We start from the raw sequence: 124,494 nt of genomic DNA, 5'->3' as shown, positions 1-124,494 counted from the left end.
CTGCAGTCAGACATCCGTTCTCGCCTTTTTTTTAACTCTTTATATATCTGAAAAAACTTTTATATTATTGGCTATCTTACCTCCATACTTCATCTTTTCTCTCTTTATTGCATTTTTGTTGCCTTCTTTTGGTTTTTAAAAGCTTCCCAATCCTCAAACTTCCCACTTTTTTCCCTAAATTATGTGCTCTTTCTTCAACTTTTATGTTATCTTTGATTGTCAGCCATGATTGCCTCATCTTCCCTTTAGAATTCTTCTTCTTCTTTGGGATGTATCTATCCCATACCTTCTAAATAGTTCCCCAAAACTCCAGCTGATGCTGTTCTGTTGGCATCCCTGCTAGTGCCCCTTTGCAATCAGCCTTGACCAGCTTCCCTCTCATGCTTCTTTAATTGCCTTTATTCCGCTGTAATACACCTAATTTTGGCTTCTCTCAAACTGCAGGGTGAATTCTATCATAATATGGCCACTGGCTTCTGAGGGCTCCTTTATTTTAAGCTCTCTAATCATATCTTTTTCATTTCACATCACCCAATCCAGATTTGCCATTCCCCTAGTCTCAGGGGGCAGAAGCGAGTGTAGTTGCTATTACCAATGAGAAGGTGCTTGGAAAACTGAAAGGGCTGAGGGTAGATAAGTCACCTGGACCAGATGGACTACACCCCAGGGTTCTGAAAGAGGTGGCTGAAGAGACTGTGTCGTTGTCCTTCAAGAATCACTAGATCCTGGAATGGATCTGGACGACTGGAAAACTACAAATGTCACTCCACTCTTTAAGAAGGGAGGGAGGAAGAAAGACTGGAAATTATAGGCCAGTTAGCCTGACTTCAACAGTTGGAAATATGTTGGAGTTATTTATTAAGGATGAGTTTTGTGTTTACAGGCAGGATAGACAAAGAAGAGTCGGTGGATGCTATTTATTTGGATTTTATGAAGACCACACATGAGGCTACTAAACAAGATAAGAGCCCATGCTATTACAGGAAAAATACTAACATGGATAGAAGATAGGCTGATTGGCAGGAGGTAAAGAGCAGAATAAATGGGGCCTTTTCTGGACGGCTGCCAGTGGCTCATGGTGTTGGGACCGCTTCTTTTCACATTATACGTCAGTGATTTGGATGATGGAATTGATGGCTTTGTGGCCATGTTTGCAAACAATACAAAGCTAGGTGAAGGGGCAAGTAGTGCTGAGGCAGCAGGGAGTCTGCAGAAGGGCTTAGACGGATTGGGAGAATAGGCGAAGAGGTGGCCGATGGAATATAGTGTAGGGAAGTATGTAGTTACGGTCTTTGGTAGAAGGAATAAAGGCATACACTATTTTCTATGTGGGGAGAAAATTCAGACTTCAGAGGTGCATAGGGATTTGGGAAACCTCATGCAAGGTGAACTTGTAGGTTGAGTCGGTGGTAAGGAAGGCAAATGCAATGTCAGCATTAATTTCCAGAGGACTAGAATTTTAAAGCAAGAATGTAAGGCCGAAGCTTTATAAGGCATTGCTCAGATCGTACTTGGAGCATTGTGAACAGTTTTAGACCCCTCATCTAAGACAGGTTGTGCATGCTTTGGAGAAGGTCCCAAGGCGGTTCATGAAAAAGATCATGGGAATAAAAGGGTTAACATATGAAAAACATTTGATGGCTGTGGGCCTGTACTCACTGGAGATTAGAACAATGAGGGAGGATCTCATTGAAACCTATCAAATATTGAAAGACCTAGATAGAATGGACATGGAGAGGATGTTTCCCATTGTGGGGGAGTCAAGGACCAAAAGGCACAGCCTCAGAATACAAGGTCATCCCTTTAGAGTAAAGACGTGGAAGGAATTTCTTTAGCCAGAGCGTGGTGAATCTGTGGAATTCATTGTTACAAACGGCTCTGGTGGCCAAATCATTGGGTATATTTATAGCAGAGGTGTATAGTTTCTTGATTAGTAAGGACAGCAAAGGTTACAGGGAGAAGGCAGGAGAATAGGTTGAGAGGAATAATATATCAGCCAGGATGGAATGTTGGAGCAGACTCGATGGGCTGAATTCCCTAACTCTGCTCCTATGTCTGATGGTCTTTAATTACTGTCTTTCTCACACACCTGGAGATATAATAATTTCTTACTCTTTGTAAAATATCTGTGAAGCTTCTAATGTTATTGCTGCACCCTTGGCCATAACTTACACCAAACACCATTCATACAACTTCAGGACATGTCTTCCTATGCTTTATCAGCATCTTTGAGAATGTTGTCTTCATCAAAATATTCCTGGATTAGTGATTAATCATTGTCTCCATCAGAAGCCTTGAGGAACTGGTCAAAAGCTCACAGTTAACAGAATGGATAGTAAACACAAAATACACTGCAGATGCTGTGGTCAAATCAACACGTACAAACAAGCTGTATGAACTCAGCAGGTCGGGCAGCATCCGTTGAAATGAATGTTGGAAATGTTGACTGCTTGTTTCAACGGATACTGCCCGACCTGCGGTGTTAACAGAATGGATTGAAGGTGGTGATGAGATCTTGGATGGCCAAAGGTTGCAAAACAATCAAACATCCACACTATCACTTATATCATCACTGTTGGGGAGGTTTTCAGCTTTGAAGGTTATAAGAACAATGTTCATGTTGTAATTCTCTTTAACACAATCCTTGCCATGTTGAAGCAGCTTACATTGTCAGCTTTTGGCTAAAGATGGCAACCATTCTTTATTTTCTTATCATCCTGAGAAGTCAATGGAAGATATCCCTTGTAATAATCTTTGGAGCCACAGAAGTCCACTGGCCTGAAGATCAAGAGAAATTTCAACTTTAAGTTAGTAGTAAAATTGGCCCAAAGCAGCCAAGTTAATTGGTTGTTCATTGTTTTAAATCCAGGTACTGACTTCCCCTCCTGAGAAATGCAAGTCTTTTTTGGCATTTGTTTGCAAAAGAATCCAGCTTCATCCACTTTGGAAAAAATGCATTAGTGCATTTTCAATAATTTTAGGAGTTTTCTAAGCAGAATATTCTGAGTAATCAGTGAACTCACTGGGATAGCTCATTGGAGCTTTGACCAGCGGCCAGTCCAGATGTCGGAAGTTTGGAGAAGAGGGGACTTCAACCAGGTTCACTGCCCGAGGATAAAAGACAGGAGCAGGTCGTGGCAGCATAATAGAGCTTCGACCAGCAGCCAAACTGTGTTTGGGATTGATTAGTAAGAGCAAACTAAAGGAAGACAGGGTCAAGTGCAGCAGTCATTGTCTGAGTGGACGTAGTCTGAGTGGCTCCGCAAAAAGAGGCTTCACTCAGAGAAAGCAAAGAAAAACTCAAGTTTTTTCATTCCCTTCTTTATATCTGCTCAGCTAGGAGAGTAGGGATGACAGGCAGGACAGTGGAGTGCCCCTCTTGTGGGAAGTGAGAAGGCAGGGAGACCTCCAGTGTCCCTGTCAGCTACAATTGTGAGGAGTGCATCCAGCTGCAGCTTCTAAAAAACCGCGTTAAGGAGTTGGGCCTCGAACTGGATGAACTCCAGATCAATCAGGAGGCTGAAGGGGTGGTAGGTAGAATATACAAAACTGTAGTTACATCCAAGGTGCAGGACACAGGAAACTGGGTGACAGTCAGGAAGCGGAAAGGGGTTAAGGAGCCAGTGCAGAGTACCCCTGTGACCATTCCTCTCAACAACTTTGGAAACTGTCAGGGGCTGGGGAGGGGTGGGGGTAACGTCACAGTGGTCGGGTCTCTGGCACTGAGTCTGCCTCTGTCACTCAGAAGGGAAGGGGGTAGAAGAGACACACTGTGAAGATAGGGGGTTCGTTAGTTGGGGGAATGGACAGAAGCTCCTGTGGACAAGAACGAGATTCCCGGATGGTATGTTGCCTCCCAGATGCCAGGTCCAGGACGTCTCAGACCAAGTCCTCGGCTTTCTTAAGTTGGAGGTTGAACAGCCAGTTGTCGTGGTACATATGGGTACCAATGACATGGGTAGGACGAGTGACAAGGTTCTGCATAGGGGGTTCAGGGAGTTAGGTGTTAAATTAAAGAGCAGGACCTCTAGGGTTGTGATCTTGGGATTGCTACCCATGCCACGTGCTAATGAGACCAGAACTAGAAAGGTAATACAGTTTAACACGGGGTTAAGGAGTAGGAGGGAGGGTAGATAGGATTTTTGGATCATTGGGCTCTCTTCCAAGGAAGGTGGGACCTGTACAGAAGGGACAGTTTACACCTGAACTGGAGGGGAAATATCCTAACAGGAAAGTTTGTTAATGCTGCACAGTGGGCTTTAAACTATAATTCCAGAGGGATGGGAACCAGAGTGCCAGAACAGTTAGTGGAGAGGTTGTGGAGGCAGATATTGGTAAGACCTCAGACAAAGTTAGAAATCAAAAGGTTGAGCATGGTGTGACTAGTGTCCTGAGCTGCCGATATATAAATGCAGAACAATGGATCATAGTGCTGAAGATGACGTAGCTGGTTTACAAACAGAGGCAATGTGTGGTGAGGAGAGGCTGTTGAAAGGGGAAATTTGTAGCCAACAGGATGAGTTGCAATGTAAAAGGTGGCAAAATCAAAATCAAAATCAAAAAAATCAAAGTACAGGACAGAAGGTGTTGTATCTGAAAGTGCACTGTATACAGAATAAGGTGGATGAACTTGCAGCACTATTGCAGATTGGGAAGTATGATGTAACATCACTGAATCATGGCTGAAAGATTATAGCTGGGATAAACATTGTATCGAAAGGACAGGCAGGAAGGCAGAGGGGGTCGCCATTGCTCCGTTGGTAAAAAAATGAAATCAAATTATTGGAAAGAGGTGACATAAGGTCAGAAGGTGTTGAATCATTGTTGATAGAGATAAGAAACTGCAAGGGTAAAACGACCCTGCTGGGAGTTGAATACAGACCCCCAAACAGTAGTAAGGATGTGGCCTACAAATTACAACGGGAGATAGAAAATGCATGCCAAAAGGGCAATGTTACAATTGTCATGGTGGACTTCAATATGCAGGTAGATCGGGAAATTGGAGTTGGTGTTGGATTCCAGGAGGGTGAATTTCTAGAGTGCCTAGAGTTGGCTCTTTAGAGCATCCTGTGGTTGAGCCCACTAAAGGATCAGCTATTCTCAACTGGGTGCTGTGCAATGAACAACCTATATCTTATGGTCTTATAGTTTGCTGAGTTTCAACACCAATTTTTCAGTTTGCTGCGTTAACATACTTCTGATTCTACAACATTTGATAGCACTGGAAGGGGCCTCACTATTAGCACTGGCTATCAACTTTTCAGCTTGACCATCAATAGATCACAAATTGAGCTCCACTGCAGTATCCATGATGTATGTACCATGTGGAATCAACATGAAATTTCTAATTTTGTGGACCTGTGTCCTTTCAATGCTGCTTAGCTCCAGGCACAGTCATACCACTTGGGGAGCATTTGGAAGACATCTTAATGGAGTAGCCCAAATTAATACAATTAAAATATTTAGCCAAATGTTACAAAATTTGGCTGAATATTTACATTGATTACTTGCATTACAGCACCTTGTAAGACCAAGCTATGTAAGCAACAACATAGTAACAAATCTAGGCAATGATAAATCAACCTTGATTCACTAATAGTTCAGAATAAGCAACAATGAATAAAAAGGCATTAAGTGAAGACATAAAGCGCGAGGTTGTCTCAGTTACGTATATTGACCTTACTGCTGCAAAGCACAAATAAGAATAAAACTCAGCATCAATCAAAGCACCAAACTCAGGTGTGGACTAGATGTCCTTACAAAGCAAAAACAGAAAACCAGCATTTCAGGAAGCAGCAATGAAAAAAGAGAGTCAATGATTCAGGCCAGAGACCCTTCATCAGAAGTGGCCTTTTTGTCCTCTTCAGAACTTATTTTCCTGCATATCATTCTATTATCGACAAACCTGTCTGTAACACTCAGGCTCTGCATCTGGAGATTTAACATAGGTTGTAAATAGCTCTGAACCCAGCATTGATCTCCTGGCAATCAGCTAAAGACTTACCAACCGAATAACATCCCCTTTATTGTGAATCTTCCTTTCCTGTTAGTCAGTCCTCAATCCACAGTGATAAATAAACCTAGTGCCTTGTGAAGTTAGCTTTTATGTGACATCTTATCAACTGTCTTCTGAAACCCTAAATACACTTCATTTAGTAGCTGCCTTTATCCACCCTGGTCTCTATATCTACCAAAATCTATTAAATTTATCAACCACAATTCTCTTTGGTAAAACCATGTTAATCTGTTTGACTGTACTGATTTTACTTGTGTCCTGCAATTATTTCCTTAAGAAAGGATTCTACAGTTTCCCTCATATGGCAGGCTAACTGGCCTAAATGTCTCTGTCTCCTTCCTTTCTTAATGATGAGTGCTATTTTTACCATAGGTGGTCTCCACCAAAGGAGGAGTAAAGCACTTTTCCTTCCACTAGCCTGCAGGTTATCCGCGGGCAATGTGCAACTGTTTAGCCTCCCGATCAAGGTCATGTGAAGACATGGAAGCAGGCGGTGGATGGTCATATGAGCAGCTGGTACGTATCAAAAGTCCTGGTTATGTGATCACTGTCACCAGGCAGACAAACTCTGAAGAGTATTGATAATAGCTGGGGTCACCCATCTTGTAAAGGCATTGCCAGAAGGAGGTAATGGCAAACCACTTCTGTAGAAAAATATGCCAAGAACAGTCATGATCAAAGACCCTGATCACCCACGTCATACAACATGGCACATAATAATGATCAAACATGAGGAAATCTGCAGATGCTGGAAATTCAAACAACAACACACACAAAATGCTGGTAGAACACAGCAGGCTAGGCAGCATCTATAGGGAGAAGCGCTGTCGACGTTTTGGGACGAGACCCTTCGTCAGGACTGATATAATGATGATGATTACTTTTACTATTTGGTAATCTGCTTAAACTTCAACAGAGTGTTCAAGATCACAAACAATGCTTTCAGTATCTCTGCAGCCATATCTAGGACACAGTCCATCTGTAACTTTTAGTTTCATTAGTTTCCCGGAACCTTCCCATAAGGCATACAGGAGCTGGTTGAGAGATGTCACAACAACAACCTTGCACTCATTGTCAACAAGACCAAGGAAATGATTGTGGAGTTCAGGAAGGGGAAGTTATGAGACCCACACAAACCATCATTGAGGGGTCAGCAGCAGAAAGGATAAGGTCATTGTGATCTTTGAACATTCTACATCATTAGATGAGATTTGGTTATATTATATTTAGAGATACAATGCAGGATAGGCCCTGCTGGAACTTAAAGCCACATCACCAAGCAACCTCCGACAACCCGGGTGGGTTACTGGCATCTCAAAACCAGTCGCTTTGGACAGATGGTCGGCAACTTATTTAGAAGGAAAACTCTGATCTTCAACCTCCTCTGCATGTGGCTATACCTACTCACAAGGAAGACTTTGGGAGTAAACCACGAGGAAAAATCCAGACTTGGAGTCCCTGAGGCAATCTTACTGTACATTGAGTTCAACACTGACTGGCAACTCCTGTGACGCCACTGATGCCAAACTGTATTGGTCTCTACTATTCACTTAGACTCATCATCTGTGGACATAGGACGAGCCTGCTCTCCATACCATACTGCCCCAGCTAGTGTACCAACTTCAACAGCTCGGATGCAACACCCATGGTCGACAACCTGACCAACGGAGGGCCTCCCAAAAGCTGTACTTGAGCCTAGCAATGTGTGCTTTCAGGCTGTTTTATCTTCTGCCGGATGGAAGAGAGAAGAAGACAGAATGCCCAGGGTGGATGGCAGTTTTGATTATGTTGGCTGCTTTATTGAGGAAGCAAGTATAGACAGAATCGATAAAGGGGAGGCTGGTTTTTGTGATGTTCTAAGCTGTGTCCACAACTCCCTGCTGTTTCTTCTGGTCACAGGCAGAGATTACCTTACGAAGCTATTATTCATAAAGAGTGTGCTTTCTAGAATCAGAATCAGGTTTATTATCACCGGCATGTGTTGTAAAATTTGTTAACTTGCAAATAATTGTACTCTATTATGCATAGATAAAAATTAGTAAAAGTCGATGGGTACCTGCCAAATGGCTTTAGCCTCCTGAGGAAGTGGAGGCATTGGTGAACTTTCTTGGATGTGGTCAAATCACAAACAAGAGAAAAGCTGTAGATGCTGTAAATCCAAGCAACACACACTAAATGCTGGTGGAACTCAGCAAGTCAGGCAGCATCTGTGGAAAAAAGAACAGTCGACGTTTCGAGCCAAAACCCTTCCTCGGGACTGGAGGAAAAAAAGCTGAGGAGTACATTTGGAAGGTGAGGGAGGGGAGAGAGAAACACAAGTTGATAGGTGAAACTGGGAAGGGAAGAGATGAAGTAAACAGCTGGGACGTTGATTGGTGAAAGAGATACAAGGCTGGAGAAGGGGGAGTTGGATAGGAGAGAACAGAAGGCCATGGAAGAAAGAAGGGGGAGTGGTAGGAGCACCGGAGGGAGGTGATGGACAGGCAAGGAGGTAAGGTGAGAGAGGGAAAAGGGATTGAGAATGGTGAAAGTGGGGGGCTTACTGGAAGTTTGAGAAATCGATGTTCATGCCATCAGGTTGGAAGCTACCCAGACGGAATATAAGGTGTTGTTCTTCCAACATGAGTGTGGCCTCATCGCAACAGTAGAAGAGGCCATGGATTGATAAATTGGAATGGGACCATTCAGGGCCTCAAAGTTCTTCTAGGTAAGGCAACACTTCACCTCTGAGTCTGCTGGGGTCATATACTGTGTTCAGTGCTCCCGATGCGGCCTCCTATATGTCAGTGAGACCTGGCGTAGATTGGGAGACCAGTTTGTCAAGCACCTATGCTCCATCCACCAGAAGGGGAACTCCCAGTGGCCACTCATTTTAATTCCACTTCTCATTCCCATTCTGATATGTCAAACCTGGGTCTCCTCTACTGTCGCAATGAGGCCACAGTCAGGTTGGAGGAATAACACCTTATATTCTGTCTGGGTAACCTCCAACCTGATGGCATGAACATCAATTTCTTGAACTTCTGGTAATGCCTCCTCCCCACCAACATTCCCCATCCCCTTTTCCCTGTCTCACCTTATTCTTCCCTGCCCATCGCCTCCCTCTGATGCTCCTCCCCCTTTCTTTCTTCCATGGCTTTCTATTCTCTATCAGACTCCCCCTTCTCCAGCCCTGTATCTTTCACCAATGAACTTGCCAGCTCTTTACTTTATCTCTCCCTCTCCTGGTTTCACCTGTCACCTTGCATTTCTCTCTCTCCCCTCTCCCTACCTTTAAAATCTACCCATCTTTTTTTCTCTAGTTCTGCTGAAGGGTCTCGGCCTGAAACATGGATTGTACTTTGCTGCCTGGTGAGTTCCTGCAGCGTTTTGTGTGTGTTTTTTGGCTGTGGACATGGTTGGATCAAAAAAGGCTATTGCTGATGTTCATTCCTCGGAACATGAAGCTCTTAACCTCAGCACCTGATGAAGAAACAAGCATGTGCACTGCCCTGTGCACCTTTCTGAAGTCAATGACCAGCTCTTTTGTTTTACTGACATTGAGGGAACGGTTGCTGTCATGGTTGTTACTAAGTCTCTATCTCCTTTCACTACTCCAACTCATCATACTTGAGATATGGTGCTATCATCTGCAAATGTGTAGATGGAGTGTTAGAGAATCTGGCCACGCAGTCATGCTCCATCACAAGCACAACCTTCCCACCACTAACAACATCTTCAAGAGACAGCACCTTAAGAAGGCAGCATCCATCATTAAGGACCCTCACCAATGGGGGCATGCCCTCTTCTTGTTACTACCATCAGGAAGGAGGTATAGGAGCATCAGAAAGCTTATTCCCGTCTTCAGATTTCTGAATGGTCTGTGAATCTATTAACAGTAACTCATGATGGTCCATTCCTTCTAAAGCACAATTGCTCATGTTTGCCCAACACTCTAAGCCCCACCGCTACATGTACCTATCCAAATACCTCTTCAATGTAATTATTCTCACCTTGGCCACGTCCTCTGGCAGCTCATTCCTAGTACTCACCATCCTCTGGGTAAATAAGTTACCCCTCATGTCTCTTTTAAACCTCTGCCCTCTCACTTTGGACTCCCCAACCCTGGGAAAAGACCACTTTATCTAATTCTAAATATATCTTAACTATTCACTTTTTATAGAAAGCCTATAAAAAGTATTCACCCCCCCCCCCCCACCGGGAAGAGTTCATGTTTTATTGTTTTAAAACATTGAATCACAGTGGATTTAATTTGGCTTTTTAACACCAATCAACAGAAAAAGACTCTTTCATGTCAAAGTGAAAGCAGATCCCTACAAAGTGATCTAAATTAATTATTTAATTACAAATATAAAACATAAAATAATTGATTGCGTCAGTATTCTGTCCATTAATATGACACACCAAATCATCAGTGGTGCAGCCAGTTGATTGTAGAAGTCACATAATTAGATGAATGTGAAATGGGGACACATCTTTTTCCCTTATTAGGGAGAGAGAGAGAGCCTGTGGTGTGTCGAATTGCTGGATGAACGAGTCTTTGGGGTACTGCAGATCTGTGTCTTTATTGATGCTTTACTGCATGCTCGAGTGCTTGATGGGTGGGGAGTCATTGCTTTCCTGCTGCTTATGCGTGGGAGGGGGAGCTCGGGGGGGGGGCTTTGGGGTTCTAACATTTAACTGTTGTTCTTTCTTTGGGGCACTCCTCTGTCTTCATGGATGTTTGCGAAGAAAAGGAATTTCAGGATGTATATTGTATACATTTCTCTGATATTAAATATACCTTTTGAAACCTACTAAATGGAGATGTTTTTGGAGACCTGTGTGCAGTCAAGGTGTTTCAATTGATTATAGTAAAAATACACCTGTATCTGGAAGGTCCAACTGCTGGTGAGTCAGTATCCTGGTAAAAACTACACCATGAAGACAAAAGAACACTGCAAGCAACTCTGCGAAAAGGTTATCAAAAAGCACAAGTCAGGAGATGGATACAAGAAAATTTCCAGGTCACTGAATATCCCTTGGAGCAAGTCAGTCATCAAGAAATGGAAAGAATATGGCACAGCTGTAAATCTGCCTAGAGTAGGCGTTCCTCAAAAACTGAGTGACCATGCAAGCAGACCTATGACAATTCTGGAGGAGTTACAAGCTTCAGTGGCTGAGATAGGAGAGACTGCGCATACAAAAGTTGTTGCCCAGGTGCTTCGCCAGTCATAGCTTTATTGGGAGAGTGGCAAAGAGAAAGCCACTTGAAAAAAACTCACATGAAATCTTGGCTAGAGTTTGCCAGAAGGCATGTAAGAGACTCTGAAGTCAGCTGGAAGAAGGTTCTATGGTCTGATGAAACTAAAATTGAGCTTTTTGGCCATCAGGCTAAATGGTATGTTTGGCATAAGCCAAACACTGCACATAATCAAAAATACAGCATCCCTACCATGATGCACGGTGGTGGCTGCATCATGCTGTGGGGATGCTTCACTGCTGCAGGCCCTGGAAGGCTTGTAAAGGTAGAGGATAAAATGAATGCAGCAAAATACAAGGAAATCCTGAAGCAGTCTGCAAAAGAACTGCGATTTGGGAGATTTGTTTTCCAGCAAGACAATGACCCCAAGCTACACAGGAATGGCTTAAAAAGAACAAAGTTAATGCATTGGAGTGGCCAAGTCAGAGTCCAGAACTCAATGTAATTAAGCATTTGTGGATGAACTTGAAAATAACTGCTCATTCAGAATCACCACACAATCTGACATATCTTGAGCAGTTTTGTATAAAAGAAAAGGGAAAAATTGCAGTGTCCAGATGTGCAAAGCTGGAAGAGACCTATCCACACAGACTCAAGGCCGTAATTGATACCAAAAGTGCATCTACTGAATACCGACTTGAAGGGAGTGAATCCTTATGTAATCATTTTATATTTGTAATTAATTTAGATCACTTTGTAAAGATCTGTTTTCACATTCACACGAAAGTCTTTTCTGTGAATCAGCTTCAAAAAAGCTGAATTAAATCCACTGTGATTCAATGTTGTAAAACAATAAAACATGAAAACTTGCAAGGGGGGGTTAATATTTTTTATAGGGACTGTATAAACCTTTTACTGTCTTTATATTTGCTGCTGGGGTTAATCAATAATGTGCTCCAGCTATGCAGCCTAACTTTACAGCAGGATCTCCCCAAGAATGACCCAGGAAAAACAAGTATCCCTATGTCCTTGCCTACCATTTCCATTTCCCTCCTGTGTTTAAAGAGCCCCTTGTTCTGCTACATTTCTCATCCCCTTATTAGTTCTGATAGAGATTATCTTTCCCAACTGTCCTCATTTTTAATTGTAATGTCTTGTTGAATAACTCATGAGTCAGTTATTCAGCCTATCAACTCCTATCCTACATATTAATGTCCATTCCTTGTGGGCTATCCAGGTTGGACAATTTTAAAAGCAATTGCAAGCTAGATGATCAAGTTTCCTAATTTTATTGGATGTGTGAGCGCGACTTGCAGTCAAATTGGACGCATCGTAGAGTGCTGGACTTTCCAGTACTTCAGCCCACTGTATAAAATGTCCTTTTGTTGTACAGTTAGCTGCAGATGTATCTCAGCTGTAGGTTGTTCCTCTACATATGCTGTTCTTCAAAAGAAAAAGACGGCACGGTATCAGGAATCTACATTTTAATACATTGGAGTGTATTTTTGTCACTAAAATATACAGAGTAACAAGCTACAAAAGAAAACACGCAACAATTTTATTTTTTTAATTTCACAGTAAACGCACAAGCACAATACAAAGTCACTGACAAATTGCTTGTCCTTAAACCGGTACAACTAAAAAAAATATTTTTTTACCATTTTAAAAAAGAAAGCAGAAAATTGTCCCAAGTGAAGAAAGATTGAAATTCTACATGGAATGCTTTAGTTGTGCATTCCCTTCCTCCCCACAAGTGCTGGCACCAACCACAGTAGCACCAGGCCAGCAGGTGCTAACCCAGCTGCAAGTCCCACTTCTCCATGGTATTCTCAATTCCAACTCTCCAAGATGCAAAGCACTAAACAAGCTAAATCAACAACTCAATGAAGGTTGAGCCTAATTCAAAGCCTGAAAGAAAAACCTTCCACACAAAACTTGCTGGCAAATTTCAGAAATTCTCACCATTATTTTGTTGCCAGTGCAACACATCATCAAGGTGGACATTGAAATGATATCACTTGATTAGTTGCTAGGTTTTCAGTGATGATTAGTTAGTCTCAGTTGTCCTTTACAAATCTTTCATGGTCTATGCTATATTAGTCCTCATGCAGAAATTTCAAAAGTAGCACCAATAAGAGCAACTTGCGGACCATTTAAAATTACCATCACTAACCTTCATCATGACATTATTAAAAACATTATTCCATAATATGGTGTTCATTTCTTTGACCTACTTAGAATTACTGAAAATTATGTCACTTTAAATCTGGGTATGTGCGGACAACAGCTGTTCATACGGACATCAATTATTGGTCTTGGAATCAAAAAATCCACCTTGAACCAAATTGCTGAGGCTTCATTCTTACCACTAGATTGCCACCAATCTGCTCTATCGTACATATGAGTATAGCACAATCTTGGCATATGATCCTTTTTCCAGAGGAGGGAGGACATGACAAAGACTACAAGGATCCATAAGGGCTTTAATAACATCAAGTCATTTAGTTATAAAATTCACAAGAAAGCAAAACTAAAATCCTTTGTTCAGTCCCAGCCCCATAATCAGTCATTTATAGGGTAGATATATGAATATGAATTGATTGTGAACAAGTGACGTTTTAATTCAAGATGATTGAGAGACACTGAAATGTTATTTCGAGGGTTCACCACGAACATACAGTGGCAAGGACCAAATGATTTTGGTGGCACCATATTAACCCTTTAACATTTTACATCAACCTATTGTTGCAGAATTGTAGCTGATGTTGTTGTAATTTACATGCAGGTCATAAAAGCTGAAGAAATTCAATGTCTGATTTTCTAGGAAGGGGAAGATTTATCTTACTGCATCATCATCATCTGACACCAAAAATATTGTCAACACTTTCCCAGTAATTCTTAAACCTTTAAGTTAATTCAATTTATAATTGTAGGAATGGCTTCTTGCTTTATTACCTGTTTAAAAAAAAGTATTTCAGCAAAATTTTCTCTCTTTAAAGTAACGGTAATATGAAGCAACACCAGGTTTAGCTACGAGGCTGTGAGGATTTCGAAGAACTAAGCTTGTCACATTAGGGAAACCTACTCACTCAGAGAGACTAAAAGAGGATACTTACATTATTTTGACAATTTGTGATACTTAGCTTCAAAGAAAAAGGAAATTCTGCAGGTGATAAATCGTAAAGGCTTCTCTCCTTAATGGTTTTCTAAAAAATTCTGCATTATCTTGTAAAAGAAACTAAAAAAAAACTTCATTTATTTTAAATATTCTTGCAACTCTACTATCACAAAGAAAGATGAATCCCGTTGGCTGGACATAATCCACATTGGCATCACAATGCACATGGGACAGTCTGGATGATAAGAGTACAGTATTTAATTATATAATTAATAAAATAGGGTCTTCACTAGTTCTTGGCACACAGGTGCGAAAGATTCGTTGTCATGCACCCTAACCTATATAAATATAAAAGAACTTTAAGTAGTAGTTCTTTGACAGAACACTGAGAGTCACTATTCACCTACACATTTGCAATATGGAAAGTGTTACAATTCACATTAGGAACATTTCCTTTTGATCGCTATTGCCAATGAAATCATGAGTGATCAGAGGACTTGTACTAATACTAGCCATACAAAACAAATAGATAACATAAGTTGTTGAGGTTTATCCAAGATGATGACATTTCACCCCTAAATATTTTACCAGTGACTCTCAGCAGAATTTAGGTTCAATGCGGTCAGCAATGAAAAGATTTGGCAGAAATCAAAATGCAGCCTCTTTTTGAAGATGCCCTCTTAGAAAAAATATCTGATCAGCCAGCATCCCTTAAAGAAACAGAATGTATAAAATGTTTAATGTAATTGTTGAAACGTACGTTCCAGAAATCCATTCCCATCCGAATTTGAGAAATTCTTGAAGTTGCAACCGTGTGTGTACTAACACTTCACTTTCCACAGGTCTTGGTGCACACACTTCTCCCAAGAATTCAGCTCCTTTCTTCACTCGTTTCAAAATGTCTTCCTGACTTTTAAATTTTTTTCTCCTGATCCAGGATCTGTACAAAGATGAAAACTCTCCTCTGCAGAGTGAAGGAGAGGAAGAGAGAGAATATGAGCTATTAAATCAAATAGGTGAGAAATTTTGGTGTAAGGCTAGAGTACTTACTGATACTGTATTTACCCTCCAAATAGTTACACTGATCTTCCCTTCCCTTCACTCTTCCACTCCTCTGAAGCCACTGGCTTGCTGAATATTTAAACTGATATTCATATAACTGCCACCTTATTTAGTCTTTCTGCTTAGGATTATGAATATATCATATGGGAGAGGGTGTCAGAAGGTGTGGAGATGGAGCCCAATTCTACATTCACATCCAAATGTTTGTTCCTTCAAGCAAGGTAAGTAAATTCTGAATAAGAGAATAAAACTAGTTAATTTTTTTTACTAACATGAGAAAATCTGCAAATGCTGGAAATCCAAACAAAACACGCACAAAACACTGGAGGAACTCAGCAGGGGTTTCCTGGTGACCACCCATTTCAATTCTACTTCCCTTTCCCATTTGTCAGTCCGTGGCTTCCTCTACCGCCATGATGAGGCCACACTCAGGTTGGAGGAGAAACACTTTATATTCCGTCTGGCTAGTCTCCAACCTGATGGCATGAACATTGATTTCTTGAACTTTCAGTAACTGTTCTCCCCCTCCCTCTCCTGCACCATTCTCCATTCTGGTTTCCTCTCTCATTTTATCTCCTTACCTGCCCGTTACCTCCCTCTGGAGCTCCTCCCCCTTCCCTTTCTTCCATGGTCTTCTGTCCTCTCTTATGCGATACCCCCTTCTCCAGCCCATTATTTCTTCCACCAATCAACTTCCCAGCTCTTTACTTCACTCCCTCCCTCCCCGTCTCCTGGTTTCACCTATCACCTGGTACCTTGTCCTTCTTCCTCCCACCTACCCCCACTCTCTTAGTCTGACTCCTTCCCCCTTCCTTTCCAGTCCTGATGAAGAGTCTTGGCCTGAAACGTCGACTGTTTACTCTTTTTCAGAGACGCTGCCTGGCCTGCTGAGTTCCTCCAGCTTTTTGTGTGTGTTGTCTTAATTTCTTACTTCTAGTTTGAAGCTTACAGGTGTGTCATCCGTATGAATAAAATTTAAAGCAGAATGGATGAAAATTTGCAATTTCGAGGTATGTTGAAGTCTACATTTTCTTTGAAGGCTAACATTTCACTTTCATCAACATGGCCACCTCACCACTCATTTTGGGAATCTGATGGGCAAGGCAGCCTGTTTAACTTTCCTGCATAATAAGAACTCCCCTCCCCCATCACATTGTAAGTAATTGGGTGCAGATTTATAATATAACAACGAAGTAATTTTAGCTATTAAAATGATGTTATATTGTAAGCGTACCTTAACGGTGCCTATATTCCCTTTCCCGATCTCTTTCTTTGTCACGGTCTCGATCTCTATGTCGGTCGCGTTCCCTGCTTCTCTCACGATAATAGTCTTCATGTCGATCTTCACTGTGAGAGCGCTCTCTGTGCCTGCGGCTTCTATCGTGAGAGCGGCTGTACTCTCGGTCTCGCGATCGATCTCTTTTTCTACAAAACAATATTTTCAGCAGCATATCTTAATTACATTTTGGAAGAATAATTAATTACATAATATGGTGAATATTAGCAGCCCTCTCAGTATTTATCAAGGAGATTAACAAAGTGGGCAAACTATCAAATGAGGTTAAAAGAAATTCAGACATGTATGATAGAGTTAAGATAAACTGCTAAAGTTACATTATTATAGATATGTGATGTAAATCGATTAGAAAAGAGAAAAATTTCAAGAGGGCCAGCAGAAATTTTTAAATGATTCTTATATACAAAAAGGGGGATTAAAAACGGGTAATAATAAAGTTAGTTGAAGGTAGGAAAGTTAATGAAATTTTTCTCAGAAATGCAATTTTAAAAAGTTAGAAACTACAAATACAGCTTAGTTAGCATAATTCAAATTGGAAGGCCATATCTGAAGTTACTAAACTCTTTGGAAAAATTATACAAAGTATTGATTGAAGTAATAAAATGGATATAATGTATTCTGAAATCCAAATTACTTTTAATGGAAGTCCTTTCTGGAAGAAATGCATAGTAAACATAATTGTGGTTACAGTATGTGCAAACATGAAATTAGAAATAGATTGGACAGCAAGCTGGCTAGATGGCAAAAGAGAAAAAGGAACAGGTAAAAATGGTTCCTCAAAATCTGCAAAGTGGTGCCCCAAAAGGTTGAGTGCTGAGATCACTGTTATTTACCATTCACATAAATGATTTTACATATTTATATAGTTTTATGTTCCAAACCTTCTGCAGTAAAGGTTAGCATTTCAGTAACTTTAATTAGTTGCTGCATCTAAATGCTAATCTTTTGTGTTTCATGTACCAGGACTCCCAGATGCTTTCATACTGCACCATTTTAAGATGCACTTATTTTAGAATAATAAATTGTTTTGTTCATTCTTCCCCTATTGTGCTAAGGGCCTCAATGGGGTGGAATTTGTTAAGTTGGTCCAATAATTTCTCTCAAGCAAAATGCAGATGGATCTACTAGAGAGGGTGTAACACTAGGCCTCCTCCTGGGAAACAAGGGAGCACAAGTGACTGAAATTAGAGTGGGTGAGAATTGTAAGACCAGTGACCATTAATTCCATTAATTTTAAAATTGATATTGAAAAAAATAGGACTGGTCTGTGAACTTATCTTAAATTGTGACAATGCTAATTAAGATTGCATTAGGCAAGAATTTGCAAAGGTTGATTGGGTGAGGTTGTATGCAGGCAAATGGTCGCCTGGCAAGAGGGAGGGTTTTAAAAGTGAGATACGAAAGTTCAAAACCACGTTCTAGTTAGGCTGGCACGATTAGAGAACCCTGATCCATGAGGGATATTAAGTTTCTGGTCAGGAAAAAATGAAGGCAAATGTCACATACAACTAGTTTGGATCCAATGAATAGAATATAGAAATACATGACAGGTAAATCAAGTGGGCTAAAAGAGGACATGAGACAGCTTTTTCGAGTAGGATAAAGGAGAATCCTAAGAGTTCTGTAAATATATTAAGAGTAAAAGGGTTATTGAGAACAGAATAAGGTCTTCATAAGAAATAATGTAGTTGTCTATGTGTGAAGGCACATAAGGTGGGGTCTTAAATGAAATATTTCATGTCTGTATTTACCACGGAGAATGTCATAGAAAATGGGAAATTCAGAAAGAGTATGGTGTTGTCTTGAAACATATCCACATTACAAAAAAGAGGTGCTGAAAGCACACAGAATTGGATAAACCTCCAGGGCCTGACCAAGTATATTCCCAGACATTGTTGTAAGTTATGGAAGAATTCGCTGAAGCCTTGGCAGAGATATTTGTATCATCATTATCCACTGGTGATTCAGAGTGAAGTACCAGAAGACTGGATGATGACTAATGTCATAGCTTTATTTAAGAAGAACTGGAAAGGACCAGCCAGGGAACTGGAGGTGATTATGAGACAGGATCTACCTGCAGTTTGAAAGGCAAGGAATAATTAGCTTCACTTGAATTGATTAATTTTTCGGAAGAGATAATTAAGAGGATTGGTGAGGTCAGGGCAGTAGACATTGTCTACATGGACTTTAACAAGGACTTCCATGGTAGGCTGATCTGGAAGTTCTGATTACACAGTGAGGTCATTAATTGACAACAATATTGGCTTGGTGGTGGAAGTCAGAGGATGATAGTGGAGGGATGTTTGTCAAATTGAGGGCCGTGAGCAGTGGTGTGCCAGAGGGATTGTGCTGGGTCCACTGTTGTTCATCAATCCACTAACAATCTGGATGACACTAAAATTGGTGGTATAGTGGACAGTGAAAGAGATTATCTGAGACTACAACAATATTTAGACCGACTGGGAAAGTAGGTCAAAGAATAGCAGATGGAATTTAACTAGGATAAATGCAACGATTTTCATTTCAGTAAGCTTACCCAAGGTCAGAACTTGCACAGTTAATGGCAGCACCTGGAGAGTAAAGCAGAACAAAGACCAAGAAGTCCCTGAAAGTGATGACACAAGTAGAGAGGATGCAGAAGGTGGTGTTTGATATGTTTGTCTCGGTTGGTCAAGGGATTAAGTATAAGGCTTGGGACGTCATGTTGCTACTCTACATGACGTTGGTGAGATCACAGAGTATTGTGTGCAGTTCTGGTCGTCCAGCTATGGGAAGGATGTCATTAAACTGGAGAGGATGTGAAAAAGATCCAAAATGATGTTAGCAGGACTGGAGGGCTTGAGTTATAAGGAGAGGCTGACTAGGCTGGGGCTTTTTTTCTCCCTGGAGTGCAGGAAGCTGAGATGTCAGCGTATAGATATATCAAACAATTAGGGGCATAGATAAATTAAAGGAATCTAAAACTAGAGGATATAGGCTTATGGAAATAAATTTAATGGGGAGCTAGGAGGCAACTTCCTTTACATATTCAAAGTAAATATATGTCACCATATACAGCACTACCCAGAGATTCATTTTCTTGTGGGCCTTCACAGTCATTTACAGATGCTGGGGGGGGGGGGGGGGGGGGAAACAATCTGATAGAAGAATTGAAAGTGGCACATAAATGGTAGATAATCTTGTACTTCCTGTACATAATAAAGTGGCCACTGAGCGTACGTTCATAGGCTTCTACTGCTGTAGCCCATTCACTTCAAGGTTCAATGTGTTGTGTCTTCAGAGATGCTCTTCTGCACACTACTGTTGTAATGCCTGGTTATTTGAGTTACCGTCACCTTTCTGTCAGCTTTAAACAGTCTGGCTATTCTCCTCAGACCTCTCTCATTAACAAGGCTTTTTTTTTTGCCTACAGAACTGCCAGTCACTAGATGTTTTTTGTTTATTACTCCATTCTCTGTAAACTCTATATTGATTCTGAGCGTGAAAATCCCAAATTTCTGAGATACTCAAACCACCCCATCTGGCATCAACAATCATTCCACAATCAAAGTCACTTAGATCACATTACTTCCCCATTCTGATGTTTGGTCTGAACAACTGAACCTCTTGACGATGGGCAAATGTTAGCAATATGTCAGTAAGTGTAGAGAAAAATAAGGTTGTTTGAAGTGACTTAAAGATCTTAGAAAGTGAGGTCCTGCTTCAGCTGAAAACACTGAAAATTAATAAATCTACAGCGCCAGACAACATATATACATGGGTACTTAAAGAAGTCTGTGAATATATATACACAAACCCCTAACATGTGTACTTCAAAAGTCATTGAAATCTGGTGAAATCCCTAAGGATTAGAGATGAGCTAACATTGACCCAGTATACAAGAAGATTGACCACACTGACCCTGTTAGCTATAGACCAGTAAAGCACAACATATATCGCCAGCAAGATAATAGAAACAATAATAAAGAATGAGATAGAAAAGCAAATGATAAGAATCAGCATGTTCAGAAAGCCAACATGGTTTCAGAAAGGAGAAATCATGTTTAACTAATATGCTGGAGTTCTATGAAGAGGCAACTGAAATTTATGGTAACAATATAATTTGATATCATTTACTTGAACTTTCAGAAGGCTTTTGACAAGGTACCCCACGAGAGGTTAGTAATCAAATTACAGGAGGTAGGGATTCAGGGTAAGGTGTGTGAATGGGTACAGAATTTGCTCAAAAACAGAAAACGAGTTATGGTGAGAGGATCATTTTCACACCTAGATGTTAAAAGTGTGTTCCTCAGGGAAGACCACAATCTGTGCGGATTGGTGATAACATATCCTCCTCACTGATGATCAACACTGGCACACCTCAGGGGTGTGTGCTTAGCCCACTGCTCTACTCTCTTTCCACATGACTGTGTGGCTAGGCATAGCTTAAATACCATCTATAAATTTGCTGATGATATAACCATTGTTGGTAGAATCTCAAGTGGTGACGAGAGGGCATATAGGAGTGAGGTATGCCAACTAGTGGAATGGTGCTGCAGCAACAACCTGGCACTCAACATCAGTAAGAGGAAAGAGCTGATTGTGGACTTCCAGAAGGGTAAGACAAAGGAACACATACCAATCCTCATAGAGGGATCAGACATTCAGAGAATGAGCAGTTTCAAGTTCCTGGGTGTCAAGATCTCTGAGGACCTAACCTGGTTCCAACATATCGATGCAGTTATAAAGAAGGCAAGACAGCGGCTATACTTCATTAGGAGTCTGAAGATATTTGGTATGTCAACAAATACACTCAACAAGTTCTATAGATATACCGTGGAGTGCATTTTGACAGGCTGCATCACTGTCTGGTATGGTGGGGGAGGGGGGCTACTGCACAGGACCGAAGGAGGCTGTAGAGGGTTGTAAATTTAGTCGGCTCTATCTTGGGTACTAGCCTACAAAGTACCCAGAACATCTTCAAGGAGCGGTGTCTCAGAAAAAAGTGTCCATTAATTTACATTAATGATTTGGATAAGCACATAACAAATAAACTGTAAAGTTCGCCCATGACACAAAATTAGGGGGATGGACTGATAACATTCAGGCAGCGGAATCAATACAAATAGATCTAAGTAAAATCCAGATGTAGACAGATAAATGGCAGATAAATTTTTTATGTAAGCAAATGTAAAGTATTACATATAGGAGGTAGAAATATTAGATATAAATATACAATGAGGGAGCCTTGAGTTAGAAAGTTCACTGTATGAGAAGGATTTGGGTGCCCTGGTAAACTCATCACTATTAACATCTAGACAATGCACAGAAGCGATAAGAAGGCGAACAGAATGTTGGCCTATGTAATGCACTCAGTGGATTTTGAGTCAAGAGACATTCTCCTTAAGTTCTATAATGTGCTTGTGAGGCCACATCTTGAACACTGTGTATGATTTTGGTCTCCATATTGTGTGAGGGATGTGAAGGCACTGCAGAGTCCAGAGAAGCGTGACTAGACTCATTCCAGGTCTGCAGGGTATGAGCTCTGAAGGAAGATTGAAAGAATAAAATCTTTTAAGCTAAGTAGACGTAGAATGAGAGAAGACATGATACAAGTGTTCAAAATCATTAAGGCTATAAGAAAGTGGATGCCAGCTGTTACTTCAAAATTGATCCAACATGAAGGACACAGGACCATAGGTGGAGAAGATTTAAGGGAAGATTTCAGAATAACTACCTAGTTAAATAGTTGAGAGTAGCTTTGTTGGCCCAAATGTCCTGTTCTTGTCAAAAACTTTTTGATGCTCTGATGTCTGCATGTTTTATGCATTGAGCCGCTGACACATATTGTCTGATTAGATGTTTGCATTAACAAGCAGGTGTACAGGTGGCCACATGGTCAGCTCAACTTGGTCTGAGAAAATGTGATTGCCAAAGACAAGTAATGTCTTACTAAATTGTTGAACAATGACACCTGTGTAACATCATACAAGAATAATCCTCCCACTTTGATAAGCAGTATTAGTTTCAACCAAAGCAACCGAGGTGATGCTTAGTGTCTGCATACCTGGATCCTGACCCGTATGATTTGGACTCAATTCCATGGAGGCAGTCCTGCAGGGAACTGATCAGAACCTTACAGCGGTCATCCGGTGCAACTTTTGACTGTCTGATCAAGGCAATGGCAGTAAGCAATGTCTCGATGGCATTTCCATAGTCCCCTGCATAACAGAAAAATTGAAAAACTGAGCCAATTTCTGGACTTTAAACCAGTTCACACATTGCTAAATGTAAAGTCATAGCCTGGTCCTATATGTTGTTTGGCACATTTTCAAAAATATTTAAACATTGTGGCTCTGGAATTTTCAAAGGTTCGCACTTCTGATGCATGATTATTAAATTGCAATTGGAACAAAATCTGATAGTATAGTGAAATACAGTACATGCTAATCTGAACACAAAGCATCCTCTCCAGAGCTTGAAGAACTGATTTTATTTTGTTCTCCTTTTACTTATCTGTTATAGTATCCTGATCATTGTGTTCTCTCCCTTTGGGGGCAAGCACTATTACACAGTGGACAGCTTTGATCAATATTATTCCTGGAAAATTTCATCCTTTATCCTTTTTCCTGTCTCTATATACCTCACCTCGAACAAAATGCACCTCTTTATTGCAATTGAGACATATTATCATCTGAAAAAGTAACCCTGCATGGATCACCATAATAAGATGAGCAGGTTAAGAGGTAAGGGTGTGACGAGCTAATAATGTGCTGAGGGAATGGGTGTAAAGGCCCATAAAATCACTAACCTGTACTGGCCCCGGAGACAGCTTTGGAGATGGCACTACTAGAGATTGCACGATTCTTGTTCATTATCTCTTCAAAATCTGCTTCACTCAAAGGGGGACTACTGGCGTCGGGATCTCTACAAGGCAAGGACAAGGCATTTCATTATTAACAAAGATATAAATATAGTCAATCACCTCAGACATAAATTATAATTAGGTTCATCTCACTAATATACAGATAGAATATGCATATTAAGTTATCACAGGCCTATCTCTTTTCTAGAAATGAAAATGATTGTCTTGTTTTTCTGCGTGTCTGAAGGCCTCCCTTCTTAGCAACAAAATACACTGGACACTGGAAAATTTAAATAAGAATGGAAAATGTAGGATACACTCAGCAGGCCAGGCAGCATATATGGAGAGAGGGAAAATAGTTAACATTTCAGGTCAAACACCTTTATAAGAATTGGAAAAGCAAGAAATGAAACTGGTATTAAGGGGAAGTCTGTGACACTGCGGAGAATGGGCAAAACTGAGTAGTGTCAACATTGCAACAATACTGACGCCCTTGATTCTCCCCTTAACAAATTCTGAATCACTGGTCCCAAACAGCTTATTTTCACCAAAGTTGACCAATCTCTCTGTATCTTCACCTCACACCAGGATAATCTAGAAGCCCTTTGCTTTTCCTTGTTCAGAGGCTCAACCAAGTTCCCAATCATTGCTCTCCTTCAGCAGGTTTAACTTGTTCTCACATTGAAGAACTTAAACTCCTTTCATTTCTTTTACATTAACAGTGTCAATGTGAGAACCCATGAATCCAAGCTATACCTGTCTTTTTGTAGGATACACAGTACATTCCTTTTATCAGCTTTCATCATGATCTCTCTCTTGCTTCTTTTACTGGTGCATCAAAGACTGTAGTGTTGCTGCTTCCTTGAAAGCTTCATCACCTATGCTGCCAATTTCATTCCTGCTTTCACTTCCACCTGGTCAGTCTCTGACTCTAGCCTTCCCATCCTTGAATTTTACTTCTGCATTTCTGGAAATTGTTTAGTAACTACTTTCCACTATGATTACAGATGCCTGAAGCTAACTTAGCAACAATGCTTCCATTCCGGCTTGATGCAAGATCTAACTCTTTTCTCCCATTTCCTGTCTCCATTGCATCTGCTTGTTTGATCAAAGCTTCCAAATTAGTGTTTTCAATACTCCTTTCCTTTTCCCTGAACAATAGATGCCTCTCCACCATAACATGTGGTTCAAGTTCAAGTGCATTGTCATCTGACCGTACAAAGGGTGATTGATATGTTCATGGCTTAAGGTAGAAGGAGTCAATTTTAGAAAACCTAGCACATTTATTTTTCAACATAGTCCCCTCCTGCATTTACACACTTAGTCCAGCGGTCGTGGAGCATACGGATCTTGGACCTCCAGGAAGTGTCCACAGCAGGGGTGATTGATAAGTTCATGGCCTAAGGTAGAAGGAGATGAGTTATTAACTTCAAAATTTCTGCATAATCACTCAAAGAGTTGACCTGCAAGTGCATGTAACGAGAGCTATATAACTCATCTCCTTCTACCTTAGGCCACAAACTTATCAGTCACTCATCTGTGGACACTTTCTGGAGATCCAAGATCTGTATGCTCCATGACTGCTGGACTAAGTGCGTAAATGTAGGAGGGGTCTATGTTGAAAAATAAATGTCAAGTCAAGTCAACTTTTATTGTCATTTCGACCATAACTGCTGGTACAGTGCATAGTAAAAATGAGACAACGTTTTTCAGGACCATGGTGTTACATGACACAGTACAAAAAACTAGACCGAACTACGTAATAAAAAAACACAGAAAAAGCTACACTAGACTACAGACCTACACTGGATTGCATAAAGTGCACAAAAACAGTGCAGGCATTACAATAAATAATAAACAGGACAGTAGGGCAAGGTGTCAGTCCAGGCTTCGAGTATTGAGGAGTCTGATAGCTTGGGGGAAGGAACTGTTACATAGTCTGGTCGTGAGAGCTCGAATGCTTTGGTGCCTTTTCCCAGACAGCAGGAGGGAGAAGAGATTGTATGAGGGGTGCATGGGGTCCTTCATAATGCTGTTTCCTTTGTGGATGCAGCGTGTAGTGTAATTGTCCGTGATGGCAGGAAGAGAGACCCCGATGATCTTCTCAGCTGACCTCACTATCCGCTGCAGGGACTTGCGATCTGAGATGGTGCAATTTCTGAACCAGGCAGTGATGCAGTTGCTCAGGATGCTCTCAATACAACCCCTGTAGAATGTGATGAGGATGGGGGGTAGGAGATGGATATTCCTCAGCCTTCGCAAAAAGTAAAGACGCTGCTGGGCTTTCTTTGCTATGGAGCTGGTGTTGAGGGACCAGGTGAGATTCTCCGTCAGGTGAACACCAAGAAATTTGGTGCTGTTTACAATCTGTACCAAGGAGCCGTCGATGTTCAGCGGGGAGTGGTCGCTCTGTGCCCTCCTGAAGTCAACAACCATCTCTTTTGTTTTGTCCACATTAAGAGACAGGTTGTTGGCTCTGCACCAGTCCGTTAGCCACTGCACCTCCTCTCTATAAGCTGACTCGTCATTCTTGCTGATGAGACCCACCACGGTCATGTCATTGGCGAACTTGATGATATGGTTCGAGCTGTGTGTTGCAGCACAGTCGTGGGTCAGCAGAGTGAACAGCAGTGGACTGAGCACACAGCCCTGGGGGGCCCCCGTGCTCAGTGTGATGGTGTTGGAGATGCTGCTCCCGATCCGGACTGACTGAGGTCTCCCAGTCAGGAAGTCTAGGATCCAGTTGCAGAGGAAGGTGTTCAGGCCCAGTAGGCTCAGCTTTCCAATCAGTTTCTGAGGGATGATGGTGTTGAATGCTAAACTAAAGTCTATGAACAGCATCTGAACGTATGTGTCTTTTTTGTCCAGGTGGGTTAGGGCCAGGTGGAGGGTGGTGGCAATGGCGTCATCTGTTGAGTGGTTGGGACGGTACGCAAACTGCAGGGGGTCCAGTGAGGGGGGCAGCAGGGTATTGATATGCCTCATGACGAGCCTCTTGAAACACTTCATGATGATGAATGTAAGTGCAACGGGACGGTAGTCATTTAGGCAGGACACTGAAGACTTCTTCAGCACGGTAATGATGGTGGTGGCCTTGAAGCACGTTGGAACGGTGGCGCTGCTCAGGGAGATGCTGAAGATGTCAGGGAGAACATCTGCTAGCTGGTTTGCACATCCTCTGAGCACTCTACCAGGGATGTTGTCTGGTCCAGCAGCCTTCCATGGGTTGACCCTGCACAGGGTTCTTCTCACTATGTGCTAGGTTTTCTAAAATTGACTCCTTCTACCTTAGGCCACAAACTTATCAATCACCCCCGTACATATATTCAACCAAATGAAACAACACTCGTCTAAAGTGCATTTAGTGGGCAGCACAGGTAAACAGTTCAGTGTCAGTGATGAGACCTTGGTGTTGGCAGGGTATTCAGCCTCACAGCCTGAGGGAAGAAACTGTTACCCAGTCTGGCAATCTTGAATCCTGATGCTCCTGTACCTTCTTCCTGAGGGTAGTGGATCAAGGAGATTGTAAGATAGGTGGTAGGGATCCTCAACAATGCTTCAGGCCCTTTGCACACAGCCAGTAAATGTAACAAATAGCAGGGACGGAAACTCCAATGATCCACTATCAGTTTCTGCATTTCCATTCCGTCAGATCAAGGATAGGGTTTCTATTGTTTTCACTTCCTACCTCACTGACCTTCACATTCAACAGATCAAACTCTGCAATTTCAGACACCTCCAGCATGCCAACGCCAGATGCCATGCCCTCTCTCAATCAACACCACTTGTATCTATATTACATTGTATTTAGATTTACTTATGTCACAGGAGTCCATCATGTCTATGGCTCTCAGAGCAAATACATTCCCCAACTAGTTTACTTTGTGACCTAGTCTCTTCATTGAGAAATATGGATATATAAGTAGAACAAGGGTATCCGACATTTTTTATGCCATTGAGCCTTAGCATTAACCACGGGGTCCATGGACCCCAGGTTGGGAACCCCTGAAGTAGAGTATATTTCTCTCTATATAGAATTAGTTCTGCTACTAATAAATGGCAGAGCAGACTCAAGGTGGCTGCCCCTGATATATACAGCCATAGAGTCTTACAGCACAAAAAATGGGCCCTTTAGCTCACAACATGCATGCCAACCTTTTTGTTCAAAGTCAAAGGTCAAAGTAAATTTATTGTCAAATTACGTATTTTACCATATACTACCTTGAGATTCATTTTCTTGCAAGTATTTACAGGAAAATAAAGAAATACGATAGAATTTCTGAAAAACTGATCATAAACAAAGATTGATAACCAACCAATGTGCAAAAGATGACAAATTGTGCAAACAGAAAATAAATAATGCTGAGAACATGAGTTATCGAGCCCTTGAAAGTGAGTCTCTAGGGTGGGAGATCAATTCAGAGTTGTGGTGAGTGAAGTTATCTGTGCTGGTTCAGGAGCCGAATTCAAGATGACTCCGTCCCATGGTGATGTTCTGCAGGCTATGTACAATACTTCTAAATATACTTCATTTGAATTACTCTCACCGCAATCTGCAGCATATAATTTCTCTTCAAGCAATGTACAGATTTCACGCAAGCAGATAGGTCACCTTTAAGTGGACGCAGGTTCATCGCCATGGCTGGAAGCAAGGCAGGAGGTGGAGACTCCAAGCCAGGCTGAAACACAGAGGAACGAGTCTTCCTCTATTTAGTATCTTGTTAGCTAATGTGCAATTGCTGGAGAACAAAATTGAGGACCTGAGGTAAAGATTGCTGTATCGAAGGGAAACGAGAGATTGTTGTGTTCCATTTTTAACTGAAACATGGTTTACTCCCAGCATGCCAGATATGGTGATCGGACCCAAAAAAACGCTGCTTAATTCGCAGGATGGATCGAACTGCTGATCCGAAAAAGGCAAACAGTGGAGATGTGTGTTTCATGATAAACTTGGTGGTGCTTCAACATGCTGGCTTTGTTGAACTCATGTTTTCCCAACCTTGAACACCTAACAATCAAATGCCATCCATTCTATTTACGTAGGGAGTTCTCATCCATGATCCTCTCTACAGTTTACAGCAGTCGATGATGATCAAGCTCTTGAGATTCTGCATAATGCCCTCAACAAACAAAAGATAGTCCGTCCTGATGCATTTCAAACCATAGTTGGGAGCCAACCAGTCTTGTTTAAAGAAATTACCATCAGCATATAACCTGTAGCACCAGAGGTTAACACACTGTAACACACTGGACCACTGTTAAACTAAGATGAGGAATGCTCAGTCTGTCTTTTGGGGAATCTGATCACTTGGCTGTCCTTGTCCTATCTGCATATACTTTGTAGGTAGAGGCCATACAGCAGAACTCCAGAGATTAAGACAGCGAAGAGGTGATCACAGGAGGCAGAGAAGCAGCTATGGGATTGCCCCGAGTCAGTGGACTGGACTGCGTTCAAGGTCACATCCGTGGATCTGAATGAAAAAGACCATGGTTGTCATGTACTTTATAAAAATAGTTGTAGACGAGTTTGTCCCCACAAAATCATTCAGAGTTTTTGCTGGTCGACTGGCTGCGGTGTTCACTGAGTTCTTTAACCTCTTACTTTGGCATTCTGAGGCACCTGCTTCATTTATACTGGTGTCTAAGAAAAATATAATAGGCTACCTCAATGACTATCATCCAGTAGCACTCACATCCACAGTGATGAAGAGTTTTGAGAGGCTGGTGACGAAACATTTCAACTCTTGCCTGAAAAGTGACTTGGATCTGCACCAATTTGCCTACCAGGGCAACAGGTCCACAACAGATGGCATCTCACTGGCCCTGGAATATTTGGATAGCAAAGCTGCATACATCAGGATGCTCTTTATCGACTACAGATCGGCATTCAATACTATCATCCATTCAAAGCTAATCAATAAGCTTCAAGACCTTGGCTTCAATACCTCCTTGAGCAACGGGATCCTCAATTTCCTCATATGCAGACTCCAGTTAGTTCAGATTGTCGACAACATCTCCAACATGATCTCCATCAGCACAGGAGCACCACAGGGCTGTGTGCTTAGCCCCCCCACCCCCCGCTCTACTCGCATTATACATGACTGCGTGGCTCAGCATAGCTCCAGTGTTGTAGTTGAGTTTGTTGATGACACCACTGTCATAGGCTGAATCAAGGGAGACTGAAAACATAGCTGAGTGTGGCCACAACAACAACCTCTTCCTCAATGTCAGCAAGACCAAGGAACTGATTACTGACTTCAGGAGAAGGAAACCAGAGGCCCATGAGCCAATCCTCATAGGAGGATCAGAGGTGGAGAGTTTAAATTCCTCAGTTTTAACAATGTAGTGGACCTGCCCTGGGCCCAGCATGTAAGTGCAATTATGAAGGATGCACGACAGTGCCTCTACATACTTCCTTAGGAGTTTACGAAGATTTGATATGACATCTAAAACTTTGTCAAATGTCTATAGATGTGTGGTGGAGATATATTGACTGGCTGCACCACAACCTTGCATAGAAAACCAATGCTCTTGAATTAAAAAATCCTACAAAAAGTAATCGATATAGCCCAGTCCATCATGGGTAGAGCCCTCCCCATCAGTGAGCACATCTACACAGAGCATTGTCACAGGAAAATACCACCTATTATCAAGGACCCCCACCTCCCAGGTTATGCTCTCTTTTCACTGCTGACATCAGGAAGAAGGGACAGCAACCTCAGGATGTAAAAACACGCTGGAGGAACTCAGCAGTCGGGCAGCATCTGTGGAAACGAGCAGTCAACATTTCGGGCCGAGACCCTTCATTAGGACTCGTCAGAACAGCCTCAGGACTCTCACCACCAGATTCAGGAAGTTATTATCCCTCAACCCCTCTGGCACCAAAGGGGATAACGTCATTCAATTTTGCTTGCCCCATTATTGAAATGTTCCCACGAACTATGGACTCACTTTCAAGGACTCTTTGTCTCACGTTCTCCATATTTATTGCTTATTTATTTATTATTATTATTTATAGCTTTTTGGATTTGCACAGTTTGTTGTCTTTTTCACACTGGTTGAAAAAAGACAAATGGTATTTCATTGATCCTATTACGGTTATTATTCTATTATGGACTTACTGAGTCTTACACAAGAAAAAGAATCTCAGTGTGTTGCATAATGTGACATATATTTACTTTGAAAATAAATTTACTTTGAACTTTAAACTTTGGTAGCATCGTGCTTAGCACAATGCTTTACAGTGCCAGCAACAAGGGTTCGACTTCTGCTGCTCATCGTCTGTAGGGAGCTAGTACGTTCTTCCTGTGACCACATGGTTTTCCTCCCACAGTCCAAAGATGAACTAGTTGGTAGGTTATTTGATCACTGTAAATTGTCCCATGGTTAGGGTAGGGTTAAGTCAAGAGCTACTGGGCGACGCAGCTCGAAGGGCCGAAAGGGCCTACTTCATGCTGTATCTTAATCAATCAATAAATAAATAGACAAACAAACCTAATATTCTTTCTTTCTTTTTATATGTGCACAGTTTGTTGTCTTTTGCACACTGGTTGAAAGCCCAGTTGGTGTGGTCTTTCATTTATGTTATTATGGTTATTATTCAATAATGGATTTATTGAGTATGCTCACAAGGAAATGTATCTCAGGGTTGTATATGGTGACGTTTATGCACTTTGATGATAAATTTACTTTGAACTGATGGTTGTAGGGTACTAACTGTTTCTGAACCTGGTAATATGTGATCTAAGGCTCGAATGCCTCATGATGATGGTAGTAGTGAGAGGAGAGCATGGCCTGGATGGTGGGGTCCTTGATGATGATGATTCCCTACAGTACTGTCATGCTTTCTTTGTAACAGCACTTTGTAATGAAGCCAGGACAAATATTTTAATATGATACCAAGGAACTGAAAGTTACTGACCATTTCCACCTCTGATCTCCAAATGAGGACTGGCTCATAGACCTCTGGCTTTTTCCTCCTGTGGTCAATAATCAGCTCTTTATTTTTGCTGATCATCTTGATTTGCTGTTTTTTGCTCTTCTACATTAATCCCATTTGCCCCATTGGGCCCATGTCCTTCCATGGCTCTTAAGTGCAGTGATTGTGCCTAATTCCACCTACCTCTCCTGCTGTGTGTTGCAGTTAACAACCATTCTGTGTTAAAAACTTTCCTCTCAAATTCTTTTTAAAACCCCTTCTTCTCACCTTGAACCCATACCCTCTTGTTTTTAATACGCCTCCCATGAAAATATCCTTCTTTCAGGTCACCCTTTAGTCTTCTTCGCTCAAGGGAAAACAATTCCAGCCTATCCAATCTCTCCCCGCTAACAAATTCCTTTAATCCAGACAGCATCCTAATGAATCTCCTCTACACTTCCTCCAGCACAACAACATTATTCCTATAATATGGCAACCAGAACTGCACGGGACTAAAACAGTTAATGCGTTTTTACCAGAATAAGGATAGGTGACTTTGTAAGGTTAAGCCAATCACTGAAGGTTTAATATTCTTATCAATGACAGAAGGGAATCACAAGAAAATCAGAACAAAAGTAGGCTATCAAGCCCTTCAAGCCTGCCCCACCATATAATATGACCATGGCTGATCTACACTGGCCTTAACTCCTCTTTTTGTGCAATTTATCCATACCTTGCTATTCCTTGACCTATCAACTACATTTATACCACTAGCTTTCACCACCAGCTGAGGCAGAGAATTCCAGAGATTCACAACCCTCTGCAAGATTAAATTTCTATGTTCCTCACTGTGAGAGGCCGGACCTCTATCTTGTAATTATGTCCCCTTGTTTGAGACTTTCTCAGTAGTGAAAACATCTCAACATTCATCCTTTCAAGCTCCCTTGGGATCATACATGTTTGATCAGGATCTCCCTTCATTCTTCTAATCTCAATCCCAAACTATTAAGTCTCTGTTGGTCAGGAATCTCTTTCATGCCAGGAATTAGCCTGATGAATCTTCTTTATACTGTGTCTCCAATGTTAGGTAAAGGGACCAAAACTGTATGCAGTGTTCCAGGTGCAATGTTTTCAACACCCTGTATAATTGCAACAAAACCTCCCTATTTTTAAACTATAACCCCTTCAAAATGAAGGTCAAAATGCCATTTGCCTTCTTAATTACTTGTTGGATTTCCCTGTCAGCTTTTTGTGATTCATGTTGTTACGCCTGTGCCCCCTCCTTTTTGAGAATCGCAAGATCGCTATTAAGTCAGGTCAGGAGACCCAGGAAATGAGAGAGAGACGTTTGGAATGTCCTGGCCCCTCAGCGATACAAAGCCAAGGGAAACGGCCATTGTCTCTTGGAGACGGAATTGTGTATTGAGTACTGTGCTATTTATTTGAAGCCCTCAGGGAATGACCAAAACTGGGCTGGTTGAGGGGTGGCATTCTTCCAACCTGATTGACATCTGAGACCCTGTGAGTAAGGATAAAAGAGGGTCTGGGGAACAGCCCCTTTAGACGCACCAGGAGAAGTGCTAGAAATCCTGTAACAGCGTAATAGCGAAAGCCGGTGGAAAGCCCACGTGCGTCCTTTTCCATTTGCCTCGGAATTGGTGGGCCTTACCACGGAAGAACGGCTTTAGCTAAAACAAAGGAGAAATCAGCCCCAACGACTTTCAAAGGATTGACATCATAAAAGGAATGGGCAAGTTTTAAACTCTCTCTCTTCAGTCCAACCAAAGGCTGCAGCCTGCAGCTTGAATGAACTTGAGTGACTTTTATATTTCCATCGGACAATACATTATCCCCTAGACAACGATAGAGTTATTTCTTATTGATTATTATTATACCCGTGCTTTTAGATTTAGCATTGACGACGTATATTATCTGTATGGTTGTATTGATATTATTTTTGTGTATTTTTATCAATAAATACTGTTAAAAATAGTACCATCAGATTTCAACGGACCTCTCTAGCTTTGCTGGTAAGTGACCCAGTTACGGGGTACGTAACAATTGGGGTTCTCGTCTCGAGATTTGACACCAAATTGGGAGGCCAGTGAATCGGGCTTGTAAGTCCAATCTTGGATCTGGTTACGCGGGTAGCCAGACGGGAAACCAGCAAAGATGGACGTGGATGAATTTATAGAAAACCTGACTCTAGAGGCGCTAGAGGCGGCCACCAAATCAGACTTGATAAATATGGTGAAGGGACTAAACCTCGCAGAGGTGAGGTTGTCAATGAAAAAGCGGGAGGTGCGAAGGGCAATGACTCAGTATTATATTGGGAAGAATGTGTTTGCAGCTGAGGTATTGGAAAATATCCCTGAAAAGGTACCAGCTAGTGGGACGGCTCAGTTAGAGTTGAAGAAATTAAGGTTGGAACATGCAATTAAGTTAAAGCAGCTGGAAGCAGCTGAGAAGGAGAAAGAAAGAGCCGAGAGACAGAAAGAGAAAGAGAAAGAAAGGGCTGAGAGACAAAGGGAACATGAGCTCCAGCTAAAAGAGTTAGCAGTGAAAAGGGAGCATGAGCTCCAGCTAAAGGAGTTGGAGGTGAAAAGGGAGCAGGACAGGGCTGAGAAACAAAGGGAGCATGAAATTCAGTTAAAACAGCTGGAAGCAGCTGAAAAGGAGAGGGAGGCAGAGAAACAGAGGAAACATGACTTGGAGATGGAGAAGTTAAGGCAAGAGCGAAGAGATCAAGGGTCAGACCGAGAGGAGCGGTTTAATGTTAGTCGGGAGTTGAGGTTAGTACCTCCGTTCGAGGAGACGGATGTTGAAAGTTATTTCTTGCTTTTTGAAAAGGTGGCAGTGAATCAGAAGTGGCCCAAAGAGCAGTGGGTGGCGTTGTTACAAAGTGTGTTAAAAGGGAAGGCACAACGGGCAAATGCGGCATTGTCCATGGAGGAGGAAGAGGCGGAGAGTTATGTCAAAGTAAAAGCGGCCATTCTCCGGACTTATGAATTGGTACCTGAAGCGTATAGACAAAAGTTCAGAAATTTAAAGAAAGGGTGGAATCAGACGTATACCGAGTTTGCCTATGAGAAGGGTGTGCTCTTGGACCGTTGGTGTACAGCAGAAATAGTGGGAGAGGATTTTTGGCATCTCAGGGAGTTAATTCTGATTGAGGAATTTAAAAGTGGTGTTTCGGAGGATATCCGGATGTATTTGAATGAGAAGCCGAATAAGTCCATCTCCGAATTTGCTAGGTTCGCAGATGAATATGCCCTAACCCACAAGACAAAATTTTCCTCGAATAAAAGTTCCCAGAGAGACCGTGGGAACAATAGAGAAAGCCCGCCGGCTGAGGCAGAGGTCCTGCCGGGAGCTAGTGGTAAGGTTGGGGAGGAGAGGCAAGACGGCCAGAGATTTCTGGGCTTGACCTGTTTTAATTGTGGGAAGGGGGGACATATTGCATCTAGGTGCTTTGCTCCGAGGAAGGAGACAGGAAAAGGGAAAGCAGCCGTCCCTATTGGATGTGCCGTGATAATCAGTAAATCGACAAGAGAGCCCCGGGTAGACAGAGTACGAGAAGGGTCTGAGACTTGTATGTCAAACGGAACCGTGTCTGTGAGAGAGGGAGACCCACCAGTTCCCGTGCGAATCTGGAGAGACACGGGGGCTGAACTGTCATTGATTAGCAGTAAGGTACTGGATTTTGGTCGCAAGACGGGAATGGTAGCTGTGAAAGGAATAGGAAAAGGGACGGAAACGGTGCCCTTGCATAAGATCATTATGAATTGTGAGCTAGTCTCTGGACCAGTTGAAATGAGAGTGCGATCAGAATTCCCGAGAACTGACGCGGACGTCCTTCTGGGTAATGATTTAGCCGGTGGTAAGGTTTGGTCAGCAATGAAGCTGACAAGACAGCCGGTGGAGACCCCGCCCCTAGATTCCAAGATCTATCCCGCATGCGCGATCACTCGCAGCATGTCGAGAAAGGCAGCTGAGAAAGAGAGCAGTTTAAATCCGGCCAGTATCGATTTGGCCGAGATGTTTTTACCGACCCTGTACCACGAGGGTTTAGAGGGTGGTAAAACTAAGAGTAGTAAAGTGAAAGAGAGTAAGGGAGAGGAGGTAGACCTGCCCTTAGCGAGGAGAAAAGTTCTAGAGGCACGAAATAAAGATGAGAAACAGATAAAGCTGTTAAAAGGTCCAGGGTTGGACATGGATGATCTGTCTGGTTTGGCAGAACTGTTTGAAGAAGTGGAAAATTCTAAAGGTGTTCCCGATAATGAAATGAGGGCAGTCCTAGATGAAAAGGGTGCCCTTACCTTGAAGAAGTCTTCTGGGTTGGCAGATGAGATTGTTTCAGCCCGCGGGGTTGAGTTTACTCCGGAAGGGAGTTGCCCAGAGAGTAGCTGGGAGGATCAGGGGAATTTAGAATTTGGACCGGGTACAGGTATTGAAAGCCTGGAAGAGGCAAATGTCCCGTTTTAGTGTGTCCAAGATGTGGATGCACGTGATACTGAACCTAGTAATGGAGCTCAGAAAAAGTCTGAGGTATTTGATTCAGTTGAAAAAGAATGCAATCCTTGTGGGTCAGATGGACTTGGTTCAGTGAAAAAAGGGTTAACCTTGGTACTAGTGGGAAGTGAGAGTTCCCAGGTGTTTGTGCTCGAAGGTGTGGTAAAAGTCAGTGAGGAGATCAAAGGTGGTGGGGTGAATATTATTATTGAAGGAAAAGGGAACTGTGTAGTTCCCAAATTGAATGAAGAAAATTTAAAGGCTGGACTGATATCAGAAGCAGCAACCAGGCTACAGAGACAATGGCTCGATACCACAAAGCCTGTGATTAATTACAGGTTGAGTTGGAAGGTAAAGGGGCCCCACACGCTATTGTTATTCCAGAGTGTGGTGTAAAAAGGCAGAATTTGAAATGCTGTTTGAACAAAGAGTTTAAACTGAAAACTAATAGCCTCAAGGGTCCTGAAGAGAAAACTAGCAACTTGCGTAAAATTAAAGAATTGGGTGGAAATTCGGGAAATGGTCTAAGTCTGGAACACATTGTTGATAAAATAACTCCTATGAAAGGAGCAGACGAAAGCCTATTTCGCCAGGGTGCACAAGCTCCCCACGTGGGAATTAACCGGAAAAGAGGAGAGGGTTAATGGGGACACCATTTTTAAATAGTGTTTAAGGAACACTATTTAAAGGAAGCCGGTTTTAAGGAATTTCGACAAAGCATGTGAATAATAAAGACAACCCCCATGGAAGCTTGCCTGTTAAGTTTGAAAGTAACATAAAGATTAGTATTTGCATGAACTTTTGTAGTATACACGTAAGCTAAGATCACAACTCTTTAGTTTTTGTTTGCTAAAGAAAATAAGAAATAAAAATAGGTGGTTATAAAATTGGAGTCTGATGCTACAAGACTTTAGTAAGGTACAAGATGTTGAGATATTAAAGGAAGTGACAATGTAATCGGTAACTGTTTAGATGCTGAATTGAATGTATAACTGTATTACTCTGTAGAGAAAAAAAACTTTTGTATTGTGTTAGATTCTAAAATCCTGTAAGACTTTGTATTACTTCGTTTTTCCGATGGTAAAAAACACGTTGAAGAGAGGGGGTGTTACGCCTGTGCCCCCTCCTTTTTGAGAATCGCAAGATCGCTATTAAGTCAGGTCAGGAGACCCAGGAAATGAGAGAGAGACGTTTGGAATGTCCTGGCCCCTCAGCGATACAAAGCCACGGGAAACGGCTATTGTCTCTTGGAGACGGAATTGTGTATTGAGTACTGTGCTATTTATTTGAAGCCTTCAGGGAATGACCAGAGTGGGCTGGTTGAGGGGTGGCATCCTTCCAACCTGATTGACATCTGAGACCCTGTGAGTCAGGATAAAAGAGGGTCTGGGGAACAGCTCCTTTAGACGCACCAGAAGAAACGCTAGAAATCCTGTAACAACGTAATAGCGAAAGCCGGTGGAAAGCCCACGTGCGTCCTTTTCCATTTGCCTCGGAATTGGTGGGCCTTACCACGGAAGAACGGCTTTAGCTAAAACAAAGGAGAAATCAGCCCCAACGACTTTCAAAGGATTGACATCATAAAAGGAATGGGCAAGTTTTAAACTCTCTCTCTTGAGTCCAACCAAAGGCTGCAGCCTGCAGCTTGAATGAACTTGTGACTTTTATATTTCCATCGGACAATACATTATCCCCTAGACAACGATAGAGTTATTTCTTATTGATTATTATTATACCCGTGCTTTTAGATTTAGCATTGACGATGTATATTATCTGTATGGTTGTATTGATATTATTTTTGTGTATTTTTATCAATAAATACTGTTAAAAATAGTACCATCAGATTTCAACGGACCTCTCCATCTTTGCTGGTAAGTGACCTAGTTACGGGGTACGTAACAATGTCAAACTCCCTCTGTACTTCACATCCTTGCAGGCTTCCTCCATTTAGATATCATTCTGCCTTTTGATTTCTCTTTACAAAGTGCTGACCTCACACTTCTCCACATTAAACTCCATTAGCCAGTTGAATCACCCACAATTTTCTGCATTTTGCTGGATAATAAAATCATGAATTTATAGGAGGTAACCTAATTTTCACAACATGCAGTAAATGCATTTCATGTCATCAAAAATAGCTCAAGGCATGTGTTGCCACTCAGCTCCATATCTCTTTACCTCTCAACTTTGAAATAAAGGGCACAGCTTCATTATCTGGAGAGGTTTATTCTATTAGACTTAGCTCCACAATCATTGAGTAATATTGTTTACATGTTTCTAGTAAACTTGACCCAATAATAAGCTTCCACAAATTCAAACTGAGCTATAATCAGTCTGCTACAAAAATGAATTTTTGTGCAAAATATTTTATATATAAAAATTATTTGCTCCTGAATATATTTTCATACTGAAATGACAGCACTATATAGTGTCCTTCATGATTCTTCAATGTGATGTTCGATGAAATACCTTTGAAGTGTACTCACTAATGGCAGACGTAGCCATGGCAAACAGATTGCTGCATACACTAATCAACAGACATCAATGTAATGTACCCAGTTTGGAGTCTAAGTAATCCCCGGAGCTTTTGTCCTTTTGGTCTATAATATGTAAACTGTAAACTGGAACCTTGAAAGAGGGAATTGTCCCAGCCAAACCCTTGTCTATACCTATCTGACATCCAAACAATCCAACAGCTGTCACTGGATAGGTATCAGAAGTAGAAGTAGAAGCAGGAGCTTCAGGATTAAGATGGCACTGGTGAAGCACAGCGATGACTTGCTGGAAGCAAACAACAGTGCTAATTACCTTATTAATCACACTCTTTCTCTGAAAAGATCAATAGAATCAGCGGACTGTAACTTCCCTTTCAGAGTTGAGCCTTTGAACCACCTGTGCAACCTGGCTTTTTTGGCTAGAAGTAGCAGGATGGTTGCAGTGTGAACGGGTCAAATTGAGGTGGAGCGCGCGGGCCCGAGAGCAGGAGTGAGCCAATGTTTGACCGCCGATTGGACTTGGAGGCGATTCAAAGTGGCAGAGCCAAGGGGAGGCGAAGTCTCCAAGGGGAGGGCCTGGGGCTGAGAGCGAAAAACCACGACAATGTTTGACTGATTTAAGTACTGGGCCAGAATGGAAAGGTCAGTATGGGCCGAATCGAGACGGTGGGTCCTGGGCCCACGAGCGTATCGAAGTGGCACAGCCTGGGTCTGAGAGTGAGGAACAACCCCTGTCTGGCTGAATAAATACTGGGCCACATTAAAAAGGTCAGGGTGTCTGAGCCAGAAGCAAGGGGCGGGCCGGTGTTCAGCTCGCTGCTCTGCGAGGTTTACTTGTCTCTGCGTTGAACTAAAGCTGTGAACTCACTTCCATCAACTTCAGTTCTGAATGCTATTTGTTTACTTTTATTGTTTGCACGATTCATTTCTTTTTCTGCATGGGGTTTGACAGTCTTTTCTAAATGGATTCTATGGGGTTTCGGTTTCGTGACTGTAAGGAGACGTATCTCAAGACTGTATATAGTATACATACTTTGATAATAAATGTACTTTGAACTTTAGAAGCAGCAATTGGGTTATACTACTAAAATACATTTACTCATAAAGCTAGAAAGTTAAATTGAAAGGAAAACAGAAGATCATGAAGCTCAAGTAGAGATGCATTAAAATTGCTCAGTTCTTACCTTCCACGCTTGAATTCATCTCTATTGAACTGAGTCATTGGTGGTCTTCCAAAGGTATCCGATGGCAGTGGTGGGAGTCCTCTATTGTCAATTGATGGAGGCAAGCCGGCATTTGGTGGTATAAAGAACGCTGGGTTGATGTGAGGGGCAGGTGGAACAGCACCTGGAGGTGGCACTACTAGATGGGGTGGGAGTCCAGGTGGCAATGGAGGTACAATAGAACCTGGGTGACCATGTCGAGCTAAGAATGAGCCTGGTGGGGGCAGGGGCCCGGGGTGCATATGAAGTGGTGGTCTGTATCCAGAGTTGAGGGGAAGTGGCATGTGAGGGTGAAGGAGGCCTGGCGGTGGAATTCCATGTGGAATTTCACCATATGGATTCCGTCCAGACATTTGGAAGGAATGTGGCAACTTATCCCTCCTGGGAGGAGCAATTGCATTTTCAGCTGGTGATGGCCCTCTCCGGGGCAATGGGGAATCACGGTGGTCTGGAGAATTTACTGAGTCATATGACTGGCTTCTCTGAGGATTCTGTCCTGCAAAAACACAAAGTCAGCATTCAATTTTGGTAAACATACTCCAAAATGCGAGACCCTTTCCATGTCAGCAAAGAAGAATATTTAACTTATGGCACAATGCCTAATATTAAGCAGCAATTCAGATCTTCTACTTCCAGAGCAGTACCACTCTTACCTAGCACTTGGTGCTAGATTGGGACTAACCATTGAACATAGTTGCACAATTACCTCTTGAGGTTTAGTTATAATGTTGCTCAAAACACAAGGTCTTCTCAGAAAATGCTACCTCCAGTCACAGGGAGAAAATAAAGCATACATTTCTGACCCCACTTTTCCACAAGGATATTTAGGACTGTCTTCAGGTGAAATGGGAAGCTCTGTATGGAATCATCTGCTTATAAAGTCAATTGAAACTAACATTATTCTCCAATTTCATTAGTATTTCATAGGTTGAAAAAGCAGAAAGAACATCTTTACGAAGTACGACAAAATAGTAAGATTAGTAACAGATGTGGAGAAGAGGTTCTAATTGTTTCTAGAATTCCCAATTCCAGAAATAACCAGCATCAGGATTGGAAGAAGCCCTACTGGAAATTAAAAATACTACCTTTTGGTAACTGAAATTTCTTTATTTTCACTGCCTTGGTTTACTCTCTGTTCTACAAGGAAAAGTGCAAATATTCTATGCCCTATCCTACCTCACAGCCATTTCTGTGCGATGCTAATATGGCTGCTGTGTGGTAGCAGGACCTTGAATCAGCTGTCAAGGTTAACTTTAAAAAATTGCAGCAGTTTAAAATCCTTCAAACTATACTTGGAAGAGGAGTGTGGTAAGTGACAGAATAAATATTTGTTGCTAGGATATGTTCCTCATTCCAGAAGTATCTACTTCCTTCAGATGCAAATTTTCACAATTCTCTTTCCTGTCTCCTAAAAACACTGAATTCTTAGCAACTACTGTTCCATATATTCCAAGCATTCTCGTATCTTGTTAAAGGAGCCACATATTCACCTAAAGAGTAGACACACTAATTACTCAATACAAGAAATTCAAACCAACCCTTTAACATACATATGCAGAGATCTAATGTGAATTCTGGAGTCGCCAGAGATACTTTCTCTTACTGACACGCAAGCCAACAGCAGCACCTTTACCATGCTAAATTCAGCAAGATCAAAAGAGACTAAATGTTTCTTGGTCTCCGTTTATTAACTTCTCACCAGAATCAATTATCCAAAAGATATACTATCTACCTCTTCTTTGGCAAGTGGAATTCTGTTATGTCCACTAAATTCATAAATTGTTCTAAAAACAGAAAATTCTAAAAATTTTCAGGAGGTCCAGGAATATTTGCAGAGAAACAGAAGTAATGTTTCAGGTGGACAATAACTCTATTTCTCACTTCCAAAAATGCAGCCTTCCCAGTATTTTCCCCTTTATTTCAAATTCCCAGCATCTGTACTCTTTTGTCATCTTCCACTGCTTCCTTCAAGCCTGCTTTCCATTTGCCTTACTATTTGATCAGCAAACCTGTTGGTTTATGGTTTTAAGAAGACATTTTTTTTTAAAAACTGTAGAATACACTTAACAGAATGCTGGCAAAAAACCAAGCATGATGCTTTCATAAGCTGTTATTCCCGAGGACCATCAATTCACAGTAATAACTTGTTACTTCAACAGTTAATTCTGATTATCCAGGTAGTTGTGCTTCCTTTAGTTCAGCATTCACTTGGATTTGTATTAACAAACCAATAAGAAACACATGAAAAAGTACCAGGGAGTGTCTGTAGATATAGTGTTTTTTGAGCTTTTTGAAGACATTCAATATGGCTTCACGTAAGAACCTGTTGGCAAAAATAAAGCTCATGGCAAATTATTGACCTTATTAGATAGAAATCGGGTTGATTGAGAATGTACTTAATTGATGTCCTCTAGGATTTGTACTGCAACTTCATATGTTCCTAATATAATTTAATAACTTGCATTGAATAACATAAAACAGATATATAAGAGCCAATTGTGTAAAGATAGGTAGCTAGAAAGTACTGCAGACAGGAGCATGAAATTACAGATACATTAATAGACTAACTTAAAGGACAAATTATGGCAGTTGGATACAGAGTCGTAGAGTACTACAATATAGAATTAGGCCCTTCGGCCCATCTCCAAACTTCTCTTAAATGTTGCAGTTGAACCTGCACCTACCACTTCCGCTGGCACGTATCTATGGAGTCCAAAAAAGATCTGAATACCTTTTAAATAGTGAAATCAAGGAAGTTAAATACCCAGTGAATTAGTTCATACATAGAGTATAAAATGAATAAGAAGCTTTACTGCAGCTAAACAGAGTCCTTGGTTAGTTCACACTTGCAATACTGTGACACTGTGCAGAGTTCCAGCCCTTCACTGGATAAAAGTTAAATTGGCTATGGAACAGATTCATCAGTATGTTACTAAACTAAAACCGTATTCCCAGGACTACAGATTTTTTAAAGGAGTGATTGATTGAAGCTGTCAGGATTTTGAAAGGTGGATGAGAGAAGTAACTTCTGCAGAAGGGAAGTTGAGGACAAGGTGATGCAACAAAACCAGGAAGCAGGCCTTTACAAATTCTACACACAAACATGACTTGAAAAAGTTTGGAACCTTCACCACAAAGAATGGCTGCTGCTAACTCAATTGGTAATTTTAACAGCCAAAGATCTGAAGCGAGGGTAGGTAAATAGAGTTAATATTACAGATCATCAATGATCTCAGTGAATGGTAGAATTGACTCAAGGAGCTGAATGTACATGTTTCATTCTTTGTTCTAAAGATTATTTTGAAAGTAAAGTGGTTTTTAATTTACCTGCTGACTGTCAATACAACACTTATTTTGGATATTTTTAGCTTTTAGCTCAGTACATCAATATCAAAGAGTTCTGAAGAATGTGAGCTAAATCAGGAAGCAGATACATGTGTCATGGAGAGCCAGCCTGGGCACAGCCCTCTTTCTTCAACAATCATCAGGCTTGTTCAGGACAATGCATATTATATACAGCTTCAAGAAAGAAATTTGTGAATCCTTAGCAATTACCTAGTTTTCTACTTTAATTACTCCCAGAATGTGGTCTAATCTTCATCTATGTCACAATAATGGACAAACACAATCTGCCTGAACATACTTTTCATGTCTTTATTGAACACATTGTTTTATCATTCACAGTCCAGGCTGGAAGAAGAATGTGAAATCTTGTATTTAATAACTGGTAGAACCTCATTTAGCAGCAATAATCTCCACCAAACATTTCCTGTAAGTTCTGGTCAGACTTGCACAATAGTGAGGAAGAATTATAGACCATTCCTCCACAGAAAACTGTTTCAGTTCATCAATATTTCTGGAATACCTTGCAGGAACAACCCTCTTTAGGTCATGCCACAACATCTCATTTGGGTTAAGGTCTGGACTCTGACTTGGCCATTCAAGAGCACAAAATTTTCTTCTTTTTAAACCATTCTGTTGTTGATTTACTCTTGTCTTTTGGATCACTGTCTTGTTGCATCATCCAACTTCTATTAAGCTTCATGTGACAGACCACTACCCTGATATTCTTCTGTAAAATATCTTAATACAATTCTGAATTCATTGTTCTCTCAACGATTGCAAGCTGACCAGGCCCTGAGGCAACAAAGCAGCCCCAAACCATGATGCTTCTTCCACCGTGCTTCACCGTTGGGATGAGGTTTTGGTGTTGGTGTGCAGTGCCCTTTTTCCTCCAAACATAATGGTGTAAATTTCTGCCAAAAAGTTCAGCTTTTGTGTCATCTGTCCACAGAACATTGTCCCAGAAGTGTTATGGAACATCCAGGTAGTCTTTTACAAATTTGAGACATGTAGTGATCTTTTTTTGAGAGCGGTGGCTTCCTCCGTGGTGTCCTTCCATAAGCACCATTCTTGTTCAGTGTTTTTTCTGATAGTGGACATATAAACAGACATTTTCGCAAGTTCTAAAGATTTCTGCAGGTCATTTGCTGTTACCCTTGGGATCTTTTTCACCTCCTTCAGCATTGCACATTGTGCTCTTGGTGTGATCTTTGCAGGACACCCACTCCTGGACTGAAGAATGCTCAGGTCTTTAGAGATGCTTTTGCAACATTTTCCAGCCTCATGTATCTTTACAATTCTTCTTCTGAAGTCCTCTGAAAGTTGTTTTGATCAAGGCATGGTGCACATAAACAGATCTTTCTTGAGAAGAACAAGCTTTGTCAGTAACTTGACTTTGTGTGTCTTTTTTATAGGGCAGGGCACCTCTACAACCCACACCTCCAATCTCATCTCATTGATGGGAACACCTGACTCCAAATAGCTTTCATAGAAGGCAATACACCACAGGTTCACATACTTTTTTTTAACCTACTGTGATTGTTTAAATGGTGTACTCAGCACTGACGAGAGGAAATACAGTTGTTTGCGTGTTACCAGTTTAGGCAGATTGCGTTTGTCTATTGCAACACACATGCACAATGTTGGAGGAACTCAGTAAACAGTCAACGTTTTTTCTTTTCCATTGATGTTGCCTGGCCCACTGAGTTCCTCCAGTATTTTGTGTGTGTTGCTCGGATTTCCAGAGTTTGCAGATGTTCTCTTGTTTGTGTTTGTCTACTATTGTGACTTAGATGAAGATCAAACCACATTTTATGAGTAATTAATGCAGAAAATCAGGTGATTGCAAATGGTTCACAATTTTTTTCTTGCCACTGTACACTTACTATGTTATTTCAACCCCAAAAGTGATCAAATTTAAATTTCTTCATATGCCTCTTCAAAAAGTAGCAAGCGATGCCAAGTTGCCAAACCTGAAAATCTATGTCAACATTAAGGAAAGGCCGAGGCTTTGATACTGGTCACTTTACAATGACTCTTGATCTTGAGATAGTGAAAATGCTGTGTATGCTTACTTTGTTTGGTCCTGAAGTACTAACATCAGTTACAACAGACACCAAATTCAGCATATGGCGGACATGATAGTAGATCTGATAATGGCAGCATTGGCAATGAAGTACCACAGATGAACCCATCACCACAGCTGATGTCACCTGAAGAAATTAACCTGCAATTTTCCTCCTATTCATCTACACTGCTGGAAATCAGTTCTAATAAATAAAAGCAATGAGGTTCCTTCAAAAGGAAACTGGTTCAGCACGAGGAAAGCTATGGGGTAAGAACAAAGAAATGAGATTGTCTGGATTGTTCCACAATGAGCAGGCAGAGATGCTGTAGGATGAACAGCCTTCTCCTGTGCAATTAAAACTATAGCAGATCAATATGATAGGATTAAATTTTGAAGACACTGAGCTTAATAAGCGAAATTCTTTTCTCACTCCAGACTTCTCTGCTAGTTCATTATTACAAAAGTACAAAGTCAAATACAACAATTTCTTTTTAGAAATTAAAAAAAAATCACAAATAATTCAGGGACTTCCTATAAAATACCAGAACAAAAGCTGAATCACTATTTGCTTCTTACTGCTGAAGACAAGGTGTTAATGAATATCAGAAGTTAAATTCACACAAACTGGACTTGTCATAGTGTTGAACACAGTGCAAGTTTCTCAAAAGTACAATGTTGAAACTCTTGACAAAAAGAGTTTCTAAAATTAACTCTGTCTTCCAGATGACTCCCATACCTTTGCTAAGGATATTTAGATTTATAGAGAATAACGCAGTACTCTGCTGTTGGATATACTACAAGATCAAGAGGAAGAATAAGGAGTAAGCTAATACTTCGCAGCAAGCTGCATCACTTCATTACACAAAGTCTTTTAAATTAGATCGTCAATAATCATAGGTTCTATTTTCCCTAAAAATCATTTTGAAGCACATCGAAATTTCTACACAGAATCTGAAAGTTTGGGAAGAGACAGCAGAACACAATACAAAGGCTACTGAAAGGTGAGGAAAGATCAACAGATAACTTTATCTTTTCCTAAAAAAGCATGATTTTAAAGCAGCAAAAACAAAGAGGGAGATGTATTTAAGTATTCTCTTGTGCTCTCATGTTTATTCCCCCCTTCCCCCTCCCCACATGGATTATATCTGAGATAGACTCAATGCTTTGATAAGAAAGGCTGTTTTATAAAACACAGAAAGGGTTCTAAAAGAATACATGGCAAAACAGCCTTGTCACCAATTATGATGCACACAGTGCTTGGAGAAATGAGACAAGGAAATATTAATAGACATCAGCAATGCCATGCAATCAAAATAAGGACTTTGGAATCAGATTTATTATCAGACTCCTCTTATAACATTTTTTGTACTCAAAGGTAATCAGAACACATGCTCAAGAAGGACTTAAAAGTCATGATGCATCATAAGGGAAAAATGTATGTGCATTGTAAAATAACAATGAGATAACTCATTACTATTCCTCACATCAGTTTTTGAGCATCCCCTCCCACTTCACACAAAAAGGGTTTAATTATAGAGATGATAAAAGTTTTGTTTAATTAAATCTATTGTAAAACCCTCAGTGAAATACTTAGAAGTATCAATTACTTAAAGAATTTGTTGTAATTTCAAGACCTGTTGTACTTGTGAAGTATAATTCTTTATAAACCATCCATTTAACTTGAAAATTATTGCAAACTATTTTGAAAACAGCATTAAATTTTGTTTAAGTTCAGCCATTTCCTACAGCTGAAACAAATTTCTCATGTGGAAGTAAAGGGAGGAACCGCATTCCATAATTGTAGGGAGACTCTCTACTAGATGTGGTAGTAGATCACTGATATTCTAACCAAATGAACTGAGGCAATAACAACTCACTGTAAACTTAAGTTTCCCCATAAGGGAAGGTTCTAAAACCATGTTTCAAACATTTCTTCCTATCATTCTTATTTCTCCAAATGTATTTTTTTGTAGTCAACTGTTTGGAAATGTATAACTATCCCGCTGCAACAGAGTTAATTCCATTTGCTTGTGTATGGTTATCCAAGTGGCAATATGAATGAAGACACCATTCAAAGGCAGCGTGGACAAAAAAAGTCCCCAGAATGATTCCTTGTCTCTATTGAGTTATTAAAGCATACCCCGGTTATGAAATACAACAGCAAAATACGTTGTGTCATTAAATAAGAAGGTAGAGGCGGGACTGAGGAATGCTGCAATTAGCCAGGACTTCCATAAATGACCCTATTTAAAGAGCGATTAGCTGTGTTCATCTCTGCAAGATCACCAATTGAAAACTGAATTGGCCCAGCTGTGAAAAACTACAGTTTAAAAGGCCCATGATACTCACCAGGAGGACTTGTACATAAAAAGAACAAAAAGTACCATTTTAATGAAGGGTAGGGAAAGCTGACACTTCAAAACACTTTTGCTGCAGGGATAGCTGGGAGCTTATGAAGATTTTAAAAAAGTTTTCATTAAAACTTTCTATAAACAGGAAGAATTTTAGAATTGAGTATTGTAAAAGTTCAACAAATCTTAATACATCAAAGATAGAAGGAAGTTATAATAATTTGAACTTTTCTATTTTCTTTGCAAATGACAAGTGTGCCAATCTTAATTATGAATTTCTTTTCCTGGGATTTTAGTGCTGAAATTAAAATATAATCGTACTTGGTCCTCTCTAGAAACTTAAAACTTTTAATTTCAAATAGGTTTTTAAAATCCAAGTTTAGCAACACTTCATTTAGATTTTGACTAAACACTGGGAATGTATGCAGAAGAAATTGTAATTGAATAATTGTTTTTGAGAAGTGATTAGAAAAAGAAAGATGTTAAGGAACTACTGAAGATGGCCAGAGATGCATCTTTGTTAATTGCCAAGTGTAAAGGCTGTGCTAAAGTTCATGAAGAAGACAGGATGCAGAAACCCACACAATAGCAAAATTGAAAACCACAAGGAGTGAGATCATGCAAATCTGAAGGCAGGAATTAGGGGAAGGATTTATAAATGTAAAGGATTTCAAATCAATTTGTTAGGGATGGCATGCCAGTGGACAAAAGTGACTAAATCATTCAATCCAATTATGCCGTGTTTAAAGAGTCGAGCTCATGAACCAGATAAGTTGTCATATGAAATAAAAATAAGGAGGTAACCATGAGAAAGATCAAATCAGGAATTGACAAAGGCATTATTTGAAGGTTTTTACAATATTATAAAATGCATTCTGGCTAGGAGCCACTGAATATTGGTGCTGGATCAGATGTGAAAGTTTGAAATCTGACTCAAAATTAAATCAAAGTAAATTTATCATCAACATATGTATATGCCACCATATGCTAGCTTGAGATTCTTGCAGGCATTTACAGGAAAGTAAAGAAATACAATAGAAGTCATATAAACTATAATAAACAAAGACTGATAACCAACCAATGCAAAAGAAGACAAATTGTGTAAATAAAAAATAAATACTGAGAACATGAGTTATAGACTCACTGAAAGTGAGTCAGTAGGTTGTAGAAACAGTTCAGAGTTGAGGCAAGTGAAATTATTCATGCTGGTTCAGGAGTCTGATGATTGTAGGGTAATAATTTCCTGAAGCTAGGATATAAGGCTCACACCATGGTAACATAGCAGTTACTACAATGCTATTACAGCTCAGGGCGTTGGGAGCTGAAATCCAATGTAAAGGAGTTCGTACATTGTCCCTGTGGAATGTGCGGGTTTTCTCCTACAGTCCAAAGACGTACTGATCAGTAGGATCTGGTCACTGCAAATTGGCCTGTGATTAGGTAAAGGTTAAATCTGGGCAGTGCACCTCGAGAGGCTGGAATGGCCTGTTCTGCACTGTATCGCAATGAATGAATAAATAAATGCATAACTAAATCCATCTCTTGCCTGATGGTAGTAATGAGAAGAGTGCATGGCCTGGATGATAGGGGTCCTTGACGATGGATGCAGATTTTCTGTGTTAGTGGTGCTTGTAAATTTGCTCAGTGGTGGGGATGGATTTGCCTGTCACTGGATCTAGATTCCTATTTAACATAAGAAGACATGGGGAAGTGAATGGGGTGTTTCTGACGGGAGTAGAAGAAAGGCCATCTATTTGATGTCAGACAGCACAGCAACAATAATAGTGCAGGTGGTGAAGCTGGACAACTTTATTCTACATATTAAATTTGATTGCTTTCGAAGTATACAACTAAGAGAAGTTGGAATCTTTGTAGAACACTCTGTTTATAACAATAATGCGATGCTTTCATGACTAAATGTAGGGCTTACAGTTCCTGGAAAAAGTACCCAGCCCCCAATCCTTTGTCCACCTAAATGAGAATTAATACCAGGGATTTTGATCAATTTCACTGAGAATTTTTATTAGTGAATCACATTTTCCTTTTTCACGGTAGAGCCCAAAAACCAAAATTGTAAAGCATGAAAAAACTAAAATACCAGCAGTTCAAAAGTATTCATCCCCCTTTACTCAGTAGTTAGTTCAACCACCTCTCGTAGCTATTACAGCCAGTAGTTTTTTTGAATAAGCCTCTATTAATTTTGCACGTGATGGAGCAAGATTTGCTCATTCCTCCTTGCGAAATTGCTCAAGCTGCGCCAGGTTATTTGGGGAGTGGCGGTGAGCAGCAATCTTGAGGTCTTGCCAGAAATGTTCAATTGGTTTGAGGTCAGGAATCTGACTGGGCCACTCAAGGACATCAATTTTCTTCATTTGAAGCCACTCCATGGTTGCTCTGGCAGTGTGCTTTGGGTTGTTGTCCAACTGGAAGAACATCTTCCCCAGTTCAAGCTTTCTGGCAGAGGACAAATCTTGCTCCATTCATGTTGTGCGAAGCTAGTAGAGAGTTAACCAAACAGACTACTGGCTGAAATAGCTGTGAGAGGTGGTTCAACTAAGTAATCAACAAAGGGGAATGAATACATTTGAACTGCTGACATTTTCATTTTTGAATTTTTAATTTTTCATGTTTACAATCTTCCCTGTTTTTTGGGCTCTGCTGTGAAAAAGCAACATATGATTCACAAATAAAAAAATCTCAGATTTATCAAAATCCCTGGTTGTAATTCTCATTTGTGTGAAGCAAAAAGGAAAATACTTTTTCAAGCCACTATATATATTATACATGCGATCTTGATCTAACAGCAAAATCTGCCAGTGTTAATGTTGAAAATTTTAGCCATGCTAACAGTAAAAAAAATGGTCAAACTGCAAGGCCAAATTCCAGCAAAACTCTATTCAGTAAACACTACAAAAGAAATTTCCTGGCACAACAGAAACAAAAATAGAGACTTCTTGATCTATATGTTGACTATTATGCTTGAAAATGTGAGATGAGAGAATGTCTGCAGAAAATTTAGGATATACAGAATGCTAAATAAAGAGCCTAATTAGTTTTTTTTATGGAGATACAACATGGTAATGGTGCTTTCGGCACAATAAGCCTGTGCTGCCCAATCACAGCTATGTGAACAATTAACCTACTAACCCATACACTTTTGGACAATGGGAGGCAACCAGAGAACTGAGAGAAAACCCAGTCACAGGGAGAGCGTACAAATGCTTTACAATGGTGGAATTAAACCTGGCTCATTGACATTCCAATAGCATTATGCTAATCGCTGTGCTCCTCCAAGAGAACCACAAACTTGTCATGATTTGGAGGCTTGCGTGCCTCAATGACCCGGAGAGCTATGTTGGCTGGAGTCAGGGTTTATGCTCTGGCTCTTGGTAGGGTCACCCACATCGAATGAGTCAAAGCGTAGAGGACAAACTAAAAGTTGTCCACCAGTCTTCCAGGTTCGGGGGTTCAGCTCAGAGCTAACAACCCTGACTGGAAAAACTAAACCATTACGGAAACCTCAATGAAAAATCCTTCTACATCTGAGTGTGATGGTATTCCTGAGTCTCCACCCATGACTTGCATGACTGAGTAGTGAAAACAGAGAAGCTACTGACATGATGAAAGAAGCCCTGAACACCACCACAGATGGAGGATCTTCACTGCTGCCCTAAATGGCAGCAGCATAACAGGCAAATACAATCTCTATGCTACTGTGCTGCCCCAAATCTATTTCTCTGAAGCTATTGGTGAGGCACCCATTTATCTAACTGACAAGTTCTTGCCCTTGTAAGTCAGAGTCTTTAGTTCACTTTCTTAATTTAATTTAATTCTTCCACCATGGTGTTGAACTATTGAAGAAAATAAAGGATAGATCTGACTGGCAAGGAACTTAATAACCGTTATTTATGGCTTTTTCAGATGCAAAACATCTTGTGCCCAGATATGCAAGATTTGTTAGATATAAAGGATATCCTCAACAAATTTAAGGTAAGTTTCTCAATAGCTGAGGAGTGGAGCATAGCATAGAGTGAAAGAGAACAGCTCCATGTTGAATTCAAAATTGTGGCTCAGTTGGAAGCAGTTTGGGTACCACTGCATGCACGTTAGCAGAGATGATCAGGAGTGCAATCACTGGGCTCCACAGGAGGATTCCATCAACATTTCTCATCAGTCTGTATGTATTTATCATCAGCATTTTCTGCAATTACTGATGTGTTATCTGTCTAACCCATTAGTCAATATTACAAGAACAGATTTCCTTTTGGGCATCTGTCACTGTTTTTAGAAAAAAGTAGGATATAGATTCCTAAATACTTACTTGTAGAAGACTCCCTGATACAGAAAATGACAACTTGTGGTCTCATCTCTAATGCGAAGAAGGGCCACTGGAAATAAATTGCAGAACGGGTGCTAATGTACATGGAAATGAATGATATGATGAATCAGTTCATTTATAATAGCAGGAGAACAACGAGCACTAAAATTGGCAAAATGCCTTTCTCTGCAACAGTTCCTCAGAGAATGAGTAAAACTGGTAGGCTTTTGAATGACAACATTTTTCAGACTGAAGTAATCCATTATATTTGTGGTCCAGAGCATTGAACTACAGGGTATTTTCCATTTGCTTTAACTTAGCAAATTATTTCTTCCACTCCACCAATTCAACTGTATTCACACATCATTCAACAAACTATTTCTGGAATGAATGGGGGTTGGACAGTTCAAGATTTCAGGTCAGATATTACTTTCCTTGTTATACTAGGTTATAAAGGCTTGAAAAGTCCCAGGTTAAAAATTTTTATTAGTTAACCAACCTAAGGTGAGGAGAAAGGCAGGTGGGTGGGGGAGAGGGCGGAAGAACAAAGAAGCTGGGACAGGGTAGGTGGAAGAGGTAGAAGTTTCTCCGCAAATTCTACCATCTTCAACAGGATCCTACCACCAAACACATCTTTAGCTCCCTCCTAATGCTCTGCTTTCTGCAGGGATTACTCTCTCCATGATTCCCTTATCCATTTGTCCCTCCCCACTAATCTCCCTCCTGGCACTTACCTCTAAAAGTCGAAGTGCTACACCTGCTCACTCACCTCCTCCCTCATCTCCATTCAGTGCTCCAATCAGTCCTTCCAGGTGAGATAACATTTCACCTGCAAGTCTGTTGGGGTCACCTATTGTATCCCATGCTCCCGATGTGGCCTCCTCTAACTCAATGAGGCCACTCTCAGGTTGAAGGAGCAACACCTCATGTTCTTTCTAGGTAGTCTCCACCTGATGGACATTGATTTCTCTAACTTATGGTAATTTCCCCCCTCCCTCCTCTCTCTTCCTCCATTCCCACTCTGGCCCCCCTCTTCTCCTCATCTGCCTACTTCTTTCCTCTGATACCCTTTCTCCTTCCCTTTCTTGCATGGTCTACTATACTTTCCTATTAGATTCTTTGTTCTTCAGTCCTTTATCTCTTCCACTCATCTCCTCCCAGCTTCTCACTTCATCACTCTCCCCCACTCACCCACCTCCCCCCCCCCCCAACTTGGCTTCTCTTATCACCTTCCAGCTTGTACTCCTTCCATCTCTTTATTCTGGTTTCCTCCCCCTTCCTTTCCATAGGTGCTGCTCAGTTCCTCCAGCATTTTGTATGAGTTACTCTAGATTTCCAGCATCTGCAGAATCTCTTGCGTTAATGATTTTTTTTTTAAAAACCTAAGAAAGGGATATATTCTCTGGACTTAAATGAAGAATTAATAAGGTGTTAGGGTACTTCGAAGAATTGAACCCAGGACATAGCAGAAAATTCACAAGAGGCAACAAAAAAGTTATGTAGACTAAGACGGACACTGGAAGTCTACCAAGGGTTTGGCAAGAAATGTTATAAATGGGGGCAATGTAAGATGTGCATGAGGGAACAGAAAATTTTGGAGGGAAAGTATGGGAAGCGAGGCATGTGGGTGGGGAGGCAGCAAGACATGAGGCATGCTGGTGAAGACAGAGGAGGAGGATAAGGAAAGAGGGCACACAGAACAGATAAAAGAGTCAATGAGAGAAGAGAGGAGATAAGCAAGTATTAAGAGTGACATGGAACAGTGGAGAAAAGATGATGAGAGTGGAAAAGAGGTTGGGTGGAAGACAAAGGTCAGAGTGGGCTGCTCTGGGAAAGAAGTTGTAAAGGATGACTGAGAATTGAGAGTGGCTGGAAAAATGGAAATAGGGTAGGAGAGAAAAGTTGCTAGAAGAAGGAAGGAAGGAAGGTTTTGGGGAGGTGCGGAAGCATCTAAGAAGAAGGAAGAGTCAGGGATAAAGAGAGGCAGCAAAAGAATGAGAAAAGCAGGAGATAAATGAGAAAGAAATACAGGGAGAAAGAATAGCTAGAGGAATCAAAAAAGGTGGAAAGAGTTAAAAGACCATGGAGTCGAGGAATTGATAGTAAACGTCCAATGGGGAAGTTCCATTCTTCAATTTTCTACAAAGAGCAACATTCAAGAATAGAGCAGTAACAAGTTCCCAACACAAAAATAGTCCTTATTTTCAGGAGAAAAAGGGACCAAATGTGTATTCAATACCATAGGAATACTAGGAATAAGAAGAACAGGTATCTGCTTCGTAGCACAATTAAAGAAGTCGCAGGCATCTCACAATGCCAGGACATGTTGGGATAAGGTCAAACTCTCAGCAACAAAAATAACACTGGCAGTTTATTAGTTGGTCAACACTTGTCCGTACCTTTTCTAATGTCAGGATTTTTAAAGTTTATGATACAAATTTTTACAAGGTCAATCTCTACTGATTATTTTATGCTGTGTTGTCAACTTACCAGAATTTCCAGAACTACAGACAGAATATTGCAAAGTGAAATCAAAAAGAATATTTTTATGATATTGTGTATCATTAAGCCTCATAATAGATTTGTGTGATCAACGTGTTTTATTTTAAAGATACAACAGTTATCACACCCGGGTACAAACACAGTCTAAAAGGCAAGCTTGTTATTGGTGCTAGGGGTAAATATACTAACTTTTGCTCTGTACTCCAAAACTGACAGAGACTGAGCCTGACAGTGTGAGGGAGCTGAATTAGCACAATGACAAATATTGTCAGGAGGTTCACCTTAAGTAACTTTGTATAAGGTGACTGGGCATGAATCTGACACGCATTCATTCACAGCACAAAAGCCCATATTACAAAACAACCAAGGATGAAAAATATAGGAAACAAGTAAAAGCAAAGTCAGACCTGGAATGTAAAAACCTGCAGCCTTTATGTAGAAAGAGAAACTAAAGGAAATAAGCCATTCTGCATTTCTGAAGTATTGGAAAAGGACAAGTTAGAATCTGAGATCACCATGCAGTGCGCTTGGATTTACACACAATTAAGATGCAGTGAGAGAGAATATGTAGACTGGGGCATAGTAGCTTAGAGGAGCAAAAAGGAAGTCCAGAGAAGCAGATTATGGTTTCATTGATAAACTAGATGAAACTAAATTAAGTGCATGCTAATTAAGTCTCCTCACACCATTGGGCTCAGTAACTCTTCCTGGCTGATTCCTGTTGGCAACAACACTGGTAATTTAAATATGTACAGAAACTATAAATAGAAAAGTAATGCAATTTATAAATAAGTGGGAGATCAGTTTTGATCTTGACCCTTTAAGAAATTATATTCACAAAGTAGTATCTTTCAAAGTGTGTTTGAAAGACTAAACTAATCCTTCTCCAAGTATATGAAACATAGGAAACATTGAAATGGAGTACACCAATAAAACCATTTGGACTGAGTAGTTCTGAAGCCTGTGGTTGTGCAAAGAATTTCAAATTCAGCATGTTTTATAGTGGTGCAAAAGGTATTTCCAGCATTTGGGGATGGAGATATTCCCAACCCTTAAAGGGTAAAAGGAAATAATGCACAACATGCAAGACATCACTTGTTCATCAGTTTGAAGTCTCAACAGTTGCCATAATGAAGAGTTTTGTCTCTCTTCCCCCCTCAAATGCACAGCACAGATAGACCTCAGTGCAGTGAATTGCATAAACACAAGATTTTATTGCAACATCAACATGCAGGAGATCATGGACTCTGGGAACACTGACGGTAAAGGCCAACAAGGGCACAACACAACAAGAAATCTTTTGAACGAATATAAGATATTTTGCTTTCCTTCCATCCATCATAATTTTAAAAAGATTCATTTAAAATCACTTTACAGTTCACAAATATGAAAAGAGAAACATTTGTCATATTAAACTGTTGGACAGGTGTCAGTGCAAACAATACCAAGTCCAAGATTGATTCTCCCAACAGTCACCCAATCCTAAATTTAACAATCCAATAATGAAGGGTATTCCACAAATGAAGATTTTCTCTTATTTTACAGAGCAGCATTCATATCTTCCGTATGGTGCTTATTAGTAGAAACAAAGTACCTCAAAAGAATTTGGGCTTTGCTTTCCATTATGCACATTATGTGCTTCAAAACAACATGATTTTCCTGTCCTTGTTAATATGACAAAGCCATAGAACTGAATTTAGTATCCATTAAACTAGTTCAGTTCATTACCTATTGACAATACTTGCAGTTAATATTTTGTGTGCTAAATTAATCAAATGGAAACAAATGCTACTGCATAAAGACAGTGATAGAATCAAACATATTGGTAAGTGACCAGAGTAATGCCTGAAATATCTGGATGAGAAAGAGTCATTCACAGTTCCACTACAGCAGGTATTACTCTGTGTCACAAAAATACAGGGTTGTAAAGAGGTTAATGAAGATCTAATGTAGTGTAGAATTTCCAAAGATTTACTTTTCTTGGATTGAGCTTCAAACTGGTTGAGATTCTGTTTGTTGCAAGGCATGACCTCTGGTCTTTGTCCATGAAGTTCTCTTTGTGGAAGTAACTCCATGAGTCGCCGGACAGAACTTTCAGATCCCAGATACACTTCAGCAAACCTGCACAGAAAATAGAGTAGACAAAAAGGAAAAAAATCTATTATTCATCACAAAACAGTATTTCTACAGATTTTTTTCCAAAATTGGAAGGGACTGATTCTTGCTAATTAGTGTGCTGCATGCCTTCCAGTAGCTTCATATTTCCTTTGTCTAAAATCCATTTTCATACAAAGGCCAGAAAGAACATCAGTACACGTGTAAAACAATCAAATTCTATCCAATCTTCACGAACCATCTACCTATATATATCTCTTTTTCAGCAGATGATGCTGGTTCAAACGGTAACTCCTGCTAATTTTGCCTTTGCCAAATAGATGTTTTAAATGTACTAACTGAAATTGCAAGATGGCATTGGGCAGTTTAGCAGAAAAAGCATTTACTGGTGTGCATACCTGCCAATCAGTTCATCTGTGACATGTTCAGTTTTTACCCATTAAACAACTTTCAACAGATAATAATCCCAAATTCTTTGCTCTGACTGCTATCCTGGAAATTAATGGTAGAAAGTGCACAAAAACATCACAAACTTACTGTGGCATACAAACAGCCTGTTAACATTCACAATCCAAACTCTTACTTGGAAATGAACACTTAGACAATGCTTGAATTGTGTGAGAAAAGCTGAAGGAAAGAATGTGTATGCGTGTCTGTGATAATCAGGGAATGTGGGCAGCAGTGTGTGGGGTACAAGAACAGAAGTCTCTAGTTCATTTTTATGGTATTTTGTATATTCCTATTGTTGTAATCCAAGAAGGTGTGCCCCACTCCAATTTATATTCTGATCTGATAAAATTCAGTTCTTTTCATAATCTCTGCAAAAGTTGCCAATAACTAAAAGACAAAATAGACTGTATACAAGTATACAGTAGCAGTCTTCATTTTAATCTCAATTAGAGGTAAATTAACTACTCCCTCCTACTTTATTCCTCCTCTTTCTTTGCTGATATTACCGGTACTCACTGCTAACAATTTCTGTTATAGTTCTGCAAGTGCCAGACAATTGCTACCGCCTTAACAAGATTATTTAACTGTGAGGGCAATGTAGCCAAATCCAGTTTTGTCCTTAGGACAGAACTTATGTTAATGTCCTAGAGAAGACTGACCAGATCGCTCAAGAGCTTATGTTAGTCTTAGGTCTTCTTGATCTGCATGGCTTTATACCAAGACATACACTGTTATTCATTTGGTCACTGTTGGCCTTACTTCTTATTCCTCAATTGAAATGTCAACCCTTCTTCTACCTTCTCATGTGCATCAATGATATTTTACTTTTAAAAAACATCTGTTTAATCACCAGTTAAAAACATTTAAAACATTAATATATTTATCACTCTAAATTCTCAATAAAAAAGTATGCCTCACGTATTCACATTCACTGATGTCTATGCACAGGTTAACTCCAGTGTTGGAAGAGCAATTATTTTTCCCAAGCAAAGAAGTTCTGATTTTCAATATTCACTTTGGAATGAATAAACATTTTGTCACTTCAATAACTGGGCTAATTGCATCAATTCCTGAATCAGATACAAACTAAAAATGCACAATTGCAGAGCTAGTCCTTAAACATCCAGGAGAAGATGTTGCCCAATAGCACGCACACAAGCCAATTAATATTGCTATCACGATAATGCAAGTGAAATATACACCATGGAAATGGCTGAGCAAACAAACAACCTTAAGATAAATAATCATGAAACAGAATTTCAAAGGGCTAATCCCTAGACAATCCCTTTGGAAACATAGCTGTGGCACAGCAACTTGATTCCTTCTAAGTAGGTACCAACCTGTTTTTCCACATTAATGACACCAAGCAAGTTATAAATTTCCAGCCACCAAATGAATATCACTACATCAATGACTCCAGTTCAGGAACATAAGTGGTAAGCCAATATTTTTTTAAAATGATAACTCATACTTTGATGTGTGAGGAAGTGGATGTGATTTCCTGGCTTTTGATAAATTATCACATTGTTATTCCATTGAGTTATCACAAGACTGGTGTTCCATTATGACACATTAACGTGATCTGTATTAATTGCATTCAGTACCAATGATCACCTGAATCAGATATTATCCTCCTGACAAGGGAGATTATTACTGTGTACAAAGCACTAGTAATGCAAGAACAGGCTCTCTTGTGCAATCACCAGCAATAAAATTATGCTCTAGCTCTCAGCATTTTATTTCTGCATAAATTTGTGGCATTCATCCTAATTTTAAAAACAAGCTAGTTTAGTATGAGAGTTAAATGTAAAGGGACAAGATATCTAACTGCAGAATTTAATTTTACCAGTAAGTGGTCAAATTATTCCTCAAACACTGGCAATGCATTCAAGCTCAGTTAATGTTGCTACCATGTTAATGAAATTGAAATGTGTATCATGGAGACAGCAGAGGCTCTGAATGCACTCACAGGCCCTAATCTTAAACAGCAGTACAGCAGAGTTTCAAAAATCCTATCCACAACTACACCACTGTTGGGAAACCTAACAGTAGTAAAGCAACATTATTCTTTTCCAGAAGCTGATGAGGTAGACCTCTTAAAGTTATTTTTGTAAGGCTCTGATGCCACCATTTTCGCTGGTGGCCCATCTCCAAAGTACAAAGTCCCTTCGGTCACTGGAAACAGCCAGTAGCTCAAGGAAAAATCTGTTCCAAATCACTGAGGTGGTTTTCTTTGAAAACTATAACTTTGAGCTCTCAATAGTTTAAAAAAAATCACATCCTTGTGTAGAGTGGGATAAGCCCCCAGAACTGCATCAAGTTGAGAAGCTGGAGACTAGCTGGACCAGAGTGTTCAGATTCCCTGTTGTTAAACAGAACAAATTATGCTGCTGCCACTATATTTTAGTAACCAGACTGAAAAATCCAAATAATTTTAGGAGGAAAGAATATCCTGGCTCATTAAAATGGATGTGCTTTATCTGACAAATAGCAAACATAAATATGCTGGACGAGTTTGAAATAAGTGGCCTCTTTCTAACATAAAACTAAGTGACAGTAACAGGAACCTGAATTTAAAAGAGTGGATTCCAATTTTCCTTTGTAGTGTAATGCCACATATCATAGCAGCCTTCTGTAACATAACCAGAGGACAATTCACAATCTATAGCTCACATAGACAAATGTATTACTGCATTGTGACTAGGTGTTCAAATACAACAGACATCACAATGAAACTTGATCACAGCCTTATTCAATGCCAATATCATGCTCAGTAGTTAATAAGCAATGCAACTGATTCTTCCTTTCATCAGCTTAAAGAATATGAACATAGTAAACGCAAGGTCTTTGTTGTGTGGGTGATCAAACTGACCATGATAAAAGTTAATGTTCCACAAACTTAAAACATTGCCTATTAATGGGAATGGAATGGTTGAATTAGTAATTTGGAAGCCTGGGCGCATAATCCAGAATCAGGGTTCAAACTCTGGAGTGCTACTTTATTATCACCAGATGTAAATTCATTACTGTTCACTGATTTTCTTTGTCAAGAATATACTTGGCAATTTGATTTCAGTTAACAAAATAATCTGGATTTCCCTTTCTTTTTAGAAGAGGCCATTATACACTGTAGTTTGTTGAAAAATTTTCTTTGGTCAAGATGGCACTGGTGGACCACAGCGATGTTCTGCAGGCTATGTACAATACTTCTAGATATACCTCTTATGAATTATCTCACTGCAATCTGCGGCATGTAATTTCCCTTTAAGAAATGTACTTTTGAACCAACTTAATGAACTACAGATTTCAAGATCTTCTGAAGGACTCAGTGGACTTAACTCTCAAGCAAGCAGGTTTAAGCGGATGAAGATAGATTGACTTGGCCAGAGCGAGGCAGGAGGGGGTGGAGACTCTATCAGCCTGAAAGGCAGAAGAATGAGATCCCTTCTATCCCCTCTATGCTCACCTTGATCCTCAAAACATGGAAGATCCATCATGAACTCCCACAGCACCCGATGATCCTGTGATTTCAGTCTCTGAGGCCGACATACGAGCATCCTTCAGCAGGGTGAACCTATGAAAGCATTCAGCTCACATGGACTACCTGGCCAAGTATTAAAGACCTGTGCGGATCAACTGGCTGGAGTATTCATTCAACACACACTAAATGCTGGAGGAATTCAGAAGGCCAGGCAGCATCTATGGAAAAGAGCACAGTCGACAATTTGGCCCAAAACCTTTCGGCAGGACTGGAGAAAAAAAGCTGAGAAGTAGATTTAAAAGGTGGGGGGAGGGGAGAGAAACACAAGGTGATAGGTGTAATGTGAAGGGGGATGGATAAAGTAAAGAGCCGGGAAGTTGATTGGTGAAAGAGATACAGCGCTGGAAAAGGGGGAGTCTGATAGAAGAGGACAGAGGCCATGAAAGAAGGAAAAGAGGGGAGGAGCATCAGAGGGAGGTAATGGGCAGGCAAGGAGATAAGATGAGAGAGAGAAAAGGGGATGGGGAATGGTGAAGGAGAGGTGGGTAGGGAGCATTACCAGAAGTTCAAGAAATCGATGTTCATGCCATCAGGTTGGAGGCTACCCAGATGGAATATAAGGTGTTGTTCCACCAACCTAACTGTAGCCTCATCACAACGGTGGAGGAGGCCATTGATAGACATGCCGGAATGGGAATGGGAAGTGGAATTAAAATGGTGGCCACTGGAAGATCCTGCTCTTTCTGCTGGATGGAGCGTAGGTGCTCTGCGAAGCGGTCTCGCGATCTACGTTGGATTTCGCTGATATACAGGAGGTCACATTGAGTTCTTCGACTGAGTATTCCCTGAGATCTTCCGCAGTCACTTGCTTCAAACAGGCTTCAATTATACAGGTTTCTAAGAGGAAGGTGGTTAACCTGTCTCAATGTTTATTGTTCAGTAGCACTTACATCCACAGTCATAAAGTACTTTGAGAGGTTGGTGAAGAACCCTCTCAACTCCTGCCTGAAAAGCAACTTGGATCTGCTCCAATTTGCCTACTGGAGCAACAGGGGCACAACAGATGGCATCTCATTGGCTCTTCACTCAACCCTGGAACATCAGCATAGCAAAGATGCATACATCAGGATGCTCTTCATCAATTCCAGTTCGGCATTCAATACTAACTGACCAAGTCAGTTCAGATTGGCAAAATCATCTTCTCCACAATCTCCATCAGCACATATGCACAAGGCTGTGTGCTCAGACCCCGGATCTATTTGCTTTACACTTGTGACTGTGTGGCTAAGCACAGCTCCAATGTCATAGTCAAGTTTGCTGACATCACTGTGGTACGCTGAATCAAAGGTGGTGATGAATCAGCATATAGCAGGGAGATTGAAAATCTGAGTGAATGTTGCCACAACAACAACCTCTTACTCAATGTCAGCAAGACCAAGGAACCGAATATTAACTTCAGCAGGTGGGAACCAGAGGTTCAACTGCCAGTCCTCATCGGAGGATTAAAAAGTGAAGAAGGTCAGCAACTTTAAATTCCTCAGTGTTATCATTTCAGATGACTTGTCCTGGGCCCAGCACATAAGAGCAATTATGAAGAATGTACGGCAGTGCATCTATTTTCTTCAGTTTGCGAAGATTCAGCATGACATCTAAAACTCTGACAAACTTCTGTAGATGTGTGTTGGAGAGTATATTGACTGGTTGGATCACAGCCTGGTAAAGAAACACCGATGTCCTTGAATGAAAATTCCTAAAAGAAAGTACTGGATAAAGCCCTGTCCATCATGGGTAAAGTCCTCTCTACCACTGAGCACATCTACACAGAGCGATGTTGCAAGCAAGCAGCATCCATTATCAAGGACCCCCACCACTCAGGTTTTGCTCTCTTCTCACCATTAGGAAAGTAGTACAGGAGCTTCACCAATTACATCACCAGTTTCAGGAACAGTTATTACTCCTCAACCATAAGGCTCTTGAAACAAAGGGGATAACTTCACTTTAGATCACTGAAATATTCCCACAACCTACCAACTCACTTTCTCATGTTCATCTCATAGGTTTTCAATATTTATTGCTTATTTATTATACTTCTTCCTTTCTTTTTATATTTGCATACTGGTTGAATGCCTGTTGGTGTGGTCTTTCATTGATTCTATTATGGTTATTATTCTATTATGAAATGATCGACCAAGCCCGTAAGAAAATGAATCTCAGGGTTGTATATGATGGCATATACATACTTCAAAAATAAATTTACTTTGAACTTTTGAAGTAACTGCTAGAAGGGAGGGAAACCTGTCATCCCTACTCAGTGTGGCCTATAAGTAACCCAGACCCACATCAATGTAGCTGAATCTAAATGGTCTTCTTACAGGGCTTAGCAGTACATTAATTTGTATCAAAACCACTATGTAATACCCTACAATATGATACCTAAACTCTGCCATGGGCAGTCCCAAGTCTGGCTGCGAAAGGTGGAGGGTTGAGCATGAGGCTTGCAATCCCATCCAATAAAAACCCAGAGCTACAGAAACACCAGCAGAAGCTCCAAATACTTCATTCCTGGGAGAGGAAGCTTTGAAGATGGGCTACACCTGGGGACAACTGAGGACTCTGGTGAGTTGTTGTTGGAGGCCTATGCTTCAGCAGGGGTGATAGGCTGACAGACACGCCACCTTCACTAGAAGGAATGTACCAGTTCAAGGCAGGGATTCACCACTACCAAGTCAATTAAGAAAGTACAGCAAATTCTAGCGTGATCAGTGATGCTTACATCCAATAAGTGAATAATACACAAAAACAAAGTCTTCCAAATTAACTTTCTTGTTCAGAAACCAAGCCCCTTCTAATTACAAACAAATATCATAGGCTCTACTTGTAAACATGAATCAATAGTAATTAAGAACTAAGTAGTCAACAAGTAATTATAAATCTATACCAGAGGCAGGGCATTTTTCAGAAAACAATGGTATCTCTGTAAACAGAATCAAAATTTATTAATGACAACACAGAAATATTAAAATAAGACTACTATTTCTTCATTATTGTCTGATTGTGTTTTTATTAATATTTGGCCAATAATTATAAAAGTTCCTTGGGGAAGCCAGTTATACAGAGAAAGAATGATCCCATGATCAAAAAGAAAGTCCAATGTGATATAGAAAAATACACTCTGTATTTAACCAGGTTATTTCACCTACCAATACCTAAAGTTCAGCAGGAATATAAATTTTTTGGGGGGTGGGCATCATTTATCTATCTCACTTCCCAACTGATTGTTTTAAACAGAACAATAGACATTTTTGCAATTGACTATTCTTTATGTATAAATAAAACCTTAAGTTGCTATTGAAAACTTATTCTGAAGAAGTATTTTCCAATTTTTCCAGATTTTCTTTGATTCATGTTGTTACACTTGGAATATCATGCTGCCAGAACTTTTTACTTGAGATTTCTCTGTGTCTGTTAGGATTCTAAAAGCCTCTATGAAAACCACTTTAAGCACTGGTTGAATTGCTATTACAAAATACAGGAAGCAGGAAAATCTCAGCAGGTCAAGTAGCATTTGAGGAGGCAAAACATTTTATTAGATTTTTCAAGACCTTGCAACAGGACTGAGAGGAAAGGTTACCAATTTATAGCAGTATATGAGTGAGCATGGTTATGCTGTAGGGTTATCAATGGGAATCATATGGGAAGGGGATGATGGGCAGATGGAACCAGGTAGAGCAAAGGGGTGGAGACAGTGACCAAAAGGATAAGAAAATTAGGTGGACAGACAAGTGTGTGCCTGCAGAAAGACAACGCTAAGGTTGTGGGAAAACAGAGACACCTCCTTCTCCCTTAAAAGGGAGAGAGAGCCTGTGGTATGTCATATACTGGGTGAAATGCCAAGTCTTTGGGGTAACTACATGTCTGTGTCTTTGCTATTGCTTTGCTCATGCTTGAGTGTTTGGTGGTGGGTGCCAATGCTTTTTTTGCTGGTGGAGGGAGGGGGGGGATTGTTGCTTGCTGCCTCTTACACGCAGGAGGGAGGAGAGCTGGGTAGGATTTTGGGGTTCTAACATTTAACTGTCATTCATTCTTTGGGGCACTCCTCTGTTTTCGTGGATGGTTGCGAAGAAAAAGCATTTCAGGATGTATATTGTATACATTTCTCTGACATTAAATTGGACCTTTGAATTACCCAAAGTTGGAAAGTTCAATGCTCATACCACTGAGTTGTAAGATACCCAAGCAGAATACAAAGTGATGGGTTTCCAATTTGCATTTGGCCTCACTGTAACAATGGCAAGTGCCAAGTTCAGACAGAGCAGTGGAGTGGGAAGAGGAGTTAAAATGACATGCAACTAGAAGCTCGAGCTGCCTGTTAACAGAGCAAACTGATCACCTGGTCTGTGCCTGATTCACCATGTGGAGTTCACTGGAAAATGTTGACAAGGTAACCATTTTTTGGAGTACCCATACCCAGTCCACAACAGACATCAAGCTTTTCGCTGCATGTCATTTTCATTCCTAGTGCCATCCCATACTGACCTGTCTGTCCTTGACTTTCTCCTTGGGGTGGCATAGTAGAGTAGTGGTTAGCACAATGCTTTACAGTACCAGCGGCCCAAGTTCAATTACCACCGCTGCCTGTAAGGAGCTTGTATGTTCTTTCCGTGATATGTGGGCTTTGCTCCTGTTTCCTCCCACAGTCCAAAGACGTCACTGTTGTTAAGTTAATTGGTCATTGTAAGTTGTTCCTTGGTGGGCTAGGATTAAATTGGGGGTTATTGGGTGGCACAAAGGGCTGGAAGGACCTATTCTGCACTATATCTCAATACATAAATAAATCAATGAGTAAATGAACGAACAAATAAATAAATAAATAGATCTCTCCATTACTACAGAGAGGTCAAACACATGTAACCCTTTCACTAGGCTTGCACGCAAACTTAGCTCGATAGCTATCTCGGCTAACAGCCGTAGGACTCAGTGGTGAGAAGGCCACCTTTATAAACAACGTACTTCTAGGGTTGGTATGATTTGGGGTTCAACTAAAAAGCTGGGATGTTCCAATTAACAGAACCCCAATTTGAGTGAATCCTGTGTAAATACTGCCTATGCACAATTATTGATCGGCAAGAAATAATAGATCGTACACTGCACGAAATTATAAAGAAAGTGTATTTGCCAATTTCAGCTTTATCAAACAGTTAAAAGGAAAAAGAAAAGAAAATGGCCCATTACAGTTAAACTAGTCCAATGTGCACATAACCACAGGAGCTCATACTGGAGTATTCAGGGGTGTGTCCCTTACTTACACATTGGACCAACTGCATTAACCTGATTGCATTCTGACTAATTTAAGACTGTTCAAGTTCAAGTTTAATTGTCATTCAACATTACACATGTAGCAGCTAAACGAAACATTGTTCCTCCAGCGCCAAAGTGCAAAAGATAGTACACACAGTCACGTAAATAATATTAGCACAAGTCTCCGAGTGGCATGGCCTGAAGATAATTGATGCATGTGATGTAGTCCTGGAGCCACACCTCTGCAAGAGCAAGCATACAGCAGTTCCTCATCTCACTCTGGCTCAGCTACAGGTGAATGTAATCCAAATTTTCTTCCAGGGAGTGAACACTGGAGAGAGCAGCACTGACAGGAGAAATGGCCTGCAGGGGCCAGCCCACAACCCAGCACAAATTTCAATATATCCGTTTTGCCTGTTCTCTCTCACACCATCTCCAGTGCCTCTTCCCCGGGTGGTTGTAACAGGCGACACCAGAGCATGAGGGGCAAGATTGCACAATAACCGAGGCCAAGCAGCACCCCCCCAACACTGCCAATCTCACCAATTAATTGTACTTGCATTATGTAGGATTATCAATGTCCAACAGGGTCTTGCATCACAAGGAAAACATTTACGACACAGATTGGCACCATTTTTTGGAACCGGAGAGGCTGCTGCGACAAAGCGCACTGCCATCTTATTAGAATTAATTTGCACGCATACTAAACTCAACACGAAGAAAATTAAAATAAAAATGAGTAATATTGAAGTTAATATTACAGACATTTTTACAGTATGTAAATCTGTAATTCCTTTCTTTGTTTAGGTACAGTCGGCCCTCCTTATCCGCGGGGAATTTGTTCCGGGACCCCGCGGATACCAAAAAATGCAGATGCTCAAGTCCCTTATTTAGCCTGACCAGTGTGGTGGTCTTTATGGCCCAGCGGAACCCTGAACCTTATTTAACCTGTCTCAGTGCGGTGGACTTTAAGAACAGGCGCAGCTCTAAATCCGCAGTGTTTCTGTTCACGAAAATAATCATGATCACAATTGAAAATAAAGTGGAAGTAATAAAGCGATCGGAAAGAGGTGAAACGTCATCGGTCATTGGAAAAGCATTAGGATACAGTTGGTCAACAATCGGAACAATTTTAATGGAGCATGTGAATTATTACTAAGCAACACAATGGTTTAATTATTGAAATACATATGTTTCTTCAGTGTTTTATATGCAGTAGAAAGGTAAAATGTATACTATATACTAAGACAAATGTTTGACTAACTGATGCTAAATAATACCGGATAAATAATGAGGGCCAACTGTAATTCAAAGACTGTTACACAAGGATGATTTGGCTTGCAATAAATTAATACATAGGTTAAATTACTTTGGCATTTACAAGCATTTTTGCATGATCTGGTTTACAGATCTGCAATTTCAGCAGATAAATAACAGCCAGTCAAGCTGCATTTAACACTAATTGTTAAAATTAAAAGTTGGAAAAAAAAGTTGAATTTCCCCATGGGGATGAATAAAGTATCTATCTATCTATCTATCTAATTCAATAAATATGCCTTGATTCCATTGAATGCTGTACCCAGAACTACTGGACCTTAACATACCTGCACTCCTTTTCTGTATCACAATAGACACCTTGAGTCAAATATGGTTCACTGCACTTGAAACACTGAGATAGTTCTGAGACTTGTTCATAAGCAACATACATGAAAGGCTCTCTAATTTTTAACACCTTATTACAAACATGACCTGAGGGTTAATTATCAGTTAAACTTTCACATGAACTTACCCTTTTGATTGCCCATTGGCACGGTTTTCAGAGAACCTGATTTCCAATAGATCCTGCACACCAACCGAGTGGACAGCATCTGCCACATCCTGATCAGTTGTCCACTGAATGAAATAAAACAAAGAGTTAGAAAGACACTAACAAAGAATAATAAAACGATAAGAATTTTTAGTATTTTCTCAATCATTTCAAAAGCCTGTCTAATCTCATTATCCATTACAGTGATTAATCACTGTTTATTAATTAAATGTTATTTACAACCTCTGTTTCAAAGTTATACAGTAGATACCAGCTTGGATCCAAGCTATGTCCAACTTTGTGAGATTCATGAACATTCCTTGTAATAATTACTCCATTTTCCTCTTCGAACATATGTTGTTGCCTAATTTGCTGAGTATACCTTTTCCCTGTTTTCATTCATTCCATTCTATTTGCATCTCTTCCAGACAGATCAAATAAGATTAATAAGCCTCCTCCTCCCTCTCTCCAATCTCTCTTTATCTCCACCCCATAGCTTTGTTATCCACGGATTCCCCTTCTCTGCAACTTAAAGCATCTTTGATTTCATTTTGTTAAGCTGGAAGATTATCGTTGTGAAACATTACTCTGTTTCTCTCACTCACTGGTGTTGCCCAACTTGCTCAGTATTGCCAGTATGTTTCGGTTTTATTGCTGAAAGGCAGGCTGCAAGAACCCTGTGCTCTGTTTATTCTCATTTATTAAAAATAAGTACTTTTTTCCAAACACCGATTTGTAATGACCAGAAATAACGCCATGATTTATGTCAGAACAAACACTACATGCAAACTCAGTCACAAATACCAATTAAAGATGCATTCTTTTGACAAGACATTTCAAGATCCTACACCCTTGTACACATCTTGAATAAAAGTACCATTTAGTTCAGAGACACTATTTATTATTCCTTATATGTAACAATTTTGCAACTGCCTACATCAACGCAAATCGTTTTTTCCTCTGGCTGACCTCTATGTATTAGTCAGCAAAAGCAGGAAGTGAGCTAGAAGTCAGGCACTGGTACAAGTTGTCATTGCTGGCCCCTTGGGGTCCAAAGTATGAGGCTTTGTTAGTGGACTTAGCAAACTTCCATTTTCAAAAAGGACTGACGTACAAAGCGTCAACTAAGCCAACACTTCATATCCAGATCAGTATCACCCAGCTTATCTGTAACTCTGCAAATTCAAAAAAGAAAATAGCAAGTTCCCTTTTATAATCTGTGATTTTCTACATTGCTTCAGAATTTTAAAAAATGGACATTAATATTATTGTTATACAAATTCAAATCTATCTGAAATGAAGCAAGTTCAGCTGGCACTTGCAACTGTCTTATCAGATCAATCAATAATTCTCATCCCACATTTCCTCCCATGATCAATAAATCCTACAAGAACCAAACAATGTAATAACATCTCTTCCACAATGAATTAAGCTCTCTGCACAAACATTGTTTTTTCTTTGAAAGCTATCAATTAAACAAAATTTACTTTATACAATCTGCACATTTAAAACACTGGTCTGATTTTACTTGATTTTACTTCCACCAGGGCTGTGGATCACTGTTAACATGAGTGATTTCAAAGAGGGATGGAAGATATGAGGGAATGAGATTTAAAGAGCAGGAGGTGGTGGGGCAGAAAAGGGGAGTGGAAGAGCAGCTGCAATAAGAATCATAAAAAGGGACCTTCAAGTCTACAACTCCAGTAAATGGGATGAACTTAGTATGGTTAGCATGGATGTAGTGGGCCGAAGGGCCTGTTTCACCAAGTATGATCTAAACTGACTCAGATTGGTAGAAATAATACATTCAGTTAAATGTATTATAAATTAAATGCATATTCTAATAAACTCCCATTAAAAAGTGCTAGAATTAGTTTTATGAGTTCAGTTGCCACCATCTTGAAGTTAGAGAGCTGTGGAAGGTTGTGAATTGGGTATCTAGAATGTTGTTACCTACTTCCCCTAGTGCAGATGAAACTCGTCAGATCATTTCCATTTTGCCTGCCTGATCATTCAAAACACAGACAAGTGGATAAAAGGCAAAACTCCCATACACTATTTCTTGCCATTTTGTTTGTATTTCTGCTTTGAACACTATTCATGTACCCCCATTTATAAAACTTTTCTTGACTCTTTTCTTCAGTTTCTTATAAAGTTGTGCAAATGTCTAAGTCCCTATCTTGGGAACATAGAGTATATGTTTAATGCCTTATAAAGCTGTGCAAAGTCTGACTCTCCTTTCTGGGAGCTAAAAATACTTTACCACAATTCTGCAGATCATAGAAATTCCTTAGTGTTCTGGTCAGTTATTAATTCTTCAAACAAATGATGATAGTGTCATGTACCTCATTGCTACTTATATTTAAATTGGCTGCATAATTTCCTAACATTACAACATTTCAAAAGGCAATTATTTGCCAAAAAACATTTGCAATTTTAAGATTATGAAATGTACTTTTTAAATTTATGTCTTTTTGTATCGCAACACCAAGGACAGAGAAATTTTTAACGACTTTGCAATTGATTCAGGGTGCACATACCCAGTAATACATTCACCAATCTTAAACACTTACACAATACTATAGAGCAGTGGTAGAGTGTAAACCTGTAGCTCCCAAACTTTTCTGAGTTACCAATTCAATGGCTCCCTGACCCATCCCCAGTGCCCACCTCTTGCTTTCTAGCCATTACATAAAAACTATAAAGGATTTTGATTTACAATGCACAGTGAAAAAAAAGAGGAACTGTAAATTTAAAGCAGTGACAATTCATTGCAAACATTATTCAAATCTATTTAAAACTATAATTCAAATTATTTATTTATTTAATTGCAGCAAAAACAATTTTAGAGCATACATTAGTCCAACTATTCGCTACTTTTCACCTTTCAATGAGACGCAAGGGCTTGCTGGAGCGATATCAGCTACTCAACATCAGGCTGAATGACACTCAGGAGTCTCAGATACTATTGTTGAGTAATTTGTAGTCTGCTTCATTGCTTTGAAAGAAGTTGGGCAACTGAACTGAAACTGCACTCCACCAAAATATGATGTTGGAAAGGCAATGAAGAACATCGTAACGTTTTTCCACAGTGCAGATTAACAGTCAGCCATTCTTTTCTGTAACCAAAAGTTTTGATATGACTTTTTCAACCTCGGCTTCATCTGAGTCATTTTGTAGCACGATGATTTCTTCCTCCATCGTTCCTGTTAATTCCTCATTACAAGTGTTCAGGAATAGATTTATTACCCACTCTGAAATTTGGACTGAGAGAAGATCCTGAACTCTCTCTGACATGTCTTCATGCAGGTGGGCACAGTACACTTGAAGATCATCATCTGGTATTCTTTCTTTCTCTTCCAAATCAGAGAGGCTCAGAAATGGGAAAAGGTCAGGGCGGCCAATATTGCACTTAAATAGAGTAACTTGGACAGAAATATAGAGATGACTGATTTGATTTTGTTAAGATGCACATCATTTCCTTGCAACTAAAGACTGATTTCATTAAACTTTGCGAATAATTCAAAACGCGCATAAAAGCCTCTTAGGCAGTTTCCTTTTGAGAGCCACCTGACTTCTATGTGTCTGAACTGTTTTTCATTCTCAATATAAATGTCTCGAAACAGTTAAGAATTGAAAGCATGGGACTTTATTTTATTTACCAGTGTGATAACAATACTTAATGATTTGTGCAGCTGATCACTTAGGTTTTCTGCAACAATTTCTTGTCTGTGAATTAAACAGCTTTTTTCAACAAAATAATAACCCCACAATGGTTATCTGTTGCACAAGCATGAATATTAGTGAGCAGAACAACCTTCTCTCTGGAAAATTGTCCAACCTGAAATATTGACTCCCCTTTCTTATCTTTTCCTTATCTTTTTTTTGCAAATAACAAATCTTGAACCATACTTTCATCTTTTATGAAGCGAACATAACCAAGAAGCAAAGATTCGTTGTCTGGCAAAGTTGATTCATCCAACAGAATCTCCCTTACCGCTGGCAGTGTCAGTTCTTCTCCAATTGTACGGGGCATTTCAGATTTAGCAATGAACAATCAAATGTTGCATGAAGCACACAAATCGTCACCGTTTTGCTGTGAAGAACTGGTAAACATATTTTGAAGTTTTTCCCCGTTTCTGAAATTTTTCACTACGTGACTGAAAATAAGCCAAGTTATCAGAGTTATCATGTTATCATAGTGTATTCTCTTCAAATGTCATGGAGCCTGGAAAATTTCATTGTCTCATCTGAAAAAACTTTCACAAAATCACATTGGCTGTTGTTGGTTACTTAATGCTGGTATAAATCCACATTTCAGATACTCCACACCATACTGTCTACACTTTTTTGTTTGTTCTGCTTCTGCCATTTTTGTTATGGACTAACAATCACGGTCAATCACCAATTGTTTAAATCCAACCTTAAGCAGTGTGATCAATAAAAGGGAAAGTTATGACATCATCATAGTTCCACTTGAAGGTAAGGGCAGCATTATCTCAACTGGGCCATGGGTTGGAGAAATGCCATCAAGACTATTCTGAAGGTCAGATTCTGAACTTTACCTCATTGAACACCATACACTAAATCGCAACAATTACATCACTGCGTGATTAGCATATGGGAATCATACTAGCTAAGACTTTACTACAGTAATGAATGACAATAATGAGCGGGCCGCGCTCAGATGTAACATGATTTCTCCAGTCCATATTTCTCATGATATGCCAAATACAGAAGTGTCACACTGTTTTTTAACAACTATAACACACTTCAAGCAAAGTCTAAGAGAACGGAGGGTTAGCAAGCAATGAGGTGATTACATAATCTTCGCAATCAATTATAAGGCACTGAGGATCAAATGTTTAGAGTAAGTAATTAATTTCTTAAATTAAGCCAGTTATCCCTCAGTTGCCCGTCATCCACTGAGCACCCTCCCACCTTTACCTTTTTATCGCTCCTTAGAAATTCCCACCGACTACGGGCGGTGGGGAGGGGGGAGGGGGGAGGAGATACTGTCCATTTTGGGAAACACTGCTCTAGAGTAAATTGTGTTCTATAAGTTTTGTTTACTTTGGTGAACTCAACAGCACAGTACTACTGATCTTTCTGACTGGCAGTCCTCAGTTGGTCAGAATTGCTCATAATGTTTCATTCACCACGAATCTCAACACTGGTACTTTCCAGAGCAAAGTACACAAAATGCTGGGTGAGTTCAACGCATTACGCAGCATCTAAGGAAATGAATAAACAGTTGTTTCAAGCCGAGACCCATCATCAGGATTAGAAAGGAAGGGGGCAAGATGCCGGGATAAGGATAAGAGGGGAGGAAAAGAAGTACAAGCTAGAAGGTGATAGGTGAAGCCAGTTGGGTGGAGGAAGGGAGGGAGGGAAGTGATAGGTTGGAAAGGTAAAGGGCTGGAGCAGAAGGAATCTGATAAGAGAGGAGAGTGGACTATAGTAGAAAGGGAAGGATGAGGACACTGGGGAGGTGATAGGTGGGTGAGAAGAGGTAAGAGGGGAATCAGAGTGGGGATTGAAGAAAAGGAAAGGGGGCTGGAGGAAAAAACTACCGCAAGTTGGAGAAAATAATGTTTGTGCATCAGGCTGGCAGCTACCTGGACGACATTTGAGGTAATGCTCCTTCAACCTGAGAGTGGCCTCAGCGTAGCAGGCCACGGATCAACATGTTGGAATGGTAAGGGGATTGGAGATTAGAATTAAAATGGAAACTTGCTCAAACTCCTGTTCTATTCCTTGTATACCCATGACTATGTGGACAGATATAGCATCAATTTGATCTTTTAACTTTGTCAGTAGTACCCTTAATATTGACCAGATCAACAATGATGAGATGGGTAAATAAAGAGATTCCAAACCCTGCATCTTGGTGTCAGAACAACCTAGCTCATAATGACGTGCTAGTCACTGTCTTAGGAAATGGAGGGATTCTGGGGGTGTATACAATCCTGTCTTCATCAATAGAGCTGCTCCAGAGATGGATGACAACCTGGATAACCATTTCACTAGCAATCTCACTTTGTCCCTCCTCATTGATGTGATGATCAAGAAAGTGCATCAGCAGTTTTACTTTTTTTGGTATCTGAGAAAATTCAGCTTACCCACTAGGACCCTCTCAAACTTCTACAAATGCACTGCAGAAAGTATACTGGCAGGTTGCATTTCAGCTTGGTAAGGCAACTGCTCCGCTCTGGACTGATGGAACTGAATGGTAAGTGCTGCCCAGGCTCATCACTTCTATCCAGTCCATCTTCAATGGTTCTTTGCTTCAGGAAGGCTAATAATATTGTCAAGGATGCCCCTACCATCCTGGCCAGTCCCCAATTTCTCTTCTACTCTCTGGGAGAAAATAGAAAGTGTGGAAGTCCAAACATTCAGCTGCTTCCTCACTGTCATTAGACTCCTGAAACAATCACCTGCTTAATATCCCCTTCCCAGTGGCATTGCCACATTCTTGGATTCATAATCCTATCCTTCGCAGTTATTCTGTTATTGTCATTTTAACTTTTCGTTTTGCACTATTTCAAATTGCATTACAATCTTTGCACCATTCCGCTGTTTTGCACTCACTGTATTTACCATTGTATTTATTATTATCATATTAAATTTAGTCAGTGAGCTTCATGAGACCAAGGAAATCTATTACACACTGCTGTACATGATAAAATGCTATCCTGAATCTGAAGCATTGTCACATGAATATAATCAACATTCGGGTAAGGGCAACCTTGAGAAAGACTACCAAAGTTAACAAACCTAGCTAGCTTGGGCTTCTCACTTCATCATAACCAATCTCTTTGATGTCTGCCAATTACAAATCTTACTCAGAGGTTACAACAGAATGGCAGTAAAAGTGGTATTAATGATAACAGAGAAATTCAATTATCCTTCTTAGATGAAGCTAAAGTCTAAGATGCTATTGGAACACATTCAATACTCTACAGCAGTAAATTATCTCTCTTTTTACAGGTAACTATTGGCTAAACTCTGATAGGACATGCGCTTAGAGGCATAGGATCTGGGCAAGATCCTAAATGGGTACTTTGCATCAGTATTCACCAAGTGGAATAGAGAGACCAGTGTGACATTTGCAGATAACTAAAAGACAAGGCATTTTAAGATAACCAAAAGTGATGCTGTTGGGACCCCTGAAGAACACTACAGTGGATAAATTCCCACGGCCTCGTGGGATATAGCCCAGGGAAGATGAAATTGCTGGGATCTTGACCAAGATCTTTACATCCTCTCTAGCCATAAAAGTCATTGAAGACTGGTGAGTAGCTAATATTGTTAATTTATTCAAAGAAAACATTGATTTTATTAAGGCATTTGTCAAGGTCCCTCATAGTGGGCTCATCCAGATAATTAATGTAAATGCAACAGTTTTGATTCAGAATTGGCATGCCTACAAAAGACAAAGGGCAGTGGTCAATGGGTGCTGGTCAATGTCCAGTGGTGTTCTACAGGAACCTGCACTGGGACCCCTGCAGTTTGATATATAGAAATGACCTGGAGGAAAATGTGGATGGGTGGGTTAATAAGTTTGCAGATGGTGGCATAGTGTAGGAGACTGCCAAATAATATAACAGGATATAGATCAATTACAGTTATGGAGAGAGAAATAGCAGAGAGTTTAACGCAGACAAGTATGAGGTGTTACACTTCAGGAAATCAAATGTAAAAGGGGAGTACACAGTTAATGGCAGGATCGTTGTCAGCACTGATGTACAGAAGGATATTGGAATCCAGATCAATTGTTCTCCAAAAATGGCTCCATAGGTTGACAGAGTGGTAAAGGCAGCAAATGGCATGCTTGCCTTTAATAGTTGAGGAAATCAGTTCAAGAATCAGGAAATTAAATTACAGCTTTATAAAACTCCCGTCAGGACACATCTTGAGTATTGCATTCAGTTCTAGTTGCCCCATTATGGGAAGGATGTGAACACTTTGCAGAAGATTCTTACCGGGGTACTGCCCGGATTAGAGACATGTTGGAAAAAATAGTGCTGTTTTCTCTGGAATAGCAAAGTCTGAGGGGAGGCGTGATAGAAATTTATAATGAGATGCATAGATGGACAGGCAGTATCTTTTACCCTAGGGCTGAAAAGTTTATTACAGGAGAGCATGTGTTTAAAGTGAGAGGGAGAATATTCAAAAGATAAGGATGGGGTAAGTTTTTTTTAAGAACACAATGATGGATACATGGAATGTGCTGTAAGAAGTGGAGGTGGAAGCAGAAGCACATATGATGGAGGTAATTAAGAGGTTCTTAGACAAACACATGAATATATAGAGGATGGAAGGATATAGACCATATGGGGGTCGAAAGTTCTTGATTAATGAGGTGTCATTAGCATAGTTAATGTGGCACAACATCTCAGACTGAACAGCCTGTTCCTGGGCTGTATGGTTCAAAATTCAATGTTCTCAATCAAACTGTGATCTGATACAAAGTATCAACGTCCCAGATCTTAAACTTTCCTCAGAAAACATAGTTCAATTTGAAAAGTTTAAGAAAAATTCAGGGAAGGTGTCTACATTTTCAAGTAGAAAGTGAGTAGGGGCAGTGTAAATTACATTACTATGCATATCATTGATCCAAATAGCTTTCCAGTAGTAGCTTATTTCATATGACCTCACCCAGAGCCAAGACACCTGACAGACAATTTTAACCTGCCACTCAAGTAAACCAGTGAGAGAGGAATCTCTTTAATTACCATGATGGACTTAGAGACCAGGGTTTTCTTTGTATTCTTTGAAAGCATCAAAAATGACTTTGAGAAACGATTAAGGGTTTAGGTACGGTCCATGTGGATTTGTATGTAACAAGTAGTTAGATAGCACCAGAGGACATTTAAAAAAATTATACAACCAGATTAGATATTGGGAATATTACCTTTGAAAGAAGTTGCCAGCTGATGCAGTATGGGGATTTATTGTGATTGATTGGAAGGTAGGAGTAAAATGCAAATAAAAATAAGGGTGAATATATTATTTTGCACCATGTTGTCAAAGGGCAGCTCAATGGACCTGTTGGCTATTTTTGTTTACTTATATGAGCTGGAAAATAAATTCCTGATAAGGAGAATTTATTTAACTTTTCAAATAAACAATGGGGGGGGGGGGGTGTAGCAGTTAGCATGAATGCTCTTACAGCACTGCTGACCTGGGTTCAATTCCATCGTTGTTTGTATGGGTTTGTACGTTGTCTCCATGACCACATAGGTTTCCTCTGGGTGCTACAACTTCCTCTCACATTCCAAAAGACTTATGGGTTAGTATGTTAATTTGTCATTTTTATCTCAGGGCGCGGGTGGGGGCGGGGGGGGGGGGGGGGAAGGTAGCGCAGGCTAGTTGGGCCAGAAAGACCTGTTACCGTGCTGTCTCTCTAAATAAATTAAAATAATTCTGTGTAATGTAAGCACACACCAACAACTTCACTCCCCTTGTTAGCATGAATTAGATTCTTTGCTTTCAGAGGTAACAGGCAGGATGACAGATAACAAATCAGTGGGAATCATTTGACAAAATAGGATTAAGTGCACTTGAACAGCAGGAACAACTGAGATCATTAATGTTCAAGCAGTGGCCTAAAGCATGAAAAACATAGAAAAACTGAGCCGATCTAGGCAAATTAGGGATAACACCAGAAAAATAGTTACTCCATTCAGAAACCTTTCAGTCTGCCCAAATGCAGCTGTCATCCTTTAAATATATAACAATATACATTAAAATAACACCAGGTTCGGATTCACTCACCCACGTGAGGTTTCCCACATAGACAGCTTGCCGTTTGCCTCCATATGTGTAAACTATAGTTGGCCTAGTAGTGTTTTCTGTCTTCTTTGGCTCGCCAGGTGTCCGTGGTAATATCTCTTCATAACTTTGATCTTCATGGTTATTACTATCGGCCGCTGCTATTACATCGTCATAAAGGTCAACTTGATCATTTGCAACATAATCAGTCTCCTGAAAGAAAAACCACACATTTTATTCAGGGGTGCTATTAAGTGGAATAAACAATATTTATAATACATTATCCAATCACATAAAGTAGGAGACATACATTCCTTAGTGCACTGGAAGTATTGGTGTGTTATATTATACTCTCCTCCCAGGTATGTCTTTCTTTGAAAGGATAAACCATATTAAAGATGAGTAACAAAGAACAGTACATCTAAATAGAGTTCTCTTCACTGATTCAAATGCATATTGTTCGATGTGCACCTACTCACATTAAACCAGCAAGGGATATTAACTATTTGGAGAAGGAAGTGCATAACAAAAATTGCCAACTTTTTCCAAAATACATACTGGAATTAAAAATACAAGAGCAAGTCAACTTGCAGAAATTGGGAAACCTTCTATTCATTTTGACTTCCAAAGTTACTGAAATATGAGAATTTTATATTCTGTAGCTGGGATGCATGCAGGAATGAAAAGTCAGTGAAATTAGGCATTATGTTTGTAAAGGATATAGTAAGGATTGTAGGATGAGCCAATTAGAAGGAAATAGGAGACACATGCTGAGATGCAAGAAAGGAAAGACAAAAATAAGGGACATGAGATTTATTATATTAAAAAAAGATAATGCTCTCAAATTTATTATGTGGAATGGAATGTAACTTGTGATTATTTACATATTGAATTGCATAATTCCAGAAATCTGAGATTAGTTGGGTAAGGCTATTTCCTGGTATCTGGTAAGTGCAAGACTTTGAAAAGTGAGATAAGAAGAGTTCAGGGCCAGCACGGTCTTGTTAGAGTAACAGACAAGATTAATGTCCAGTTGACAAAGACTTTGGGTCTGATCAGGAAAAAGGAGGCATAAGTTAGATATAGGCAGCAGGTGCCTTAAAGAGTATAACAGATGCACGAGTACACTTCAGGAGAAATTTTACAGGGCAAAATAAAAGTCTTAAGTTGTCCCTGACTAATAAGAAAAAGAAGAATCTAATAAGATATTCTACAAGTATGTTCAGAATAAAAGGGAGTCTAGGGAGACAATACGTCTCCTTGATCAGTATGGCCATCTATGAAATAGGCAAAGTCTTAAATAAACACTCCCCTTTTGTATTTACCATGGAGAAGGATGCAGGAACTTGAGTTAAGAGGAAGAAAGAGGAGGTATTGAAATACATTAAGGTGGAGAAATCTCTGGGGCCTAGCCATTTATATTCTAAGATATTATGAGAAACAAGAGAGGGAAACTTGGCAGAGATTTTTGCATCTTTGGTAGCAACAAAAGGCACCGGAAAACTGGAGGAGAGCTTTTGCAGGGCCTTTAAGAAATGCAGCAGAAAAGTATCAATGAATTACAAACCATTAAATCTTGTATGAGTGGTGGGAAAGGTATCAGAAAGGGTCTGAGAGACAGGATTAATTTCCCTTCAGAAAGACAGGGATTGATTTGCAATAGCCTGACTTTGTGCATAGAACATCATGTTTCACAATCTGATTGAGTTATTTAAAAAGGTGACTAAGTGGATTAACAAGTGCAAAGCAGTAGACATTGCCTATATTGATTTTTAACAAGGGCTTTGACAATGGTCTTTAATACTAGGCGAATCCTGAAGGCTAGAAAGATGGGATCCAGATTGAGGTAGCAAATTGGATAAAAAATTGGTTTGGTTGGAAAGAAGCAGAGGATGATCCAATGTTGTTCAGACTGGAGGCCTGTGACCACTGGTGTGCTGCAAAGTATCAGCATGGGTCCTCTGTTGTTCCTTCATTAAATTAATGATTTAGTGAAAATGCAGGTGATGTGATTTATGCAGGGAGGTAGAGGAAGGGAGGGAGCCCAAGAAGAAACAGGAGACTGGGAGGTGCTGAGTGCATGGCAAGGCCTTGAGAGCAAAAGGAAGCAGGGAGGGGATAAGTGAGATGAGGGTGGCAAGGTTAATGCTAAAAGGACGGTTAGTGATGGAAACACGAAAGGAAATGTTGGTGGAAGATCAAGAGGGATAAGAATCTGAAAAGTTGACCATTAAGCTTAAACATTGTTTATGCTAAGAACTGATGGATTTGGAGAACTAGCTTGGGGCATTTGGAAGGGGTGGGATGCAGACCATGTGAGGGGGCAGTTAGTTAGGTCAAGCATCCAAGATAGAATTTCTAGAGAATATGAGAAGATGCAAGGTGGAAATTGTAGTGAGACCAGTAATACAAGCAATAAGACAAGATACAGGCAAACACCAGAGGAGAGAAATTATTATTGACAAATAGGCAGAGATTTGAGCAAAGTGTTAACAAGGAGATAAGGACATTTATTTTCAGTCAGAGGATGAGGTTTAAGCTGACACTGGTGAAGCACAGCAATGACTTGCTGGCAGCCAACAAAATTACTAATTACTTTATTAATCACACTTTTTCCGGAAAATAATCTCTGCAATCAATACCCCGCAACTTTCAGAGTTGAGCTTTTGAACCACCTGATTGACCTGGCATTTAGCACTGTGAATTGAAGTCTCGAATGTGCAGGATGGTTGTGGTGTGGCATGTACAGGCCGAATCGAGGAACAGGTCCCTGGCCAATGTTTGCACATTGCTGGAAGGGGCTTGGAGCCGATTTGGAATGACAGAACTGAGGCAAGAGTTGATGTGGCAGGGCCCAGGCCTGAGAGCGAAGAACAAGCCAGTGTCTTACTGATTTAAATGTTGGTCCAGATTGGGAAGGTCAGGTACAGGTCAAATTGAGCTGATGGGTTCTGGGCCCAAGAATGAGGAACGACTCGCTGTTTGGTCAATTTAAGTGCCAGATCAGATTGAAACTGTCAGGGTGTCAGGGAAAGGAATGGGCCAGTGTTCAGCTCTCTGCTCACAAGGATTACTCGACTCTGCACTGAACTGGGGCTCTGACCTGCAAGCAGCGGGCTCCTGCACTGGCTGTGACAGGCTTGTGGCTGTGAACTCACTTTCGCAAACTTCAATTCTGAATGTTATTTGCACGACTTGGGTTTTTTTCTGCATATTGGGTGTTTGACAGGCTTTCTTTTAAAAAATAGGTTTGATTCGGTTTCCTTGTTTTGTGATTTTTGTGACAAATCTCAAGGTTCTATGTAGTATTCATACTTTGATAATAAATATACTTTGAACTTTGGATTGGTGTGATTTGTAACTCATTGAAAGAATGGTAGAAGGATATTTAAAACCTGTCTGGATGTGAGTTTTTGCTTAGAGCCATGAATTTCAGAGTTCAAAGTTCAAAGTGAAATTTATTATCAGAGTACATACACATCACCACATATAACCCTGAGTTTCTTTTAGCTGTGAGCATACTCAGCAAATCTATACAATAGTAACTGTAAACAGGATCAATGAGAGAGCAAGGCCACAGAAGGCAACTGTGCAAATGCAAATATAAATAAATAACAATAAATACCAAGAGCATGAAATAACAAGATAAGGAGTCCTTAAAGTGAGATCACTGGTTGTGGGAACATCTTAATAGATGAGTCTAGTTATCCTTTTTTGTTCAATGCTGCTTTTCTACAACAGTGTTTCATGTGGATGTGTTCAATGGTTGGAAAGGCTTTATTCGTGATGTACTGGGCCAAATCCATTACCCCTTGTAGGATTTTCTGCTCAAAAGCATTAGCTTTCCCATAGCCGGCTATAATGCAGCCAGTCAGCACACTTCCACCACACATCTATAAAAGTTTAGTCAAGGTTTTTAATGACATGCCAAATCTCCGCAAACTCTTGCAGAGGTAGAGTCACTGTCATGCTTTCTTTAATATTTATAGGATGGGTCCAGGACAGGTCCTCTGAGATAGTGACACTGAGTTATTTAAAGTTACTGACCCTCTCCACCTCTGATCCTGCGATAAGTACCAACTCAAGGACGTCTGTTTCCCTCTCCTTAAGTTACAGTCAGTTCCTTGGTCTTGCTAACACTGAGTGAGAGGTCGTTGTAAAGACACCACGTGGCCAAATTTTCTTCCTCCCTCGTATGCTGATTCATCACCCTCTTTGATACAGCCCACATCAGCAAACTTGAATATGGTGTTGGAGCTGTACTTAGCCACACAGTCATATGTGTAAAGCAAGTAGAGCGGAGGGTTACGTGTCCAGCCCTGTGGTGCACCTGTGCTAATGGAGACTGCGGAGATGTTTTTGACAATCTCAACTGACTGGGGTCTGCAAGTGAGGAAATCCAGGATCCAATTGCACAAGAAGGTATTGAGGCCCAGGTCTTGGAGTGCACTGATTAGATTTGACAGGATGATGGTATTAAATGCTGAGCTGTAATTGGTAAAGAGCCAATGAGATGGCATCTGTGTGGACCTGATGCTCCAGTAGGCAAATTGGAGCAGATCTAAGTCACCACTCAAACAGGAACTGATTGTTTCAACACCAGACTCTTAAAATTGTTCATCATTGTGGGTGTAAGTGCCATTGGGTGATGGTCATCAAGTCAGGTTACCATGTTCTTCTTGGGCACCGGTATGACTGAATCCTTCTTGAAGCAGGTGGGTACCACACACTGCTGGAGTGAGAGTTGAAGATATCCATGAATACACCAGCCACATGTCAGCACAGGTCTACAATACTCAGCCATTCAAACCAGATGCTTTCCTTGGATTCACTTTGAGAACAGCCCACACCTCATCTTCAGATACCGAGACCAAAGCATCATCAGGAAACGTGGGGATATGCAATGGTTCTTCCCTGTTCTGGTGGTCAAAGCGAGCATAGAAGGCATTGAGCTCATCTGGAAGCGAAGCTCTGCTGTCCCCCATATTGCTAGATTTAACTTTGCAGGAGGTTATGGCATTCAAACCCAGCCATATCTGTTGAGCATCCCTCGATGATCCCAGTTTAGCCCAGAATCTCCACTTCACCCGTGAGATAGCTTTCTGGAGATCATACCTGCACCTCTTGTGGCATTCTTGATCTCCACACCTGAATGCCTCTGATCTGGCTCTCAGCAAATTCCAGAATTCATGGTTCATCCAGGGCTTCTGATTGGGGTAAACCCTGGATGATTTTGTGGGGACACACTCATCTACAGCTGTTTTAATGAAGTCTGTTACAACCGTGGTGAAGTCATTCAGATCCTCAGATGAGTGCTTGAGTTAATGACCAACTACACAATGTGAAATGGGGTTGGGATATCTTTAGCTTCCTTTATTATGTCTAGATCACTTTCCATATTTTTTCCTGTGGCTTAAAAAGTGATTTCTTATCATCTATGTATTCTTTAAATGTTAACCCTTGTTCATTTACTGTCATATTGGTATTCCTATCTACAAAACTTGCATCTTATACCTTCATAATCTGCTTTGGTTAACAGTTTCAAACTGAACTAAATGGCTTTTAAATATGGTCCCTTAACAACAGGCTTTTTAATTAATATTTTCTCATTGGACACTACAACATCTAAAAGAGCTAGTTTTTTTTTCAGTTTCTTCAGCATGCCTAGAAAATTATAACCTATAAAACAAGTCTGCAAATTCATCCTCCACACTAATTTGGTATTTCCATGATCAACATTCCCCATGACTATTATGGTACCCCAATGTATCTCTAAATGCCTAGTTTACATACACTGTGTCCTACTTAGGGGCCCCGTAGACAACTGCCACCATGTTTCCAACCACATTCTGCTTCTTAGTTCTCTACAGGCTAATTCTACTTCCCGATATGCCTCAATACTGCCATTATCAGAGTTGACCCTCTGTAATTGGTTTATTATTACTATTGTACCAAGGTACAGTAATAAGCTTGCCTTACATGCTGATCATACAGTTCAACTCATGACATGGTACATTGAGGTATTACAAGATAAACCAATAACAAAATGCAGAATAAAGTACAACAGCTAGAGAAGGTGCAGTACAGGCAAACAGTAAGGTGCAATATGATAGATTGTGTGGTCAAGATTCCATCCATCACACTAGGGAACCATTCAATAGTCTTATAATTGTGGGGTACAGGCTTGGTGGTCTCAGCTTTCAAGCTTCTTCCCCAATGAGATGGGAAGGAGAATATCCGGGCTGGGTAGGGTCTGGTTATGCTTTACTGAAGCAGTGTGAAGTGTAGACAGAGTCAATGGAGGGGAAGCTAGTTTCTGTGATGTACTAACCTGTGCCAAAACTCTCTACAGTTTCTTGTGGTCAACAGCAGAGCAGGTGCCACACCAAGACAATGATGCTTTATATGGTGCATCAATAAAAACTGGCACAGGTCGATGGGATATGCTAAATGTTTTAGCCTCCTGAGAAAGTAGAAGCTTTGGTGAGCTTCCTTGACTGTGGCATATATATGGTTGAATAGGCCATTAGGGATTTTCTCTTTTAGGAATTTGAAGCTCTCAACCCTCTCAACCTCAGCATCACTGATGTAAACAGGAGTGTGAGCACCATCCCCTTCCTGAAATCAATGACCAGCTCTTGTTTTGCTGATATTGAGATGACAATGAACATGTGATCAAGATGGCACCAAGCTGCAATGTCCATCGAGTTAGTGGCACAACCTGGTCACTTTTTTTGTTCATAAGGATGGTTTTAGGGGCAGCAGACAGACACAAGTGGTGTTAGAGGACGGGGCAGTAAATAAAGAGTGAGATGCAGGAGCCAGAGTCCAAATCAAAGCTCTCTATGGTAGAAGATTCTCATAGATGGAGGCACTGTGGACAGCGATTCCCTGGTCAATGACCAAGCTTGACAGGTCCCATGAAGAGGACTGGTGACACCCCCAGGTCAACAAGTGTGCCCCCCAACCCCCAGGTCAGCAAGTCCCAGGATTGGCGGCCCATGTGAGTTCAAAGGTTGAAGCCCAGAGTTCAAATTCCTGTGACTGGTGAGTCCTGGGGTCGATACCGAAAGTTAAAGACTGAAGTTGGCACATGCGGATGTTAAGGCCTGATGGTCCGGCCACTTTTTGAAACAATGAGAAGCCTCATGTCTTGTCCAAGGAACAGAGAAAGGAGGATTTATGTTCAAAGACAATGCTGTACTTGCACTTATAGATCACAGAACAACACACTTGGTTTTACTAGCAGAGAAAGCTTGTTCTCCAAAGCAAGTTTTGCTGCACACGTAATTAAAGCATTAAAGACTAGAGCCATTTTTATAGCGCCTTGGACCATCTTATGGGAATCAGAATCAAGTTTAAATCACTGGCATATGTTCTGAAATTTGTTGTTTGATGGCAGCAATGCATAATAATAAAAACTGTAAATTACAATAAGTATATCTAAATAGATTAATCAAAAGAGGGCAAAAGAAAAAAGAATAGTGAAATAGTGTTCATGGGTTCATCATCCATTCAGAAATCTGGTGGTGGTGGTGGTGAAGAAGCTGTTCCTGAAATGTTGAGTGTGTCTTCAGTCTCCCGTGCCTCCTCCTTGGTGGTAGCAAGAAGAAGGCAAGTTCTGGGTGATGGGGTTCCTTAATGATGGATGCCTCCTTTTTGAGGCATCACCTGTTAAAGATGTCCTTGATGCTGGTGGAGCTGGCCAAGTTTACAACACTCTGTATGTAATATAATTATATTTACAACAAAAGTGAAATATTGCATTTATATCTACCTGCTCATATATCTATGTCTACTGATCACATGCCATGACAAACTTTGACATAACAAGATTTTCTGCTTTATTTCAAAATTTCAACTTCTGCAGAGTTTTACTTAGGTTATTTGGATAGCTAGAAGCACGTGTTACTTAGGTGAGCAATACCAAAGAGATGATATAAAGGTAATCAAAACTTAAAAAGAACTTTTTACTTTCATATCCAAGAACACCAGCTTGCACCATTTACCTTATATTTCATTCATTCTCCCACCTCATTATAATGAAAAAAATTGAATTATTCGAAAGATACAATGTTACATCTAGGAGACGTTATCAATTAATTATATATTTTTAAATCAGATGTCATGCTATAATGTGTGAGATTTTTAACCCACTATGTGGGTATAACTTTTTTAGTCCAAATTAATCCCAGCACCAATAAAATAGACATACTACCACTTCATCTGCTGATAGACTTGTAACCCAGCTATTAGCAGAGTGGCATCACCAATTGTACTGATGGAATTTTTTAACAAGCTCTTCATAGACTGTGATGTAAACATCTCAACGTACACTCAGTGGCCACTTTATTAGGCACACGCTGCTCCTTAAGCAAATATCTAATCAGCCATTCATGTGGCAGCAGATTGGCTGATCTAAGCATGCAGACACAGTCAAGACTTCAGTTATTGTACAGACCAAACAAGAGAATGGGGAAGAAATGTGATCTAAGTGACTTTGATTGTGGAATGATTGTTGGTGCCAGATGGGGTGGTTTGAGTATCTCAGAAACTGCTGATCTCATAGACATTTCACACATGACAATCTCTACAGTTTACAGATAACAATGTGAAAAACAATTTTTTAAAAAAACATCCAGTTAGGGGTAGATCTGTGGGCGAAAATGCCTTGTTCATGAGAGTTCAGAGGAGAATAGATAGACTGGTTCAAGCTGATGGTAACTCAAATAACCACGGTACAACAGGTAACATGCCATTTGATTTCTGAATGGACAGTGAACCCATGAACACTGCCTCATGACTTTTTAAATTTCCTATTTTTTGCTTTACTTGAATAATTTAACTATTTAATATCATGTATCGCATACTGTTGCTGCAAAGTTAACAAATTTCACAACATATGCTGGTGATAGTAAATCTGATTCCAAATTCTGAATCTGATTAGGAATATCCAACTACAAGATCTGTAACTCCAGATTAATACCATTAGAAATCAACCTCAGAATACAGTTACGTAAGAGCAAAATAGGGTAGAAGCTAAGAATTTGAATAAAAACAGAAAATATTGCAGCTATTCAGCAAATCACACAGCATCTGTGGAGACACTTGGAAATCCCAAATACCACAAACATAAAAATACAACTGAGAATGTTCAGTATTAAATAACACTGCTTCCTGCACAAACCACAAAGATTTACGAAAATCTATGGTTGTACAGCAAACACCAAAAATGTAAAAATAAATTAAATAGATTACCACCACCGCATTTAGGGCTCTGGCCAAGATTGAATAAAGAATACCAGATTAAGATAATTTTTTTAAATATCCAAAATAATTGTGTAAAATCCATTTAAGATACAATTATAAATTTCAGATGATTCATTATCACTGATGTCATTAAATTTATTGTTTTACAGCAGTACAGTAAAAGAAATAAAAATTAGTTTTAAGTTACAAAAATACATAAATACTGTAGAAGACTAATAACGAGGTGGTTATTCAGAAATCCAATGGCAGAGGGGAGAAAGCTGTTCCTAAAGCCTTGAGTGTAGATCTTTAGCCTCCTGACCTCCTCCCTTCCAGTAATAACACAAAGAGGACATCTCCCTGATGATGAGGGTCTTCAATGATGAATACCACCTTCTTGAGGCACTGTCTTTTGAAGATGTGCTTATTAGACTTTATCTTCTAATTTAGTTTATGATATAATCAGGTGAAACCAAGTGTGTTTCAATATCTTAAGACGCAGAGTGCACTGAAGGAAGTTAGATTTGTAAATAAGGGTGATAATGATAACTGGATGAAATAGGGCTGAAGGAAGTTTGTTTAAAATGGAAGTACTGAAAAATTGTGGACCAAAAAGCTTTTTCCTGTGCTGTAAATTCATTGTAATTATATCAGTGTGTATCTGGGGAGGGGTGTATAAAAGTTTTTAATCTAGCTCATCCCTTTTAGAGAAGCCATGGTCAAATAAATACAACCAAAGTAAATTAAAAATTAATTGTTGTTCAAGAAGAAAACTTGTGAATTTCCATCCTCAGTCAACCTAGAATATACATCAGAATGAAAATACTTTTCATAAAAGAAAAAAAATTGACGCTTGCACTAAGTGTGATGCACACTCAACATTTTTGTAAATTAATTCATTTGTTGCAAAGATCATCTTATGCTCACATGCAAATGCATCACCCAAGCAGCACTACAGTGTTGTCTTACTTATGAAGTGCTCAATGATCCCTTGTCTGCTGATCCACACAGACATAATATATCCAACAGCATTATTTTGAAAACCAGTATGGAAGGGGCCTTTACTTTCTAAGAAGTTTGTGAAGATCAGCGTATCACCTAAAACTTTGACAAACTTCTATAGATGTTGTGGAGAGTATATTGACTGGTTGTAGGATGCCCTGGCATGGAAACACTAATGCCCTCGTATGGAAAAGCTTACAAAAAAGTACAGGATATATCCCAGTCGATCACGGGTAAAGCCCTCCCCACCACTGAACACATCTACAGGAGTGCTACTGCAGGAAAGCACAGCATCCACCATAAAGGACCATCACCATCCAGGTCATGCTCCCTTCTTGCTGCTGCCTCAGGACTCACAACACCAGGTCCAGGAACAGTTATTACTTCCTCAACCAATAGGCTCTTGAACCAGAGGGGACAACTTCACTTGCCCATCATGAAACTGCTCCCACAACATATGGCCTCAATTTCAAGGACTCTTCATCTTATATTTATACACTTCACATGCGCCCAGATCTCCTCATCAACTTTCAGTTCCCTAGACCTGACTGCTCCATTTTCACCATGGATGTTTAGTCCCTTTACACTTCAATCTTCCATTCAAGCTCTCCACTTCTTTCTCAATAGAAGAACCAAGCAGCTCCCCTCCACCACCAGGAACAGTTGATCCCGACCTGGGGTCCATGGACCCCTCAGCTCGGTGGCATAAAAAGAGGTTGGAAATCTCTGGCCTGACTTATCTGGTCCTCACCCTCAGTAAATTTTGCTTTGGTTCCTCACACTTTCTCCAGACTTGAGGGGTAGCCTTGGACACCCACGTGGGCCCTAGCTATACCTGCCTTTTCATTGGCTGTGTAGAACAATCATGTTCCAAGCCTTCCCCTGTAATGCTCCCCGACTTTTCCTCTGCTACACTGATGACTGCATTGTTCCTCTTCATGCACCTTTGCTGAGTTTGTCAATTTCATCAACTTTGTCTCTAACCTTCCCCTCAAATTCACTCGGTCCATTTCTGACACTTTCCTCCCCTTTCTTGACCCTCTGTCTCCATCTCTGGAGACAAACTGTCAAAAGACATCTTTTATAAATCTACTGATTCCTATGGTTATTGTGACTATACCTGTTCGCACCGTCTCCTGTAAGAATGCTCTTCCCTTTCCTCAGTTCCTTCGTCTCCACAGCACCTGTTCCGTGGATGCAGCTTTCCTTTTGCCCGTCTTCAAAGGGCGGGGTTTTCCTCGCCCTGATGTTGCCCTCACCTGCATCCCTTCCAGTCCCTGAACATCCGTGCTTAACCCATCTTCCTGCCCCCTTAACAGTGATGAGTTCCTTTTGTCCTTACCTACTATACCATGAGCCTACACATCCAACACATCATCCTCCACAACTTCTGCTATCCTCAAAGGGATCCTACCACTAAATACCTTACCATCGCCCCCCCCCCTCCACTTCCCACAGAGATCACTCCCTCCAATTCTCTTGTCTATTCGTTTCTCTCCACTAACCTTCCACCCCCGGCAATTATCCCTACAAGTGGCCAAAGTGCTTCACCTCCTCCCTTGCCTCCATTAAAGGCCCCAAAAAAGTCCTTCCAGGTGAAGCAACACTGCACCTGCGAATCTATTGGGGTCGTCTATTGTGTCCAGTGCTACCAACGCAGCCTCCTCCACATTGCTGAGACCCATCGTAAATTGGGGACCGCTCTGTCAAGCATCTCCACTCCATTCTCTCCAAAAGAAGAATTTCCCAATAGCCAAACATTGTAATTTTCATTCTCATTCCTGTTCTGACATGTCAGTCCATGGCCTCTTCTTGTGCCATGATGAGGCCGCTCTCAGGGTAGAGAAGCAACATCTTAAATTCCATCTGAGTAGCCTCCAGCCTGATGGCTGGAACATCAGTTTCTCTCTCCAGTAAAATAAATTGCTTCCCCCTCTCCCTCCCCACTGCTTCTATTCCTCACTCTGGCACCTTCTCATCTGCCTATTGCCTTGTTTATTATTATTACTTTTTGTATTTGCATGGTTTATTGTCTTTTGTACTTTGGTTGCTTGTCCATTCTGTTGGGTGCAGTTGAATGCTCGCAAAAAAATGAATCTCAGAGTTGTATATGGTGTCATATACGCACTTTACAATAAATTTCCTTCAAAATTTGAAGATAGTTATTCCTATTTTCACAGCCATGATTCGTACCTCACTCAATTGATCAAAAATAGATTAGCTGGAGATTGAGTAAACAGTCAACATTGCAAACTGAGACCCTTCATCAAGGTCTCGGTCTGAAAAGTCGACTGTTTATTCATTTCCATAGATGCTGCCCGGACTGCTGAGTTCCTCCAGCATTTTGGGTGTGTTGCTTGGTTTTCCAGCATCTCCAGATTTTCTTGAATTTGCTGGATATTGACACATTGTTGATTGTGGGAGTACAAGTAACTACCACGTTTCCTGCTTAACACCAGTAACTAGATTACAAAAAGAAACTTCACTGTTTATAATATTTCAGGAGATCCCAGTTTTGGGTGATCGTGACATGAGAAGGTTGTATATAAATGCAAGACTCTCTTTTAAGTAACAGAGTTATCAAGCCTAAAACAGTCTTCATCTCAGTCACATGTCCATAACACCGCTTTATCCAACAGGCATTACAGTCAGTAAAAGTACTGCAGGTTTGAAATGGGTGGAACTGGGAATTCAGATAAATTTGCCTTTGATGCCCAGCCAGCTGAATCCTGAGATTATATTTCAGACATAATTTGACCTGTTTGAATTTTAAGCAGCTAGAAAATTGGAAGAGTCTGTTGTTAATTGACAGACAAATTTTAAATCTGTACACCAAGGCATGTTCATACTGATAGTTTTAGATATAGAAATGTTACTGGGTAAATGAATTAACATTCCATATGCCCCTATATCTCCATAACACTTCTGTCTGTAGCCCAAGAATTTTTAAGCTAAGATCTCCCTGCTGTGGCCATCTGAAACATTTCTTGCGCAGTCTTCAACTTAAAATAAACATGGTTATACACAGTTTGCATGCCCCTATTTAGATTTACTTCTGAGAAAATAGACAGTAGCCTACAGCCCCCCAATTTATATTTCAATTGATTAAGTCTTAAGAACACAGTAAAACAGAGAACCAGAGAAAAATCTGTGATCTATTTGGCTGATCCCTGAAAACTAAAAAGTTACCAAACTTCTCTCATGACTTACGATTGCTTCTTTCATCATGGAATTGTACAACGAACTGATAAATAACTTGCTTGAAAGCAAATGTACTGTTCTAAAACCTAACCCAGTATTAATAAAAAATATTGTCAATGGGTTAGTCATGGTTAATTATGAGTATCATTTTATTCATGGTGTCATGTTCTGCCTATAATCTTACTTTAAAAAAAATCAGCATTCAAGGCACTTTTACTCAAATTGCCACATGGCAGCCACTTTCACAGCACAAACCAGATCTCCCCTGACCTGCCTCCATCCATATTTCTTACAGCTGCACTGAACAGACATCCAGCATGGTTGAACTAGCTCAGTACCGTAAGCAAGCCTCATGCTGCCTAGTAAGGCACTACTAGACGACAGACTTCCTTATTTTTAAATCTCTGTGATATATGTAGCATGTACTTGAAGAGCAATGACCTGCAGAGTGAAGGACTGAATAGTGGAAAGTGAGTTTGCCTGGGCTGCTTTTTTTTGTGTTGATATGGAGTAATGTTATGGTATATTTATGAATGCTGCCATTTACTAACCCTAACTCACAAAGGCCAAAGTTACCAAGAGGGCGCCAAGTTTAAGAACACCCCTCAAAGAAAAGGTATTAAATTTCTTTACAGTGACTTTGCCTTCACTACAAACAAATGATCTTCATCTAAACCACCAATAATGTTCTTAGATAGATATTCAAAATATAAACTTTGCAGCTTCTTTTCGTTTCATTTCAGAAGGAAGTGTTAATTTCCCCCCTTTTTAGTGCCACAAATCCTACCCTAGCCTCATCCGAACACACTGAACGACGTTTGGAATGATCAAGAATAACTGTTTGTTGCAATGCAAACCTGCTGCCAAGTACACAAACAAACTAACACACCGTATAATCAACTAACAAATACATCTCATTGGTGAAAATCTGAATAGTTAAGTCACTTTTGCCCTTTTTAAGCTCTCGGTTTAAATGGTGTTCTTTGTCAACACCTTACTTTCAGATTTCTATTGTGTCATTTTATTCGTTTCCGAAATTGCTTCTTACGAGAGTATGCATCAATATGTCATGTCTAACCTTAAAGCACCGAAAGTCTAAACTTCACAATCCAACAATTAGATAATTTCTTTATGAGAAATTATCAACAATAAATCTAGATCCAATTCCAATTTTCCCAAAGTGCTCGCTAAAAGCAAATCCCCAGGACTTATACCAACATGCAAAAATTTCTCCGTCTCAAAAGTCTTCATACTCCAAGACGATTTTAAGATGCAAAATATTCGGCCCAGTCAAGAGATCTTCACAACACCCTCCCTCCTCCAATCCAAAGCTCTCGAAATCGAGCCAAGGCCTGGACCGCGATTCTGAATTTCTGCCCACTCTCTTCCAGCAAGACTCCATTAAATCTCACGCTTATCATAAACTTTGCACTACTCTTTATTCCCCTTGCTTCCAGAACTCGTGCTCACCCACCTGATTAAACTCTTCATCCGCGTAAATATCGATTAAGTCAGCTCCCTCGGCCATTCCCCCAGCCGCGCCGCACCGTACCGCGCGAACAGGGACAATTAAACAACCGGATGCCTTTCGGGGACGAACCAAACTGCGGAGGCAACACGGACCCAATTGCATGTGACACCGTGCACTTCCGGTCCTGAAGAGTGAGCAGGCTTTCGGCCCTTATCAGTTCTCAGGTTGGCCCTGCTGCTTCGTATTGCTCTGGGCTCTGCCACGTTTGTAACTACATGGGTGTAAGATGTCGATTGTGCGCAATGTGAGTAAAACCTTCAACTACAAAAATACTCAGGAAGCGACTTGGCATTCAAGTTTCTGTTCACTAGCGACGGTGAGGTTGACAGGTCATTTCACCTGAATGTCACCGGGGGCTAACGTTTCATATTTTGACATATCCGGCCTCCGCCCCCCGCTTTCGGAAAGTTTAATGATAGATAGATAAATTTAACAGATTGATTAACTAAGGGAGTACGTAACCGATTCTAGACATTGAAACTAAAGTACAGTATTCAAGATCACACGAAGACTCAAGAAAATCTAAAAGAGTCCCTTAAAAGCCGAATCTAGATTATTATTTTAAATAAAATAATAAATTGTTGCAAGACTCAGAGTTAAAGCAACTGAATGGCAAGAACAAGTTTGGGTAGCTGAACAACCTCAAGTGAATACTTGGGTAAAAATTAATTCTCAGTCACCCAGTTTCAATTTAATTGTGCCTTCATGCAGAATAGAAACGGACCCACCTGTCTATTATGTTCATGATTGGCCATTACCTAACTATATTAATCCTATTCCCAGCACTTAGTCCACAGCATTCTATGCTGTAATATTTCAAGTGGTGATCCAAATATTTAAGTGGTCACTATCTGCCCTGCCTCAGCAGTGAGTTCTAGGTATTTTCTTCTCTTCAATGTGTCTCCCCTCTAAATCTCTTAACTTAAATCTATGATGTTACTAGAGAAGGGGTGACTCGTTGGGGCTCCCTTTGAGAGAAAGGTAGTGCAGTCTGATGTGACCAGAACGAACATTAAATTTTCAAGAATGCTTACTAAAGAGCAAGATTTCTTATTGCCCCTCATAATTTGTACTCCTCAATTCCACCACTTCAGCATTTTTGACTTAGTCATTTTGAAATACAAGACCCTTACTGAGTTTAATTTCACCTGTTTAAATTTTACCAACTCTTCAATATTGTTTATAGCTGAAAACTACCTTCCTCACTATCAACAAAGCTTCCAATCTTTGTGTCAACTACAAACATACTATCACTTCTCTGCATTTTCATCCAGATTGTCAAGAGGAAACAGTAAGTGGCCCAGCATTGATCACTTCATTAAACCACCAAAACTTCCAAACATCATCTGTTTCTTACCACCAAAGCAATTTTAGGCTTAATTTGCTAAATTGCCCTCAACCCCATGGGCTTTTAATCTTTCAGATGAATCTCCCTGTGGAACCTCATTCAAAAATCAGTTTGAAGTCCATGTAGAGCATATCAACACGACTACCTTAATCACCTTCTCGGGGAGAAAATCAAATTAGTCAGACAAGACACCTGCTTAATACAGCCATGCTGACTAACCTTGATCAATCACTGCATCTCAAGTTCAGATTGAAGTTGTTCTTAATATTTTTCTACAACTATTTCCCTACAGCCAGTGCTGCACCCTGCCTCTAATTACTTGCTACATACTTACTGCCCTTCCTAAATTAGGGTACCACATAGAATGCTCCAGTGTGGCCAGAGAAGATTTGAAATTTTTGTCAGAGCACCAGCAATCTTGTCTTTAGTGGTCTTGGATCCCTAGGGATTTATCCACTGTTAAACCTGCTAAGACATAAAATGGTAATTTCAGTTGCAATTTGTTTCAGAACTCTGCTATCCCCCCACCCCGGAATTCCCAAATACAATGTCTTTTTCCACTGTGAATACAGATTGGAAGAATTAATGTGAAAGCTCACCATCAAATAAACTCTTCTTGGGCTTCCAGCTGGGTACACATATCAGTTTCACCAATGTTTCAATGACAAGCTCTGCTATCTTTATCAGGGATAATGCCTAGGCATAACTAGTCTGATGCTATATATACCCCTGTTGTCCGTCACTCCTGATTGGTTAGTTTCCATCCAATCAGGTTTTCGTTGTCCCACCTTGTTTACCATCAAATTCCAGTTCTTACTTAGAGCAAGACCTTCATCTTTGTTAAAGTTCTTTTTCTCTAGTTTTATTTCAATGGTTTCCTTCATCAGGCGGTCCCAAAAGCCATTGGCATGGCACAGTAGTTTTGTGCCATTGAAGTCAATCGTATGGCTGGTAGTGTTCTGCTACCGCCGGTTTCTCTGGCTCCATACTCAGATTATCTCTTTGGTTTCTAATGGACTATTCCATTTCCCAGTTTACCTTTTTGCCCTTTGTATAATTGGAAAATGCTTAGGGACTTGCATAACCTTGCCTGTCATTGCCATGTTGCGATTTCTCTTTCCCTCATAATTACTTTGAAGTTTCCCCCTAAATGTTCTATACTGTAGTTTTCAGTTCTCTAAACCTGCACAAGGTACCCTTATTTTCTTTATTCAGCCCTTGATTTGACATCCATGATCCCTTTTACTTGTTTGCTTTGTCCCTCACCATTAGGGAAACACAAGTAAACAAATTAACCTTGGGTTCTCACTGTTTAATTTTTGAATGGCTCACACTGGTTGCATCCAAGCTTAACTGCACATAGCTGCTCACAATCTACTTTGCCAGGTTGTCCCCTGTCAGAATCAGAATCCTTTATTATCACCAAGTATGAGGACACATACAGGGAATTTGATGCCGGTTTCCCTGAGCTCCCTCTGTACAGAATTAAAAACAAACAAAACAATAGTGCAAATAATCATAAACTATATACAATGAGGTCCACCTCTTTGAATGTACAGGTGGACTTGATTTATAATAGACTAAAATTCAAGTGTTCATAAGACTGATGACATATGGAAAGAAACTGTTCTTGTACCTATTTGTCTTGGCATACAGTGATCTAAAGCGCCTACTAGAAGGAAGGTGTTGAAACAGGTGATGTCCAGGGTGTAATGGGTCTACAATAATGCTGCTTGCTCGCTTCCTCACTCTAGATGCATATAAGTCCTGGATCGAGGGCAGCTGCACACCAATAATCCTTTCTGCAGCCCTGACAGTTCTTTGGAGTCTATTCTTGTCTTTTTTGGTAGCTGATCCAAACCAGACAGTGATGGACGAACAGAGAACAGACTGGATTATTCCTAAATGGAATTGAATCAGCAGCTCCTGAGGCAAGTTGTACTTCCTGAGTTGACGTAGGAAATACAACCTCTGCTGAGCTTTTTTGATAAAGAGTGTCTGCATTGGGTGTCCACTTCAGGTCCTGGTAGATTGTGACACCCAGAAATCTGAAGGTCTCCACAGCAGACGCAATACTGTTGAGTATAGTGAGTGGGGGGAGTATTGGGGGCTCCTCCTGAAGTCCACTGTCATCTCCACAGTCTTGAGCGTATTTGGCTCCAGATTGTTCTGACCACACCAGAGGGCCAGCCGTTCCACCTCCCATCTGTATGCAGACTCATCACCGTCTCGGATAAGGCCAATGACAGTTGTGTCATCTGCAAACTTCAGGAGTTTAACAGATGGATCCTGTGAGGTGCAGTCATTAGTGTAAAGGGAGAAGAGCAGTGGGGAGAGCACACATCCCTGGGGGGCACCGGTACTGATTTTCCAGGAGCTAGAGATGATGCTCCCCAGCCTCTCTTGCTGCACCTGTCAGTCAGGAAGCTTGTGATCCACTGACAGATGGCGGGGGAGACAGTAAGCTGGGTGAGTTTGGAGTGGAGGATTTCTGGGACGATGGTGTTAAACGCCGAGCTGAAGTCAACAAATAGGACCCTCACAGAAGTTCCTGGGTTGTCGAGGTGTTGTAGAATGTAATGCAGTCCCATGTTGACTGCATCATCCACTGACCTATTTGCCCGATAAGCAAACTGCAGAGGGTCCAGCAGGGGGCCTATGATGACCTTCAGGTGAGCCAACACTAGTCTCTCAAAGGACTTCATGACCACAGATGTCAAAGCAACTGGCCTGTAGTCATTTAGTCCCTTGATAGTGGGTTTCTTAGGGACTGGAATGATAATGGAGTGCTTGAAGCAATGAGGGACTTCACACAGCTCCAGTGATCTATTGAAGATCCGTGTGTAGATGTGGGCCAGCTGATCAGCGCAGGTCTTCAGGCAGGAGGGCGACACATCATCTGGGCCTGGCACTTTCCTGGTCTTCTGCCTCCGGAACAGCTGACTCACCTCCCTCTCACAGATCCTAAGTGCAGGTACAAGGGAGTTGGAAGTGAAGGGGGATAGGGGGAGCAGTTTTTGTAATGTGGGGTGAGAAAGCGGATACTAAGATGTCGGTGATCGATGATGGGGGTTGCAGGTAGGTCTGTATTTTGGCTGGAGGGAATGAAGGTGTCGAATCTACAATAAAACTTGTTCAGATCGTCAGTCAGTTGATGGCTCTCCACAGCCTGAGGGAATGGTTTCTTGTAGTTGGTGATCTCTTGGAGCCCCTTCCACACTGACACTGGGTCGTTGTCTGAAAACCTGTTTTGCAGTTTTCCAATGTAGCGCTTCTTTGCTGCCTTAATCTCCCTTGTCAGTGTGTTCCTGGCTCATTTGTACAGAATCCTGTCCCCTCTTCTGTGTGCCTCCTCCTTCACCCGACGAAGCTGCCTGAGTTGTGATGTGAACCAGGGCTTGTTGTTATTGAATGTGCAAGAAGGTTTTTGTTGGAATGCACATGTCTTTACAAAAACTGATGTATGAGTTCTAGCCATGCCCCAGTTCAGGAGCTTAAATTCTGATATACCCTTGCCTTTTTCTGTAACAATCTTAAAACTCAGTATCTCATAAATATTCTCATTGCCCCAAAAATTAGATCCAGTTTTGCCCCTTCAGTCACAGGTCTATCTACTGGCTCTTAGAATCCTCCTGAATGCACTTTCAAAAATTCCTCCCTGCCACTACATTAAAGCAGATAATAGCAGAGAATTTGTAAACATTAAAATCCCTAACAGGACTTGAATATAAAAGCAGGAATGTAATGCGGAGGCTTTGTAAGACATTAGTCAGATGCAAATGCTACACCTGTCCCCACACCTCCCCCCTTACCACCATTCCAGGCCCCAGACAGTAGGCAACACTTCACCTGCGAGTCTGCTGGAGTCGTCTATTGCATCCGGTGCTCCCTCCTCTACATCAGCGAGACCCGACGCAGATTGGGGGACCGCTTCATTGAGCACCTACGCTCCATCCGTCACAATAGACAGGACCTCCCGGTTGCCACCCACTTCAACACTGCCTCTCATTCCCATCTAGATATGTCCATACATGGCCTCCTCTACTGCCATGATGAGGCCAAACTCAGGTTGGAGGAGCAACACCTCATCTACCGTCTGGGTAGCCTCCAGCCTGGTGGTATGAACACTGAATTCTCCAATTTCCAGTAATTCCCTCCCCCTCCCCCTTCCCCTATCCCAGGTCCCTCTCTGCCTCTCTCCCCTTTCAACTTTCTGCTTGTTTGTCGCTACAGTTCTTTCATGCTTATCCCCTCCCCCTCCCCCCTTTATCTTTCCTCTGATTGGTTTTCCACCTGGCGCCTCTAGGCCCTACCCCCTCCCCTATCTCTATTACTGGGCTTCGGTCCTCTCCTCCCCCCCACCCCATTCCTGATGAAGGGTCTCGGCCCGAAACATTGGCTACTCTTTTCTCACGGATGCTGCCTGACCTGCTGAGTTCTTCCAGCGTTGTGTTCGTATTCTTTGATCCACAGCATCTGCAATTGTATTTTTGTGTATTGGTCAGATCACATCTGGAGGACTGTGAGAAGTTTTGGATCCCTTGTCTAGGAAAGGATTTGTGGTACAGGTATTGGAGGCGGTCCAGAGGAGGCCCACTATAATTATCCCGGGAATGAAAGGGTTAACATTTGAGGACCGTTTGATGGCTCTGGGCCTGTACTTACTGGAGTTCAAAAGAATGAGAAGGGATCTCATTGAAACCTATAGAATACTGAAAGACCAAGATAGAGTGGACATGGAGCAGATGTTTCCTGCAGTGGGACAATCTAGGACTGGGGAGCACAGCCTCAAAATACAGGGACATCCCGTTAGAAATAAAGGGGAATTTCTTTAGCCAGAGAGTGGAGAATCTGTGAAATTTATTGCCACGGACAGCTGTGGAGACCAAATCAGTGGGTATATTTAAAGTGGAGGTTAATAGGTTCTTGATTAGTAAGGGTGGCAAATGTTATAAGGAGCAGGCAGGAGAATGGGGTTGAGAGGAATAATAAATCAGCCATGATGAAATAGTGCAGCAGACTTGATGGGCTAAATGGACTAATTTTGCTTTTATATCTTATGGTCTTAATATTTTCACTATGATTTTCCTTGCATATCTGTTCCTCGGTAAGCTGCTGATTATTTGGAACCCTGGAGCTGTCCCCAGAAAAGTGATTTGTATCCTTTTATTTTTCTGAACCGTGTCAATATGACCTCATTTGAATAACTTCCTAGATATGCCCTCTCCTCATTGTAGTTTTTCTTCAACATTATTCTGTTCCTCACCTTTACTGTCCCCCTTTCCCTATTTAGTATTCCTTTTCCCAGTCTCACTTCACTTTTCTTCCATACTTGTCTGTTCCTTATCCACTGCTGTATTCATACTGTGTCAAATTTCCCAGCCAGATTCATTTAAGTTCTTCTCAACATTCAAACCTGGGGTTTTGAACCAAAGTCTTAAGATCTAAACATGTAGTAACCTGCAAAGCTAACAAGTACAGGGGATCACGGATGTCAAAGCAAGGGCTGAATAAAGAGTAAGAGTCTTTACATGTAGTAACATGTGATTTTAATGTATAAAAGCTACTTGCAATGAATTTAGTAGTTACAGTAACAAGGTGAAGCAAGATTATGCTTGTTTGGCCCAGCATGCGTATGGTGTTTTTTTTTTTCTTATGCACCTTTACTGAAAAAAGTCAAATGTTACTTTACTCTTAATCAGAGTCCTGGAAATTTAAAGTGATTATCTGAAATGCATGGTTCAGAAGAATTTCAGGTCCTTAAACTACCTGAAATATCTAAAGTTTCCTTTGAATAAATCAAACTAATTAGTTCATCTCTTTATATATGCAACATTAATAATTACAGTCCAAAGTACTTCTTGTAACTATGTAAATTTCCATTGTTTTAAAATATACACAGATCCTATCCAAGATTATGTGATAGTAAATTTGTAAAATTGATAGAAAATAGAAAGTGGATACTTTTTAGTGATATCATCAGTTGAAAATGGAAAATTTTGCTGAAGATATTGGTTTTGATTTTTTTTACATCTCAAGTGAAAAATGAATAAATATTCCATAAGACGTAGGAGCAGAATTGGGCCATTTGGCTCATCAAGTCTGCTCTGCCATTTAATCATGGCTGATCCTTTTCCCCTCCCCAGCCTACTCCCAGTAACCTTTGATGCTGTGGTAAATCAAGAACCTATCAATCTCTGCCTTAAATACACCCAACAACCTGGACTCCACAGCTGAATTTGGTAATAAATTCCACAAATTCACCACCCTCTGACTAAAGAGATTTCTCTGCATCTCTGTTTTAAATGAACACCCATCTAACCTGAGACTGTGCCTTCATGTCTTAGTTTCTCCCACCATGGGAAACATCCTTTCCACATCTACTCTGTCTAGGCCTGTGAACATTCAGTAGGTTTCAATGAGATCCCCCATTGTCCTTCTAAATTCCAGCAAGGCCCAGAAATATCCCTCTGGACTCACCAATGACAACACATCCTTTCTGAGATAAGGGGCCCAAAACTGTTGACAGTATTACAAGTGCAGTGGGACTACTGTCTTATAAAGGCTCAGCATTATCTCTTTGCTTTTAGGTTCTTCTCCCCTTGAAATAAATGCCAACATTGCATTTGCCTTCTTTACCACAGACTCAACTTGTAAATTAACTTTCTGGGAGTCTTGCACAAGGACTTCTAAGTCCCTGTGCACGAATACCAGAATCTTGTCTAAAAGATTTGACATGATCTGCTAAAGCTGCTTATAAGCTTCTGCCGGTATACTAAACCACCCCTTGTCTCGCTTGATTACCCTCAGTAGCCACTTTATTAGGTACACCGGTATGTTTGTGCAAAGAGAAACATGCAGACTGATCAAGAGTTTTTGTTTTTGGTCTTTTGCCTCTGTATCCCATCCATTTCATGGTTAGATGTGTTGTGTGTTCAGAGATGCTCTTCTGCTCACCACTGTAGTAACATGTGGTTATTTGAGTTACTGTCACCTTCCTGTTCTCTTAAACCAGTCTGGCCATTCTCCTCTGACCTTTCTCATTAACAAGGCATCTTCACCCATAGAACTGCCGCTGACTGGGTGTTTTTTGTTATTTTCAACATTCTCTGTAAATTCCAGATATTATTGTGTGTAAAAATCCTAGGAGATCAGCAGTTCTTGAGATACTCAAAACCACTCCATGTAGCACCAACAATCATTCCAAAGTCAAAGTTACTTGGATCACATTTCTTCCCCATTCTGATGTTTGGTCTGACAACAACTGACCCACTTGACCATGTTTTAATACATTGGGTTGCTGCCTCGTGATTGATGAGATGGGTAGCATGGTGGTGTAGTGGTTAGCGCAACGCTTACAGTACTGGCAACCCAGGTTCAATTCTTGCTACTGCCAGTAAGTATGTTCTACTTGTGACTATATGGGTTTCCTCTGGGTGCTCCAGTTTCCTCCCACAGTCCAAAGATGTATTGATTGGTAGTTTAATTGGTCATTGTAAATTGTCCTGTGATTAGGCTAGGACTAAATCAGGGGATTGCTGGTTGGCACAGTTCGAAGGACTGTAAGGGCCTATTCCATGCTGTGTCTCAATAAAAATAAATTTTAAAATATTTGCATTTTTGAGCAGGTGTATATGTGTACCTAATAAATTGGCCACTGTGTGTATTTAAAAGTGATTTAATATGTATAGGCTAAAAGACTCTCTATCTTGTTTTCTATAGGTTAGGTACCTGACCAGAGGAAGAGTTGCTCAGGCCATACTGGGTGCTTCCCCTATCAGAGCATATCGTGGTGATACTGATGATCGTTAACAGATATCATACAAATACCACTGCCTCCATGGGAAGAGCGAACAAATGAGCCACTGGACACAAAGCGGGCACGCCTGCTATATGAGAGCCGTAAACGTGGAATGTTAGAGAATTGCATTTTACTGAGGTATAAGTGACCCTTAAATTTGACGATAGACCCTATTGAGTTACAATTTGATAAGGTGTTGTTCTCTAATTGTGCTTTTTCTCCTGATGCCATTCTGTCTTATTAGTTGATACACTAATGTTCAAAAAAATCTGGCAAGCTCTAAACTTTAGTGTTGCAGGACTAGCAGGTATTTTGGACTAGTGGATGTTATTCATTTTAATACCTAATTCCTCTTTTAATTCGGTTTTTAAATGTTACACAATATGATTTTTTTTTCCAGATATGAAAAGGTAAGAATTGGAGCCTCAATAGATGAAAAAAGAGTATTAGAACTGAGGTCCAGTGAGCAGACAGGTAGCGCAGCGAATATTACCTGGTGATCCAGATGCCGAACCATCAAGAATTCTTAATAGTCTGATAGCAGATTCCCAGGATTTTACTGTATTCCACATCTTGTTCTGACCCAAGTGTTATTTGAGAAATTGCAGAGTTTTTATTTCTACATTTGAACACACCTGAAAGTATTTTCTGTTGGTATTGCTGCCTCAAGTACAATGTATTTCCCCCTGTATTTTTGTTCAGTTAACAAAAATAAAGATTTGTAGCACAGATTTACAACTAGAAGCATCATTGTGGAGTAGACTAAACCCTAGATGAATTCACCATGTAAATTGGATATGGTTTATATGATAGAACAACTTCATTGCTTGAAATATAAAATTCTACATAAATTGATATAACATAAAAAGTTACCCAAGAATTCATGAATTATTTTGTAAGTACTAAACACAAAATAATTTCATGCTACTGGAAGAAGAAAGATTAATGAAAATAAAGAAGGTTGCAAGGAATCCTGCCTTTTATTTATTAGGGAAGATGTTAAACTGATTGGTGTCAGAAACATTTGGCACTTTACATTTAGTTTAACTCAGTTGCTAACAATCTCATCCGGTGTTGAAATATGTTTTAAAGCTGAACATCAGAGGTTTATAGCTAGACTTAAATTTATTATTTTACATTTCAGTTTCTTTGCAAAAAAGTACCTGAATGAAATGACTGAGAAGCAGCTAAGTTTGTATGATAAGCTGATCAATCAGCCAACCAACGACTGGGATATTTACTACTGGATAACAGGTTTGTACAGATACAGCTGTTTACTCTACACACATCACCCTTCCAGTCTGATTTAAGGACAATTATTGAGTGACTTCATGCCCTTTACAACTTGCTTTCCCCTCTAAAGCTGCAAACCACCAGCTGTCACAAGAGTTCTGTAGAAAGACAACGAACCAATGAAAAATACTGTTGTGATTGATTAGAAATTAAAGCATGGTATGCTAGTGTTTGCTGGCCACATTTACCTGGACCCACATTCTGTTCCTAATAACAGACTTGTGGAAAGTGAACAAGAGAGAGTAAGTGTCCTCCTGGCCCTGGACGTGTCCTGCTGGGAAAGCCTGGGCTCAGGATTAAGGGGATTCCCATTACCCTGGGGTGAGGAAGAACTTGAAAGGCTTTGAGAGGAAGGTGGGGATTTTGAGTGGGTGAGTAGCATTTGATGACCAGGTCATTGGTTTCAGTAATGATGGTTCTGTGAACAGTGCTTCCCCCCTCCACCTCCAAAAGTAAATTATGTATGACTTTTTAGGCAGCAATATTAATTAAATGCCCATGTAAAATGATAGTAGTTCATATGAGAAAGGGTCATATGATGAAAGGTCTCGGCCCAAAACATCGACAGTGCTTCTCCCTATAGATGCTGCCTGGCCTGCTGCGTTCCACCAGCATTTTGTGTGTGTAGTTCATATGAGATAGTTTCTATTAGGGTCATTACTGTTAAGCCAAGAAAGTATACTCATCTGCATTTTCCATCAAGACATACTGAATAACAAACATGGGTAATTTGTTCAGATAATGAAGAATCAAAATTTTGCAGGGGTATTTAACTAGTAATACCCCAAATGTAGATACTTTTTTTTTTAAAAAAAGGAGCAATTTTGTCTGAACCATAGTAAGCATCATCTAAGTTAACCTTCCTCTAGAATTTAATTAATAGGTAAGAACTGATCTTTTTGTGGGTTGAAAAGGGCATTGGGTTTGAGTCAGCCTTTGTCATTCTGAAACTTGGTTACTCCATATAATTGATTGTTGTGACTTTGTTTTTCTTTTCTTTCACTGAAACAGAAACCAAGCCGACTCCTCCAGAATTTGATAATGAAGTAATGACTTTGCTGAAAGAATTTACCAAAAACCGTAATATGGAACATAGAGCAGGGCAACCTGCCCTTGACTATCTCTTTGAAGACAAAAATTAAAATGGGTTTATATTGCCCCTACATGAACTACTGATGAGAGATGGATTTACTTTTTGCAAATACCAGGTATACTCAGCAGCACACAGAAATTCCTATATTCAAGTTTCACTGTTAGCATTTTTCAAAATTGCATACCACTAAACCTTTTTTCTGCGGTGTGTGAACTGCACTACATACATAAAAGTAAACCATGCAACTAAAATCCTCCCCCTTCAAAGTTTGAGTCTTTGATATTTCTGTGTCAGAAACAATTGATTTATATAAATATTAATGAATGAGATCAATTTATGATTGTGTATAAAAGAAATTTAAGCTGATCTCTTGAAAAAAAGACTATTTTTGGAAAGATAGTATAATATACTTCATTGAACCTTGTTCATTAGCTGAGTGGTTAGGTGTGATATTTGGGTAATGTGATATAAAGTTACAGATGATTAGCTTTCCTAAGTTAGCTAAGTCTAGCAGAATGATTGGAATCGGCAAATCCTCCAACCTAGTTACTCCTCTATCCCACATGAAAAATTAATGTGTGTGAGGGGGAAAATTACATGATCAGATTTCTTGTCCTGACCAAGACTGGAATTTAGGAAAAGGAGAGTATTCAGAAGATTGAAAGAACCTGTTCAGAGTACTTGAAAGCTAATGTTATTAATAGAACGACATAACTGGGGGTGGGGGAAGGAAAATGAGTTGTTTATCCATGAAACACTAGCTTCTAACATTTGCCTCATTTGTTAACCAGAATAAAATTGAATGGAGTAACATTTCGTTAAATTTAGGTTAACAGTATCAGTGAGAGAAAATTATTTAATACTTCAAATGCTTGCAATCTCACTAGATTCCATTACAAGTGTGAACATTGAGGTTATGGAACTATATTGTTGTGTTTGTTTACTGTTAAAAGTACAATGTTCAAGATTTCTGTATGTCCACCACTGTTGTTACTTTCATTTGGACTAGGATAAGCAAATTCATAAAATAAAAGTTGAAGCAGTATCACAAGCTTCTTGATTACACCTAAGTTGTCAATGTGAATTGCTTCAGTACTTCCATCTGCAAGTTCAAGATCTGCAAATTTCTCATTAACTGGATCTTGCTACATAGGTAATTTCTGCTTTACTCTAGTTGTTCAATAAATAAGCACACACTTTGTGCCTGGTATGAATATAGTTCAACACAATCAAAGATGCTGCAAGTATCCTGGAAGGTTGATGGCCATAATTTGACTAAATGTTTGTTGGATACAGATGCAGCACTACAGACTTACTGCCATCAGCTCTCAAAATCCTGACCAATTCCAAACTGCTCAAACTTCTATGCGTCATGCAAAAGCAAAATGAACATCATCACTACAGCAGTCAGACTTCAGTCTTTGCAAGTGCTTGTGTATGATAGAATTCAATATAATGATTCTTTGTGGCCAAATAAAACAGAAGCTTGATATTGAAACAACAACACACACAAAATGCTGGTGGAACACAGCAGGCCAGGCAGCATCTATAGGATAAGCACTGTCGACGTTTCGGGCCGAGACCCTTCGTCAGGAGTAACCGAAAGGGAAGATAGTAAGAGATTTGAAAGTAGTGGGGGGGAGGGGGAAATGCAAAATGATAGGAGAAGACCGGAGGGGGTGGGGTGAAGCTAAGAGCTGGAAAGGTGATAGGCGAAAGTGATAGAGAGATGGAGAAGGGAAAGGATCATGGGACGGGAGGCCTCGGGCGAAAGAAAGGGGGGGGGGGGGGAAGCACCAGAGGGAGATGGAGAACAGGTAAACAACTAAGCATGTCAGGGATGGGGTAAGAAGGGGAGGAGGGGCATTACTGGAAGTTAGAGAAGTCAATGTTCATGCCATCAGGTTTGAGGCTACCCAGCCAGTATACAAGGTGTTGTTCCTCCAACCTGAATTTGGATTCATTTTGATAGCAGAGGAGGCCATGGATAGACATATCAGAATGGGAATGGGACGTGGAATTAAAATGTGTGGCCACTGGGAGATCCTGCTTTCTCTGGCGGACCGAGCGTAGGTGTTCAGCGAAATGGTCTCCCAGTCTGCATCGGGTCTCACCAATATATAAAAGGCCACACCGGGAGCATCGGATGCAGTATACCACACCAGCCGACTCACAGGTGAAGTGTCGCCTCACCTGGAAGGACTGTCTTGGGCCCTGAATGGTGGTGAGGGAGGTGTAGCACTTGTTCCGCTTACAAAGATAAGTGCCAGGAGGGAGATCGGTGGGAAGGGATGGGGGGACGAGTAGACAAGGGAGTCGCGTAGGGAGCGATCCCTGCGAAAAGCAGAAGGGGGGGGGGGGGAGGGAAAGATGTGTTTGGTAGTGGGATCCCACTCCCTTGTCCAGGAGTTGGGAGCTGGGGATAATGAATGACACATGGGTAGATTGAACTGAACATGCCTGGACTCTTTTGATTTTGGTGTTTTATATTGTGTTTCTTGCTTTTTTTTTGTGCATTGCATGGAGGGGGAAATTGGATGATTTTCTTTGAACAGGTTCCATTTCTTCATTTAGTGGCTGTCTGTGGGAAAACGAATTTCAGGGTTGTATACTGCATACATACTTAGATAATAAGTGTACTTTGAAACTTCAAACTTTATAATTAGTTTTATTATGACAAATTAGGTACTTTCCCTCAAAAGAAAAAAAATTGAAAATTTTGTTCACAATCAATTGACAAAAGAATTTGTCATTCAGTGCAGAGGACAACGCTTTAAGATGTATATCCATCTTCCTTTTCACTTGGCATCCCATTAGAACACTGAATAAATGACATTGTCTCTGAGCAGAGTGGTGTATTGTGAGTTAATACAGGATAAACAGTGGCACTTTGTGACTTTGAATGAAAAGAGGAAAGCAGCAGCCTCAGAAGTTTGTGGATCCTCTTGGAGGCAGCTATTAGATTAATTAGAAAATACATAATAGGAATATTAACCAATATTTACATAATTTCCCACAAAAATTTAATAAAAAACTGTTGATCCTATGACACAAACTCCAAAGTCATCCAGGAGATAGGAATGGTGGATAAATGAAATGAATGCTGCATCATTCCAATCACATCATGCGTAGATCCTGGACAAAATAAAGATACTATAATTCACTAAGTTTTCAAAACACTGCTAATATCAAAGTGAATCTAGTTATAGACATTGAATAACAATTTCTTCTAGCCCGATATTAATATGCACAATCATTTTGTTTAGATTTTAAAAAAATTGCTATGAATTGTGCTTGATAGCATTCTCGAGGCACACAATAAACAACATTTCATTTAACTCTGTCCTTCTACTGTTGGCATCTAATGAGCTAAATAAAGCTGATTTCAGCCCATGCGTTGCAGTTGCCACTTGGCTGTTTTGGCAGCCATGTTAAATCAGAAATATTTTTTAAAAAATTTCTCTTAGCTTTTAAAACTGTACAAAAATGTTGTCATTAAAAATATATTAAAATAAATAGAGAGACCTTACCTGAATTTCTGGTAAATTAAGATTTCTGACCAAATTCAAATGAGAAAAATATAGTTTTTCCAGAATGTAATCCATGTGCACAAAAATTGTACTGAATTTTTAAAACATTTCATATTTAATATGAAATATTAAATGAAATATATTTCATATAAGGCACAGAGTCGACTGTACTTCCTAAGAAGGTTGGCGTCATTCAATGTCTGTAGTGAGATGCTGAAGATGTTCTATAGGTCAGTTGTGGAGAGCGCCCTCTTCTTTGTGGTGGCGTGTTGGGGAGGAAGCATTAAGAAGAGGGACGCCTCACGTCTTAATAAGCTGGTAAGGAAGGCGGGCTCTGTCGTGGGCAAAGTACTGGAGTGTTTAACATCGGTAGCTGAGCGAAGGGCGCTGAGTAGGCTACGGTCAATTATGGATAACTCTGAACATCCTCTACATAGCACCATCCAGAGACAGAGAAGCAGTTTCAGCGACAGGTTACTATCGATGCAATGCTCCTCAGACAGGATGAAGAGGTCAATACTCCCCAATGCCATTAGGCTTTACAATTCTACCGCCAGGACTTAAGAACTTTTTAAAAGCTATTATTAATGCTTTTTGAGATAGTGATTTAGATGCTTATCATATTTTTTACTGAGTTAAGTATTGTATGTAATTAGTTTTGCTACAACAAGTGTATGGGACATTGGAAAAAAAGTTGAATTTCCCCATGGGGATGAATAAAGTATCTATCTATCTATCTATTACTTAGCTACATAAGTTTCTAATTTGGAATCGTCTGATCATGAACAGTAGTAGGGAATTTGCCAATCATAGATCACATACCACCAATAATATTCACTTTACTAAGAAGAAATAAATTGGTCTGAATGGTTTGGGCATTCCTAAATTAGACAATAGTTAGAGGTTTCAACAGGTTTTTAAAACTTCCAAATATGGTATCCATGGAACAAAGAGGAAACAAGTAATAGTTATCATTGTATCATTTGTATACACTTAGATACAAGGGAAATCAATCAAATTACCTCACAAAAGCTGAAATAGCAATTATGTCCAGTACTTCCTCCAATCCATAAATTACCAGCAGGATTGCATTGATTATTACGTCCGCTCTCAGCACATAGGTCTGCCACAACAAGTAGTACAAGGAAAACAACATACTTCCAATTGTCAGAACCATGTTAATAACTATTGGAATTGCTTCTTCAGTCAGGTTCCCTTTGAAACCTGGAAAATAATGAAAAATCAATCCAGCTTTTACGATGTTACTGTAGCGATGTACTACATACAAAGCTAGAGACGACACGCAGTCGGTAAGTCGTTTCGAGACTAGTTTATTCAAACTTCGCAGCACTGGCATTTAATCCCTAGCGCCCGCCCTCTCCGGGCGGAAATGACATCAGAGGTGCATTACCAAAGTCTCTCCCCGTGCGCTGGCTATTTGCGAGCCAGTTCACTTGCGCAGAAAGTGGGTCGCCACATAACCCCCCCCCCCCCAAGAACCGGCGAGACACCCCCCCAATGTCCACAGTCTGGATCAGCCTCTGTTTGGGAGGTCTGCCTCTGCACCGCGGTGCCTGAACCTCAACCGGCTGCGCCAAGTCCACATGGGCTGGTTTGAGTCGGTCCACCGCGAAAACCTCCTCTTTCCCCCCCCAATGTCCAGAACATACGTGGACCCGTTGTTGTTGATCACCTTGAACAGCCCCTCGTACGGCTGCTGTAGCGGTGCCTGGTGTCCGCCCCTTCGTACAAACACAAACTTACAGTCCTGCAGGTCTTTGGGTACATGGATCGGGGTCCATCCGTGCTGTGAAGTTGGCACAGGGGCCAGGTTGCCGAGCCTTTCACGTAGTCTGTCCAGGACTGCTGCGGGTTCTTCCTCTTTCCCCCTTGGGGCTGGTATGAACTCTCCTGGGACGGCCAGGGGTGCGCCATACACCAACTTGGCCGACGAGGCGTGCAGATCCTCTTTGGGCGCTGTGCGAATTCCAAGCAGGACCCAGGGAAGCTTGTCCACCCAGTTAGGTCCTTTCAGGTGGGCCATGAGAGCCAACTTCAAGTGACGGTGGAAGCTTTCCACTAGTCCATTCAAATGTGGGTGGTAGGCAGTAGTGTGGTGTAGCTGCGTTCCCAACAGGCTGGCCACAGCCGACCACAGGCTGGAGGTGAACTGGGCGCCTCTGTCAGAGGTAATGTGGGCCGGTACCCCGAAACGTGTTACCCAGGTTGCAATCAGTGCTCGGGCTCAGGAATTGGCAGATGTGTCGGTGAGTGGGACCGCCTCTGGCCACCTCGTGAACCGGTCTACCATAGTTAGGAGGTACCGCGCTCCTCGGGACACTGGTAGGGGGCCCACGATATCCACATGAATGTGGTCGAACCTCCGGTGGCTGGGTTCGAACTGCTGCGGCGGGGCTTTAGTGTGCCGCTGCACCTTGGCTGTTTGGCACTGCGCGCACGTTCTGGCCCATTCACTGACCTGCTTGCGAAGTCCGTGCCATGCGAACTTGCTGGAGACCAGCCGGACAGTTGTCCTGATGGATGGGTGCGTCAAACCGTGTGTGGAGTTGAAAACTCGCCGCCTCCAGGCTGCTGGGACGATGGGGTGAGGTTGGCCGGTAGCCACGTCGCACAGGAGGGTCCTCTCACCTGCAGCTGCAAACCTGAGACTGCGGTCCTGTAGCTGGGCATCTCATCGTCTGCCTGCTGCGCCTCCGCCAGTGCTGCATAGTCCACCCCCAGGGACAGGGCCTGGACAGCTGGTTTGGAGAGTGCGTCCACCACGACGTTGTCCTTTCCTGAGACATGCTGGATGTCCGTAGTGTACTCGGATATGTAGGACAGATGTCGCTGCTGGCGAGCCGACCAGGGATCGGACACCTTCGTGGTTTGTGGTCCGTGAACGCGGTGAACGGCCTGCCTTTTAAGTAGTACCTGAAATGCCGGATTGTCAGATACAGTGCCAACAACTCCTGGTCAAAAGCACTGTACTTGAGTTCGGGTGGTCGTAGGTGCTTGCTGAAGAACGCCAGGGGTTGCCAGCTCCCCTTGATGAGCTGCTCCAGCACCCCACCGACTGCTGTGTCGGATGCGTCAACTGTGAGGGCGGTTCGAACGTCCGTTCTGGGGTGCACCAGCATCGCGGCATCTGCCAAGGCTTCCTTGGCTTTAATGAAAGCGGCTGCGGCCTCCGCCTCCCAAGTAATGTCCTTGCCTTTACCCGACATCAGGGTGTACAAAGGGCGTATGATACGGGCTGCTGAGGGGAGGAAACGGCGGTAGAAGTTCACCATACCAATGAACTCCTGCAGGCCTTTGACCGTGTTGGGCCGGGCAAAGTGACGGATCACATCTACCTTAGCGGGCAGAGGTGTTGCCCTGTCTTTGGTAATCCTGTGGCCCAGGAAGTCGGTGGTATCGAGACCGAACCAGCATTTGGCCGGGTTGATCATGAGGCCGAAATCACTCAGGCGGGAGTAGAGCTGGCAGAGGTGGGACAGATGCTCCTGGCGACTACTGCTGGCTATAAGGATGTCGTCCAAATAGATGAACGCAAAGTCCAGGTCACGTCCCACCGCATCCATTAACCGCTGGAACGTCTGTGCGACATTCTTCAGGCTGAACGGCATTTGGAGAAACTCGAACAGGCCGAACGGGGTGATGAGTGCTGTTTTGGGGATGTCTTCAGGGTGCACCGGGATTTGATGGTATCCCCGGACGAGGTCTACTTTAGAAAAGATTCTTGCCCCATGCAGGTTTGCTGCAAAGTCCTGTATGTGCGGCACGGGGTAGCGGTCTGGAGTTGTAGCCTCGTTCAGTCTGCGGTAGTCACTGTATGGTCTCCAACCCCCAGCTGCTTTGGGCACCATGTGCAGGGGGGAGGCCCATGGGCTGTCGGACCTTTGTACGATCCCCAATTCCTCCATCCTCTTGAACTCCTCCTTCACCAGGCGGAGCTTTTCCGGGGGGAGCCTTCGTGCGTGGGCGTGGAGGGGTGGTCCCTGGGTTGGAATGTGGTGCTGTACCCCGTGTCTGGGCATGGCTGCCGTGAACTGCGGTGCCAGAATCGATGGAAAATCTGCCAGGATTCTGGTGAATTCGTTGTCCGACAGCGAGATGGAGTCCAGGTGTGGGGCCGGCAACTTGGCTTCACCCTGGGAGAACGTCTGGAAAGTCTCGGCATGTACTAGTCTTTTCCCTTGCAAGTCGACCAGCAGGCTGTGAGCTCGCAAGAAGTCCGCCCCCAGGAGTGGTTGGGCCACTGCAGCCAGTGTGAAGTCCCACGTGAATTGGCTGGCGCCGAACTGCAGCTGCACTGTGCGGGTGCTGTAGGTCTGTATCGTGCCGACGTTTGCGGCCCTCAGGGTGGGTCCTGGCTTCCTGTTGCGGGTGTCGTACCCCGTCGGGGGCAAGACGCTGATTTCCGCTCTGGTGTCGACCAAGAAGCGGCGTCCTGACTGTTTGTCCCAGACGTACAAGAGGCTGTCCTGGTGACCAGCTGCCATAGTCATTAGTAGCTGCTGGCCCTGGCCCTTGCAGGGCAGGTGACCAGGGCAGGCGACAACGGCGGGCTTCAGTGTCCCACCGCTGGTGGTAGAAACACCACTGTTCACTGTCCTCCTTACTCCTGCCTCTGTGTTGTGTGCACCCCACTGCCGGGCCTGGTCTGATCTGCTGTTGGGCGCGTGGCCTGGTAATCTGATGGATGGACACCACGCTCTCCCTCTTGGCTTTTCACAACACGTCTGCCCGGGCCGCCACCTTCCAGGGGTCGTTGAAATCTGTGTCGGCCAGCAGCAGATGTATGTCCTCGGGCAGCTGCTCTAGGAATGCTTGCTCGAACATGAGGCAGGGCTTGTGTCCGTCAGCCAGGGCCAACATCTCGTTCATCAATGCTGGCGGCAGCCTGTCTCTCAAACCATCCAGGTGAAGCAGGCGGGCACCCCACTCACACCGCGAGAGGCCAAAGGTCCCAATGAGCAGCGCTTTGAATGCTTCATATTTGCCTTCTTCCGGGGGCGACTGTATGAAATCCGCAACCTGGTCGGCCGTCTCCTTGTCAAGGGCGCTCACCACGTGGTAGTAACGCGTGGAATCAGAGGATATCTGCCGAATCTGGAACTGGGCTTCTGCTTGGCTAAACCACATGCGTGGTCGCAGCATCCAGAAAGTCGACAGTTTTAGCGAAATTGCATGAACAGATGAAGAGTCAGTCATCTTTGGTCCAAATCCCGTTTGGACCGTCGGGGTCACCAATGTAGCGATGTACTACATACAGAGCTAGAGACGACACGCAGTCAGTAAGTCGTTTCAAGACCAGTTTATTCAAACTTCACGGCGCTGGCATTTAATCCCTAGCGCCCGCCTTCTCCGGGCGGAAATTACGTCAGAGGTGTATTACCAAAGTCTCTCCCCGCGTGCTGGCTATTTGTGAGCCGGTTTGCCTGCGCAGAAAGTGGAGTCGCCACATTACAAACTTTTTCTTTTTATATACAGAAAAACAATTATGTGCAAAACCTGAAGCAGCTGTTAAATTTAATGTAACACTAATCGGCTAGAATTTTTCAGATTCAAGCTGTGTCACAATTACAGCTAATTTCAAGACAACAGGGCAGTGTTTTGTTCAGCTGAGAAAAGGAAGAATTCCTACTTGCAGTCACTGTCTAATCATTTATTTTGAAAAGGATAGCTTTGCAAATATTGGCTTCACATATAGTCAACGTTTTCTCATAAATGGAAAAATAGCAGAGAAGTCAGTACTTGGCCCTGCCAGCCTGCTTCATCAATAATCAAGAACATTGCTCACTTTTATTTCAATGTCACTTCCCTACACTGTCATGGTATTCCTTGATATTCAGAAATCTACAGATAAACTCAATGACTGAGCTTTCCCTACTCCTGGGCCAGAGAATTCCGAAGTGAGGGAAAACTTCGAAGTAACTTCCTCAGTCAGGGGATGGTGAGACTGTGGAATATGCTACCAGCACAAGTGGTGAATGTGATTTCAGTTTCAAACCTTAAGAGAAGTTTGGACAGAATGAGAGTAGTATGGAGGGCTGGGTTTGCAGGTTGATGGGATTAGGTAGTTTAAATGGTTTGGCATGGACTGGATGGGCGGAAGGGCCTGTTTCTCTACTGTAGTTTTCTATAACTATGATTCTATCTAGTCAGTAGATAGACTATCTAGTCTATCTACTGGCATGAGGCTAGCTTAGTTTTAATAATCTTTGCTTGTTGAACAAAGAAAAATACGTGAAAATCCAGTCCTGTAATCTGTTTATCAATCTAAATTTCAGTTTAAGATTTTCTTGTGTTCAAACAGAATTACAGTAATAGATAATCAGAGAAGACAGACTTTTGACAGTATACCTGGAAAAGTTAGTGTCCTTTCATTTCTCAATTCTGGACCCAATAAAGACTAATAAAATACACTGTCAGCTGCAAAGTTTTAAATTGATACAAATTTTGAAGACAAAATGATTCACCAATTGCATTATTAAAATTAAAGATAGATATGTAGTTAATTTAAGAGCCTAATTTATGCAAAACATTTTAACATTTCTCAGGATGTTTCAACACAATTCATGTCAATGAATGTGTCTTGAAATGTGTTCACTGACCATGTAAGTTTCTACTTAGCAAACAAAAATAGAGGGGTGCCCATTTAAAACAGAGATGCAGAGAAATCTCTTTAGCCAGGAGTGGTGAACTTGTGGAATTTTTTTATTTTTTTTTTCCTGCTGGCAGCTGTGGAGGGCAGGTCATTGAATGTATTTAAGGCAGAGCTTGATAGGTCCTTGATTGGACACACCATCAAAGGTTACGGGGAGAAGGCCAGGGAGTAAGGCTGCGGAGGGGGGAAAGAAAAGATCAGCCTTGATTAATTGGTGGAGCAGACTCGATGGGCCAAATGACTTTATTCTAATACTGTGTCAATTGCTGTTGTATCTTGTTTGGATAATACATCAGAATTTGTGTACCACAACTTGAATTTCTCTCTATAGAAACAGGGAAAGTTTCTGGAACCGAAACAATTAGTCCCAAATGACATTAATTTGAATACATCTTCCTTACCTTCACACAGAGGCAGAGCACAGAATTTGAAAGATATCAGGTTAGCATAGCTCCAAACAAAATGCTGTGTCAGAACTCAAAAAAAAAATTCACGTCACTGACTGTATTGAGGATCAAATTGTACAGTACAATACATACAATTTAATACAACATCTTACCATGGTATAGCCTTATCACTTCCAGAATTACCATAAGAATCAGAAGAATCAAATCAAGAGCCAGATTTCCATCTGGGAAACTAAAAACCTGACCTGAAACATAAAAATTAGAATTAATTCCCTGAACCCAAAGTTTAAAATGTGAAGGTTTTTAGAGTAATTGTACAATGGAAATGCATAACTTACTTTTGTAGATAACCATTAGCAAAGTGGTAAGAAAATAAAATATATAATAACATATATTTAAGTAGTAAATCATCTGTAGAGGGATAGAGGAAAGCTGTTGAATTTCTGGTTAAGGTATGTGACTGCAATGTAAACAACATATCATCAACCTGGAACACAACATTATCAATGTATTGCATTCTTTCTCAGCAGATGTCTTCAAATTAAGAATTAAACTGCTTCCCAAAAAGATAATTACCAAAATTGATCACTTTTTTCCAACAAGTTGTGTTTCTTTAGACAAAAGAAAATGTTTGTTCTGCATATATGTGCACTGAAAATGTAAGAGTAGAGAATGAATCTTGCCTTGTGGCATTTGTATATTCATACTTTTGGATTCCTACAGAATTTCCATCAGCAAAGACATAAAGTCAAATGCATTCCGGCTCTTCCCCACTGTCTCACTTATATTCTGAACTTGCAGAGTTTTCAAAATTGTTGGGCCTATAGCTTAGTGCACAAATAACTCATAGTTAGAGTATCAAGATTAGTTTAAATTTTTGATCTGTGCTAAGGTCTTAACTTAATGTCCCTTTTCTCATCCAGGGTGGAGAAAAACTGGATAACTTAATTCATTTAGTTTAAAACTAAAATCACGCACAAATATAATCCACAGTGCTGTATGACTGCCATTACCCTTGGATCCACAAAACAGTGACTAGAAAGATCAAACATCTAAGAAAACAAAAAACAATCAAGAATGTCTTGAATCAAGTACAAACTGCAATATTGAAATGCAGAATATTTGAATCCTCTTATGAGCAAATCCTCCTTCACAAGTAGATACAAAAGTCATATTGAATATCATTCTTGTTTACTGCCCATATACTCTTATGCATTCTGGAATAAATGATGCATTTCATTTACAAGCTACAAGAACACAGAACTAGAAAGCACTGATATAATACAGCTCCTGGATATGGCAACTTTTATTCCAAAGGATACAACAGAAGCATAATTCACTGTAAATGAAAAGATAATTAAGTGTTAGTACAAAGGATTACGATTTAGTACCAATTCAATAAAATAAATACACCCAATTACAATGCTTGAGTAATGCTTTCAATTAACCACCTCAAATTATTCACTCTGTTGGCAGTAGTTGCAGAATTTTAATCATTAGAATTCACCATCATTTTACTTTCTCAAGGAAGGAAGTTTTATCCATGAGAAGGTAGATATGGATTCCTTGATTTCATTGTCTTTTGTTTCCAAATGAAATCAATAATATAAATGTATGTTAAATTCTTTTGTTATTTTATCTTGAGCTTATTCACTTAGCTTCCTCAACAAAGTTGGTGCTGAAATAAATTCTTTTGATGCCCCTTTGTAAAGAACATCAGCAATTTACCTTATCGTATTGTGTGCACGCGCATCCTTAACTTATGGTGGAGTCATCAGGGTGCCGTCATGACAAGCTTTTTACACCGATCTTTTTGGTGATTGCTCATCGTACAGCATCTGAAACCTGGCACAGCCCATCTCTCTCCAGGTTTTTTTTGAAACGAGGTCGAGTTGCTAGCTCGATACTCAACCCAGGCACGGATGGACAGCATGCAAGGGAGCCGGCTGGATTCCAACTCGGGACCTCTCACCCCGAAGTCCAGCGCTGATGCCACTACACCACCAGCCGGTATTGTATATTTTATCCCTGTCTAAAACTTCTTCCAATTGTAAGAAGATTAAGATTCATTTTGGCTTTCAATTTCTTGCCTAATGGATGAGTACTTCAAAAGATAAGCAGGATGCAATCCATTCCATCTTCTTATATAGATTCTGGACCTTCAGCCAGACTTTTTTCCATAGACGCTGCCTGGCCTGTTGAGTTCCTCCAGCATTTTTGTGTGTGTTGCTCTGATTTCCAGCATCTGCAGATTTTCTCTTGTTTGTTTGGTAATCTGGATTGTTATGTGTATGAAATCTCAAAAGATATACAGATGTAAATCTGTACAAAGATTATTCAGCTGTTGGATCAGGGACTGGATAATACTGAGTCTGGTCCGCTGGAGGAGTTGATACCCACTCTACTTACCCACCTGGGCCAATTGGGCCAACCCACTGAACCCAGGCATGAAGATAAAACAGACCACGGAGTGTAACTCTCCACTCCCATAACAGCTGAACTGTTACTTACTATAAAGGGGTCAAACACTAATTGAAAGAACACCACATTCAATTCCAATGTGAACTCAAAATGTGCAGTGATGAAGAGAACTAGTGACAAATGCTCGCATTTATTTAACATTGACAATCAAAAGCAAATTTCACTCCAACTTTCCAAACTTGCATGGATAAAAGTCATTTTGGGAAGGGACAAGGTATAAAAAGGAACACATTTCATATTTTGGTTGGATCCCACACTTGGTTATATATTACAAATAAGGATACTACTAATTCAAATGTTGAAAATGCAATGCCAATTAAGGTAGACAATAATGCAGATTCATGTGTACAAACCTACACCAATTATTAATTTAAATTTTAACATTCCAAAACAGAATCCGGGTTTGGATAATCTTTCCTTGATTAAGTTTCCAAATCCACAGAATAAAACAAAAAAAACCAAGCAACTCTCGAGTTTGCTCCAGAATCACCAAAACTTTATCAATTATGCTGGGAAATTCAATTTCCTGGGAGGCATCCTTGCTCTGAGTTTTTTTTTGGGTAATTAATTAAAACTAACAGAATTCTATACTGTTCAGGTGAAAGGATTCCAAAGGACTTCTGATTTGAAACAGACCGTGTGCTACTTATACTAGTAATCTCTGAGAGCACAAACTAGACAAAGGAAGGCAAGAAATAATCTTAAGTAGCAGCTTTGAATAGCACACGAGTCTGATCAGGTAGGACTAAATTCAGATGGGTAACACTGAAGACACCACATATCAAAATTAATCTCCTTTGTATCGGATTTTAGTTGATACTACAACTGGAGTTCGTGACCTAAAGGGTTTTTGGCCACTTAAGTGTAAAAGTTCCCAAGCGTGATGATATTTACATAAACAAACCCAATGTTTAATTAATGGATTCAGAACAGGATTGGGAAGTGAAGAAGAGATGCACAACGTCTACTTCACAGTAAGTTTCAAAAACAACTAAGGTTTCTCAGAAAAAACATACCCCATGTTTTTCACAGACGGAATTTCAGTGATCGCTATACACACAGTTCTATACTCGCAAACAGCGACAGCTGCGAATCACGTGAAGATCTCCTACAAAAACCTTAATTTAAATTCAATCTCATTGCAAATTAATTTAGGGAGAGGAAAATCACGTTGGTTGCCACAGCAACAGGACTCCAATCACCTCACCTTTCATCAACACCATTTTCCCCAGCAGCTGATGGTCCTCCAATATCCCATCAATCCCCGCACTGAGGAAGGAATTCGCAGCGCTGAGGAGGAATGAAATCTCATTCAGCGACACCGGGCAGAATGAATGTTCCGAGAATTTATACATAGATTAGGTAGTAGGTAATATACCTTATTTTTATAAATACAGCTCTGTGGTGGTAAAGTTCTGATTAACTTTTCATATATTGTAAGGTTGGCTTGGAGTTGGGTAGTGGGAGGGTGGGGTGGTAATTTATACGATTCTACTGTGGGTGCTTTTAATTGTTATGGACTGTACTTTTGATATGTTTGCACTGTATAAACCTTTTTACTGTTGTTTTGTCGCATTGTAGAAACTCAAAAAATTAATGAAAAAATTAAAAATATATACAGGACACTTAGTTAATTTCAATGACAGTTTATCTATTGTGATAAGTAAGGTGAATTTTTAAGTAAGTATAGAATATGACAGATTTAATCCTGGCTTTGTAATTTAACGTGGTGCACTCGCCATAAAATAACGGCAGATCTGAAGCTCATTTCAAAACGATCCACTTTATCAAAATAAATTTTATGGTGGCAGTAACCCTCCTTTGTCCTTTAGCCGATCAGTGGAAACTGCTCCTGCAGGCTTAGTAGCTAAGTCACAGGTGAAGGCCAGGAGCTGGACTGGTTGTCAGAAGCAATTTGAGACACACGCCATTGGGAATATTTAATAGGTAGTGGGAGCTTATCCCCACTACACCCCCTACCCAGGCTATAATAAGGAACTTGATTTGCACTAGAACCAATGTTTCTCTAATGATTTGAACTTGAATGGACAGAATACAACTTTAAAATCTGAAGGCCCTCTAAAACTTGGAGGCATTGAGCTGTGAGGAGAGTAAGAGGAGATATTTTTTAAAAAGTAGACTGGTGGAAGATGAAATTTAGTACTGAGAAATGTAAAGTGTTGTATTTTGGTAGGAAGGATGAACAAAGACAATATAAACTAGAGGGCATAATTCTGAAAGGGTACCAGAACAGAGAGAAGAATGTGAATATGCAGCATGTACAGTACATGATCCATTCAAAGTGGCAGGGAAATTTATAAAGTGGTTAAAACATTCAGGATTCCTGGGCTTTAAGAGACAGGAAGATATAATGTATATTTATAAACAAAGTTCTGGCCAGAACTAGTTTACTGTGCCCAAATGGGCACGACATGTTATGAAAGATAAACACTTTAAGGAAATGAGTAACAAATTTATTAAAATAATAGTAGAGATGATGGACTTTAATGTAGTGAATCTACTGGAGAAGCTGGGTTGTTCTCTTTGGAGGATTGTGAGAGATAGTTAAATCATTAAAGGTATGAACAAAATAGATGGAAAGAAATAGCTCCCATTCGTGGATAAGTTAAGTGTGAGAGAACATGGAATAATAATGACTGGCAAAAGGAACCAAAAGACTGAAGGATTTTTTTTTGTTTATTCAACAAGTAGTCAGGATCAGGGCTGTCAGGTTGTACTGGAGGCAAATATGCGTAAGAATATAAATCAAAAGAATTTTAAGGACTTTTTGGAGAGGATGGGAGAGTTGGACACTTGGTTAGCTCATACATGGAGCTAGTGTGGATTCAGTGGGCTAAATGTCATGCTTTTATGTCACAACCATTCCTTGAGGCAGCTGATCTTAACATTCAGCAGCATTACCATTGAACAATTTCCCAGCATACAGGGCACCAACCACTCTGTAAAGAGCAATTTATTTATAATAGCTGCCCCACTGTTACCAACATAAGTTTTTAAATTACTAATATTTTTTATTTTTAGACCTCCATCCTTAATATTTCAAATTTCTACCACCCATTCATCACAATTTCTGTCTCTACAGCAGCACTTCTCTGTACCTGATCTGTTTTCTGATGCCACACAACATTTGTAACAGCAATAAAAAAAAATGATTTTTCTTTTCTGTTCCTTAGGAAAAAGAGCAACCAGGGTTCCGCTACTTTCCAGCCAAGAGCTTCCTGTTTCCAGAGTAGTTCTATTCCTCTGCTGTCTCCTGTCTCTGCTAATCAAACCTTATTGTCTGAAAATTCAAAACCCATACTGAAAGGATCAGTCAACCACCTCATAAAGCAGATTTTTGTGACTACCAGCTGTTAGGCAAGATTCAGCAGCAAACATCAAATGGGCATTGGAGAGTGTCCTAACTCGCTGCATCATGGCCTGGTATAGAAACACCAAAGCTCAGGAACGGGAGAGTCTCCGTTGGCTGATGTCAGATCTAGTACAAATGAATCTGCGCATGGCTATTTAAGATCATTCATCTCTGACCTAGAAACTGCTGCTGGAACTCCTAAGAGGAATGTCCCAGATCTATATATTTTCAGCTACTTGATTTTTCCTCCATCATACAGTCAGAAAAGTATAGAGGTTAAACAATGTACATTTCCTTCGCACCTCTTCATAACAAAGACGTTCTTCTACATACGTACCACTGTTTTAACACGTAGTTATTTGAGTTACTGTTGCCTTCCTATCAGCTTGAACCAGCCTGGACATTCTCCTCTCTCCTCTCTCCTCTCTCATTAATAGGGCAATTTTTCCCCACAGAACTGCCACTCACTGGATGTTTGTTTTTCACACGTCCTGTAAATTCTAGGGACTGTTGTGCATGAAAATCCCTGGAGATCAGTTTCTGAGATACTTAAACAACCTCTTCTGGCTCCAACAATCATTCCATGGTCAATGTTGTTCAGAGATACAGTGCAGAATAGGCCCTTTGAGTTGTGCTGTCCTGCAAACCCCACTTTAACCCTAGCCTAATTACAGGACAATTTACAATGACCAATTAACTTACTAACTGGTACATCTTTGGGAGGAAACCCACGGATACCATGGGGAGGATGTTCAGGCTCCTTACAGATGATGCCAGAATTGAACTCCGACGTCCTGAGCTGTAATAGTGTCACACTGATCACAGCTATTCCCCATTCTGATGTTCAGTCTGAACTTCTCGACCATGTATGCATGCTTTTATGCATTGAGTTGCTGCCACATGACTGGCTGAATAGATGTTTGCATTAATGAGCAAGAGTACAGGTCTCCCTAATAAAATGACCACTGAGTGGAAAACGTAGGAGCAGTATTTGGCCATTTGGCCCTTCGAGTCTGCTCCGCCATTTGATCGTAGCTGATTTATTTTCCCTTTCAACCACCTTCTCCCTGTAACCTTTGACACTCTTTGTAATCAGGAACTTATCAACCTTCACCTTAAATATACCCAATGACTTGGCTTCCACAGCTGTCTTTAGCTATGAATTTTACAGATTCACCATCTTTTGGCTAAAGAAATTCCTCCTCATCTCTGTTCTAAAGGGACATCCTATTCTGAGGCTTTACTCTCTGGTCCTAGACTTGCCCTAATAGAAACATTCTCTCCATGTGTACTGTATCAAAGCCTTTCAAAATTCAGTAGGTTTTCAATGAGATCTCTACCCACCCCCTCCCCCCAATCTTCCACCTCCTTTCTAACTGTAAACAAACACCTTCCAATAACCAATAAATATTACCTGCAGTATTATCTACACTCAGTAAGAAAACCTTTCTAGAAATGGGCAGGACCCCTCTTTGTCCCCAGAACAGACTGAATTCTTCGTGACATAGATTTAACAAGGTTCTGGAAATATTCCTTAGAGATTCTGCTCCATGTTGACATGTGCCAGGGGTGTTCAAAGACATTTTCAACCTCCCATTGATACAATCGGAAGTTCCAAACTGCTTCAAAAGAGCAACAGTTATACCAGTACCCAAGAAGAGCAGGATGAGCTGCCTTTAATGACTATCATCCAGAATCACCTACATCTATGGTGATGAAATGCTTTGAGAGGCTATTTATGGCTAGAATCAACTCCTGTCTCAGCAAGGATCTGGACCAACTGCAATTTGCCTACGCCACAATAGGTCTATGGCGGATGCAATCTGATTGGTTCTTCACCTGGACGATACAAATACCCGGGCCATGATGCTGATTATTGTCTAAGCTCAGCATTTAACACCATCATTCCTAGAGTTCTAATCAAAAAGCTCTATAATCTGGGCCTCTGTACCTCTCTCTGCAACTGGATCCTCAACTTCCCGCTGGTAGACCACAATCTGTGTGGATTGGAAACACCTCCACCTCGCTGACATCAAAACTGGCAAAACAGGAGTGTGTGCTTAGCCCATTGCTCCACTCTCTACACCCATTTGATGTGGCTGGGCACAGCTCAAATGCCTTCTATAAATTTGCTGACAATACAACTATTGTTGACAGAATTTCAGGTGGTGACGAGAGGGCATACAGGAGCGAGTTATGACAGCTAGTTGAGTGGTGTTGCAGCAGCAATCTTGCACTCAACATCAGTAAGATGAAAATACGGATTGTGGACTTCAGAAAGGATAAGAGGAGGGAACACACACCAGTCCTCATAGAGGGATCAAAAGTAGAAAGAGTGAGCGATTTCAGGTTCCTGGGCATCAATATCTCTGAGGATCTATCCTGGACCCAACATATAGATGCAGTTACAAAGAAGGAATGACAGCGACTATATTTCATTAGGAGTTTGAGAAGATTTGGTATGTCACAAAAGACACTCAAATTTCTACAGATATGAGGTGGAGGGCATTCTAACTGGTTGCACCACCGTCTGGTATGGGGGAGGGGGTTGCTCCTGCACAGGATCGAAATAAGCTGCAGGGAGTTGTAATCTTAGCTCCATCGTGAGCACCAGCCTCCATAGTATCCAGGACATCCTCAAGGAGCGGTGCCACACAAAGGCAGGGTCCATCATTAAGGACCCCCATCACCCAGGTCATGCTTTGTTCTCAGGAAGGAGGTACAGAAGTGTGAAGGCATACACTCAATAATTCAGGAACAGCATTTTTTCCTGTGCCATCCGATTTCTGAAAGGACCTTGAACCCATAAACACTACCTCATTGCTTTATTATTTCTATTTTTGCACAACATACATATTAAATAGTTAAATTTAATATACTTATACTTAACTGTAATTTAGCTTTTTCTCTCTATTATGTTTTGCATTGTACTGCTACTGCAAAGTTAACAAATTTCATGACATATGCCAGTGATATTTGAATTCTGAATGCTGTACCACACCATTATACCGCCACCACCGGCCTGAACTGTTGACACAAGACAGGATGGATCCATAGATTCATGTTGTTTATGCCAAATGTTGACCCTACCCTCTGCATGTCTCAGCAGAGATTTGTCAGAGCAGGCGATGTTTTTCCAATCTTCAACTGTACAGTTTTGGTGAGCCTTTGCCCACTGTAGCCTCAGTTTCCATTCTTTGCTGACAGGTGTGGAACCTAGTGTGGTCTTGTGCTACTGTAGCCCATCTACTTCAAGGTTTGACATGTCGGATGTTCAAAGATGCTCTTTTACACACCAGGACCATATTATGTGGTTATTTGAGTTACTGTTGCCTCTTCTGACCTCTCTCATTAACAAGTCATTTTCATCCAGAGAACTGTAGCTCACTGGATGTATTTTTGTTTTTCTCACCATTCTCTGTAAACTCTAGAGACTATTGTGCTTAAAAGCTCCATATGATTGGCTGCTTCTAAGATACTCTAACCATGCTGTCTGGCACCAACAATCATTCCATGGTCAAAGTCAGTAGGATCTCAATTCTTCGCCATCCTGATGTTTGGAGTGAGCAACAACTAAACCTTTTCAAAGTTCACAGTAAATTTATTATCAAATTACAAATATATGTCACCATGTACAACCTTGAGATTCATCTTTTTGCAGGCATTCACAGTAAATACAAGGAACATAATAAAATCAATGAAAACTACACCTAACAGGACAAGCAATCAACATGCGAACGAAAAACTGCAAATACAAAAAGAAAAAAGTAATAATAATAAATGAGCAATAAATATCAAGAATATGAAATGTAAAGTACTTGAAAGTGAGTCCTTAAGTTGCGAGAACATTCAGTAATGGGGTTAGTGAAGTTATTCCCTCTAGTTCAAGAGCCTGATTGTTGAGGGATAATAACCAGGCCACAATGCAACCAGTCAATATACTCTCCAGCATACATCTATAGAAGTTTGTCAGAGTTTTAGATGAGATGCTGAATCTTCACAGGCTTCTAAGAAAGTAGAGGCAATGCCTTGTGAATCTTCATAATGGCACTTACACAAAGGAATTTAAAGTTGCTGGCCCTCTCCTCCCTTGATCCCCCAATGAGAACTGGCTCATGGACTCTGGTTTCCTCCTCCCGCAGTCAATAATGAGTGCCTTGATCTTGCTGACATTTAGTGAGAAGTTGTTATAGCATCACACAGTCAGATTTTTAATCTCCCTTCTATACGCTGATTCACCAGCACCCCGTGATTCAGCCAATGATGGTGTCATCAGCAAACTTAAATATGTCATTGGAGCTGTTCTCAGCCTTACCACAATCTTAAGTACAGTATA

The 124,494-nt window shown here is 40.8% G+C and overlaps 3 protein-coding genes across 3 annotated transcripts; 1 reads left to right on the top strand and 2 right to left on the bottom strand.

Annotated features, from left to right (window-relative positions):
- Nucleotides 1–12,667: 12,667 nt before the first annotated feature.
- Nucleotides 12,668–92,222, bottom strand: LOC140729508 (cleavage and polyadenylation specificity factor subunit 7-like). The gene is made up of 9 exons (XM_073049304.1): nt 92,103–92,222; nt 77,180–77,389; nt 67,382–67,485; nt 56,224–56,369; nt 39,629–40,163; nt 23,466–23,581; nt 22,722–22,875; nt 16,613–16,803; nt 12,668–15,280 (listed from the first exon to the last, which is right to left on the bottom strand). The coding sequence occupies exons 1-8, from the start codon at nt 92,154–92,156 to the stop codon at nt 16,614–16,616; spliced, it is 1,509 nt and encodes a 502-aa protein (XP_072905405.1). The 5' UTR covers nt 92,157–92,222; the 3' UTR covers nt 12,668–15,280; nt 16,613.
- A 31-nt stretch (nt 92,223–92,253) lies between these two features.
- On the top strand, nt 92,254–104,759 carry sdhaf2 (succinate dehydrogenase complex assembly factor 2). The gene is given in 5 exon segments (XM_073049305.1): nt 92,254–92,403; nt 101,230–101,311; nt 101,314–101,446; nt 102,453–102,562; nt 103,613–104,759. Coding segments are annotated over 5 exon segments (474 nt in total). The 5' UTR covers nt 92,254–92,385; the 3' UTR covers nt 103,744–104,759.
- Nucleotides 104,760–108,242: 3,483 nt separating this feature from the next.
- On the bottom strand, nt 108,243–118,035 carry LOC140729848 (uncharacterized). The gene is made up of 7 exons (XM_073050058.1): nt 117,993–118,035; nt 115,627–115,643; nt 114,643–114,736; nt 114,457–114,549; nt 112,664–112,668; nt 108,989–109,463; nt 108,243–108,448 (listed from the first exon to the last, which is right to left on the bottom strand). The coding sequence occupies exons 1-7, from the start codon at nt 118,006–118,008 to the stop codon at nt 108,243–108,245; spliced, it is 906 nt and encodes a 301-aa protein (XP_072906159.1). The 5' UTR covers nt 118,009–118,035.
- Nucleotides 118,036–124,494: the final 6,459 nt, after the last annotated feature.

The sequence above is a fragment of the Hemitrygon akajei genome, chromosome 6 (genome assembly GCF_048418815.1).
Source record: "Hemitrygon akajei chromosome 6, sHemAka1.3, whole genome shotgun sequence".
NCBI lineage: Eukaryota > Metazoa > Chordata > Chondrichthyes > Myliobatiformes > Dasyatidae > Hemitrygon > Hemitrygon akajei.
This window is presented reverse-complemented; position numbering and strand designations above follow the sequence as displayed.

Excerpts from the sequence above, each read along its gene's own strand:
- LOC140729508 (XM_073049304.1), bottom strand. The coding sequence starts at position 92,156 with ATGGCCGAGGGAGCTGACTTAATCGATATTTACGCGGATGAAGAGTTT. Across the intron at positions 77,390-92,102 it reads CGGATGAAGAGTTTAATCAG|GAGACTGATTATGTTGCAAA; the intron begins GTGGGTGAGCAC and ends TTTTTCTTTCAG. Across the intron at positions 16,804-22,721 it reads TCATACGGGTCAGGATCCAG|AAAAAGAGATCGATCGCGAG; the intron begins GTATGCAGACAC and ends ATTGTTTTGTAG.
- LOC140729848 (XM_073050058.1), bottom strand. Across the intron at positions 114,550-114,642 it reads GCTAATGGTTATCTACAAAA|GTCAGGTTTTTAGTTTCCCA; the intron begins GTAAGTTATGCA and ends TTTATGTTTCAG. Across the intron at positions 108,449-108,988 it reads ACCCAAAGACCTGCAGGACT|GTTTCAAAGGGAACCTGACT; the intron begins GTAAGTTTGTGT and ends ATTATTTTCCAG.